Here is a 144,179-nt window from a genome sequence, read left to right on the forward strand (position 1 = left end):
CCAGGATGTATTTATGATTCCTTCAGAAATTCATCCGAAAATTGTTTATAAAAATCACTGAAGATTCCTGGTAGGGTCTACGTGCCCTCAGTAATCTTACGGTCCAAAATTTTCCTATTCGAAAACAAAGACATTACGACACCGACTGATGATGTAATTTTTGTTATCATTCGTGCTCACATCAAAGCAAAATAGGTACAAAAATAAGAAATAAAACAATAAACGCTTTATTCTTTGGTTTTGAGTAGGATGAAAATGGGGGCGTATATGTTAGGAACAAATACCCTATCTAATAAAATCAAATAATTTCTTCAGAAGTTTCTCCAAGAATTCCTCCAAAAAAATGTTTTGCAACTTTCTCCAGGAAATCTTTAAGAATGTCGAAAAGCATCCTTTAAGTGATTAGTACGATGCCAAGATTTCATAGAGGATATCTTTCGAGAATTCTTAGAGACGAACCAGCCAAGGGCTGAAAGTCTCTCAAATAAAGGTAAATCAATCAATCAATCGAGAATTCTTCAGAAATTGTTTCAAGAATATCTACAGGAATCTTCCCAAGGATTCCTTAAGAAATATTTAAAAAAATCTCTTGAAAATTTATTCAACGATTATTTTAGAGCTTCTTCAAGGATTTTGTTAGAAATTCCTGCGAAGGTTCCATCAATTGGATAAAACAATCCTTGTTTAATTTAATTAATAATTTCTCCAAAGATTCTACCTATTCTTCTATTCTTGTTGTCGAGGGACTTTAAACCCGAAGGTCATTCGTCCCTCGCAAAGATTCTACCGAGGATATCTTTTGGGATTTTTTCGAGGGATCGCTTTAAAAGTTCTACCTAGGTTTTATCCAAAATTCTAAAAGAATTCCTTCAAAGATGCCTTAAGTAATTCTTCCCAAATTTTTCCGCCAGGAGTTTTTCCAAAGATATCTTTAGTAGCTCATCCAATAAATTCTCTTGCGATTTTCTCCAAAGATCTGTTCAGAACTTATTCAAGTATTCTCTTAGAATTTCTAAAATTGATTATTCATTCTGAAACTCTAAAATTTTTGGCTGGATTTTGCATTTTGAGGGGGCACATAAAAAAATATTTTTCAAAATATCGGGTCCTGCTAAAAGTTCTTTAACAAATCCGATGAGTTTTTAATTTTTTTCAGATTAAATGTTTCATTATTTTTATCTCAGTCTCGACCAGCCAAAAAGTGGTGGAACAAAAAGTGAAATAAATATTTAAAATTCTATCATGCAAGAATTTCTTCATGTATTTATATAATTACTCCTGGAAGATTTTTTCGAAGATTCTTATTAAAATTTCTCCAAGAAATTTTACAGGAGTTCCTCCAGAGGATCCTTTGAGTGTTTTTGATAGTAATGCTTTAGAAATTCCTCCAATAAACCTTTCTAGGATTCACTAATTCTTCCAATGAATACTTCAGACATATACAGAGGAATTACAGAAGGAATTTTCTAAGCTATTACCGGAGAAATTTTTAAAAATTACCACCTAAATTTACAAACGAATTGACTACGGAAATACCTACCGTATTAGTTTTGAGAGGAACACAGAAATACAAAAGCAATTGTCAAGTATATTAGCAAAGGGACTGCTGATGAACCTTGCAAAGAAATTGATGAAGGAATTCCTGTAGGAATTGTCTGACAAATTTCGAAAGCAATTACGAAAATTGATGTCGTAGGCATTTTTTAAAACAATAACCTAATTATATTTCAAACTAGCTGTCCCGGCAAACTTTGTCTTGCCAAAAGGTGTTTTTTTTTTGACAACTCTTGAGGTCATTGCAGCACCGCACTCTAGATTGGTTTTATTTCGATCGTGTTCAATTTCTTCCCAATTCATAAAAAAATCAGTAATTTCACAATTTTCCTACTTTTTCAGTAGTTTTCCGAAACTTTTTTTACATATAAACACAGCCACCATGAATACGTATCAAACCATGAAAGAGTCATTCTGATCGGTTCAGCCGTTCATGAGTTTTGTTGCCTCAAAGGAGCTCTAAACTCATTTTTATATATATAGGGGAAATTACCTATTCTCGGCCGTTTTGTTCTCTTCGTCTTAGGGGGTTTTTTGAAACCTATTGAACTCAGAGTTTGTCTCAAATCCTTCCCAACTTAGCTGAATTATATGGCCAAGTTGCAGGCCATTTGGCTGACAAAAACCCCCCATGACGAAGAGAACAAACCTGCCGATAATACCCATTGTCACCCTACTAGCTGTCCCGGCAAACTTTGTCTTGCCAATCTTGTGGTGGTTTGACAGATTTTAAGCTCATTTAAGCACCGCACTCTAGATTGGTTTTATTTCGATCATGTTGATTTTCTTCCCAGCTCATAAACACCAGTACTTTATCAATTTTCCAACTTTTTGAGTTGATTTTCGTAACTTTTCATACATATAAACACAGCCACCATAAATACGAATCGAAACGTGCAAGGGTTATGCTGATCGGTTCGGCCGTTCATGAGTTTTGTTGCCTCAAAGAAGCTACAAACTCATTTTTATATATATAGATAAGATAAGATAAGATAAAATAGATGTTATTGTCGAGAAATGTCCAAAAGAGTTACCGAACCAAATTCCGAAGGATTTGCTATAACAATTTCAAAAAAAGGCCAAGAAAACCCCAGAAATAATTTTATAAAAACTTTCCGATCAAATCCAACAAAACTTACTAAAAGGATTCCCGAAGGATTTACGGAAAAAACTCCGCCAAAGGTAATGCGAAAGATTTTCAAAGGTAACTCACAGGAAATTCGCCGAATGAATTTCTAAAGTAAATGTCAAATGAATTACCCAAATAATGTCGATATGAATTGGCGAAGAAGTTTCCAGAAGAGTGTCGAAGTTATTCCCAAAGAAATTACCAGAGGATTTTTCAAACGATTTGCAAAAAAAAAAGCGAGAAGTTGCAGACGAAATTTTCGTAGAAAAAAACTTGAGAAGTTTACAAAGCCATTGCTGAACATTGATTGAAGATGTTTCCAGAGGAGATGCCTAACAGTTTCTCAAGAGAATTACCGCATTAATTCTCAATAAAACTTCTAACGGAGTTCCAAAACAAATTGAAGGAATTGCGAAATCAATTATCAACACATTAGCTGAGACAGAATTGCCAAAGAAATTTTATCAAAATAATTCAGAATGAAATCAGAAAAAAAAAGTCTTGAGGAATTTGCAAAGAAATTTCCGAAGGAAATTTTCACAGTAATTACTAAAAAGGTCCAAAAGAAATTTCCGAGAAATACTTCAAAAATTCAAATAAAAAAAATGTAAGAATACTTTCAAGTACTATCACAGAAATTCCTCCAAGAAATTCTACCGGAATTTCTTCAATGAACCCTTTAGGCATTCTTCAAAGGTTTTCATCAGGATTGATACCCTTAGCAATAACACCAATTTCGTCCGGATTTCCTTCACGAAACTTCTAAGATTTTTTTTCTAACGATTTCATCAAGCATTTATTTCAAGTTAGGAACTCCAAGAACTCTTTCTTGGGTATCTTTTACGATTCATCTAGAAATTATTGCTAGGTCTTTTTTACAATCCCTTCCAAGATTTCCTTCGAAAGTTGCGTTTCTGAAGAAATTTATTCAGTAATATGTATTCCAGAGAATTCCAAAAAGAGTTTCGATTTCCATAAATGCTTCCTTTGGGGCTACCTCACTCTCACATGATCGCTTCAGCAATTTCCTTCTAGGAATTCTTTCAAGATTCTTGTTAGGAATCTCTTCAAGGGTTATTTTTACAATGCCTCTAACGGGTTTTCTCGAAGTCCTTTTAAGGATTCCTTACGAATTTATTCAAGTATTTTTTTTTGTTATATTGCTAATTTAGAGAAAACTTCCCGTTTTACGGTAGAATGAAAAGCTACCGCAGCTGTCAGACTACTGATTTTCACTAAGGTATCATCAATCTACCCTAGCGAGCCCTAGCGATGCCTTGGTTAGCCTTGGATACGACGCCGATGATCATGATTTTCAAGCCTGCGGTAGGACTTTGACAGCTGCGGTAGAACTCGGCGGCTACCGCAGAGTGGAAATTTTTCTAATAATCCGCAATACCTGCAGGGACTTCTTCAGAAATTCCTCCAATGATTGCTATAGGATATCGCCCAAAGATTTCTTTGGCGATTTTTTGAAGTCGTCTTCCACAATTTGTTCAAGATTGCTTTAAGAAATTCCAGTAAAGATTTAATCTTTTTCTCCAAGAATATTTCAAGCTACATGACCTATCACTGCTATCAGCAGACCTGCGAAATATTGAACTCATAGGAAACATTCACTATTTGAAGAACTTTATTCAAACCATTGTTAGATACCTTCCCTGATTTGGAGGCCCCCGGTGCGGACCGCACCCTCCGCACCCCCCTTACTACACAACGGTTCACAAGCTCTATTGCAAAGTATCGTGTGGCTGTGCAAAGAATACCAAACTTCTTTCAGTGCCTGAAAAGACAGTCTGCAAGATTTATCATCAGCGCTAAATGATACAAGCTCTGTAAAGCCGAGATATCTCTGCTAAAAACCAAAGTTCTTGAGAATCTGCAAAACCCAACTAACATTTATTGTGAATGTAAACGTCAACAAAGCGTCCTTAATACGGCTTGATGCTGAGTTACTGTGTTGTACATATGGACGGAAGCTTCTATGCAAGCCCTATACCAATGAATCTGGCGAACTTAATCAGCTTGTACATGCTGTGCGATCAGCTTCTATGCCACCCAGTCATAGCTCTTTTCTCGGCTCCTATGTAACCACTAACTGAATAACATCTTGAGAAGGCGCTTTTTCAGCCTTTTTGCAGTTGTTAAATAATAGTTTTACGGCATCCCCAAATTAAACGATTAAATATAATTAGGTTATGGATACCGTGACGCAATACATGTGGAACTGGAATTATCACTTTTAAAATTGAATAATTAAAGTACTTGCCGCTAGTTGGAATCGAACTCCCGATCTCCGTATCCACTGGTCCCGATGATGTCCTCGCTGCCACACTGCTATATATAAATAACATAGAAAATAGCCCGTTTTGTTTTACTCCAGACAAGGCTTCATAATTGTGCCACAAGAAACCTTACCCAACTTCATCTTGCTGTAAAAGCTTGTGAAACGTCAAACGCAATAATGTTTACATTGAACAAGCTGTGTGGTTGCGCCAACAGATTCTTCTTCACAGCTTCTAGCTGAAAGAGTGTTCTTTAAACGGCTACGAAGCGCTGCTGTTTTGTGTTTTGGCAACATTACAAAACATACTGTATAAAAGCAGCTGTTGTAGTGGCTGGGACTCTTACTCGATTTGCACATCTTCCGGCAAATCTTCCGACATTGAATTAAAATGCAATAAAAGCAACCCAAATAATTTCACAGCACATACATGGATAGCTGTAAAGAATTTGTGTAGTAGCTATATATCCCGCTTAAAGTTTGTTGTAACAATAATGTTTATATCCGACAAGCCGTGTTGGTAAACCAACAGTTTCTTTATTACAGCTTCTAGCCATAATGAAATCGCATAACAGCCTTTAAAGCGTTTGGGGAATTGTCAGTATAATAAATTGTACTGTATAGTAGCAGCTGTTTTGTTAGTGGGGACTCCGATTCGATGTGTTCAAGTTTTCACATCTTGCGGGAAATCTCCCGGAGTTGGAATAGGGTGGAGTAAAGGCAGCCCCAGTGACAAGCAATGGATTTCTGAAAACCGAGTTTGGTAGCTGTATGGTGCTTGTTTTGCAGTCGTGTATTAGCTTATGATTTATATTTGACTAGCTTTCCTTCTATTCAGCGTTGATTGCTTTTACTCGATGGTTACACAACAGAAAGCAAATGACTGAAGCTTATAGCGCTGAAAATGTTAGTTGGGAAGCACATAGCTTAAGATCTGTCGAAATTTTTGACAACCTAACGAAGCTGCTGAACGATCTACCCAAGTTTTTTTTTTGAATATTTTCAATATGAGAAATAAGTATCTTTTGTAGTTCTTTGGAGATCATACCGATGTCCCTGACAAACTTCTAAACTCTCTGAACTCTACTGAAGTCATTAAGAAATTAATCAAGTCCGCTACGACTACTCGAAGCTGCTGAGCTGCCTATGATGGCATATCAGTCCCATATTTGCTGGGTTTTTCTATTCACATGTGACAATTATGCGATTATAGGCAGTGAGTGTCTATCAAATTCCTTAAGGTTCAAACTAATTTTCTGAGGACCTACAGAATAGCAAAGAAAAATATACTTAATCACAAAAGTAAATTTCTTAACGAAGTATCAATATCAATGAGAATCTACCATAGTTTCTATATACCTGTTATCAACCTTTCAAGGGTATATTGAAGATCCTGATAAAATGATAATTAAATACCGTAAAATGGGGTGTTAAGAACTCATGGGGTGTTAAGGGATTCGACTTCACATACAACTTTGAGAAATCGCCCAACCGTATAAACATTGATTTACAATTTCTAAATTCGCTTAAAATGTGTGTTGGAAATAAAGGTATACTATTAGGATAATCACTCATGAGAATACGACTTTAACTGGACACTAGACATCAAAAACTGAACGGCGTTGCTTTTCCTCCATTTCGCTACCATTGAAACATTCATTTGTAAAGTCAGAAATATAGTTAGGAAAAATATGTGAGTGATCGTAGGGTGTTCTACAACTGATTTCAAACGAAACTAAGGTAAAATATTTGATCTTACTAAGGTGGTTTTCGAACTTCAACAATTTTTGTAAAAAAGGTTAGTTTCAAAAACTGGTGGGGTGTTAAGGGATGAAACTTCTCATGTTACTTTTTTATTTGTATCATGAAGTTTTGAGGCGATTGATTCCTTGATTGATTCATTGTATAACAGTATCGTCAAACGGGGTGACTTGCAACGGCGGGGTGACTTGCAACACTCGAAGTCTTCTGTCTATGTTTATCAAAAAAACATAAAAATCGGACGTTTACATATCAAAACTCAGTTGAACTATGAAGTGCACATACTATCTGAGTAGTAGCTACGATTTTTACTTTTATGAAAATAGTTCCAACAAAATATTCATAAATTTAACATTAGTCTGAAAAAGTAACAAAAATGTGAGCCTCGAATCGTTACCTGCAAAAGAATGAAAACAAAATTTCCCAAAAATAATATTCTATATGCGGATTCTATACATAATGAGCTATATGAATTTCCATTTTACTTTATAAAAATATTACAATATCTTTGTTATATTCATATGTTTTGAAATATTGTACCAAGACGGGGTGACTTGCAACACTCATTTTCTTAACAATTCAAAGTCCAGAAAAAGGAAATATTGTTGTTTAACTAATAATTCACCAGCAAAAATGTGAAGGATCATCATATGAACTGAAAAATACATTGAAATTTATGTTAAATTAACAATTAGTAACTTGGTGTTTTTAGCCCAATATTTCCATATAAAAATTCACAATTCAATTTCCTATATAAAAACAAATGTAAAAATAAGTATGTCAGCCCAAACAGCATCACAATAGTAGCAAGAATACTTATCAAATATGCTTGAAACTAAAAATTAATATCTGCGTGTTTGAAAAGGGGTTTACATTGGGTGTTGCAAGTCACCCCGCACGACGTCTTGTATCAAAAACGACCTTTTTTGACCTTTTCAACATGAAAAAATAAATCAATCTATAACTTATTCACTCTATTTTATAGAGGGGCCGGCTATTAAAACTATTACAAATAGTTAGAATTTTGAAATTGAGTTTAATCAACATTTTTTGTTAATTGATGCTGAAAAGTGTTGCAAGTCACCCCGTTTGACGGTAACTATTCTGAATGACGTATTACGGATTTCATGTTGGTTCATAAGCATCCCAACAGTTGCTATGGACGATAAATTCAAATAATACAATATTGATGTTTAGAAACAAGTGTTAGACTAATACATATAATTTAAAAAAAGTCAAATATTTATACTAAATGCCGCGGTAGTCCCCTCTTCACAGAAGTTTGTGTTCCTCAGGCGTTTTGTTTTATTATCAATGATTGGCGTTAAAATGTGACATGCAAAGCTTTTTGAAAAAGTGGAACATGCTCACTTGTTTCATATATTATGTAAACCAGACTGTCACTAACTGGTGCAAAAGCAAGTATTTACAAGCACTTCTGTGACTTCTGTGCAACTCTCACATACGCTGCCGTGACTGTTTTGTAACCATGTGTGTTGCTTGAGATAGTATTTAGTAAACCATCCAAAAACTTATCTTTTTTTTAACGAAAAATACAAACATAATAGATTAATCAAACTTCTTGCATGTTTTTTTTTGCTTAACATTGCTCATCAAACATTGCTGATAAAACATCTCAACATCTTTGAATACGACCTATCAGCGATGCTCCAGAGTAGAAATATCAGCATTAAATCCACAGTTTACACTCTGGGTGTAATGATGCTTGCATATAAAACATTTCACTATTAATGAGTTTTTAAGTGAACAGGAAACTGTCAACACACATTGACAAATTTGTAAACTGAACCTGTTGGTCACTCTAGAATATTCAGTCAGTCTGGTTACTCTAAATTGTAACTGAAAATGATGTATTTGTTAAACATTGAAGCCACTCAGGTACAATTGACGGTATTTTTGTCAGATTTTGAGGCTTTTACAAAAAAATACTCATATACATAGGTAGATGACAATTAAACTGTTCCTATTCCTTCAGAATTATTATTATATTTTTCAGCGATGTTCAAGAAATATTACAGTCATCGTTTACAATTAATTAATTTTTATTTTTCTTTGAAATATAAGAGCTTTTCATTTCTCCCCTTAAGTTCCTTAACACCCCATTTTCATATTTTCAAAAAATCCGCACATTTTTTTAAATATCTTAAACTGCCGTGAATCGCAAGTCAGTCCCATATGTAAAAAGTAGGCATTGAGAAAAGGGCCACTGAAGTTTTCAAATTCGATTTCTATGTGAAACTCTAAAAAATCGCCATGAATTGAAAACTTCTGCGATCATAACAAAACTTTAACATATTGTTGCAAACGTGACAACGTAACTGTGAAAAATATAAAACTGGCTAAAATAGTGTTCACGGAGAGACGAAACTACCCAAAAGTGAGTTCTTTCCACCCAACTTCGGGGTTGCGTGCGTCAAGCCAATTTTGAGTTGATGGAATCAATGTTTTTGTTGGGTTGTTCCCGCTTGCTTCCATGTGAAAAAAAATACCTAATTTTAAGTTTTTTCCACTCAACCGAAATTTTGACTAGGTTGTATTCACTCAAATTTGAGTACTGTGCTAGAAACTCAATTTTGGCTTGACGCACGGAACTGCAAAAGTTGGGCTGTTTCTCTCTTCAATAGAGTTAATAAACTATAGAGGACGAATGTCGCTGCTGTTCCCTTTGTTCTCGTTCGGAAACATGCCGGGTATCTAACTGTCAAACTGCATACTTTTTCGCTTTGACACTTATATCCCTCCCTATCTCCGCCAGCAAAAGATGTTGCGGCGGCGACGCCAGCGACATTCGTCCTCTATAGTTTATTAACTCTATTCTCTCTTCACTCTCTGACAACAACAGAAAGAGCGCATGAAAAGGGAGATGAAAAAGAACTCAAAATTGAGTTTAAAAGTACCTAATTTTGAGTTTTTCAGTTTCTCCGTGTTAGGTTTTGTACTACACGCTAAGGTCAGTTTACCTTTTTTCCAAAAAGTGCACAATCGCAAATATGCGTAAATGATACTCAAATATAGGTAAACAAGACTCAAATATGGGTAATGTGTACCTGATTGTAACCCAAATATGGGTAAATATTACCCATAAATGCGAATGTGCACTTTTGCAAAATATGAGTTTTATTTACCCATATTTGCGTAAAGTTTACGCAAATTTGAGTAAAATTTACCCATATTTTAGAAAAATAGGTAAACTGACCTTAGCGTGTAGAGGGTGGACATGTCCGTAATGGGACTGACTTGCGATTACATTTCATTATGGGACAATCTGACTTGGTGTTGTTTTTCAATTTTACTGAACAAACTATATATTTTTTTGCACGCAGCTGAAAGATCATCCAAAGAAAGCTCGAAAACGGCCATTAACTCATTTTTGCCCAAAATGCAGATGGGACTGACCAGAGAAAATAGGTAGAGAAGCGAAGAGTGTGAAGCCAAAAATACCTTATCGAACCGTCAAACTGGTATCCTATCGAGCAAAATCAACAAACCTTGACGATTACCGCATAAGTGAAGATAAGTATTGCAATCATTTGAAACATATTTTTACCATAGTTTTTAAATATCATGGATAACAGTATAAATAACATTCAGGCCAAACATTTCAATGGGTCCTATCTGCATTTGAGAGGCTCTCTTTGTTCAGTTTCTCTTTCAATTATTTCAATCTAATGGTACACTTTTCAATTACTTTTGCAGTAGAAATCAAAAGACGATTGTTTTGACCATCGTTTAATTTAAGGAGACAATTATAATACAAATAAACAACTGAGATATTAACGAAAGAGAGGGAAACCAAAGAGAGCCTCTCTTCTGCAGATAGGACCTTTAGACATGTTTGGCCTGCATTGATTCCTTGAATTAATGAAAATTGTTCCATTTTGGAACATCAGTTTGATAATGCCTAGTTAATAAAACAACAGTATAAATAGTTTTCAAATGCGGTATGCGAGATAGGCACAACCTTCGATGGGTGGATTAATCTGCTTTGCTGCAGTTGCCAGCATCCGAGCGAGGAAATCAAAACAGAAAAAGTGTTGCCGTTCTGGCGGCTGTTCACTCTTCGCTTCTCTACCTATTTTCTCTGGGACTGACTTGCGATTCACGGCAGTAAATTTCTGTCAAAAATCGTAAAATTTTATTATCTATATGCGTAGCAGGCAGCAAGACAATGATTGGACTGCTTTTCCTGAAAGTTTTAAGAAAAAGAACCCATGAAATGATGATGTTAAAAAATTTTTCCGTCCCTTAACACCCCATTTTACGGTACTTTAGTACATAAAAATAGATTTAGTTCAAGTCAGTGTAATGACCCGGACGTAATGTTCTAGAATCGTCTGGAAGATCACTGATTGCGAGTGGCCTTGAATCGGTTTTTGAGAAACGTCGATTCATAGGTCAAAACAATGATACTAATGAAAACCCATTTACCTACGAATGTTGTAGGTGACGCATGAAAGAACATTCAATTATCGTCTCGACTAGATGGCTTATCAGCAGCACAAGCGCAGCAATGTATACACACTGTTTAACCAAATACTTCTCTAATTGAACTATGATGACTCATCCAACTTCCAAGCTTCCCCTCCCCCGCTCTCCTCATCAACACCTAAAGATACTTACTGCAAATCAGTCCGGCCCACCAGATCCAATCCTTGAGGTAGCCGAACCCACCGGCACTGGCCCGCACCGATGAGCCACCCCGGGACAACCGAATCAGGCCGATCTTCTTAATGATGAAGCTGGCACCGATGAAGAAACTGCTGGACAGGGCCAACGACAGTCCGATGTAGAAGTCTTGCTGTTTGTACAGCGCGTCCACTGGTTCACGCGGAGAAGGCATTTTTTTCTGCGTTGCCTGCCTGCGGGGGGCACACTTTACCAAACACTGGACGACGATTGCGAAACTGGTCCCCGTATAAGTTGTCCGTCGAGATGGCGATGCTTTCCGGTTCTCGCGGTCACAGATTTGCTTGCTTGTCACCACTATTCATAATGTGATTTGGCTCACGTTCACAAACGATTAACTAGAACGCGTTTGAGGCGCGGTGACGTTCATTGGCTAATAGATAAGGATTTAAATATTTGTCGTAGCTTAACTATTTTCGATTTTTCACTAATGATTTTCACTATCAGCGCCTGTAGCGCTCTTATCGGTCTTCCCGTAAGATTTTCTTTTGGGTTTCGTTTGTTTTGATTTGGGTGTTGACAAATTGATACACGCAAAAACGCAACGGCCAACGGGAAGATTATGAAAAAGGCCTGTCCATCAAACTGTCGGGAAGTTAATTGTTAAAATTAGTGATGTCGCGCATTTAAAAAAAATCGATATTTAATATCGCTCTCGCTAAAGACCACTAAAGAATGCTTTGGCTTCTTTAACGGTGTTCACGCTAAGATCAGTTTACCTATTTTTCTAAAATATGGGTAAATTTTATTCAAATATGCGTAGACTTTACGCAAATATGGGTAAATAAAGCTCATGAAAAGCTCATGGAAAAGTGCACAACCGCATTTATAGGTAATATTAACCCATATTTGGGTTACAATTACTCATATTTGTGTCCACATTACCCATATTTGAGTTTTGTTTACCTATATTTGAGTATCATCTACGCATATTTGCGGTTGTGCACTTTTTGGAAAAAAGGTAAACTCTCGCGTTACATTTGAAAAGGGCCTATCCCTAAAATGTAAACAAATCGATTTTGATACCATTCCATAGCATCCCCCAACAGTAACCTATTGTGCAAAGATCACCCAACTAACCGTTAACCTTATCAGAATAAACCTCACCTTCAAAACGGCCAATCACTGCTTTTTTTCCCAATCATTCATAAGCCCGTGCTCCAAATGGACCAGTAACGGTAAAATTTTGTTTACATTGGTAAGCCTTCTCGTTTAAAGGGCCGACAACCGAAAATTTTCCGAGCGGCTCCCGGTCCGAGCGCCGAGAGAGAGAATCCTCTCTCTCAAAAAGGGCCGAGCCTTGATTCGATGCCAATAACGGACTCACTCGGGGGGCCGAACCACGCTAAGAAAATTTTAGAAAGACTCACAATAAGGCCGACACCGGGTGAAATATTTCAAATTAGCTTAACATGTTTATCTATCATTTTTAATACTTTTCTGATAAATTTATATGCAATTTTGATTATTGATGCATAGATACATCTAATCTTGTGTCATCAGAACGGGAAGCATGTTGAAAAATTTTCAAACTGAGAAATACGAATAGAAAATGTGATGGAAAATGTTTGCATCGATTTTTCTCAATGTTTACGTTCTGGGGATAGGCCCTTTTCAAATGTAACGCGAGAACTGATCTAAGCGTGTTGAGATAATTCTATATTTTGAATCTGCATGTCAAACTGAGCCGAAATTCAAATTTTCCTGAATTTTGGTGCCCGGGAACCTATTTAAAAATCAATTTGAAGTTTGTATGAAAGCGATTTGTCGAATCACCCCTCGTCACAGTTTGTACTGGGCGCAGCTGTCAAACAGTTGCCCAGCTGCCAAAAGGTGATTTGAAAAAATCTCTTTGAAATTAATTTTAGGTAACAAAATAAAGTTTAAAAAATCTGAAAAAAAATCTTAGTGGCTCAGAAAAAGGTGATCTTTCGTATAACATCAAAAAATCAATACATTTTTCAAAATATAAAAACCCAATTCCATATTCTAAATCTGCCAGATTGCACGCCTCGCTGCACGTTAAAATGAGCCGAAATCCAAAATTAAATTGAAATTTCCATGAATTTTGCAGCAAAAAATTTGCAGCAATTTGTTGCGACGGATTTTGTACTGGGCGGAGCTGTCATTAAGCAGTTGTCCAGCTGTCAAAAGGTGATATTCAAAACTAAATTGATTTTAGGTATCAAAAACATATCCAAAAATCTGAAAAAAATATAGTGGCTCAGAAAGAGGTGCTCCTTCGTATAAAATTAGAAAAAATAAATATTTGAATTTTCCAAAATTAAAAAACTGCAGAATAAGCAATGGCTTATTGACCAAGAAGTACTTAATCATCAAATTAGAATAATCGATTACTTTGCGACACCCCTAAGTATCTATTCCGGTCATCAACAACATCCATCCTGTCCTGTCATCTCATCGTCGTCGCCGTTCGCAGCAGAAACGGCAAAAGCAGAGCTCGGCGGTTCTTCCGATCAAAAGTTTTGTGCAGATTACCACCGTTTCGGTAGATTTGTTCACAGTAGTTTAGAGAGGTTTAGAGTCGATCTCAAGTTCGCACAATGTCCGACATCCAGACCCTGGTGGATATGGGATTTCCCAAGGAGAAGGCGTAAGTATATTTTGGTTTTTATTCGATTTCGTCTGACCCTAACATAAAAAAAACTCTCCCAGCGAACGGGCCCTTCAGGTCACCAACAACAAGGGTGTGGAAGCAGCCATGGAATGGCTGTTGGCGCATGCCGACGAGGACATTCCATCGGCAAGTGGCGAATCGACTTCCTCTGCGGAGCAACAACCACCGGCCGAAGGATCGGCATCGTCGGATGCGGCACCGGCTGCCACCACTGAAGAAACGGCTGCGGTGGCCAAGTCCCTCAAGTGCGACGAGTGCGGTAAACTGTTCAAATCCCAGGACGAAGTGGAATTCCACGCGGCCAAAACGCAGCACAGTAGCTTTTCCGAATCTACCGAAGAGAAGAAACCGCTGACCGAAGAGGAGAAGAAAGCGCAGCTGGCACTGCTGGAGGAGAAGATGAAACGGAAGCGCCAGGAGCGGGAGGACAACGAAAAGAAGGAAGCGCAGGAACGGGAGCGGCTCCGGATCAAGTCCGGCAAGGATATGCTGGAGGCTAAGCGCAAGCTCGAGGAACAGGAAATGAAGAAAGTGATGGAACAGCGGCGGCGGGAGAAGATGGAGGAGAAGGCGGCCCGCGACAGGGTGAAGGCGCAGATCGAGGCCGATAAGGCCGCCAGGAGGGCGAAGCAAGCTGGGTAAGTGCGAATGAAACCATTACATAACTGACTTTAACAATTCTCTATTATGGATTTGAATTTGCTAGTAACAACAGACGTCGTGCTATCAATTGGCTCGGATGCTTAGTTGGTAAAGCACTCGTTCTCGTCTAGCATACAGGGGTCCAAATCTCACGTGGGCTTTGGATTTTTTGTTTCATAATTTCACACATAATTCATCCTTTCAATCCTGTTCGAAACTTCATCCAATACATGTTTAAAAACAAATATAAGCATTCACTCACAAGCCTTCAGTGCGCCTGATGTAAGTGCCAAATATCTTCACAGGCCATCGAAACATTTTCTATTGCCATTTTTCGAAGGATAACAAAAATTTAATTGCGTCTAGGGATGCCTATTAGCAATCTTGGAATGTCCTGGATCTGTATTTCTCTAAGAATAAGCATTCAGTTGTGTTGTTACAAGTACATCGTTGCCGGAATTCCCTGAAAGTCAGTTTTTTTTTTCTGAGTACCTTATACTGCATATACTCAACTCAGGAATCTCGTGAAAGCCTTGAAACTATCACTGGAGGAAACCTTCGATGAAACGCCGTAGAAATTCTTGCAGAGAATCCCTTGAGGAATACCTGGAGGTATTCCCGGAGAATTCTGAAGTAAAGGAATCCTTGGAAAAATCCTTGAATTCATCTAAAGGAATTCCTGGACGAATCGCTGGAGTGTTTACAAAAAGAAATTTCTGAATGAATTTCTAGAGCAATTCCTGGTGTATTCTTCAGAAAACTTCCGGGAGGAATCCCTGGGAGAATTTCGATAGAATCTTCGCTTGGTGAATTCCTGAAGGATCCCCTGGAGAAATGCCGAAAAAATTCCTAGAGGAATTGTTGTAAGATATCTTGATCGAATCCCAGAGTAAATTCTTGAAGGAACTGCTGGAGAGATTCCCAAAAGAATCACTGGAAAATTTTTAGGTGACCTATTGGAAAAAGTTCTGGAGAAATCCCTACAACAAATTTTGGAAGGAAATCCCTGTTGGACTTCTTAAAAGAATCTTAGGATAAAGGTAAGCCTTGAGGCATTCTCGGGGGGAATTGTAAAGGAATCCCTTGATATTTTTTTAGATAAAAGAATCCCTGTAGGTATGCATGAAGGAACATCTCTCGAGGAGTTCCTGAAGAAATCTACAAAGGATCTCATAGGGAAAAAAAATCACAGCATATTCCTGAAATCGCTGGACGAATTTCTGAAGGAATTCTTTCGCAGGAGATGCAGAAAGTATTCTTTAAAGAATTCATGGATGGATTTCTGAACAAATTCGTAGATAAAGTAAAGAGAAAATTGTGAAAGTATTCCTGGATTCTTGTGAGAATTGCCTTGCTCTTGTATCCTCCTCTAAAATTATCGGAAAGAATTCCAATACAATTCGCTGGAGGAATTCTTCTGGGAATCCTTGAAGCAAGTAAAAAAAATGCAGGTGTTTCTGAAGAAATACAGAGAAGAATTTTTGAAGAAATCACAAGATAAATTTCAGGAGGAATTCACTGAAAAATTTCTGGAGAAATGCCCGAATTCCCGGATAAATTCTTGGCGAAATCGCTGGATTTCCTGGAGGAATTCCCGGATGAACTCTGAGAGAAATCCCTGGAAGTTTTGGAGGAATCCCTGAATGAGTTCCTTGAGGCATGCCTGGCGGAGTTCCTGGAGGAATCCCTGATAAAAAATATATGGGGAAATTATTGGAGAAATTCCTAGAGGAATTCATAAATGAATTCTTAGAGAAATTCCTGGGTTAATTTCTGAAGGAATCCCTGGAAGATATGCTGAAGAAAATCATGACGGAATTTGTGGAGGAATTCGTGGAGAAATTCTTTAAAAAAATGGAAGGATCTCTCTAAAAAAGCCCTGAATAAAATTTTGAAAAAAATACCAAGAAATTTCTGAAGGAATTACAAGAGAAATTGCTGGAGAATTCCCAGAAGAAATCCCTGGTGGAATCCCTAGATTAATCTCTGGAGAAGTTTCTGGATGAATTCCTGGAGAACATCCTGTCACAGACAAACAGACGTAACACCTTAAACGATTTTCATGGAAATCCATCGCCCAGTTCACACTACCATCATCTGGTGGAAAAGTTGCACGAATCACTGTGTTGTGCCATATCGTCAACAGAAGGCGCTAGTGTGAAACGTCAAACGCCTAGAAAAACGATGCGCGCGCCTCTGGTTGTGAAAGCCACAACTATGAAAATTTAAAATGATCGTTAAAAGCGTGGTCGATGGAAATTTCGCAAGTGTTACGTCTGTTTGTCTGTGATCCTGTATTCCTGGAAAAAAAATCTGGAGGAATTCATGGAAAAAAAAAAACCCTAGAGCAACTTTTAGAGAAATTCTTGGATGAATTTCCAATGGAATTCCTGGAGGTATTTGGGAAGGAAATCGTGGAGAAATGCCTGAAGTAATTCCTGCAGAGATTCTTTAAAGATACCATGGAAAAATCCCTGTAGGAATTCTTGGAGGAATCCCAAGAAGAACTCCTGAAGGTATGCTTGGAAAAAGTCCTTAAAAACCCAGGAGAAAGTCCTGAACAATACAGATCCCATTATGATCCACTAGCTTCTGCCCAGCAACTCCTAGCTCTACTTCCTCGTGGTACCGGCTGGAAACTACGAGCAACTTAAGGGAAGATCGAGTAACCCTTGGGGTAACCAACCCTGGTGGGAACTTTGGTCGTAGGCTGACAGGTTTTCGTGAAAATCCATCGTCCACTTCACACTACCATCACACCGCGAAAATATTTCACGAAACACTGCGTTGTGCAATATCGTCAACAGTAGGCGCTAGTGTGAAACGTCAAACACGAAGAAAAACACAAAGAACGAAGAAAGCCACAACTGTGAAGATTTGAAATGATCGTTAAAAGCGTGGTCGATGGAAATTTCGCAAGTGTTACGTCTTTTTGTCTGCGGCGAAAGTGTCTCTTTTAATCCATAAAAAAAAAATGAAAACAACAGGACCTTCTTCTTCTTCTTATATCTGGTCGGTGGTACTGTTCTTTTGTGTATCACCTACTAATGGACCAGCATCTGAGGCTATATGTCCAACCTATTTCTGTTTATACTCCAGTGGAGTTTACAATGGCTTTTCTTTGTGTTCTGTTCGAGGTTCTGTTTTATCGACTCCGGTGGAGTTTACAAATTTCAGTTCTGCTTTACCTTTATTTTTCAATTTGACAGTTTAATGTCCGTGGACTCCTATTCTTTTTACGTCCGTAGACGGCTTCCCTTAATATCTAAAGGGTGGAAGGGGTGGGAATCAAACCCATGACCATCTGATTATCAGTCAGACGTGTAGACAACTACTCTACGGCCCCCCAAAAACAACAGGACCAGTACCTGTTAAATTTGACAGGTGTTGATCTTGTTGTTTTCTAACTTTCCATAGGGGAGAAAGAGATCGACTCTTTCATGGCGTCACCATGCATTGGAGCACAGGCTGAATAATGCACTCCGGCCAAAACTGATGCTTATAGGGCAGAAACAATTTCTGAACGATGTTAGTAATTCGTGAATCACTTCTTGGAACAAGCCTCGAAACAATCGTATCGGTCGGTACCCCGTAAGACATTCATGGAGGAATTTTCGAATTTTAATCCCTTAAGGACAAGGCTGGTAGCAAGTCGCTTTTTAGTGACTTAGTCTTTTTTATTTGGTTGGTCACTAAAAAGTCACTAAAAGGTCAGGTCACTCAAGTCACTATTTGCACCTAAAAAGTCACTTTTTTCAACTTTTTTGGGAAATTGGACAAATACGGTTTCAAAAATATCCAAGTGTTTATTTTCAGTGTGTAGCATACTGCCCCCACTCGCATAACAGTCCCATCTTTGCTGGGTTTCCTATTCATATGGGACTGTTATGCGAGTGGGGGCAGCATATGTCTGTGATGCCTTTTACATTCTTTCTATTTTTAAAACAGAGCGAGAAAGCGTAACAAGCAATCATTACATCTGTCTTCTCCGTTTTTTCTTCAACCGCATCTCCTTAGGTTGGTCTCGAGGGGGCCTCCTACGGACTTCCCTCCCTAGCACTAACTTCAGAAAGGTCTCTTCTGGGCCTTTCCACTTGTGAACGATTAGCCTAAGTTAAAATTCACAAATAAAAAAATCTCTGCATTCGAGCAGGGTTGTTACAACAGCGCAGATTTCGCGAATTTCGAGATTTTCGCGAATTTGGCGCGGATTTGCCCCTAGAATTCAGCCTTCGCGCGGAATTGGTGTTGCTGTTCCGTTATGCAAGTTTTGTTGAGTGTACATGGTTTTACTCCGATTTCCATCGAAGTTTTGTTGTGTGAGATTGCCTTCTTTTTATCTACCAACCGGCGATTGACGAATCCCTTCGATGTACATTATTTTGTGAATCTTGCATGAGATAATTCAAAGAGTTAAGCCATTTTTGTGCTTGATATAATTTATGTTCCCGTTGATATGAATCCTAGAGCCTTTGGATCTTTGGTATAATATGTATTCAATACGAAATTGATCTACAAAGTTTTAAAATAAACCAGCTTAGAAACATTTATGTACCGTAAACTGGGGTGTAGTTGATCAGTGGGGTGAATCTGATCACTCAATTACCCGCGGATATCGACTTTCAAGAAAGCAAAAATTCTATTTTAACCATGCGCAATCCAATGACGTAACATTAAAATGGAGTGGTGGCTGCCTTGAAAGTCGATATTTATTCGTGGGTAATTGAGTTATCAGCTACACCCCAGTTTACGGTAGTTTTTGTTGTCGTAGCAATAAACTTCATTTTGCGTAATTAGTTATTACAATGTATTTAAGAGAAACATGCTAGCACTCTCACCTTTAAAAATGGTCATAACATTAAATATCTTTTCATCTTAATTCTCGAGTAATTTGTTTTGTAATGCCTGAAAATTTTCTATGAATAATTCCTTTAGTAATATCGGAAGAAATAACTAAAGAATATTCTCGAAAGTTTCTGACAAAACTATACGAATTTTTAGTAAATAGTCAGGTGAAGCGCTTCTGAATTACTGGAATCCCTAATAAAATGGATGTAACTCCACCAGTGAAGAGAATTGTCAGACAAAAGAGGCACAAAACAAGCAACAAAGAAGGTGCAACGATTAGTCTTTATCCCTACTGGTAACAGATAATGACATGATCTCGAAATTTTTTGTTGCAGACAAAACGGAAGCTGAATTTGTTGCGTACTTTTCAACTCGTGAATAATCAACTATTGCTAACCCAAAGTCGAAACTGTTTGATGATAGAGCTTCACCAGAGTTGCAGTGTTTGCCGACTCGGAGTTACCGTTCGAAAATCGCAATGCAAGGCTTAAAAATATCTAAACTCGTGGTGTACGATGTTAATCCCATTATTTTCAAGTTGGGACAAACTTATGTCGCATGGGTTTGTTTGTCGCAACAAATACAGGTTGCGACATTGTCATTATTGTTGCGCGATGGTTGAATTTTGATTCACTGAACTCCACAAAATATTTCTTTGGAGAAATTCTGCAATAATTTCCCCAAGATTTCCAATACGGATATGACCATGTGCGTAACTACAACGCATTTAGCCTCCAGCTCCAAAGTCGTGCACACTGACTTTAGAAATAATAATAAAAAAAAAACAATCAAATTAGCTTTAGGAATTCATGGCTGGAGTAATTATATGAAGAGTTACCGTAAGAATAGATTTAACGTTGGAATTTTCAGAGTGGTCCACCACGTAGTTCTGGAGATACTTCTAGTGAAAACCTTTAGAAAGATTATTTTAGGAAAATCTGTCGAGGCACCACGAAGGAAATTTATAAAAATGCATATCAATCCCTGTGAGAATTAATTGTAAAAACTTTGGCGAAAAACCTTGGTGAATCTTTGAAGGTATTCGTGATAAATAACTGGACAAATTCCTGGAGAAATCTTAGAAAAAATCCTAAAAGAATTTTAAACCAGCAAGAAAATTTTTGAAAAATTACAACACTGCAGTGACATGTCTTTCAGAATTTTTTCCAGAGTTTCCTCCAAAGTTTGCTGTAGGCTTTTTAGTAGTACATATAACTTTTTTTACAGGCTTCTCGCCATGTGTTCCACTTGGCATTTCTTCAGTATTTTCTTAAGGCGCTGTCCATATACATTTCCCTGGAGCAGTGTACGCAAAATATGCCATGCAAGAGTCTTATTTCATCCAAATACTTATAAATCCGATGACGAGAGACGTAAATTTCTGCGGAAAATCCGGAATATCGACACACGTACGACAAGCGATGTTTATTTTATAGTCATCGTCGCATGATATGCGTTTGTTGCGGAGTGTCGTTGTTGCCAACATACACCGCTTATGACAAAGCGTTTGTTATTCGACGTGATCCGTTTCTACGTACCCTGCCCTGTAGAATACTTATCTAAAAGCTTCTTTCTGGAATGTCTCACTGGGTTAATTTCTAAGAATTACCCTCACAATATCCTACTCATTCATGCTCATTATTTTCATATTCTTCGAAAAAGTTTGTATCAGGTGCTGTATTTGAAAACTTCCAAAATTCTTCCCGTTTAATTCAGGTTTTTTCAAGTGTTTTTAGGGATACCTCCATGATTTTTTTAAATGTTTTCTTCACTAGAAATTTCTTCACGAATCTTTTGGTATATTTTCCTGGATGATGGGTTCTGAAAGATTTCCCCAAGAACACTCTGTAAATTGGCATAGCGATTTTGCTGAAAAATCTTGAAGCAATCAACTTGAATCAAATAAATGTTTTACAGGTCGGACTCGATTATCCGGAGTCGGGTTCTGATGCTTCTCAAATATCTGGTAAACGGGATGCTCTATAAAACTGGAATTTTGACATTTTGTCAAACCAATTTTGATACGTGATCAGTCAAAATTTCAGCTACTTACAGGTTACAGCATTCCGTTTACGAGATAGGGAATCGGCCCACTTGGGCGGTGGCTTCTATTTTCGTCTGTTTTCCGCTATAACTCAGTTGTGTTGAACCAATTGACACAATTTTTGGAATGCAGTGAGATAGGTATAGTATCTGCCCGTCTACAACATTTCAAGTCAATTGGTTCAAAATTGACTGAGTTATAGTGGAAAACAGACGAATATAGAAGCCACCGCCCAAGTGGCAGCGATACCCTATTATTTTGGAAAGCCCCAAAACCCGACTTCGGATAATCGAGTCCGACCTGTACTATAAAAGGATTCTTGATTACATTTTCACAATTGAGTCACTTTTTTCATAATCAAAAGTCACTTTTTGGTCACTTTTTTCCACCTCGTGGTCACTAAAATAACTTTTTTTAGCATGATTCATCGCTACCAGCCCTGCTTGAGGAAGTCGTGGAGAAATTCCTGAAGAAACACCTGGAGGAATTTCTGGAGGTGTTTCTGGAGGTAGTCAAAAATAATCCCATTTTTTGCTCTTAGAACGTTTGTTTTAAATGAATACTAGGTAGTTATTTTAAGCTACTACACCAAGCCATGTAAACATGTAAAGGTTGGGCATTTTTGAGTCACGGGTCAAATTTTAGAATTAGTATTAGTCGCGATACCAAGCAGGTAATTTATGAATGCCCCGTTACTGTCAGATTGGTGTATGCGCTAAATTCGCATTACGCAAAATATGAATTACGATTATTTTCAGGAAATTGAAGTAGGACATTCCATCAGGAACTCGTCGTGGATTTCTTCTTAAGGCGAAACTGGATCCATTTCCTCACTTTATGGTTTTTGATTTTTCATAAAATAACGAAGCAATATTTTCGTGCACATGTAGAGTATGGATCAAGGTATCGCCTTTTTTTCAGATTGAAAATGTTTTTAGTTTTTGCAGAAACCATTTTTAAACAAAATTTCACAAAAAAATGGTTTCTGTAAAAACGAATTTTTTTTTCCACCTGGGAAAAATTCAGGAGATACCTTGATCCATACTCTACTAGCGAGGTTCAAAAAATCGTTTTTGCTCCACACCGCTTATTCGATTCCTAACCAGATTATATGTCTTCTCACAAAATTTGAGCTCATTTGGTTAAAAATTGAGACTGCACAAGCCCTTCAAAGTTTGTATGGGAATTACTATTGGAAAACGATGTTTTTCATTCAATCGACCGTAGCATTTCAACAAGTGCCCTATTGGGTCAGTCGACTCTTGGTAATACTAGGCTACTCTATCAGCTACAACTTTGCTGAAGACCGCATTCAAATCGGACGCTTCATTAATTAGTTATCGATTTGTATCCAACTGGGCAAACTTTAGCTATGATCCTCCAGCTTCCCAGCAGGCAACATTGCTGCACATGGCGCCAAAGATAGCACCAGGGATGCAAACGCTCACTTGTGCTCGGATACACTCATTTGCTATTCTCTCAGCTAAAAAGCCTGCAATCAAAAAACAGTGTATGGAGGAGTTTTACTTTGTAGTTTTATCTAAAAGTTTGTCGAACAAAGTAAGGGTCGCACACGTATACCAAAGTCGTGGCAGAGCTATGAATGTGACTCTCCACGGAATGAGCATAATTTGCATTCATCGTGTGGAGAGTCGCCTTAATTGCTCTCTTACGGCTTCAATATGCGTTTGCGACCCTTACTTTGTTCGACAAACTTTTAGATGAAACTACAAAGTAAAACTCTTCCATACACTGTTTTTTGATTGAAGGCTTTTTACCTTAGAGAATAGCAAATGAGCGTATCTGAGCACAATTGAGCGTTTGCATCCCTGGATAGCACACTGAAATCATGGCTACTATGTTCCACTGCAGAATGCAGTGATGCCCACCGAATAGTTTGACCATCATGAGTAAAGATTTTGATTCTGGATAAAAATCGGTAACTAATTAATGAGGCGTCCGATTTGAATGCGGTCTTCGGCAAAGTTGTAGCTGATAGAGTAGCCTAGGATTACCAAGGGTCAACTAACCCAATAGGGCACTTGTGGAAATGCTACGGTCGATTGAATGAAAAACATCGTTTTCCCATAGTAATTCCCATACAAACTTTGACGGGCTTGTGCAGTCTCAATTTTCAACCAAATGAGCTCAAATTTTGTGAGAAGGCATATAATCTGGTTAGGGATCGAATAAGCGGTGTGGAGCAAAAACGATTTTTTGAACCACGCTAATACTCTACATGTGCACGAAAACCGATTTTGAAAATTTTACTTCGTTTTTTTATGAAAAATCAAAAACCAAAACAATGAGGAAATGCTTCCAGTTTCGCCCTAAAGCGAAACTGAACGCATTTCCTCATTTTTTCGGTTTTTGATTTTTTTATTAAAAAACGAAAAAATATGACTCACTTGAAGTGCAAATTTTCGGTAATAGGGTAACGGTTGAATTTTGGACCCCTAGAGGACATTAGTTTGATTTTAAGTCAAAATCAAACAGATTCAGAGGGTATTTACACATAATGATGATGTTAGTATGTTCGTAAAAGCCTCCACTATTCGTTAAAAATACCCAAGGTCATTTCTGGTCTGAAAAATTGATGAAAATAACTGATTTTTGAAGCATCAGTTTTCACTGTTTTGGACACCCCAATATATTTTGGACCCTCTTCAGTATATATTTTGGACACCCGGTGTTTAACTCGTTTGAAACTATTTGGGAAGAATTTGCCGCTTGAATATGCTGGATCACATCCTAATTGCTTGATTGACAAAGGCTGATTAGACGAATTTTGCGAATATAATGCGCTAGAATGGTAAATGTTTTTGTTTACATCTGCAAGTTTCCTCAGCACCACATTCTCTTTTTGTAAACATGATGCGACACTCGCACGGATAACGAGATTAGCAAAAATTCATTTCAAGGCAAATAAGGATATTTCCAGTGAGGACATGATTGCTGCCCGTGCAGAGCAATCTTATTTAGCTAATGATTCTAAAAATTTCCGTCATCTCATCATTTAACCTGTGTAAGTTGTGATAATACGACCCGGGGGGTCCAAAATATATGGGGGTCCAAATTATATTGGTTACCCTACCAATCCGTGTGGTCAAATTATGAAATTCAAATAACTCAACGTACAGATGGGTAAATTATTGGTTAAATAGGGAAAAAATCCACAGCTCAGGTGAGATTTGAACTCACGACCCTTATTCGCTAGACAAGTGCTTTACCAACTAAGCTACCGAGCCAATTAATGACCCGGCAACTTAGTTGTCATAAGGTTCAATTCTAATCTCATCGATCTATATCATCTTACCCTAAACCGCAAATATAACCATCTCTGTTGTGCATATGTACGAAGAGCGAAAGCGATTTGTTTATTGTTTGAAACTGTTTGCCTATCGTACAGGCAACGCTTCCTCAACCACTTGTAGAGGAAGAACAATGCTACCTGGAAGGCGATCAAACGCGTCGTTCGCATTCTATTTGATACGACGGGTAACTACGTAGAGGTAGATGCTCACCTGAGCTGTGGATTTTTTCCCAATTTAACCAATAATTTACCCATCTGTACGTTGAGTTATTTGAATTTCATAATTTGACCACACGGATTGGTATTACCGAAAATTTGCACTTCAAGTGAGTCGTTTTCGAGCATCTACCTCTACGTAGTTACCCGTCGTATCAAATAGAATGCGAACGACGCGTTTGATCGCCTTCCAGGTAGCATTGTTCTTCCTCTACAAGTGGTTGAGGAAGCGTTGCCTGTACGATAGGCAAACAGTTTCAAACAATAAACAAATCGCTTTCGCTCTTCGTACATATGTACAACAGAGATGGTTATATTTGCGGTTTAGGGTAAGATGATATAGATCGATGAGATTAGAATTGAACCTTATGACAACTAAGTTGCCGGGTCATTAATTGGCTCGGTAGCTTAGTTGGTAAAGCACTTGTCTAGCGAATAAGGGTCGTGAGTTCAAATCTCACCTGAGCTGTGGATTTTTTCCCAATTTAACCAATAATTTACCCATCTGTACATATGTACGTTGAGTTATTTGAATTTCATAATTTGATAAAAATATGTTTATAATCGGTTTTCATACACAGTTAGAGGAAGGATGAAAATGTTTTGTGTTTGAACATTTGTGAAAGAAATGTTATTTATTCGTTGTTTCTTGAAAATTCAGCTTTCGCAAAATTCCCTAACACAGACATCATATTTTAACATCCAACAAACCTCGCCATGGTAAATCGTAATCTACACGCATTAAGTTCCCGATTATTACCCAACGGCACCAATTCAAAATACCATCCGTAATCCACCTCTCTAGGGAAAGCCCTCTTGCTGCAGCACCAGCTCCTGTGGTCACAACCCCAACGGAACCGAACAAACCGGCCACGCCGAAAACCTACACCAATGCTCGCATCCAGGTCCGCATGCTGGACGGTAGCACCCTGGTGGAAACCTTCGACGCCAAAGAGCAACTGGCCGCCGTCCGGTTGTTCGTCCAGCTCAAGCTGGGCGACGGGTCGGCTCCGTTCGGACTGATGACCAGCTTCCCGCGGAAAGTGTTCGGTGGAGATGACTACGACAACTCGCTGGAAATGCTCGGGCTGGTTCCATCGGCGGTACTAATCGTGACCAAGGCTCCCTGAGAGAGAAGCTGTCAATTTGTGATTTGAAAGGGCGTCGGTGGCATTTGTGGACGAGTCGTACAAGATTACGAGCATGTGTTGGAAGTGGATCATAAAAATAAAACAAGTGGATTGGTTTGGAATTAAGTGTTTATTAGTTTTGTCTAAAAGATGAAAAAGAAAAAAAAATCTCAGCTCCCTGCTGGTCACTTTTATTTAAATAAAATTGAAAGAAAGCTTTCATGTTTGTGGTGTTTAAATGTATTTTTATCACACTATGCATGGGTTCAGGTCATTTCGTTTACGGATAATTTCGATAACTGTAAAAGATGCTATTTACAGACGGTTGCTTGTCCGCTTATTTCGTTAGCCGAATTAGCAGTATGTTGTGTGTTTCGTAGTCTAAAGGTACACGTCAAAGTCGTTGATTGTAATTTGGTAAGCCTAATTTATGTGAAAATTAATAAAAATGAAATTATGTTCGGCGTGATGAGTCCTTGTCCTTGAAAACTTGATAGAAGCAAGCTGAAAGACGAGTTCGATAGTGCAATGTTTACGTCATTTTTCACATCGTTGACCACTTGAGCAGCTGAATAAGCTTATAGATATTAACCAAAATCTTCATATTTTTGTTTTCCTTTGCTTTCTGTCGTTTATACTCTTCTAAAAATTTCGTGTGTAGATCAAATGGAGACATGTGCGTCTTCTCGTAACGCGACAATGGTACCGTTGCCGGATAGAATACGGGCTTGTTCACATTGCAGTTCGTGATGATTTTACCTTGGGGCTGATCGATGAAAACATCCTCAAACAATATTCCATCACAGTTTTCCAGTTCTAGGTTTTTGTTGAAGCACACGCGTATCTCGTTTAAAAATTGCTGTTTCGTTTCCTTGTCGTGGTAGCATTCTATGGCCATGTTCTTCTGAAGTCGATCTATCAAAACTTGACGAATCTCCAGCACAGTATAGTTTTGACCAGGTTTTATTCCTCCCTCTCCAAGCACATCGGCCATCGAGTGTTGTTGCAGCCATGTTAGGCCCTGACCGAAATATTTGTCCTCCGTGTTCAGCTGAACCATTACGGCTGCTGCGCAGGTTCCGTGCTTCAGCCATTCATGCCGCCACAGAGAATCATAAGGCTTGTTCTTCTCTACGTTGATCCAGAACTGCTCTAGCTGCTTCTCGATGGGATCCAGTTCCGTGACGTTGAAAACCGCAGTCTTGTTGCAAAAGCTGGGCCCTATGGTATTCAGCTTGGTGGGCCAGATTCCATGGATAGTCCAAATATTCTGCGCTGAAGGCAATCCGCAGATGTGATCTGCGCTTTTCTCGCGCCATTCGTAGCAAGCCGTTATGGGCCATCGTTGGGTGAATATAAGCAGGTCGAACTCCGGGTCTTCTACTAGCAGGGCCTCGTTCTGATCTTCGTCGGAAGAACTATCTTCTTCTGATGAGCTGAAATAAGAAAGATAGGATAGAGATTAGCTGCACATCCACCTTCAACGGGAGAAAGTTACATGGGTAACAGTTCAATATACGTCTGGACGATAGTCTTATGTTGAAGTCAGAAGTCATTTGTAGCTCAATTTATTGCTTAGAAGAATATCACGTTTGCAGCGAAATCTACAGAATGCAAATAATCACAATAAGTTTACAAAAACTACCCGTAGCTCTTAGGGCCTGTCCATTACGTATACTTCAAGGAGGGAGGATACAGATTTTTAAAGTTTATTAGATAAAAGCCTACGAAGATAGAGGGGTCTGAGATAACCAAAAATGAGTCTAGTTTTGTTCAAATGAATAAGTATTGGAGGGCGGGAATAGAAGGTACAAAAACTTATTTCTCAAACGAATCTTTTGGTGGATTTAAATTTACATGCCATTTTCAAGAGTGGGTCTACAATTATCACTGATCAGATAAATATTGACTCATTGATATTTCGGAATCGGATGCATAGCTCGTGCAAAATTTTCACACGTTCAGCATTTATATGACGTACGCAAGTATGTACGAAATGACCTATCCAAAACACCTGCAAATCCAACCAAAAGCAGCTGTATTTCGCTTGCAATTGAGTTTTGAAACATTTGTCCTCCGCACGACTCTACTTGTTATTCGCATTCGGTTTTATTGAAATGTCTATAAGGAGGCACAATCACAGCCCAGATCACAGCCAAGCATCACAATGTATTCACAATATAGCGGTTGTCAATGTCATCAGAGTGTTAGATAACGTTGTTTGATTCCACTTTGTCAAAACAGCGCAATTTGCATTCATTTTTCGCACCTCTATTTGCGTGGCGTAATTAGATTCTTTCTTTCGATATGACACCGTATTATTATTTTCCCAGAATCAATCTCACCTGTCGGCCCAGACGTAACATTGCAGATACAGAAATGCCAGAAATATCGCCAGGTGATCCAGTTTCATGATGGGGTGGAATTAATTTGCCGTTGTTTTTCGATTTTGCGTCACCGTGCGCTTTCACCTGCCCATTGGATGGAGTGTAATCGGTAGCAAATTGGGCTTTTGCTGAAATTTCCTTTTCCGCACCAGCCAGGGAAGCACTTTTCTTTCTCCAGAGGATCTTCGCCTTTGACCGAACACGACACGCACTGTGTTGAATAACAAACTAAATCTCGCACTGAACTACGATTTATTGTCACCGTATAAGGTGTGACAAACGAGTTTCTGTAAATGCTAGTCGATTTGTCTTTTCTTTCGTTCAATAACACCCGAAGATGTTTTTCTTTTGCGACTGAGTCATGATAAAGCGACTTACAAAATGAAAATGCCAGTATTTACCATCTGTCAGGCAGCTTGCGCAAACAAACAACATGCTGTCAGATGAGTTGACAGCATTTTTATAGGTTCAACTGAGGGGTAGGAATCGTACGATGCTGGAAGCTTTTCGATTGGGAAGCTTATGTTTGAAGACAAGTGCAAGAACAGGTGCATCAAAAGTTGCTTTGGCTGCCACAGCATTAAGCACATCATGTGCAATTACCTGCACTAGTAATCTTCAACGTAGGTAAAATATTGAATTGAAATGTTTTGATGTTATTACTTGAAACAAGCTTTTCACAAGTACGAGACAGTTCCAACACATGTTCAACTCTTCAGTGAGTCTTCACATGTTTTATGGATGGCAAATCTTTGTTTTAAATCTTAAGAAAATTTTCACTGATCATTGATTAATTGTCTAATGACTCAAATTTTGACAAAATAGCTTCTCCTGCAGAGGATTAGATCGATTCTGAAAAAAATGTATAATTTTCTTACAGTAATTAATCACAATCAAATATGGCTTTCGGCTTGAATAGGTCTTTCGTTTGTTCTAATTCCAATGCAGATTCGACCTATTAAAATAGAACGCTAGAAATTATTAGACCTATCTACTTTGAAATCTTGTTGGCTACAAAGTATTGTACATATTGATTTATTTTAGATCGAAGTCGATATGTGCGTCGGCGAACCCTACATTAGAATTGCGAAGTTTTGACTTCCGAAGTTCCAACTTTCTCTCGCATGATCAATAACTTTACTTCAACGCCGAGCGTATAGTAGAGCACCATCTTCATCGGTCTTGGGCGATGTTCCTCCAGTTTCGCCGAACGTGTAGGGATCACAGATTCTTCAACCGCATGCAGCAAGCGCGTTCGCGGACGTCCACGAAGTCGACGACCTCTACCTGGTTTCCTGCTGAATATTGTTTTCGCTATTCTTTTTTCCGACATTCGCATTACGTGTTCAGCCCACTGAAGTCTGCTGTATTTTAAGCGTTTCACAATATTCGCATCTTCGTACACTTGGTACAACTCGTGATGCAGACGTCTGCGCTACGCTGCAATTCTTGTTTTCCACCAAGAATTATCCTCAGCTTCAGTTTCAGTCCTGAGCACCCTCGATGGTGCAGAGGGAAGCCATGAACCTCTTGGTCTGCCTTTGCTGCGATGTCCTGCTGGGTTCCAATCTAGGAGCAAGACACTGATTGTGCAAAAGAGAGAAACTTTGAGAGACTTTGAGTTGCTCTCTTTATCGATAATCGGCGAAATTTGTCGAAAGACATCCCTAAAACTGCAATTTTCATTCAGCACACGCAACACTTTGCAGTTTGACAAAAATGGAAGAAATTCTGAGGAACTGTGAGGAATTCTGAACAACACCTCGAACACAGATTTGCTCTCGTTAGTGTAGAATAAATGAACAGGTTACAGACAATAAAAAAAGAGAATGAATAAATAAAAGCGTTGATGAAAAACTCGTATTGAGAAAGAATACTTTTCTGAATTCCTTTCCCTTATTGGTTGATTTGTACATCCTTTGATTGGCCAAGAATACCTAAACGTGTGGTATATAAGGTGAGCATTATGGTACATCGAGTCCACTCTCGATTCGGACGCGGAACAGCGAGCATCTCCTGCAGCAGCAAGAGTTGGAACGAAGCCCTGCCTCGCACTCCTATTTAAAGGCGTGCATCAGTCCCTCGAGCCCCACTCTCGATTCGGACGCGGAACAGCGAGCATCTCCTGCAGCAGCAAGAGTTGGATCGAAGCCCTGCCTCGCACTCCTATTTAAAGGCGTGCATCAGTCCCTCGAGCCCCACTCTCGATTCGGACGCGGAACAGCGAGCATCTCCTGCAGCAGCAAGAGTTGGAACGAAGCCCTGCCTCGCACTCCTATTTAAAGGCGTGCATCAGTCCATCGAGCCCACTCTCGATTCGGACGCGGAACAGCGAGCATCTCCTGTAGCAGCAAAAGAGTTGGACCGAAGCCCTGCCTCGCATTCCTACTTAAAGGCCTGCGGCGTAGAAGAACTCGCCGGTGCGGATAGCCCTCTTTTTCAAGCAGCGCTTTCCTACCACTGTCGAGGCTTCAAGATGATGCCAGTTCACGACAATGGCGCAGCCGGTGGGGACGCTAACCCTCCAGAGAAAAGGTGAGTTAATTTAATGTGTATATTGTGTTGTGAACAGTGCAAAAAGAAGAGAATAGATATGGAAGATATAGTGTAAAAGATGGATGAAAATGAGTAACTCTTATAGGAAAGAAAGAGTTTGTGATACGAAAGTTCAATTAAATGATTCTCTCATAGAAAAGGGAGAGAACAATAAATGATAGAAAACAGTTTTGAGAGACTCTTATAGAAAAGGAAGAGTTTGATAAGTGGAAATGCCGGAAATACGAAAGATCTCTCATAGAAAAGGGTGAGATCGAAGGCTTGAAAAAAAAAAACAAGTTAATTTGGAACTTAAAACTTAACTCTCTAGATGTGTGGTTGGATCGACTTTGGTTGGTGAAGAAAATGTGCGTTTAAGACTATAAAGAGCGTTTTTGTTTACTTCACAGGGCTGTAAAGGAGAAGCCGACAAAGAAATCGAAGGATGAGCTGTCGAAATCGAAATCAGAACGAGAAAAAGGTCGGAAAGGGAAGGAGGAATCGTCTTCGAAGAAAATGATGAACGAGCTGTTGAAAGTGAAAGCGGAACTGGAACGAACCCGTAAAGAGAAAGAAGAATTGAGTCGAAGTTTGGCCGCCACGGGTCAGGACAGGAATTTCGCCGGAGCGAGGTCGAGTACAATGCGTGACGATCTGGTTAATGGAAACGAATCATTGCTCATGACGATGAACAACATGTCGCGCAGCAGTTTGAGTATTCCGGAATGCGTGCCAGCATCCGGTGATACAGAGCTGAACAAGAGAGTTTACGACCACTGGAAAAATGTCTTCAACGCTTCAATGAATCTCATCCAAGCAACTGAGGAGACCATCGAATTTGATTTGTTCAGAATCAAAGCAGGACATTCTGTCACAGCGCAGCAAACTTGCGAATATGGTGCAGAAAAGTGGTGAAGTTAACATTGAATATGTGAAGAGAGTGTCGGCAGCATCAAAACTTTGCAACTACAGAGCGGACGAAGAATTTGAGGCTATTTCTCGTACTCTTACCAGAGGATCGACGGACGGCCGAGTGAGGACTTTGGCCTATCGCGTACTCACCGACGGAGGAACACTCAATGAACTTATCGATCAGGTTCGCATTCGGGAGGTTGAGCTTGAGAACGAGGATGATTACCAAAGGCTTCATCAGCAACGAACAGCAACAGTGGCTGCAGTATCACGGCAACCATTCGACCATGGAAACTTCCGTCGGGGTCAGTTCGAGCAGACCAGAAAATTCTCAGGTGGTCGGGGAAGAGACGTTTTCAACCGAGGCCTGGCAAGAAATCAACGACTCACCCAGTCATGCTGGAGATGCTGGAGCGCATACCACACACCTGAAGATTGTTTCCATCGTGACAAGGTATGCCGCAACTGCGATCGACGTGGGCACATTGCGCGGGCGTGCCCCACACAAGTGAAACAAGAGCCGGAAGAGGATAAAGAGCCACCGCATGTAATGGAAGGAAATCATGAGTAAAGGATGATAACGATATGTTTTTGCCTCTTTATTACATTTAATGAATTCGTTTTCGTTTATGCCATTTTTTGTTAAACAAACAGAAATTAAATAAATAAAAGCAATGTAAGAAGAAGAAGTTTTGTTGTTGTCATTGCAGGTCGTTCGTCCATTATCAGATGATCAATCGGCTGAAATAGATCGAGTGGAATCTTGTGTATCAAACAGTGGACCTGCCTATATCTCCGCGTTCGTTGCCGGAGTGAAGATTCGATTTTTCATCGACTCTGGTGCGCAGGTTAACACTATTACGCAAGATTCTTTTGAAGCTATTCTGCACGATGAAACAGCCAAGCAAAACTTATTTGAGCTATGCTACGAATCAGACAAGCCGCTACGAGCGTACGCAACAAATGGAAGCATTGAAGTGATAGCTACCTTCTCTGCGGAGCTTTTCGTCTCGGATGACCGACCGGTCACAGTGGAAAAATTCTATGTGATTGATGAAACAAGAGCCCTCTTGGGCTTTAATACTGCCATGAGATACAGTCTACTGGCAATAGGACTCGACGTACCAGTGAGAGAAATCAGCGAACAAGATTGGCGTTGTGAGTTCTGCGTTCACAGCATAGAAGCACACAAGGTACCGGAATTTCCTAAATTCAACGTACCACCAGTTACATTGAGTTATGATACGTCGATGCCCCCTTCAAGGAACGTGTACACACATATCCCTGCCGCATTCAAAGAGTTGACAAAGCAAAAAATAGTCGAACTGCAAGACTCCGGTATAATCGAGAAAGTAACACCGGATATGGACAGAAGATTTTGCTCATCACTCTTAGTAATCCCGAAAGGAAAGTCAGATATTCGTCTCGTTGTGGATCTACGCGGCCCGAATAAATGCATCCATAGAACACCGTTTAAAATGCCGACGTTCGAATCAATATTGATGGAGCTGCACGGGGCTCGGTATTTTTCCACGATTGACCTAACCAATGCATTCTTCCACATCGTCCTTGATGAACAGTCCAGACATCTTACGAACTTCTTTGCGGGGGATGCGCTTTACCGTTGTTGCCGATTACCGTTTGGCCTAACAAACGCACCAGACATTTTCCAGGAGGTAATGCAGACTACAATCTTAGCTGGGTGTGAAGGAACGGTGAATTATCAAGATGATGTCTTGGTGTTTGGCAGGACAAAAGAAGAACACGATCGAAACCTGCAGGAAGTTATGCAAAGATTTGAATATCACAACGTTAAAATCAATCACGGAAAATGCGCCTTTGGAAAAGAAGAAGTCAAGTTCTTGGGATTCATGTTGTCAAGTAGGGGCTGGCAAGTAGAAGATGAGAACATAGGAGCTATAAAGAACTTTCGAAAACCCGAGTCCCAAGCAGAAGTGAAGAGCTTCTTAGGTTTGATAACCTTCATTGACCGCTTCATTCCTCTACGAGCAGATAAAACACGGCATTTGCGTGAATTGGCAAATGCAGACATTTTTTATTGGAACCAGGACTTGGAAGATGAATTCAAATTCTTAAAGAGCAGCGCATGGAATTGTATCAACACCCTGGGATACTTTTGTCGGGACGATGAAACGGAGTTGTTCGTCGACGCCTCACCCTATGGGCTAGGTGCCGTTTTAATCCAGTATGATAAGGATTCCAAACCCCGTATAATTGCATGCGCTTCTAAAGCGCTAACACTAGCTGAAAGGAAGTATCCGCAAACGCAAAAAGAGGCGCTGGCCATGGTATGGGGCGTTGAACGTTTTTCTATGTACCTGTTAAGCATTGAATTCACCATCCGGACGGACGCGGAATCCAACGAATTCATTTTCGGAGGGCTACACAGAATAGGAAAAAGGGCTGTATCACGTGCTGAAGCGTGGGCGTTACGTTTACAGCCATACAACTTTAAGGTATGTTAAAGTTCTTTTCAACAGCAATCATTTTAAATTAACCAGAATATACATAGGTTGCCAGAGTTCCTGGAGAAATGAATCTAGCTGACACGTTATCCCGATTGTTGGAGGAGTCGCAATCGTCAGAACCGTTCGATGAAGATACGGAAAAACATCTCCTGTACCTTTTGGATGCCGGAACATTGGAATTCACTTGGAGTGACATTGAGACAGAAGCTGAAAAAGATGGTGAATTGATACAGGTATGTGAAGCGATCAAAACTGGACATTGGGATAAAAGCCTGCGGAAATACGAGTCGGAAGCCAAGAATCTGAGAGTTCTGGGAGCCCTAGTGTTCCTAAGAGATAGGGTAATTCTACCGTACACTTTACACGAAAGAGCCCTCGAGTCAGCCCATCAAGGACACATGGGCGCGGCTTCTATGAAAAAATTCTAAGGAATTACTTCTGGTGGCCGGGCATGGCTAAACAGGCTGAAGCGTTCGTCAAGAGATGTGAGACTTGTTTGCGACTATCCAGAAAAAATCCACCCGTTCCTCTGACAAGTCGCGAGTTACCCGATGGACCATGGGAAATTCTCCAGATCGATTTTTTCTCATTTAAAAACTGTGGGTCTGGAGAATTTCTGGTTGTTGTTGACACTTATTCAAGGTATTCAAATTTATGATCATTGTGAACTTCAAATAACGCGAGTTCTTCCTTTAGGTACTTGCATGTTGTGGAAGTCAAAAGCACCGATGCCAACAGCACGAATCAAGCGTTAAGCAGAATATTTGAGGTGTGGGGTTACCCGTTGGCAATCTGCAGCGACAATGGCCCACCATTCCAGAGCGAAAACTTCGTCAAAACTTGGGAAGACAGAGGCGTCAAGATCAAAAAGTCCATCCCATTGAGTGCCCAATCGAATGGGGCGGTAGAACGCCAAAACAAAGGACTCAAGGATGCCCTTACTGCGGCAAAGGTCGACAACGTCAATTGGAAGATAGCGTTAGAAAAATACTTGCATATGCATAACAAAGTCAGACCATTGTCGCGATTGGGTGTTACACCTTTTGAATTATTGGTGGGTTGGCGTTTCAGAGGAACGTTCCCGTTCTTATGGGAATCTCTTCCGGCAGACAGCATCGATAGAACCGACATACGTGAGAAGGATGCGGTATCTAAACTTGACAGTAAAATATATGCCGATAAGGTTAGAGGAGCAAGGACATCGGATATCGTAGTCGGGGATAAGGTACTACTGGCACGAAATGTAAACCAAAAAGGAGAACCAACTTTTGCGGAACATCGTTACACAGTTTTGGCTAGAGAAGGTGCGAAGGTTATCGTACAAAGTGACCGGGGAGTTCAGTATTCAAGAAACGTTCAAGACGTAAAGAAGATTCCAGTAGAGCTTGAAGAGAAAGATTACAATGAGACAGAAGTAAACGTGGATTTGCCTGTAATTCAACTTCCTGAAGTGAGACCAGATAATGTTAATACGCAGTCAGAAAATCTTGATCGACCAAAACGGTCCACAAAAAACCCTCTAGATTCAGTGACATGGTTTTGTATTCCATTTTTGATTAAGGACAAGGTATTTGGAGTACATAGCTCAAAATTTCTAGAGCACCGTTTTTTAGAACCGTTGAACGGATTTGGATGAAAATGCATCACGCTAATTGTTCAGTGGTAGTCAACAGCGTGATGCATTTTAATCCAAATCCGTTCAACGGTTCTAAAAAAAGGTGCTCTAGAAATTTTGAGCAATGTACTCCAAATACCTTGTCCTTAAACAGTAGAGAAGAAGGGTATTGTAGAATAAATGAACAGGTTACAGACAATAAAAAAAGAGAATAAATAAATAAAAGCGTTGATGAAAAACTCGTATTGAGAAAGAATACTTTTCTGAATTCCTTTCCCTTATTGGTTGATTTGTACATCCTTTGATTGGCCAAGAATACCTAAACGTGTGGTATATAAGGTGAGCATTATGGTACATCGAGTCCACTCTCGATTCGGACGCGGAACAGCGAGCATCTCCTGCAGCAGCAAGAGTTGGAACGAAGCCCTGCCTCGCACTCCTATTTAAAGGCGTGCATCAGTCCCTCGAGCCCCACTCTCGATTCGGACGCGGAACAGCGAGCATCTCCTGCAGCAGCAAGAGTTGGAACGAAGCCCTGCCTCGCACTCCTATTTAAAGGCGTGCATCAGTCCCTCGAGCCCCACACATCCCAGAACTACCGGGAGGGTGCAGTCTGGCCCTTTATGCGGACGACAGCGGGATTGTCGCAAACGGCAGGACTCCAGCGATCTACCGATCAAGACTCCAGCGGGGGGTGACGGCCTATGTCACATACCTTGCTTCGTGGAAAATCAAGGTGAACGAAGCCAAGAGCCAGGCCATTCTCTTCCGGCACCGTCAGTCACCAAAGCTCCTTCCACCACCGGACTGTTTCATCCGGGTGAACAACAAGCCCATAGACTGGGCCAACGAGGTCGGATACCTCGGGGTCGTCTTCGACGATAAACTGACGTACCGGGCCCACACCGATGGGCTGAAACAGAAGTGCATGTGGCTGCTTAACTCCCTGTACCCACTCATCCGTCGACGATCCCGACTGTCGCGCCGGAACAAGCTGGCTGTACTGAACACCATCATCATTCCGGTAGTCAACTACGCAATGCCGGTGTGGGGAACGTGCGCGGAATCCCACAAACAAAAACTCCAAGTCGTTCAGAACCGGCTCCTACGAATCATCCTGGACGTTCCCTACGACAGCAGAATCAGATACATGCACAGTGCAGCGGGCTGCAAAACGGTCAGGGACCGCATCGAAGACGCGATCGACAGCCTGTACGTGAGTGCCACCGCCTCCGAATACCCGCTCATAAGAGCGCTTGTTAATTAGGTTATCAAATTTGCAGTTAGGTTAAGTAGGTTATAAAATTAAAAAAGCACACATACACATTGTATAAACACGAAAACACAAAACAGAGAAAAGAAACAAGTATCAATGATACAAAATACTTAAACTTAAGGCTGAAAATGGAAACATAAATCACTTAAACACTATCAATGTAGAACACACAAAATGAACTGAATAAAAATTGATTTACAAATGCATGCCCTCGAGCCCCACTCTCGACTCGGACGCGGAACAGCGAGCATCTCCTGCAGCAGCAAGAGTTGGAACGAAGCCCTGCCTCGCACTCCTATTTAAAGGCGTGCATCAGTCCATCGAGCCCACTCTCGATTCGGACGCGGAACAGCGAGCATCTCCTGTAGCAGCAAAAGAGTTGGACCGAAGCCCTGCCTCGCATTCCTACTTAAAGGCCTGCGGCGTAGAAGAACTCGCCGGTGCGGATAGCCCTCTTTTTCAAGCAGCGCTTTCCTACCACTGTCGAGGCTTCAAGATGATGCCAGTTCACGACAGTTAGGTCTGTCTTGCCCATAGGTTCTAGTCTAACGCTTGCTTGCAGATTCCGTTTCCTCCCCTGTGTATAGTGTGGCCAACCCACCTCCACTTTTACTCCCGAATTTCTGTCGCTATCGGCTTTTGATGATATCGACGATGGAGCTCCACGTTGGAGATCTAATCGTCAGGCCAGCATGCACGAATTATATACCGCAGCCAATTCGAAGTCATTCAGGTGCTCCATGTTAATGGGCTGCCACAGCAACCCTCGCTTTAGTTCACGGTCAATCGCATCTACCAGGATCTCGTCGATTACAATGAGGAACAGTAGCGGTGATAGTATAATCCTTGACTCACTCCAATGATCCGAATGGGAACGGACACCGTTGTACACTAAAACGCCCTGTACTGTGCTTCAATGAGGCCGATGATTTTCTCAGAGACACCCTTGCGCCTAATGGCTTCCCACATGTTTTCGTGATTGATACGGTCGAATGCTTTTTCGTAATCAATGAACACTAGGTAGAGAGACTCTTGGAATTCATTGATTTGGTCTAGGACGATACGGAGTGTGACTTTGAGAACGATGCACAGTAATGTAGTGACCCCCTTCTGATCCCTACAATTAACATGATGCCCCGCCAGTTAACACATATAGTCAGGTAACGCCTTGCATCCAGTCCGTCGGAATTGTCACGGTCTCCATATGTTGCAGAGTAATTGATGCAGCTGTTGTGCGGATACTACGGGGTCAGCTTTGAGCATCTCAGCTGATATGCGATCGTGTATGCGATCGACCCCCGGGGCCCTGTTCGATTTCATGCTACGGATGGCTGATTCTATCTCCTGCACTGATGAAGCGTCGGTGTTGACACGGGTAATACGTCGAACCCTTGGCGGATCATACTTACTTTACCGATCAGGCTAAGGCCTGGGTGGCCTCTGCTGTACATAGTAGCAGTCTCCATTCCACTCGGTCCATGGCTGTTTGTCTTCAGTTCCGCACTCACTTGGTCGACTTACCTAGCTCGCTGCGCACCCCGTCTTCTTGTACCGGTTGGATAACTCTCGCGAACCATTTTACTCGGGTTGCTATCCAACATCCTGATGCACGTGACCCGTCCACCGTAGCCTCCCGATTTTCGCGGAATGGGCGATGGCTGGTTCTCTCAGCAGCTGATGCAGCTCGTGGATCATTCGCCTTCTCCATGTCCCGTCTTCAATCTGCACTCCGCCGTAGATGGTACGCAACACCTTCCGTTCGAAAACTCCAAGGGCGCGTTGGTCCTCTGCACGTAGGGTCCATGTTTCGTGCCCATAGAGGACGACCGGTCTAATCAGCGTTTTGTAGATGGTTAACTTCGTGTTACGGCGAACTTTATTCGATCGTAGAGTTCTGCGGAGTCCAGAGTAAGAACGATTTCCTGCCACAATGCGCCTCTAAATTTCTCTGCTGGTGTCGTTTTCGGCGGTCACCAGTGAGCCCAAGTACACAAATTCTTCAACCGCCTCGATTTCATCACCGTCTAGGGGCTGTCCATAAACCACGTGGTCATGAGGGGGGGGGGGGGGGTGTTCGGCCTATGAGCATTTTGTATGGACGAATAAAAAATTTTGTATGGACAAATGACCACGCGGGGGGTCGAGAAGTCCCAAAAAAATGACCACGTGGTTTATGGACAGCCCCCTATTTAAATTCGCGGAGGCGCGTGCGGTGATTCCTCCTTGGAGCCCTTTGCCATCATGTAATTTGTCTTCGACCCATTAATGACTAATCCGATTCGCCTGGCTTCACTCTTTAGTCGGATGTACGTTTCCGCCATTGTCTCAAATTTACGAGCAATAATATCAATATCATTAGCGAAACCAAGCAGCTGAACGGACTTCATAAAAATCATTCCATTGGTGTTCATCCCCACTCTCCTATTACATCCTCTAAAGCAATGTTGAACAGCAAGCACGAAAGACCATCACCTTCCGTAGCCCTCTGCGAAATTCGAAGGGGCTCGAGAGTGTCCCTGATACTCGAACTACGCACATCACTCGATCCATCGTCGCCTTGATCAATCGTATCAGTTTATCCGGGAATCCGTATTAATGCATAACACAGCGCAACATTTTTTTTGTCCCAAAAGCAAACTTATGTGTCTCCGAAGGATTTTGGGCCGCTGAATCCGAATCCGGGCTCAGATTTGCTCTAACACGTCACAATTTTGAGCTATACCTCAATTTATAGGGCAAAATATGTGATTTTGGGCTTTTTTGACTGCAAGCCATTAAGCTTGGAAATATTTTTTTAAGCAATCAAAAGGTTAATTGGTCAATAAACATCTAAATTAACGACTTATTCAAAATATTTCGTTTTACCTAATCAAATTTTATAGATTTAAGCATTTTATGTTAGTATGAAAACTTGCATGCAACTTTTGGAGGGTGACTTGTATGGGAAACATTGTACCGAAACTAAATCGCTTAAAACTATCAAATTCGATTTGGTAAAACGAGTTTTTTTGCATGAGTCATTAATTTAGATGTTAATCGACCAATTAACCTTTTGATTGCTTTAACAAAAATATTTCCATACTTAATGGCTTGCAGTCAAAAAAGCCCAAAATCGCCTATTTTGCCGTATAAATTGAGGTATAGCTAAAAATTGTGACGTGTTAGAGCAAATCTGAGCCCGGATTCGGATTCAGCGGCTCAAAATCCTTCGGAGACACATAAGTTTGCTCTTGAGACAGACCAAAAGTTTATTTTTGTTACGCTGTGTAATCTACCATAGCTGGTCTTGATCGATTGTATCATACGCCGATTTGAAATCCATTAACAAGTGATGTGTGGGCACGTTGCATTCGCGGCATTTCTGCAACACCCGGCGGATGGCGAACATCTGGTCCGTTGTAGCGCTTTTATGGGTGAAGCCTGATATTGCCCCGCGAACTCTTTTGCAATCGGTGATAGACGGCGGCAGAATGTATTTTAAAGGCAGCGCTCAGAAGTGTGATCGCGCGGTAGTTCCCGCAATCCAACTTGTCGCCCTTTTTGTAGATGGGTAGCTGCTCCACAGCTTTTGTAGAAGGTAGCTGCTCAATGTCCGCTTTTTCACACTTTCTGTCCAGTCCAACAAAGTTCCTGCAACGCCACGATGTCGAAGTTGCGGGGAAGTAGTTCGTCGTAGATTACCCTGTCGCATCCTGCGAAACCAAGTGACTTGCAATTCCATGTTCCAAGTTTCCAATCGTAGTCCTTATTTTGTTGCGTGGGTATTTGCCGATTGTATCAAGTCGTATTTTCTCCTATGTTATTCGCAATGGGAATATTTACGGGTGGCTTATTGGGCCTACGCCAACACTCCTGTATCGCCGGAGGGCTATCGTGCCAGTTCTGTTTAACGTCCAAACCAACACTGGTACGACCACGCTGATGGGACTACCACTTTGGAACTAGCTGGGCGTGATACAGCATTTCCTTCTCAGCCGCAGGATGCCAGAACAGACGCTGTTTGAGCCGCACCTCCTTGGTGAACAGACGCTCGAGTCGTACCTCAAGTCAGAAGGACAACAGTGCCCAGGCTGCACTACCAGCTAAGCACACAACTCTTAGCTTGCGGTCTTTGTCATCGATTGACTCGTAGAAGTATGAGGTAAGGACTTGTGGCCAGGACCGGAGTTGTGTTGGGCGCTTCGGGTTGTCAACTCCCCATTTTGCAGCTCGAAATGCATAAGGCACTTGGGTCATTTCATGATATAGCGTTGATAACGTTTTGTAGCTAAATGCCTCAATTATATGCAACGTGAAATCATTTGCATACACACCTACCAATTTTTCTCTTCGTTGAATATATTTCACTCTTTTTGAGTTTTTACATATCCTAAAAAACTATCAGTTTGGGTGATATACGAATTCAACCTTAAAAACATTTTTTCAGCCTGTAGCAACTTATCACATCTTCGCAATCTCATATCGTTGCCCCGAAAAATTCGATTGAAATTAATGATAACGCCTTGTTGTGCCGGGAATTGCGCTAATCAACGCCATGTCGCGTTGCGCTACCGGCCGACGACATTCTGCCAACCGAGAGAAAAACAAATTATCTTTTTTGTGTCTCAATGTGGCATCTTCCAGGCCTTCGGGGCACAAACCTGCGAGGACTCTTCCACGCATGCCAGCACCATGCCATGTCGGTGATGAATTTGTCATATATTTTTGCCGCGCTCATCACGCTCGCGCGCGCGCGCCTTCCTTGGGCCGGCCAGCGACTTGTTCGTAGTCGATCGAGTCTCGAGTCATGCCCTGGAGGACTGATGATTGGATGTTGCTTCCACATCATTACTACTCACACTAAGTTCTCCGAGAGGGGTTTCCAACCATTTGTTGTATTATTTTGAGAAACCGTGCAAAAATGCTAAAAATGATGCTGCCGAACAAGGGATTCCAAAATAAGTGTGCACTGAGTTCTACCAATATCCTTAGCACAGAAGATTACCATTACGAACAGACCCCGAATCTCTCATTCATGTATCATGAGCACCCCTAGGGGTACATAGGGCCAACGTAAAAGATTCCCAGGTCAGGCTCCTATCGACTACCTTGATTTCCTTGTAGAGGCTTCGTCGCCACGAGCCCCTGGGTCTGCCTCTGCTACGATGTCCTGCCGGATTTCAATCCAGTACTTGTTTGCTGATTTCGTCTCCGCTTTTTCGTAGGGTGTGTCCGATTCTCATTCATTTACGGTTTTGAATTTCTGTCGATCGGTTTTGGATGACACAGTCGCATTCGAGATCTAGTTATTAAGCTTCTGTGTGATCTCTGCTTACTTGCATCACGTTTCACTGATTTCACGTTTGAATTTTGGTGCGTTGACTCATCTGACTGGATCTCTATATATTTCCGACCATGATCCGTGCTCCTATGTCGATCTTGGTATCGCCGTTTGACGCTATTTAGTTGATATTGAAAGTTTTCGACCTGCTCCACTGCTTGCGCAGCTTCTGTAAAGTTGATGGAGTTGGCTGTGTTGATTTGGTCTTGCTAACGGTGATGCTTGGACTCGCTGCAGAGGAGAGTTCTGCCAGGTCGCTGAGCTTACTCTGCAGAACGTCGTTAGGCTTCCAGGGCAACATAATCAAAGTCGTTCAAATGCTCCACAGTGATGGGCTGCCAAAGTAGCCCACAATTCGGTACACGGTCAATCGCTCCCCGGGTAGACGTGAATGTCATAATCATACAGGGTGCGGCAGGAAAAAATGCGAAAAGTTCAAGGCACTATTACACGCTAAATATGGGATATATATGACTATTTTTTCATGACAGTGTATCAGTCAATGTCTATATTCTAGCACTGAAAAATAAAAATGAACATATTTGATGTTTAACATGTGAAAATGTAGGCCTAATAAGCGGTATCAATAAACTGCGCGCCCAATGGTCATTAAACAAAATGATTATAACAGTAACAAAATTAGCTCAAATTCGATAAACAACCAGACCACACTGATCCAGAGCCATGTAGTTTCACATACCAGATGAAATAAGTACATATATTTGATGATATTGTAGAGAAAATCAAACATGTTGTTTTATCAGATGCGAAATTTAGCGACCTGTGCGATTTTCTGCGGTTTGTCTTCATCTTCAGGCGCCGCCCTGTGAAGGTTAGTGACCAAAATGGGCAATTTTTTAATTAACTTTTCAGAAAACTAGCCTATTATAGATCATGGAACGTTGAAACATAGATTGGTTAATGTCAAATGGACAAAAATGAGGTTTGAAGTTGAAAAACACTTTCGCATTTTTTCCTGCCGCATACTGTATCTTACAAGGATGAAATTTTGATGCCATATCTTAATATGATATTGATGAAATTTTCAAAAAGTTGTCAAATATCTGCTCAATATCTCATCGTGATATGATTTCAAAATTAGCATTTAATTTGATCTTTGAAAAGCCTTGTGCAACCCGCTATAAAAATGTCGAAATTTCCGAAAATCGCTTATGAAATAGTTATTTATGTTACGAGTTGCAAAAACTTGATTTTTTCAAATCGAGTTTTGCAACGAGTTCCATACAAAATTTTATGCAATGATTTTTTTTCATAATGCAACCCATTTGAGTTGCATAATGTTCATAAAGCAACTCAAATGAGTTGCATTATGAATATTATACAACTATTTTTCATTATGCAACTCATTTCAGTTGCATAAGGAGCCAGTTCGGAAAAATTGGCCATTATGATACCAAAATGAGTTATATAAAATGTAAATTATGGTACTGAATTGCATAAACTATTTTAAGTTTTCAACTTTCATTATGCGTCGTCCCCAAATAACCTATCGCTTCAGGAGATAGGGGTTTAATAAATTTCGTAACGCTTCAGGGGAATAGGGAATATAGTTTAGCGTTACGACCCATACATAAAGTTGGAGTCATCATACAAAAACACATTATGAAGGCCGCCAGATCCAAATGAACCAAACATCGAGTTCAAAAATGTCGAATTTAGCGTTACGTAATAAATAGATGTTCCCTTATGTCTACCACAAATTTTACAAGCGAGTACTGGGACAAAAAGGAAGTAGAAGTAGAAGTAGAAGTGGCCTTCGTTTTCAATAAGCGGGTTTATAGATGCAGCAATTGAACCAAAAAAACAGAGTAATCGGCACAACAAATGCACATAATCGATATTTGCTTTTCTTTACGATACTAAAAAAGGCACAAAAGTATATACTGAATTCTCTGATGAATTCTTAATTGTTTGGGATAGGCAACTGTTTTTTCTCTCACAAAAAAGTTTAACATGCTGTAACTTTAAATAGAAGGTATAAAAAATCTCAAATTTTGTCTATTTGTCAACCTATTACATGTGCATCATTGGTACCAATTCGGGCTCGATTGGTTAACCTTTTGCGAAGCTAGAATACTATTTTTTAAACATCTTTTTTTTGAGCTGACATATCTCGTGGTATTGTAAATTTGACCTATTTTCCTTTATATGAGTAAAAATTTCAACCTGGTTTAACTTAATTCATCGTAAGAAAATATAACATTTTATAACGTTGAATGAAGGACTGATATATTGTTCATGAACGTTCAAAAATTCGTTCAATTAGGTTCACTGGTTCCCGATATATGACAGTTAAAAAATATGTTGTCTAAAAATAGTGTTTTACCAAATCGGTTCTAACTTCACGAAAGATTAACCAATCAAGCCCAAATTTGTACCAATGATGGACATATAATAGGTTGACAAACGATCAAAATTTGAGATTTTTTTATGCATTCTTTGAAAAGTTACAGCTTGTTGAACTTTTAGGCGAAAGAAAAAAAAATGCCTATCCCAAACATTTTGGCCATCCCCTGTACATCCTTGCTGCACACCACAGACATGACCACAGATTTTCATGGTTCGATGATCGATAGCTTTCTCGTAGTCAGTGCTGAAAAATTCATTTCGTCATATCTAAATTCAATCACCTACAGCTCATTTTGGAGGCTGAACCTGAGAATATGGTATATGAAAGACTTGTGCAGCTAGACCAGTTCTGCTAGAAAGTCACGAAAAAACCGCTATTTTTCGAATATTTAACGTAAATGTCACGGGCTTCCTTTGAAAAATGCCAAATGATATTCCCGGTGAATATCATTTAGCATTTTTCAAAGGTGGTCCGTGACATTTACCTTAAATATTCGAAAAATATCGGTTTTTCCGTGACTTTCTAGCAGAACTGGTCTAGCCGCACAAGTTTTTCATATACCATATTCTCAGGTTCAGCTTCTAAAATTTGTTGTAGGCGATTGAATTTAGATATGACGAAATGAAATTTTCAACACTGCTCGTAGTCAATGAATATCAGATAAAGAGACTCTTGGAATTTGTTGACCTGTACCAGGATGATACGGAGCGTGACGCTATACACACAGCGGTCGGAATTTTCGCTCATTCTCACGAAAATAGAACTCTCCCTCACGCCAATTTTCAGCGAAAATCTGGCATGAGAAATCTCCCGCACAAAGAGGAGAGTGAAAATATATTTTTACTCACTCCCAAAGCGGCGAGAATTTTGTTTACCCTTCGTCGGCCGATCATGTTGTCTTTCCTTGACTCCTATGACGCCAACGACAATTAGTTTTATGCAGTAAATTTTCTACTCCCTCTGTGTGGTTGGCGTGGTGGTGTGGATAGAGTATGCGTGTCGCGGTTGTTTTTAGTAATGTTCCAGGTTCGAATCCCGTCGCGGGCACAATTTTTGTTAATCTGCTTTGAAAAGATTTTCGTGAGAATTGGGTGAGTGAAAATTTACCAGAACGAAAAGAAATTATCCGCAGGTTGCTGTGATTTTCAGTTATCTTGAATCGCTGCTCTCGAAAGAAGTGCTGGAGGGGAAAAGTGTTTCTCAAACAAAATAGTGAAAATAAGTTCTCCCGCCGCCGTGCACGGTAAAAAATCTGCACTCTGATATGAACAGATTGGCACTTGAATTCGCACTACTGTCCAAACAGTCTGTTATCATCTGAAAAAGAACATCCAATGCCTCTTCAGTTTTACTGGAAGTGCACTTCAATTCAATGTTGACAATATTTTGATTTCAAAATAAAAAATAAAAAAGTGTACCCCCGCAACACCAAGATTCGAAACCAGGACCTTGAGATTCATGGTCTTCCGCTTTACCACTACACTACTTCACATCTGATGATGAGGTGCGAATCGAAGCGAATCACTTTCTACCACCTGTCATCTATATTTACTTTCATGCCCAAAACAGTCATTACAAAATCAACAGCTTTTCACTTTCGATTGTATTGCTTTGTACATTAGTGCAAATCGAAGTGATTTTCAGTTTATTTCTTCGGTGGGTTTGTTTTGGTTCTCAAATCAAAACTGACAGCATTGCGATTTAAAAGGAAAAGAATTTCTAATCATGTTGATTGAGACGTTGAATAGTTAAGGGATTTTTCCCTTCCATCCAGCGTGCAGAATTTTTACCGTGTGAGAATAGCATATTTCGTATCGCTGAAACGAAAATTACGAACCCTGTATACACATGATCTTCCGGCACAGAATGCTGCCTGCAGTCGCAGAAGAGTTGCATCTATCTCTTCTCCTGAATCCGATTTAGGACTTTGCACAGAAATACGAGAACAATACTCCGTGTTGACTTCAGATTTTGCAGTCCTGTATCGCACCAGGAAATAGATCCTGATGATCCTTAGCATGCTCTTGCTGAATTGGGTTGTTTAGTGAATTAAATATTGCCATTTTCTTTAGCTTAATCGAAAGAGCTCATTTTTCTGAGTATAAGGTGATTTTATTGCGTCCCGATTCATTTGTTTTGATGGTTAAATAAACAAAACAGTTTTAATTTCCGTGGCTAGAATGACAGTTCAATCGATAAAGTGACAGTTCGCCCCGAACAAAAAATTTTCCCCATACAAACTTTAAATGCATTTTAAAAATAGTTTCCGGGCACCGAAAATGATGAAATTTTGGATTTCGACTAATTTTTGGACGGAGATTCCGATTATGCAATAATCAGGATACCCCTAAAGAACCCAATTGCTGCGCATTTACCGGCTGAATTATATATATAGACCTTAGGAACTGATTTTGCGGGTTAATCACTGTTTGGAAACCACTGTTCAATAAGGACCAACCATTGAACCGGTTTTTTGTGTCTTACAACGACGACACTACTGCGAAGGAAGACGTCGGAAGAGGGAAAAAAATTTCACTTAACACTTATGCAAATCACATCAGCCATAACAGCTCAAGTCACCGGCTCACAATAATGCCTCCGTTGGTCAAAAGTCGATTAAAAAGAGCCATGCTCTATTGAACATTATCGTGGGTTTTGTTTTTCATAGGTAAATTGGGTTCTTTAGGGGTATCCAGATTATTTCATAATGGGAATCTCTACTAATTCGTCCTAAAATTAGTCGAAATCCAAAATTTTTTAATTTTTGGTGGTCGGGAATTATTTTCAAAATTCATTTAAAGTTTGTATGGGGGAAATTTTTTGTTCGGGGCGAACTGTCATTTTATCGATTTAATTGTCATTCTATCCACGGAAAATTAAACTGTTTTGTTCATTTAACCATCATAACAAAGAAACTGGAACGCAATCAAATCACGTTATACTCAGAAAAATGAGCTCAGTCGATAAGGCTATAGAAAATATCAATATTTTATTCACTAAACAACCCAATCATGAACAACTGAATTAACTTGTGTAAGTCCACAGAATAATTCGCAGTTTTTGAAATTTAGAAGAATGCATTGATTTTTAATGATTTATACGAAAAAAAAAACACATTTTTCTGAGCCACTATGCTTTTTTCAGATTTTTAGAACTTTATTTCGATACCTAAAATCAATTATGTACAAAGAGTTTTTTTGATATCACCTTTTGACAGCTGGGCAACTGCTGCACCCAGTACAAAATGTGACAAGGGGTGATTGGCTCAATTTGACATGCAGATTCAGAACATGGAATTCCTTAACACCACTAAAGAAGCCAATTGTTGAAAGGTTAGTACTGGAAGATTTGTTTTCATTTGTTTTTTCGTGCAAAATTCCACGGTACTAGAAAAATATCCAGCGGACGTCTAAATCCAGTTATTTCTTATGCTATCCATTGAATTTGGATTCTCTTAAATTTAATTTGCCAAGAGAAAATAAATCATCAAATTATGTACCAAAATATTTAATTCAATTTCAAGAAAATTTCAGAAGGGTTCTGAAGGGGTTTTCTAGGGATTCAGGGGTAATTTCGGGGACTTTCAAGAAAGTTTCAGGGAATTTTTAGAGGGGTTTCATGGCGTTTCAAGACATTTAAGAGAGTTAAAGGAGTTTTAAGAGGCTTCCGAAGAAATTTCAAGGCGATGTCAGAGATCACTGCATTTCAAGGCGTTTTAGGAGATTTCACATGGGCGAAACTGCGGTTTTTTGTCAGATATTCATTAGTTCATCCATTCATCATTCATCGTCCCATATATCACAGCAATGCATTCAAATTCTAGGGGGTGCCTGGCATCCCCGGCACCCCAGTAGTTTTGGTTATGAGTGGTTTCAGGGTTTTTCAGAGGGCGTTTGGAAGTTTTATCGTTTCAGTGGGTTTCAGGAGGTTTTTAAGAGAGTTTTAGAGGGGATTCTAGAGGCGTTTCAAGACCTTTAAGGAGTTCTAGGAACACTCTGGAAAACCCTTGAAACTTCCTGAAACGCCCCTAAATCCTCCTGAAACCCCATAAGAATCCTAGAACACCTCTGAAACACTCTTGAGTTTCTCTAGAACGCCCCTGAAAATCGCTGTAAATTGCCATAAAAAACGCCTTATGACGAAGAAAATAAACAACGTTATTTGATTTATACCTGGTTTACACTGTTTAAGTGAAACGAGCATCTGACTTGGAAATGATTTGCCATAGCTCTGTTGGGTCGACACTGTCAAATGTCGCCTTGAAGTTGATGAATAGGCGGTACGATGAGACCTGGTATTCACGGCATTTCTGGAGGATTTACTGTACGATCTGGTCCGTTTTCGAGCGGCCGTCGATGAAACCAGCTTGGTAACTTCCCACGAACACGTTTACTTCATTCCACCGTAAAATGGGGTAGCTTTGATAGTTTTTCAGCGAATTTTCTCAATATTTTTACATGTTACAGTATTTCCCAGAGTTTTATATTTTTAAAACACGTACTGGGGTACCAGTTATCAATTGCAATTGAAAGATTCGATACCGTAATCCGGGGTATCATTGATCAGCGGGGTAACATTGATCGGCTTGACCCACCTCATGAAATCTTCAAACAAGCATTTTACATTGAATCAGTATCTACTATGGAATGGTATATCGTAATCTGCTATCATTTAGCTATTAAATGACATGCAATTTAAGAAAATTGAATTTCATAAACATTGAATTAAATCGATTTTTCCATAACTGTGTTTCGTAACGCAATGAGATACACTGTCAAACATTCATGCTTGGCGTGAATACTAGATATAATATGAGGTTCGAAATCACTGTATTACTTCAATATGATATCCTAGAGTTTGATTTAATAAACGAAACTTTTATGAAAATGCTATTTTTCAGTAAAATTTACGATTTATTAAAAGTCAACTATCAATTCCTTAAGCCATTGCCTACCCTTAGGCGTTATTCGTGGTTTAGAGGATTTTAATCCTAAAATAACTTAAAAAGTACATTATTTGCAAGAATTTAAACAACATATTCGAAATCAGCGACCCCGAATTTAGTAAGTAAGGATATTTTCAACACAAATGAACATTGATCACTGACATGATCAATGTTACCCCAAATCAACACAATCAAAAATTAGATTTAAAAACCCTTTTAAACATGTTTTAAAGTTTTACAATACTTTTTCGAGTAGCTTAACACAAACTCAGGGGGCCAGTACTTCTTTTAAAAATATAAAACATGTAACATTTGCTTTAACAAGGGAATTATTCAAGAAAGATCGAAAATTCTGATCAATGTTACCCCGGATTACGGTAATCTGAAATATTTTGGATAACTTTTAGTTTTTCATATAATCGAAAATCAGATTTTCATTTTGGGGTAACTTTTATAATGCCCTAAAACACATCAAATCTCAAAAAATAATCACAGATTGAAATCTTAGGAGTATGAACATGATGAGAGAAAGCTTATGGAATATCTATATATATAAAAATGAGTTTGAAGTACCTTTGAGGCAACAAAACTCACGAACGGCTGAACCGATCAGGATGACTCTTGCATGGTTTGATTCGTATTCATGGTGGCTGTGTTTATATGTAAAAAAAGTTACGAAAATTAATTTAAAAAGTAAGAAAATTGGTAAAACTCTGATTTTTCATGACTTGGGAAGAAAATCAACACGATCAAAATAAAACCAATCTAGAGTGCCATGCTGCAATGACCTTAACAATTGTCAAAACACCACAACGTGGCAAGACAAAGTTTGCCGGGACAGCTAGTCTATATATAAAAAAATGAGTTTGAAGTTCCTTTGAGGCAACAAAACTCAAGAACGGGTGGACCGATCAGCATGACTCTTGCATGGTTCGATTCGTATTCGCGGTGGCTGTGTTTATATGTACAAAAAGTTACGAAAATCCACTGGAAAAGTAACAAGATTGATAAAGTACTGATTTTCCATGAGCTGGGAAGGAAATCAAAACGATCAACATGAAATCAATCTAGAGTGCGGTACTATTGTGAGCTCAACAGTTGTCAAACCACCACAAGACGGCAAGACAAAGTTTGCCGGGACAGCTAGTATTAGATAGAATTTTCATATCAAAACATTCATTTTTTAAATTCTACACATAAAAATGAGTTTGTGGAGTATTGAGTGCAAAACAGAACAAATTTAGCTATCAAAAATCATTATCTTTGTAATGATAAATGCTTAACGGTACATCAATATATGATTACATGCTATTCATGGTTAGTTTTCTTTTTTGGGTAGTTTTTTAATGTTTTATCAACAAATTTTGAACAACACATATTTATCTACATGAAACTACAAGGGCATTGCCTACTTTTAGGCGTTTATCAATGTATGGAGATTAATATCCCAATTTACAAAATTGCTTCCATTTCGTTAAAACACACTTCGTTAAGAGATTCAAGGCCAGATTTGGAATCTACTATGATGAATCTATCGAGAATAAAAGTCCATTCATTGAAAAAATAGTTTTAACGAAGTCGTATAGCAGATTGTTTGAAGGGGTTGATAAATGACAAAAATATCAACCATTTTTAATGTTTGTCCAAAAAGTTGAATATAAACTAGATTTTAATGAAAATACGTCTAAGATGAACTTTCATATGTATAGAATTGATTTACGTTTACCTTTTTCTTAACTGGTTGAAGGAATCATAGTTGAGGGGCCCAGAATCAAAGGGGTGTAAGTGACCATTTTGACGATTTTGAGCTGAGCATATCATAAAATTCTTCAGATTTCAAGCTTTAAGAAACTTTTTTAAGATTGTTCCTACGATGATTGCAAAAATTACAATAAATCAGAGAAAATTGGGTTGATTTTGAAACTCCATACATTTTGTATGGGAAGAAAAATTGATCAAAAACTTCAAACCTCATTTACTCGAAAGTGGGTTTTTGTCACTTACACCCTTTGCTTCTAACCCCCTCAGTTATAAGATAAATTACACAATGCCTGCCGCACTATTAAAAATACCCGCATTATCAAAGATACCTCGTTTAACGGTACCCGATAATGCCCTCGACTGCGTTGTTGATGGCTGCTTTGACTGCACTCCAGCAGTCCTCCAGAGGAGCCACCCTCGTCCGTCCGAAGTCCACGTTACTTACCTCGAGATTCTTCTTCAGTCGCTCTAGATCGTATCGATGCGGCCGTCGGTTATGTAGGGTATCGCGCTACTTGGGCGGTGGTTTTCTTCGTCTGTTATTTTCGTCTGTTTTCCACTGTAACTCGGTCAATTTTGAACCGATTGACTTGAAATTTTGTACACGGGTAGATACTATACCTATCTCACCGCATTCCAAGAATTGTGTCAATTGGTTCAAGATTGACTGAGTTATAGTGGAAAACAGACGAATATAGAAGCCACCGCCCAAGTAGCGCGATTCCCTACATTGTTTTTGACGAGAGTTCTGGGCGAAGTTTGGCCATCACCAGGTAGCGGTCAGAGTCGATGTTAGCGTCACGATAGGTCCTGCCGTTGATAATCTCGGAGAACACTCGAATGATGCATATAACATTAACGTAGAACTTCTAGTGGATATTGATGGTGAACTTCTTGTAAAATTCTGTAGAACAACTCTATTTTGCAACGTCTCTGATGTTATGATACTACGTCCTTGATATTCAATTACCGTGAACTACGATTTGTGGCCACCTTTCCGGAGAATGTGTCCATCGTGGGACCAACCGGATGGACACAGCGACAGCACCACATTGCCGGTTGACCATTCAATATAGGTAGAGTGTATGCAGTGTGATATCCATACTCACTCATGCTCTCCTGTGTTCTTATCCACGTAAAACTGCGCGCTACCTTGTGCCGTGCCGGACATTGACCGAGAAGTCCGTGCGCGCGCGGCTCTGACCGCAAATATGGTAACCAGTTTTTGCGCCGTCGTCGCCGCCGTTTCGTGAGTGGCAACCAACTTACCTCTATATAGATTTTTTTCTGGAAACTTATTTCGCTCTTTAAGGGGAAGCTTACCGGGCGGGCCGGTAAAACCCGACTTCGGCCCACGTTTCGATGTTTTAAAAATTAACGAAAAGTGATATCGAAATATAAAACAAATCACGCTGTAGCTGAGATGTTGGGCTTCATTTTCATAAAAAAATATTTGATTTTACTCAAAATTTGAAAAAGTTGGACTCTCGAGAACACCAAAATTTTTGGTAGGAAAACCGCTCCCATGCCGCAAATTTTTGTGTTTGCACAACGATTTCTCCCGTAAAAATGTGTTTTATCATATAACTATGTACGGTCATTTTGCTCAGAAACTAATAACGAGTCGAATGGTATATAAATATCAGGGGGTTTCATACAAAAATCTACATTGAGAGGCATTTGTATGAAAACATTTCCAAAATTATTGCGCGCCACCGCGATCGAACAGCAGCTAACGGTTTCTTGGCTGGCCTGCGGTGGGCACCCGTGCGGATGATGCAGCGAAACAAAGCAGCAGATTTGCCTCACTGACGTTGATCCGGAAAATAGTTGGACACAAATTGATTTCAGAAAAAATATGTAACTGATTGCATGTTGGTTAATGCACGTGCAGTACACGGATGATTTTGTAATAGAAATAATGCATCTAGACAAATAAACAATCATTACTCAAACATGGTGTTTCAGGAATGGTACTCGTATTTATATTGCAGTACAATATAGAAAAAAAAAACATTTTTATTATTGAGTAAGCTGAGAAAGGAATGCGCGATTGATGAAAAAAAAAACGCGATATCTCGCGTAATTCGTGATAAGGGCCTAAAAGCCATTGGTAACCAAGTGTGTAGCACGATGCTACCGAGTAGATAAATGAATAAACAAAAATTTAAACGCCAGCTTGATCAAGAGGAGACTGTCCTCTATCTGCCAATAGGTTAAATTTTGATGTTTACCTGCTGTTTATGTGCAGAAAACAACGAGCTACACACATGGTTACCAATAGTTTTTAGGGCGAGATCATAAGTTACACGAGTTATGATGATAAGTTCAGCTGAGGATCATTTTGAGGAATATAAATAGAATTGAAGAAATCTCGCAGCGGTAAACGCGCGGTTAACCAATATTTAGAAGGACCATGCTGAAAGTACTGGATTCGATTTCCGAACGGTCCAGGATCTTTTTTGTGATTAATTGTGATTTTTTCTGATTATTTAGGAATTCTAATGAATATTTGAGCCTGCTGAGCTTATTCGAGGATTCTTGAAGAGTTTTAGAGTATTCCTCGATATTTTGTTATTATTTAGGAACTCTAATGAATATTTGAGTACACTGAGCTTGCTCGAGAATTCTAGAAGAATTTGAGAATATTCCTCGACTTTTTGTGATTATTTAGGAATTCTAATGAATATTTGAGCCTGCTCGAATAAGGTTTCTTGAAGAATGTTAGAAGTTTTCAGGGCCGGATCTAAGGGGGGGGGGCCGGGCCCCGGGCCGCCACATTTTAAGGGACCCCACAAAAACTTTTTTTGGTTGCTAACATTAGCTTTATTTTTCATATTGTTCAAGTACTGTTGGAAAATAAGGAAAAACATTTTTGGTCACCTCTCAGCAGGGCCTCCACATCCGCTCGGGCCCGGGCCCCCATAATCCTTAATCCGGGCCTGGGAGTTTTCCTCGATTTTACGATAACTGAAAAATTCAGATGAATATTTGAGTTCACTGAGAATGTTTGAGGATTCTTGAAGAGTTTTAGAGTATTCCTAGATATTTTGTGATTATTTAGGAACTCTTATGAATATTTGAGTACACTGAGCTTGCTCGAGGATTCTTGAAGAGTTTTAGAGTATTCCTCGATTTTTTGTGATTATTTAGGAATTCTAATGAATATTTGAGTTCACTGAGCTTGTTCGAGGATTCTTGAAGAGTTTTAGAGTATTCCCCGATATTTTGTGATTATTTCGAAATTCTAATGAATATTTGAGTACACTGAGCTTGCTCGAGAATTCTTGAAGAATTTGAGAATATTCCTCGACTTTTTGTGATTATTTAGGAATACTAATGAATATTTGAGCCTGCTGAGCTTATTCGAGGATTCTTGAAGAATGTTAGGAGTTTTCCTCGATTTTACGATAATTGAAAAATTCAGATGAATATTTGAGTTCACTGTGCTTGCTCGAGGATTCTTGAAGAGTTTTAGAGTATTCCTCGATATTTTGTGATTATTTAGGAATTCTAATGAATATTTGAGCCTGCTGAGCTTGTTCGAGGATTCTTGAAGAATGTTAGGAGTTTTCCTCGATTTTACGACAGCTGAGAAATTCTGATGAATATTTGAGTGCACTGAGCTTGCTCGAGAATTTTTGAAGAGTTTGAGAATATTCCTCGACTTTTTGTGATTATTTAGGAATACTAATGAATATTTGAGCCAAAGGAAATTCCTAAAGGAAATTCCTAAAGGAAATTCCTAAAGGAAACTCCTAAAAAGAAATTCCGAAAGGAAATTCGTAAGGGAAATTCCGAAAGGAAATTCGTGAGGGAAATTCCGAAAGGAAATTCGTAAGGAAAATTCCGAAAGCAAATTCCTTAAAGAAATTCCGAAAGGAAATTCCTAAAGGAAGTTCCGAAAGGAAATTCCTTTAAAAAGTTTCGAAAGGAAATTCCTAAAGGAAATTCCAAAAGAAAATTCCTAAACGAAATTACGAAAGGAAATTCCTAAAGGAAATTCCTAAAGGAAATTCCTAAAGGAAATTCTTAAAGGAAATTCCTAAAGGAAATTCCTAAAGGAAATTCCTTGAGGAAATTTCTAAAGGAAATTCCTAAAGGAAATTCCTAAAGGAAGTTCCGAAAGGAAATTCCTTTAAAAAGTTTCGAAAGGAAATTCCTAAAGGAAATTCCAAAAGAAAATTCCTAAACGAAATTACGAAAGGAAATTCCTAAAGGAAATTCCTAAAGGAAATTCCTAAAGGAAATTCTTAAAGGAAATTCCTAAAGGAAATTCCTAAAGGAAATTCCTTGAGGAAATTTCTAAAGGAAATTCCTAAAGGAAATTCCTAAAGGAAATTCCGAAAGGAAGCTCCTAAGGGAAATTCCGAAAGGAAATTCCTAAAGGAAATCCCGAAAGGAAACTGCTAAAGGAAATTACGAAAGGAAATTCCGAAAGGAAACTCCTAAAGGAAATTCCGAAAGGAAATTCCTAAAGGAAATTCCGAAAGCAAATTCCTAAAGGAAATTCCGAAAGGAAATTCCTTAAGGAAATTCCGAAAGGAAATTCCTAAGGAAATTTCGAAAGGAAATTCCTAAGGAAATTCCTAAAGGAAATTCCTAAAAGAAATCCCTAAAGGAAATTCCGAAAGGAAATTCCTAAAGGATATTCTGAAAGGAAATTCCTAAAGGAAATTCCGAAGGAAATTCCTAAAGGAAATTCCTAAAAGAAATTACTAAAGGAAATTCCTAAAGGACATTCCTAAAGGAAATTCCTAAAGGATATTCCTAAAGGAAATTCCGAAAGAAAATTCCTAAAGGAAATCCCTAAAGAAAATTCCTAAAGTTCGCTCCTAAAGAAAATTCCTAAAGGAAATTCGTAAGGGAAATTCCGAAAGGAAATTCGTAAATAATATTCGCAAAAAAAAATCTTGGAAATAAGTTTCTGAAGGAAATTCCTGAACAAAATCCTTAAAGAAAACTCCCAAAGAAAATTCCTGAAGAAAATTCCTAAAGAAAATTCCTGAAGGAAATTCCTGAAGGAAATTCCTAAAGAAAATACCTAAAGGAAATTTCTAAAGGAAAATCCTAAAGGAAATTTCTAAAGTAAATTCTTAAAGAAAAATCCTAAAGGAAAATCCTAAACGAAAAAACCTAAAGGAAATTCCTAAAGGAAATTCCTAAAGAAAATTCCTGAAGGAAATTCCTAAAGGACATTCCTAAAGAAAATTCCTAAATGACGTTCCTAAAGGAAATTAGTAAGGGAAATTCCGAAAGGAAATCCGTAAAGGAACTTCCGAAAGGAAATTCGTAAGGGAAATTCCGAAAGGAAATTCCTAAAGGGAATTCCGAAAGCAAATTCCTAAAGGATATTCCGAATGGAAATTCCTCTGGAAATTCTGTTGAATATTTGAGTTCAATCAGCTTGCTCGAGGGTTTGTTGAAGTATTTGTTGATTTTTATGATGACCTGGGAATTTTGGTGAATAGTTGAGTTGAATGATTTTACTCGAGGGTTCTTGAAGTATTTTTGAATTTTTGTTGATTTTTATGATGATCTGGAAATTCTGGTGAATATTTGAGTTGAATGAGCTTGCCCGAGGGTTTGTTGAAGTATTTGTGAATTTTCATTGATTTTTATGATGACCTGGGATTTCTGGTGAATATTTAAGTTCAATGAGCTTGATCGAGAGTTTGTTGAAGTTTTTGTAAATATTTGTTGATTTTTATGATGACCTGGGAATTCTGGTGAATATTTGAGTTCAATCATCTTGCTCGAGGGATCTTGAAGTATTTGTGAATATTTGTTGATTTTTATGATGGCCTGAGAATTCTGGTGAATATTTGAGTTCAATGAGCTTGCCCGAGGGTTTGTTGAAGTATTTGTGAATTTTTATTGATTTTTTTGATGACCTGGGATTTCTGGTGAATATTTGAGTTCAATCATCTTGCTCGAGGGTTTGTTGAAGTATTTGTAAATATTTGTTGATTTTTATGATGACCTGGGAATTCTGGTGAATATCTTGCTCGAGGGTTCTTGAAGAATTTGTGAATATTTGTTGATTTTTATGACCTGGGGAATTCTGGTGAATATTTGAGTTCAATGAGCTTGCTCGAGGGTTTGTTCAAGTATTTGGGAATATTTGTTGATTTTTATGATGACCTGGGAATTCTGGGAATACTCTAAAACTCTTCAAGAATCCTAGAGCAAGCTCAGTGTACTCAAATATTCATCTGAATTTTTCAATTATCGTAAAATCGAGGAAAACTCCTAACATTCTTCAGGAATCCTCGAATAAGCTCAGCAGGCTCAAATATTCATTAGTATTCCTAAATAATCACAAAAAGTCGAGGAATATTCTCAAATTCTTCAAGAATTCTCGAGCAAGCTCAGTGTACTCAAATATTCATTAGAATTTCTAAATAATCACAAAATATCGGGGAATACTCTAAAACTCTTCAAGAATCCTCGAACAATCTCAGTGAACTCATATATTCATTAGAGTTCCTAAATAATCACAAAATATCGAGGAATACTCTAAAACTCTTCAAGAATCCTCGAGCAAGCTCAGTGAACTCAAATATTCATCTGAATTTCTCAGCTGTCAGGAATTTCCTTTCGGAATTTCCTTTAGGAATTTCCTTTCGGAATTTCCTGTAGGAATTTCCTTTCGGAATTTCCTTTAGGAATTTCCTTTCGGAATTTCCTTTAGGAATTTCCTTTCTGAACTTCCTTTAGGAATTTCCTTTTGGAATTTCCTTTAGGAATTTTCTTTCGGAATTACCTACAGGAATTTCTTTTCGGAATTTTCTTTAGGAATTTCCTTTAGGAATTTCCTTTCGGAATTTTCCTTACGAATTTCCTTTCGGAAATTCCCTTACGAATTTCCTTTCGGAATTTCCCTTACGAATTTCCTTTAGGAATTTCCTTTAGGAACGTCCTTTAGGAATTTTCTATAGGAATGTCCTTTAGGAATTTCAATGTTACCCCGGATTACGGTAGTACGAATTTTTCGGTCAACTATGCTCATGCTAATCTGATTTTTTTCTGACTATAGATCACTCAGGATTTCCTTAAAAATATTTCAGTAGGCCATCAATTCCAAGAGAAATTGCGCATTTTTGAAAAATCTGAACCTAATTCCGTTGCCGTAACGATATGGTAGGCTGATTTTGAAGAAGCTGTTACATAATTGCCACTTACCTTTAAATTTCCAAAGAACACAATTTTAGGGATCTTCGCATATTGGATGATTGTGATAGGGATTTCTAAGCTTTTTTTTTTCATGCGCACGCATGCCAATTTTATATTTGCTTTCAAGGGCGTAGCCAGCTTTTTGGCCAGGGGGAGGCGAGCACCCTTACACTGAAAACCAAATTACAGTAACAAGGAGTTCAAATACTTCATCATTAAAAAATAAATAAAAGTGAAGTATGAAATATGGGTGATTAACAGGAATGGTTCAATGGAAGAATCATATATGATTATAATCTTGAGGAATTCCTCATATTGCTTCAGGAATTTCTTAACAAATGCCATCATGAATTTGAATTTTTCCAACAGTTTTTCCAGAAATTTCTCTGTTATTTTTCCAGGTTATTTTAATGTAGATATTCCAGCAGAAATTACCTTCGGAAAACTTGTAGTAATTCCGTTGGCAATATCTTCAGAAATTTTTATCAATAATTCCTCCAGAAGTTTTATTACGAATTTCACCATGCATTCTTTTGAAAATATCTCCAGTAATTCTTTACAAATATCATTCTTAATTCCACCAGAAATCCGTTTGAGAAGCTCCAGAAAATACTTTAAGAATTTCTCCGGGAATTCTTTCAAAAAATCCAATTAAACTAAGATTCCTTTCCTTGAGGAATACCCTTAGAATTTTTTGGAGAAATTTCTTCGAAAAATCCTTTAATGAATTCCTTAGAAATTACCGGAAAAAAATCTTTGAAAATTTCTAAAGGAATACCTTCGGAAATTCCTGGAGGAATATCTTTGGAAGTTTTTCGGAAATTCGGAAATTTTTAAAGGAATCAATTAAAGAATAATTTCAGGAATTTATTTTAAAAATCCTTGAATAATTCCACCGGAAATTCCTTGACAAATTCTTCAGAAAGTTCTTGGGGAATTCCTTCATTTCTAAAGCTCCTTGAGAAATTCCATAAAACATTCCATCGAGAGTTCTTCTACGATTTCCTTTAGAACATTCTTCGGGAATTCCTTGAGGAATTTCTTTGAAATAGATATAAAATATTCCTTGAGGAACTTCTTCGGAGTTTTCGTGAGAAATTCTTCCGAAAATTCCTTGAGGAATACCTTCAAAAATTCTTGGAGGAATTCATCCGGAAATTTCAGTGAGAATTCCTTCCCAAATTCCTGAAGCAATTCTTTCCACTAAAAGTCTCATGAGATATCCCTTCTGAAATTCCATAACTTGTTCCATAAGGAATTTCTTTAACATTATTTCAAAACTTCCTTGAAAAAATATTTCGGAAATTTCTGAAGAAATGCTTTTTGTGATTTTTTATTTCCTAGGGGAACTCATTCGGAAATTCTTTGAAGAAGTCCTTTGAAAATGCCTTGATAAGGAAAATTCGGAAATTGTTAAAGGAGTTTGCTTGGAAATTTTTTTGACATATGTCTGAAATGTCTTATGGAATACCTTCGGAAATTTCGTGAGAAATTGTTTGATAAGTTCGTTGAGGATTTTTTTTGTTTTTTTTATAAATCTTTACGAAATTCCTCAAGTAATTCCAGCGAAAGATCCTTGAGAAGTTTCTTCGGAAATTCCTCAAGAAATTCCTTCAAAAATGTATTGCGGAACTCCTACGAAAACTTGAGAAACTTCTTCAAACATTCCTTCAGAAACACGTTTGGGGATTATGTGAGAAAATCCTAAGGAAATTTTTTGAGGACAACCGTCAAAAATTTTTGAAGGAATTCATTCGGAAATTTTTGGAGGTATTTCAAGGCAAATCGATAAGAAATTTCTTTGGAAATTCCGGGAGGGATTTCTTTGGAAATTCGTAGAGGGATTCCTTCGGAAATTCAGGAGGAAATCCTTTGAAAATTCCAGGAGAAATTCCTTTGAAAATTCCTGGAGGAATTCCTACGGAAATTCCTGGACAAACTCCTCCGGAAACTCATGGAGGAATTCTTCTGGAAAATTCTGGAGGAATTTCCTCGGAAATTCTTGGAGGAATTCCTTCGAGAATTCGTGGAGGATTTCCTGCGAGAATTCCTGGAGGAATTTCTTCGGAAATTACTGGATGATTCCTTCGGAAATACCTGGATAAATTTCATCCTGAAATTTCTGGAGGAATTCCTTCGGAAATTAATGGAGGAATTCCTTTAGAAAATCCTTGAACGATTCCTTCGCAAAAGTCATGGAGGAATTCCTTCTGAAATTTATGAAGGAACTCCTTCGGAAATTCGTGATGGAATTCCTGGAGAAAGTCTTTCGAAAATTCCTGGTGGAATTCCTTCGGATATTCATGAAAGAATTCCTTCGGAAATTCCGGCAGGAAATCCTTTGAAAATTCCAGGTGAAATTCCTTTGAAAATCCCTGGAGCAATTCCATCAGAAATTACTGCAGGAATCCTCTCGGAAATTCCAGGAGGAATTCCTTCGGAAAATGCTGGAAGATTTCCTTCGGAAATTCCTGAAGGAATTCCTTCGGAAATTCCTGAAGGAATTCCTTCGGAAATTTATGAAGGAATTCCTTCGGAAATTCCAGGAGGAGCTCCTTCGGAAATTGCAGAAGGAATTTCTTTGAAAATTCCTGGAGGATCTCCTTCGGAAATTCCTGGAGAATTTCCTCCAGAAATTTCTGAAGAAACTCATCAGGAAATTCATGGAGGAATTTTTCAGGAAATTCCTGGAGGAATTCCTTTGAAAATTCGTGGAGGAATTTCTTCAGAAATTCGTAAATGAATTCTTTCGGAAAATTTCTGGAGCAATTCCTTCGGAAATTCATGGAGGAACTCCTTTGGAAAATGCTATAGGATGTCCTTCGCAAAATTCCTGGAGGAATTCCTTCAGAAATTCGTGGAGGGATTCCGTCGGAAAATTTCTGGAGGAATTCCTTTGGAAATTCATGTAGGAATTCCTTCGGACATTCATGGAGGAATTCCTTCGGAAGTTCCAGAGGATAAAATCTTTAAAAATTCCAAGAGGAATTTCTTGGAAAAATCCCTGAAAGAATTTCTTCGGAAATTCTTGGAGGAATTCTTCCGGAAATTCCTCGAGGAATTTCTTCGGAAATTCGTAGAGGAATTCCGTCGGAAAATTTCTGGAGGAATTCCTTCGGAAATTAATGGAGGCATTCCTTCGGAAAATCCTTTTGAAATTCCTTGGCAAAATTCCTGGAGGAATTTGTTCGGCAATTCATGGAGGAATTCCTTCGAAAATTCATGAAGGGATTTCTTCGGACATTCATGAAGGAATTCTTTCGGAAATTCCACGAGGAAATCCTTTGAAAATCCCAAGAGGAATTCCCTTGAAAATTCTTGGAAGAATTCCTTCGGAAATTCCTGGAGGAATTCCTCCGGAAATTCCTAGAGCAATTCCTTCAGAAACTTGTGGAGGATTTTTTTCCGAAATTTCCTGGAGGAATTTCTCCGGAAGTTCCTGGAGGATTTCCCTCGGAAATTCCTTGAGGAATTTCCACGGAAATTCATGGAGGAATTCTCTCGGAAATACATGGAGGAATTCATTCAGAAAATCCTTCGCAGAATTCCTGGTGGAATTACATCGGAAATTCATGGAGAAATTCCTTTGGAAAATTCCAAAGGAATTTCTCCAGGAATTTCCGACAGAATTTCTCCTGTAATGTCTGAAGGAATTCTTCCTGGAATTTCAAAAAAAAAATCCTTCCGGAATTTCCAAAAGAGTTTCTCCAGGAATTTCCGAAAGAATTTCCAAAGGAATTCCTCCAGGAATTTCCAATGGAATTCCTCCGGGATTTAAAAAAAATCCTCCAAGAATTTCCGAAGGAATTCCTCCAGGAGTTTCCGAAATAATTGATCCACGAATTTCAGAAGGAATCCATCCAAGAGATTCCGGAGGGATTTCTCCTGGAAATTCCGAAGAAATTCCCCTAAGAATTTCAGAAAGAATTCCTGCAGGAATTTCCAAAGGAATTCCTCCATGAATCTTCAAACGAATTCGTCCAGCAGTTTCCGAAGGAATGCCTCCCGGAATTTCCGAAAGAATTCCTCCAGGAATTTTTGAAGGAATTCCTAAAGGAATTCGTAACGGAATTCCTCCATGAATTTTCGAGGGAATTCCTCTTGGAATTTCCAAAAATAAAATCCAAAAAGACTTTACGAAAGAACACCTCCTGGAATTTCCAAAGGAAATCGTCCAGTAATTTCCGAAAGAATTCCTCCAGGAATCATAAAAAGCATTCCTCTAAGAAGTTTAGAATGATTTTTTTCCAGGAATGTCCTAAGGAATTCATCCAAGGATTTTCTCAGGAATTTCTCTACAGATTTCTGAAAGAATTCCTCCAGAAATTTCCGGAGGAATTCATCCAAGATTTTTCGAGGGAACTCCCCAAGGAACTTCCGAAGGTATTCCTGCAGAAATTTCCGAAGGAATTCCTTCAGGAATTTCCAAACGAATTCCTTCAGGAATTTCCGAAGGAATTCTTCCAGGAATTTGCGAAGGGATTCCTACAAGAATTTTGGAAGGAATTCCTTCTGGAATTTTTTAAGGAATTCCTCCAGGATTTTTTGAAGGAATTGCTTCAGGAATTTCCGAAGCAATTCCTCCCGGAATTTCCGAAAGAATTCATCCAGGAATCTCCACAGGAATTCGTCCACCAATTTCCGAAGGAATTCCTCCCGGAATTTCTGAAAGAATTCCTCCAGAACTTTCTGAAAGTATTCATCCATGGGCTTCGTGGCCGTGCGGTTAGCGGCGTCAGTTGTCTAGGCGTTTCGTAAGCCTCGGAGTGCGGGTTCGATTCCCGCTCCAGTCGGGGAAAACTTTTCGTCAAACGGAAAATTCTCCATTGGGCCACTGGGTGTTAAGTGTGTTGTTCGTTGTCTCGTGTATGTAATATTCAGTCTGTGCAGCCTCTGGCTGAAGACGGTGTAGTTTTTTTTTATTCTTAATCACTTAACCTAATTTATAGCTCTTTTGTCCACTGGGGCACTACGTGAGCAATTTCAATTGACAGCTGTACATTTTGTACAGCGCCTAGATTCTATTCTACTTTATCGAACTGGTTGCCTTTCTGCTGCTTTCACTTTTTCTACTTTATACCTAGTAGAATGATGAGCACAAGGATAATGATGGATGGCCGTTGTTCCTTTCCAGTCCGATTGGGGGTCCATTATGAGTAGCAGTTCGCCGATGTCCAGGTATCCGGGTCCGTTTGAGCCATGGGGCTCAGAAGAGGGTCAGTGTCAGTTGCTCTCGGGGGAAAAGCAACTGACGAAAAATTGCAAGTGCCGGGGCTGGGAATCAAACCCATGACCATCCGCATATGAAGCGAACGTGTGACCAACTACGCCACGGGCCCCGGCTCGGAGACGGTGTAGTGTCTTTATAAGATTTTTCGAAGGACCTCGCCAAGGAATTTTCGATGGAATTCCTCCAGTAATTTCCGAACGAAGTCCTTCAGGAATTTCCGATGGAATTTCTCCAGAAGTTTCCAAAGGAATTCTTCCAGGATTTGCGAAGGGATTCCTCTAAAAATTATGGATGGCATTCCTCAAGAAATTTCCAATGGAATTCGTCCAGCATTTCCGATGGAATTCCTTCAGGAATTTCCGGAAGAATTCATCTAGGAATTCCTAAAGGAATTTCTCCTGGAATTTCTGAATGAATTCCTCCGGGAATCTCCAAAGGAATTCGTCCAGCAATTTATGAAGGAATTCCTCCCGAAATTTCTGAAAGAATTCCTTCGGAGTTTCCTGGAATCTCCGAAGGAATTCCTCCAGGAATTCCGCTAGGAATTTCCGAAGGAATTCCTGCAAGAATTTCCAAAAATAATCCAAAAAATATTTCCGAAAAAAATCCTCCACGACTTTCCGAAGGAATTCCTCCGGGAATTTTCAATGACATTCGTCCAGCAATTTCCGAAGGAATTCTTCCAGGAATTTCCAAAAGCATTCCTCCAGGAAGTTTGGAATTATTTTGTTCATGAATTTCGTAAGGAATTCACCTAAGGATTTCCTCACGAATTTCTCTATGGATTTCTGAAAGAATTCCTCCAGGAATCTCCGAAGGTATTCATCCAAGATTTTCCCAAGGAACTGCCCAAGGAATTTCCGAAGGAACCCTTCAGGAATTTCCGAAGGAATTTCTTCAGGAATTTGCGAAGGGATTCCTCCAGGAATTTTGGATGGAATTCCTTCATGAATTTCCAAAGGAATTCCTCCAGGTATTTCCGAAGGAATACCCTCAGGAATTTTCGAAGATATTCCTCCAAGAATTTCCGAAGGAATTCCTGCATACATTAAAAAAATACAAGGATGCAGGCGAATTTAATTTTTACTAGTCAAAAACAGCTCTGATCATCTAAGTTTTTCGGTTAAGTTAGAATATAGTTGCTCGGTCCCCCCCGGGTGCGCCCTTGTTTGCTTTCGTGGATTGATATTTTTTTGAACAATATTGCTTACAAAATAGTTGTCAATGAATGAAACAAGGCCAGGTCTTATTTTTTTTTTGGAAAAAAAAATCTTTTTCAAGCTCGTGCATACCTGTGCTTTCGTTTTTGCTATCATTAAATCTCTCTAAAATGAGTTATAGTTTTATAGGGTATAAATTATTCAAATGAACTCGGATCAATTTGCGGTTTTCGGCAATGTTGTTGAAGATAGATTTTCCGATAAAGATGGAAAATTTGGTGATGATTGAACATATACATCGCTACCTAGACTAAAAAACTGAAAACATGTGGTTTCTCCGTATAACTGGATGGATTTTCCCATACAAACTTCCAGCCCGTTGAGCGCCCCTCTAGACTTGTAGACTTGTCCGATTTCGCTCAAAATTTAACAGTAGTTTCTGAGAGTCAACAATAAAATATTTTTGGGGTAAGACTTAAGATTTTAATAGTTTTATGTTTTCCGTATATACATATACATCGCGTTGGTTTTGGAAATGTACGGCGGAAATAGGAGTCATATGACAAAATGGCATGATACCCTATATGTTGAACAATCCCGACAGATGTTTCACAATCTTTTTTATTTCTATATAATACTGAAAGTCAAATCGGACAGAATATATTCAATAAATAATCTTCCTCGGTATTTATTCTGTATAAAAATTAAAAAAAAAATTGTTCAATGAACATTATTAAGATTCTTTCAAGTTTTCCTGCTAGAGTAAGTAATTCAGGCTCCTCTTGAGTTTCTCAAAATATTAAGTCAGTAATTCTGACATGTTTTTTTAAGGAATTTTGTCAACAACTCTGCTCTTAGTGTTGTATAAAAAAATCATTTGGGAGTAACGTATGAGGAGTATTTTAATTTATCCTTCCCAAATTATGCCACACGACGGCTGGTCGCGACGATTATGGTCTAACAAATCAGCAAAACTTACAATATACCTTTATAGCACATCACCATCACATGTTCCGGTTTGAAAACTTACTTCGCTATTTCTTCAACATTTTGTGTAGAAAATGTGACACAACGGAAAAAACGTTAAAATATGCGATATTGACCAATACAAATTATCCCCTAGTTCTAGCATCTTTATTACATCCGCGAACTATGCATTTGTTCCATGTGAGCATAGCGACAAATCTTTTATATTATTTTACCGTTTCATGTTCTTTCCCATCATCCGCACGGGTGCCCACCGCAGGCCAGCCAAGAAACCGTTAGCTGCTGTTCGATCGCGGTGGCGCGCAATAATTTTGGAAATGTTTTCATACAAATGCCTCTCAATGTAGATTTTTGTATGAAACCCCCTGATATTTATATACCATTCGACTCGTTATTAGTTTCTGAGCAAAATGACCGTACATAGTTATATGATAAAACACATTTTTACGGGAGAAATCGTTGTGCAAACACAAAAATTTGCGGCATGGGAGCGGTTTTCCTACCAAAAATTTTGGTGTTCTCGAGAGTCCAACTTTTTCAAATTTTGAGTAAAATCAAATATTTTTTTATGAAAATGAAGCCCAACATCTCAGCTACAGCGTGATTTGTTTTATATTTCGATATCACTTTTCGTTAATTTTTAAAACATCGAAACGTGCGCCGAAGTCGGGTTTTACCGGCCCGCCCGGTAAGCTTCCCCTTAAGTACCAAGCAGCACTCATAAACCAGCGACGGTTTTGATTTGGACTGGAGCTGCGCCACGGCGACAACTATATAGGTACAGACGAACGGACGGACGACGGGATAATCAACTCGCGCCTACGTTGGCGAATTAGTTTATCTTCTCGTTCTCTCCAGTTTTTTTTCGCGTAGTTTTCAGTTGAATGCGTGGTCAAGCTTGTAGATCCAGTTCAGTGACACGCGGTGACAAGAATACGGGAACAGTTTTATCACCTCGGTATTGCGCCTGAGCTGCGAAAGCGGTTGAAATTACTTGGATTTTCTGAAATTACATAGATGTGATATTGAGCTAGTTTACTGTCATTCGACCAGGAACAGAAATCCCCCAGGTGAAACGATTTTTATCCAATATGTTTGAATTGATTGGTTTTTTCTAACACTTTTTATACTTTCAATAACACACTTCAGTGTCGAAGACGATAAACTTCGGGGCAGCAGGGACGGTTGTCCAGAGTCTTGAAGGGTGATGACGACTACCGGTCTAATCAACGTTTTGTAGATAGTTAACTTCGTGTGACGGCGAACTTTGTTCGATCGTAGAGTTCGGCGGAGTCAAAAGTAAGCTCGATTTCCTGCCACAATGCGTCTCTGAGCCCAAGTGCACGAGTTCTTCAACCGCCTCGATTTCATCACCGTCGATAGAATTTCGGGGTGGCGGGCGCCCTTTGCCCTGGAGCCCTTTGCCATCATGTACTTTGTCTTCGAAACATTCATGACTAATCCGATTCGCTTGACTTCATTATTCAGTCGGATGTACGTTTCGGCCATCGTCTCAAATTTGCGAGCTATCATATCAATATCATCAGCGAAAATAAGCAGCTGAACGGATTTCATGAAAATCGTTCCACTCGTGTTTATGCTATCCTTACAGCCTCTACTAAAGCAATGTTAAACTACAGCAAGCACGAAAGACCATCACCTTGCCGTAACCCTCTGCGAGATTCGAAGGGACTCGAGAGTGTCCCTGATACTCGAACTACGTACATCACTCGATCCATCGTTGCCTTGAAATCGTATCATTTTATCCGGGAATCCTTTTTTGGTGCATAATCTGCCATAGCTGGTCTCGATCGATCGATCGATACGGCGATTTAAAATCGATGTGTGGGCACGTTGTATTCGCGGCATTCCTGCAACACCTGGCGGATGGCGAGCATCTGGTTCGTTGTAGCGCGACGCACCAGCAAGAAGCGCAAGAAGCGGGTTGATAAGGTCTCCGACAAGGAGAAGTGAGGAGATAGGCGTTGGGAGTTGCGTATGCAGCTCAAGCGTGGGTGCTCCAGTCCACTTCCCGGCAAGCCAGCCGGTGGAGGTTTTGGACGGAACGTGGTTGTTGAGGGCCGTCAACCAAGAATCCAAAGGACGGTCCGCAATAGAGGTAGCTGAGCAGCAGCTTGGCAAAATCATCGACTTTGCGTCCACTAAGTCAAACATAAGCCTAAAACATAAGGACCTAAAAACGGCCTTGCTTCGACTTAGGGTGTCGATCGATGATGCCAAGCAGGAGCACGCGGCACTCGCGTTGCTGACTGCTGCAACAGCGGAGCCTGCAATTGAGAAAGTGCCGAAGTTTACCCAAACGGAGGCCTTCTCCTTCGCAGGAAGTCCAAATAAGGCAGAAACGACTGCTCGCGACAAACGGGGCAAGCAATCGCAGAAGCGGGCGAAGCAACCGTTAGGCGAGGAGCTGTCTGGCGGTGCCCGCAAGGCCAGGCGAATCATTACCCCGAAAGTCGGTAATAATGCCGGAAGGTCGGACCCCAGCCAGGGTTCCCGGAAAGCTGGGAAGGGTGGGGCTGAAAAGGCTGGCCCGTCCCGGAACGATGGGAACAAGGGGTTGTAACCGCTGGTGGGCCCTCAACAGCCACAGAGCGGGGCGATCCAAGGGGGGACCAAGACGTACTCGTACGGGCGAGATGATCCTGGAGCTGAAGCGCCAGAAGGAGCACAAGGGCGCCGCCTATAAGAGGCTGGCAGAAGAGGTCTTTGGTGAGGGTGTGCAGGTGAGGGCTCTGACACATGAGGCGACTCTGAAGGTCAAGGACATTGATGAGATCACCGAAGTGGAAGAGCTCGTCACGGCACTGCGGCAACAGTGCGATGTACAGGTGGCTGCCGCAGCCGTTAAGCTACGGAAAGGGCCAGCAGGGACACAGATAGCTTTGGTTCAGCTACCTGTGGCGGACGTTAAAAAGTCCATTAAAGTAGGGAGCATAAAGGTGGGCTGGTGTGTATGTCACTTGACATTCCACGAGCCACCAGAGGTTTGCTTCAGGTGTCTGGAACCAGGACACAAGCAGAGTTGATGTACACGTCCTGTAGTCCCATGTACGGGAGCCACATTACAAGCGAGCTCCCAGGAGCACAGTACATTTTGAGACTGAAAATTGTGCGCCTCATTTTTCTCAAGATGTGTCTCATGAGCTTCGTCTCATGAGCTGATTAAATTAGAAAATTTCACGACAAAAACTTCCTAAACGAACGAGAATTGAAACCTTAACCTTTGCATTGAGAGTCCCTAGTCGTATCGCATAGACCAACCAGACACTTGTGCTGTGTGTTGAAAAAAGTTGTTGAGGTTCTTCGTTACTGTAACCTGTCATCTAGGTTCCAATATTGTAAATAATTAAACTGTAAATATTTTGTAAATAGTTGTTTCTTTTTGTTAATAGAAAATGAATTCGCGGTTATTTAAAATAGAATATTAAATTAAATAAAAATAGATTGAATAATTTAGTTATAAAATTCCTATTTCTTTTTCCCACTCCTTTTCCCTTGGTGTCAGATGTCCTTTACAACCCTATTATATTTTGAATTCAAAATCATTCCACTCCATGCAATACCCCCTGACACCAAACGACCATCTTTCAACGGCTGATCTAGTTGTTAAACTGCCCGTTGATGTGGAGGCTGATTTCAACCACGAACATCAGCTGCAATAAAACCCGCCTGAGATTTGGTTCAGGTCTCTTTTTGGTAACAGATTTTGCCAAAGTATATAGTAGTCCGCGTTTTATAATCTCCTTCCCACTCCAGTAACAGAATTGCCAAGTGTCCGCGCAAGTGATCGACCGACCCAGAAGTTTCCGTGTGCGAGCGTGATTCCCGTCAGTGAAGTGAGTTTTTCGATTCTGACGACTGTGCCACGTGGGTGATAGTCGACCGGACCGAGGGAGTGCAGACTACTATTCGGCGAAGAAGGCATCGATCGAGCGTCCCGACGACAACCTGGCGGACGTCTCGGCGGAAGCTGGTGAGCCAACCGTGATTGGACGAAACAAGTGCGCGCCAACCCGAGCCCACCACGAGCGTCGAAGCCCGGCGTCTAACCATCCCCGAGCTGGTACGGTACCCGAGCAAAAAGGTGTGTCATTTTCAATTTTCCTTTCTCCATAAATCTCCGTGAATAAACCTAAATTATTGAATTGCTTTGAATTAAATTAAATGTTTGAATTAGTGTAAATTAAAGTTCTTTTTTTTAACCACGTAATCCCTTTTCGCCATCTGCAAATTGTTTTCCGCCTGGTGCCATAAAGGTGGGAAGTAGTCTACCACCACACTAACGACCCTGAGATCCAGGTCACCACAAGAGGTCTTGAGTGCCCACCCCGGAAGCAGCCGTCGGCTAAAGACCAGCCGCTTGGGGCTTTGGCAGGTTCCCGTCTGGGGCCGAGCAGGAAAAAGACCTGGATCAAAGAGAATCGTATCATTACCAAGAAGTTGTTTTTCACCTTAGATACCAACAGCTCACGCAGCGCATGAGACGAGCTCCCCGGGAGCCATGTGCCTAGCTCGCACCCACCAGATTTTCGTGAGCCTTCTAGCAGCGCAGCACACTGCGATTTTTAAGAGCTGGGAGACAATTTGGTGGGAGGCTCGCTGTCATATTTATGTACACATGAGCAATGGTAAACACTTAACACAAGTCGTGGGACTGCAAAAGCCCCGACAGGCGCAAACTGTGCAGGCGATGTGGCGCTGAAGGTCATACGGCCCAAAGCTGCACGAGTCCGCCCATCTGCATGATCTGTACCGGGAAATCCTCGAACAACAGACATCCGGGCTAGGCGGAGAATGCAGCGAGCACGATCAGAGAAAGAGCGAAACGAACGGCGGGTGATGTTCGACGCTGCAAAAGCCGTGCTTAAGACCGAGATAAGAGCAAGCAAAAAGGCCTGCTTTTAGGGTCTCTGTCAGAGTGCCAATACGAACCCGTGGGATGACGCCTACAGGATCGTTATGGCCAAGACCAGAGGTGTGATGGCTGCTACAGAGCAATCTCCAGAGATGTTGGAGGGGATCATTGGAGGACTTTTTCCGCGTCATGATCCTAGTCCTTGGCCTCCTTTCGTAGGACAGCCGGGGACTGGGGTTGGCGATGAGGAGAGGGTCACCGATGTGGAACTTGCGGGGATAGCTAAGTCCCTTAGCGTAGGTAAGGCCCCAGGTCCGGACGGAGCTCCGAACCTGGCCTTAAAAGTAGCTATTGCAGAGGCTCCCGAGATGTTCAGGTCTGCTATGCAGAAATGCCTGGACGAGGAAGTTTTCCCAGAAGCTTGGAAGAGGCAGAGCCTGGTACTATTGCCAAAGGCGGGGAAACCACCCGGAGACCCGTCGGCATATAGACCAATATGCTTGATAGACACGGCGGTGAAGGTGCTCGAAAAGATCATCCTCAATAGAATGTTGAGGTTCACTGAGGGCGAAAATGGTCTTTCGAGCAACCAGTACGGCTTCCGGAAGGGGAGGTCCACCGTAGACACTATCTTGTCGGTTACAAAAACCGCCGAGAAAGCACTCGAGCCTAAGAGGAGGGGAATTCGCTACTGCGCGGTAGTGACTTTGGATGTAAGGAATGCGTTTAATAGCGCCAGCTGGTCTGCTATTGTTGATGGCTCTTGCGTCTGGGGATACCGGAGTACTTGTACATAATTCTCGAAAGCTACTTTCAGAATCGCGTGCTAGTTTACGACACGGAGGTGGGTCGGAAGTGCTGGGTCCGGTGTTATGGAAGAATGTCATGTACGACGAGGTGTTGAGGTTAGAGTACCCAGTGGGAGTGGAGATTGTCGGATTTGCCGACGACATTACGCTCGAAGTCTACGGTGAAACGATCGAGGAGGTGAAGTTGACTTCCGACCACTCGATCAAGGTTGTGGAGGCGTGAATGCGGTCCAGGAAACTGGAGCGTCACCACAAGACAGAGGTGACGGTTGTTAACAACCGGAAGTCGGAGCAGCAGACGGAGATCAGTGTAGGAGAGTGCACTGTCCTGTCAAAGCGCTCCGTCAAACACTTGGGTGTGATGATCGACGATAAGCTTACCTTTGGTAGCCACGTCGATTTATGCCTGTAAAAGAGCCTCCACAGCTATTGCGGCACTGTCCCGGTTGATGTCCAATAGCTCTGCGGTGTACGACAGCATCTCTACATCGTTTAGAGTAAACTACGGAACACGTTTTGTTCTTGTGGCCGCGTTTTCGCACAATGCGTGACCGCATGCTTGCCACATGCGGGGAGGACACAACTGCGGACAATCTTGTCCACCAGAGGATGTGTAGGGATGAGTTTGGCTGGAATTCCGTTTCAACGGCTGTCACTCACATCGTGTGGGAGCTTCAGAGGAGGTGGCGCGTGGACTCGGAAATGGCTAGTTCGGATGCGGTACAAGAGGTGGTCCAGGGGTTCGGAGTCGGCTTCGTAGGTCATACCGGTGCCCTGCGGTCGAAATCCCTTACAGCGATTAAGTGGCCGTGGAGAGGAAGTCCTGGTAGTGTTGATGTAGTGGCGTCGGTCTACTGGGTTGGTGCCGAGCCGGCGATTGGAAAGGGGTTCCCTGTAGGGGCCGGAGCAAATGGAGGCTGTCAACAACTTCTTCTGGTGTACCTGATTGGGCCTGGAGGGTAGTGATACCCTTGCCCTCAGCAGGTCAGATCTGGTTGCACGTAGACATCAGTTCTTGATGTCTGCAAAACACTTGGACGCGTGCGTGGGGTTGACCCTGCCCGCCTTCCGAAGACAAAGGGACTGGTGAGGACCACTCGGGACACTGGCTAAGCGCCGGCATGCTACCGTGATCGACTCTCCGAAGCGAGTCATCGATGTTCGTTGCTGCAGGCTACGCAGCTAACCTTGAGGGTGTGATGTGCACTAGCCCCTCTCTGAAGCAATGCCTTCTCGGTGGTTCCGGAGAGACGAAGGGTTTGGCGACCATAGGAATGCTGTTTAGTGGATCAAGGAGAGAGTAGTCCTGGCCTTTACTTAAACCCCACACGACCCGGACTTCCTGGTCGGGTGTCTGTTGAGCAGATTTTCCCCCTATGGCTAAGAAGGCAAATAAAAAAGAAGACAAAAAGCTAAGCAAGGCAAATATTTTGATCTTTTTTTATATCTCAAAAATCTAGGACGAACCGCGACAGTCAAAATGCACAACGCGCAAAAATTCGCTTAAATTCCTCGAATACCATCATCTCAGTCATTCCATTTAATGCGCAATGCGCTTTCACTTTGCCGTCTTTAGCAGCAGCCAGTTACGCTTAACAAAAAAATAACGAAATAAGTGCGCATCAGCAGCAGCCGAAGCAGCGTAGGTACCTACCTTCCTCGCAACATCGACTTTTGGACGATAATATACCAGCCTGGATGAAGTCATCCGTGTCAGTCACCGCGACCGACCGACCACACATCACCGTAAATGGAGGTTGCAAATTCATCACGAAAAAAAAGACACCAACTGCGTAAATACCGAAGAAAGGCAACAACGTTCGTACGTACGGGTATTCACTGACCTGGTGCATTTGGTGTCGAAATGATGCAAGTGTGCTTGGTGTTGTGAAATTACCGAGCAAAAACAGTGTCCATCTCCTTACATTTGAATATATTCATTGATGGGTTATTATCGATTTTTTTTAGTGAAACAGAAAAAAAAACGATGAGAAAAATTGTACTGTGTGAGAAAATTAATTGGCGAGGCAAATAAAAAACAAAACATGTTGCTACAAATTCACATAAGAACCCGTACTGCTTATAATAACTTTCACTTACATGAAAAGCGTTGTGGAAGGGGATTCTGAATCCTTCAGCGATCACGCTCATATTCCAACTGAATTACTTCGTTCATCTAAAGCATCTGTATTTTTTGTAGTTTTGGGGATGCTCAAAAGATTGAGCCTTGGTTAGCGTAGTTGGAGTTACATTCTTAACCTTGATGTTGCACATCGCGCTTATTTTAAGTGTATAATCGTGAAGGCTCGAAGGGTCTCCACGGCCGTTAAGGGGGCGTTTTCGAGTATTTCGGAGGGTTGCGTTACATGGGGTCAAGGGGGTTTTCGGTGGTATTGCATGAAGTTTCAGATAATTTTCAGCAAGTTATTACAGAGGCATTACAATTACGTTTTCTGGGGCCTAAGAGCGTCTCTGTTGCGTTACAGGGGGTCTGAAGGAGTTTCAGGGGATTCGAAGGAGTTTCAGGGGGTTTTCGGAAGTATTTCAGGAAAATTCAGCGGATTTCGGAAGCTTGCTCGGAGCATTCGGAGTGCAGAGTTTTTTTTTATATGCGTTACAAGTGCCCGAGGCGGTTTCCGGAGCACTCAGTGAAAAAAAAAACTAACGAAATTCATTAAAATACCACAGACAAACAGATGTAACGCTTCAATCATACTCATCGTACACTGATTTACCGAAAAATTTAAAAATATTATAGTTGGCCGACAGCCCACCCGTGGCGCGTGCATCGGTTTTGTTCGAGTTTGACGTTTGCTCACTACCGCCACCAAGTTGACGGTTGGCCAAACTTGGTCTTTATAGCATTGCACAGTGGTCCACGAACCAGATTTACGAGGAAAGGTGCATTTAACGCCTTCAAATGAGTTTTTAGGCAAATATGGTCTTCTACAAAGTTGTCCCTAAATAATAAGGCCCTCTTTAAAATGTACATGAAAATCAGGGTGGTCCATATTTTCAAAGAAATTGGTAAACAAACTTTTTTATTTGCAAGAACAACTGTATGCATTCTTTGAGAAACTTGTAGATCTATCAATTTTGAGCAAGTTTGCTGAAGATACTTTTAATGTAGCTTTAAAATTGACCGATATAGAGGTATTTTTCTGAATAAGCTTAGGGTGGTTCAAGAAAAAACGGTTTTCTGGCGTTAACTTTTTCAGTTTCGATTTTTCATCAAAGTCGTCCAAAAAACACTTATAGAGCATTTGAAGACGCGTCGCTTAGTGTGCTGAGATGGTCGTTATCTCTTATGGTTCAAAAGTTACAGGCATTTTTCTTAAAAAAATCATAGTTTTTTAAAAAGATGTTATGTCGGGTTGGGGCAAACATAAAAAATATCTTTTGCCCGCATTCAAAAGAAGAAATGTTGTTTCAAAACATATCAAAAAATTAGAGGGGTGATATTTTTGTAACTCAAGTGAAAAATACTTGAAAAGTGCCTATTTTTTCTAGAAAACCATCAATATCTTTTGAACGGAATGTCGTAGCAACATTCTCAGTGCCCGAAAATGCGCGTTTTTGAAGCTCTAAAAGTGGTTCTTAGGCGACTTTGACGAGACATTTGAAACAAAAATGATAAAGCAATAAAACGATTTGTTCTAGCCTCACCCTACGAAAACTATGGGAAAATGCTCCAAATTTGGTCAAAACAGTTTAAACGCTTTATTTTTTTTGTTTCAAATTTTTCATCAAAGTTGTCTAAGAACCATTTTTAGAGCCTTAAAAAACGCACATTTTCGTGCGCTGAGAATGTTGCTACGTCATTCCGTTCAAAAGATATTGACGATTTTCTAGAAAAAATAGATACTTTTCAAGTATTTTTCACTTGAGTTACAAAAATAACATCCCTCTAATTTGTTGATATGTTTTATAACAACATTTCTTCTTTTGAATGCAGGGCAAAAGATATTTTTTATGTTTGCCCCAACCCGTCAAAACATCTTTTTAAAAAACTATGATTTAAAAAAAAATGTCTGTAACTTTTGCATCAAAGGAGATTACGACCATCTCAACACACGAAACGACGCATCTTCAAGTGCTCTACAAGTGTTTCTTGGGCGTTTTTGATGAAAAATTGAAACTGAAAAAGTTAACGCCAGAAAACCGATTTTTCTTGAACCACCCTAAGCTTATTCAGAAAAATACCTCTAGATCGGTCGATTTTAAAGCTACATTAAAAGTATCTTCAGCAAACTTGCTCAAAATTTATAGACCTACAACTTTTCCGAAGAATGTTTATAGTTATTCTTGCAAATAAAAAAGTTTGGTTCCCAATTTCTTTGAAAATGTGGACCACCCAAGTTTTTTATGTATATTGAAAAGATGGCCTTATTTTTAGGAACAACTTTGTAGAAGACCATATTAATCTAGAAAATCATTTGAAGGTGCTGAATGCATCTTAGCTTTATTATAGAAACTTTCAGCCCTTGGCTGGTTTGTCTCTTAATTATGGATCCCATAAGAACACCGTATGAAAATTAATCGTACTTGTTATGCCAGATTTCATTAGAAATCTTAAAATGATGCAGACTGGATTCGATCCATGAACGTCGAAATCACTGAGCTCGTGTTTAATTCACACGGCTACCAACGCCTGAGAATACCTAGTTACTAAACATATATAAAAGCCAAGCTGTGAGACGATTCTACACTGAAAGGCGGCTTGCAGTAATGACAAGCATACAAATGTTTTTAAATTTACCATAGCAAAACATGATGATCGACCCACCAACGCTTCTTGTGTGCGTTTTGTTTCCTCTCACATCAACCGGTTCGATAGCCGAGTGGTAGCGTGCGAGCTTGGTGATATCGAGGTTCTTGGTTCGAATCCGGTTGCCAACAGAAACTTTTTTTAATTGAAAATCGAGTTCATGGTAAAATTGAAAACATAATTCTGTTGAATTGAAACGAAACTCAGTCTGCACAAATTTAGTGGCGTTGTGTATTTAAATTGACCCTCAGAATAGTAATTTTCACCGCAAGCCGCCGTTCAGTGTACGTGAAAGAGCGACCTTATGAAATTCATTCTAATCATTATGAATTGTTTAAAAGTCGTTTCATAAGTTAGGCCTTATGAAAATGTTAAGCTTATTTGGCTGAGTGAGATTATTAGGAGATTCTGAAAGTTCTCAGGGGCGTTGCAGAATGTTGGATCACTGCTCTCAAGTGAGTTTCAGGGGGATTTCAGATGAATTCAAAGCGTTTCATAAACGTTTAAGGTAGTTTTAGTACACAGTTCGAAAAAAGAGTGTAAAATTCTGTGACATACGATGCGCATAATTGGAGCGTGAGATACCACAGAAGTTTACATAACATATCATGTAAAAGTCATAAAATGTAATGTAAACTTCCATTATATGTCATGTAATCCAGCATTACTCTGAGTGTTTACTTGACATATAACACAAATTTACATGATATATCATGTAAACCATCATAACACTAAATTTACATGACTAAAATGAGGTTTACATGACGTGTAAATCTTATTATTTTTATCTGTGTTGGGAATCAAGAGGTTCTAGTCATATAAGCGTGATGAACGGGTTGTTATTATATTACTGATACGATGCAACAGTGCACCACCCTTCAGGTCCATGGGAGATATTTTTGTAGAGTATCGATACCCAAAGGGCTCAACTCGCGTGAATATAGGCCTTAAGCAAGGTCAAGATCCGCAAGCGTGATCAAAGGGCCGATATTACATTACTGGTGCGATACAACATCCTACACACAGATAAAAATAATGAGGTTTACACGTCATGTAAACTTCTTTTTGGTCATGTAAACTTCATGCTATGATGGTTTACATGAAATATCATATAAATTTGCATTATATGTCATGCAAAAACTTTGAGTCATGCTGAATTACACGACATATAATAGAAATCTACATGACATTTCATGAAGTTTACATGATATGTCATGTAAACTTCTGTGGTATCCCACGCTCCAATTATGTGCATTATATGTCACAGAGTTTTACACTATTTTTTCGATCTGTGCAGGTTTATGGAAGACAGTTTTGTAGAGTTAGATTTCCAAAGATGTTCTAAGTCACCCAAGATTAATATAACATATAGAGGCCTTAAGGTCTACAATCGTTATCAATGGGTTGTTATATAATTACTGACACGATGCAACGTCCTACAGGCAGGCTTGACAGAAACTCCCTCGCGAGAAAATGAGGAAGCGATTTTGGCGATTTTCTGAGGAGTGAAAATAAAACTCAGAAATCACAACGCAAATCCTCAACAGCACCGAGCGGGAGCTTGCCGCGCAGCGAGGAGTTCGTCCAACACTCATAATTGCTTGTTGTGTATCTTACGTCCACTCACACTCAAAAAGTTCTCGCGAGTTCCACTCCCATACAAAGAAAGACTCTCGAGGCGAAAATCGCACTCAAAAACCCGAGATACCTAATCATCGGCTCTTTTTTCGTTCCCCTCTTCCTCGCTCAGTTTTTATTGTCTCTCTGCTTGGGGTTCGTTCGCTCCCTCGCGACGAGGCAAAAACAAAACACCGCTCTAGAGCATGTTGCAAAACTCATTGATTTCGAGGAGGATTATCAAGCCTGCCTATACAGGTCCATGAAAAAGTTTTGTGTAGAGTACTGATTTCCGAAGATGTTCTACGCCATCCAAGTACGCTCGCGAATATAGGCCTTTAGATCCACAAGGGTAATCATTGCTGGGTTGTTATTATATTCCTAATGCTATGTAACATCTCGCAAGTCCATGTTCAATGATTTCCAAAGATATTCTAGGCCCTTCAAGGATTCATGCGAATAGAGGCCTTGAGATCCACAAGCATGATCAATGGGGTGTAATTACATTACTGATGTGATGCAACATCCTACAGGTCCATGGAAGATACTTTTGTATAGTGATGATTCCCAAGGATGTTCTTGATCATCCAAGAACTGTCGCGCATACATGCAGTAGATCTATAAGCATATTCAATTAGTTATTAGGCCGTTATAAATATTTATTTCACTTTTTGTCCCACCACTCTTTGGCTGGTCGCGGGGGGGATAATAATAATAAAGCATTTATTCTGAAAAATGTTAAAAACTCATCGGATTTGTTAAAGAATTTTCAGCAAGACCCGATATTTTGATAAATATTTTTTATCTGTCCCCTCAAAATGCGAAATCCAGCCAAAAATTTTTGAAGGGGTGGGGAAGGTTGACAAAAAGTCAAAAAAAAAAATGTGTCAGCCTTAGATTACATATGCGATGCAACATCCTACATGGAAGAAGTCTCGTAGAGTACTGACTTTCACAGATGTTCTAGGTCATCCAAATACTCTCGCGAGTATATGCCAAGGTATATGCCTTAAGATCTACAAGCGTGATTAAGCGTTTGTTACTACATTACTTCTACAAAAGTTATTGTTTACCTTTGTTGATCATACGACCTTCACTCATAATGAAATAGAACATAATTGGAAATTCATTCCTTGCAAAACAATACTCCATGTACCTATAGGATGTTGCACCGTATCAGTAATGTAACAACTGTCTCTTGATTGCGCTTGTTGATTTTAGGGCCTTTACTCGCGGAAGTTCATGAAGGATCTAGACCATCTTTGGAAATTAGTTTCTTACAGGACAAAACTTTATGGATAATGCTTGTACAGCTTAAGGCCTATCTATATTCACGAGAGTTTATGGAGGATCTTTAACAGTTTTGGACATTATTACTATGCTGAACCATATTTCATAGAGCCTACAGGTTATTGCGCACCAGCAGAAGGACAATAAAAAACGTATGTAGATTTGTTGGAACTTTCCTGGAACACCTTTGAGCATTATGCCCAACTAAAACAAAGCCTCACATCCTCTTGATCACTTAAAAAAAAACATTACGATCAGATTCTAGGCCGTAATTGCCGTAAATCGAATCCAAAATCCCACAGAATGATCTTGTCGAAAAGCTGCAGCTTCTCCTTATCTGTTATGTACACTCCCGTTCAAAAGTTTGGGGTCACCCCCTCAAAAACATGTCATTTTTTCAGGCCCATATCTCCGCCAATTTGCGTCCGATTTCAAAACCCTAGGTTTCATTCAAAAGATAATAAGTCAAAGAAACTTTGAACATGATTTAAAAGAAACTTTAAAAAAAAAATTGTATGTAAACTTAACCCAAAGTTGTCAAATTTTCTAAAAAATGAATATAAACTTACGGCAGTGTCGCTGGAAATTGGGTCGACCAAATTTTAAGATGAGAGCGGTAATATGACCCATTTTCAATTAGCTTTCAACTGCTTTTTACAGAACTTAGCTAAAAAATCTAGAAAAAAAGTTATTAAGTAAATTAGTCCTTGATGTCATCGACCAAAAGTTTGGGGTCACCCCTCAATATGATGATCGGCCAAAAGTTTGGGGTCACTTTCGTAAAACATGGATTAGTGATTTGGTGATATCTTCGTCATCTATAGTTCAATTTTATTTATTTTTGGCTCAATTCAAACATAATAAACTGTATTTACGTTTGATGTCTTTAACTTAACGTATTTAACGATTTTTGTATATAAAAATGTTATGTAAAGTTAGCACATTTCACCACGCTCCAAAAAATGAGGCAAGTTTACGTTAAGTTTTACTATGTAAATTTCAACAAATATGTGTGGTTCAATGTCTACGCAGTAAGTATCATTCATTTTGTTTCAAATAAGCCAAGAAGAATTAAAATTGAATGAAAGATGACAAAGATATCAACAAATCACTTTTCCATGTTTTACGATAGTGACCCCAAACTTTTGGCCGATACATCATTTTGAGGGGTGACCCCAAACTTTTGGTCGATGACATCAAGGATTAATTTACTTAATAACTTTTTTTCTAGATTTTTTAGCTAAGTTCTGTAAAAAGCACTTGAATGCTAATAGATAATGGGTTATATTACCGCTCTCATCTTAAAATTTGGTCGACCCAATTTCCAGCGACACTGCCGTAAGTTTATATTCATTTTTAAGAAAATTTGGCAACTTTGGGTTAAGTTTACATACAATTTTTTTGAAAAAGTTTCTTTTAAATCATGTTCAAAGTTTCTTTGACTTATTATTTTTTGAATGAAACCTAGGGTTTTGAAATCGGACGCAAATTGGTGGAGATATGGGCCTGAAAAAATGACATGTTTTTGAGGGGGGGACCCCAAACTTTTGAACGGGAGTGTAAGTCCAACCGTATGTTCATAGCCAGCCCATAAACTGTTAGTTTCTACCAAAGTCTCATCGAAAGCCTAGTTCACAGATCTGTTAAATTAGATACGAATCGTAAAACAATATAGTTCACAGCAATCAAATTTTTGGCACATTTCGGTGCTGGTGTGGTATGGTAGTTTTATGCTACCACCACCGTAGCAAAGGCAACCGACCAAATAGGAAGGCGTTTCGGATTTTACAAATAAATTAGACAACCAGTTATGATTTGCGATGATCGTTAATTCTCTCGAGATCTCGTTATGCATAGTTGAATGTTTATTTTTTCTCAGGCCTACCGCCCCGTCCGGACGGTGCGAGTGTGAGATAAGTCGCGAAAGTTTTACACCGTTTTTATGATGGTTTAAAAAACCGTTCCATTACAGCCATTTGGTTTCGGCTCTTTACTCTTTACGGCTAGGCGTTATTAGCTGCTGTTTTTCTGTTTCCATAAAATCGGGTTTGATTCTTATGCCTATACGGTCACGAGCAGTGATGTATGCTGACTTGAGAGAAAAGGGGTGAACTAGATTCGTTTAAAGCTTTTGATTGAATTAGATAGAAAGTAGTTAAGGTGAATATATAACGAAGAGCCACACTTCGAATTTTCAGAAGCACAAATCTGAAGAACCGAGAGTTGATTTGCGCTGAAAAATTGATCGATTGGTGACCACCAGCGGGTCACCAATCGATCAACTTTTCAGCGCAATCCGTCTCTTGGTTCGTCAGATTTGTGCTTTTGAAATTTCGAGGTGTGTCTTCGTTATATATTCACCTTAATGTCATCATCATCTTTGCCCTCTTCATTTTATGACGTGTAGTGTGGGCCACCTTAGTGCACTTATATGAAAAACAAAAATTTCGAAAAATGCCAAGTCTTGCCTCCTAAATCAGTTGTTTTGGGTTCCCAGAAGCTACGTTCAAAATTTGAGCAAAATCGGTTGAGCCTAAGGGGGCGCTCAAAACGCTTGAAGCTTGTATGGGAAAACTTGGCCAAATGTATGCAGAAATTTTAAGTTTTTGGATTTTGCCGCTAGGTGGCGCTCTAAGCGTTCAATAATTAAACTCTTTGGTATTATTGTAGGTGACTATATGCCAAACAACTTTGTCGAAGACTGCAAAGTGATCCAACGTCTGTGAAAAAAGTTATACCCTAGGTAATTCCTTGTTTCTGCGTTTATTATTGCTTTCCCAGTTTATCCATTTTTTTTCACACAAATACACTACCCGTCATAAGTACGGACTCACAAAAAGTATTGCAACAATATTGCATCACCCTGACTCACCTCGATATCTCCAAAACCTGAGGACTTACAAGGATGCTGTCTTCAGGAAAGTTATTCAGAAGACCAAAAGCAACAACTTTTCTGAAGCCGGCTTTTTTGTAGGTGTTCTGGTTTTAGAGATATCGAGGTGAGTCAGGGTGATGCAATATTGTTGCAATACTTTTTGTGAGTCCGTACTTATGACGGGTAGTGTATGTCGTACGAGCAGTGCTGAAAATGTCATTCCAACATATATAAATTAGGGTACCTAATTTAAAGCGGTTTTCCGTGACTTTCTTGTAGAACTGGTCTTGCCGCACAAATTTTTCATATACTTTATTCCCAGATTTAGCTTCTAAAATGAGCTGTAGGTGGTTCAATTTAGATACATATGTCCAAATGACATTTTTAGCCCTGCGTACGCCTGCAACAATAAAAATTGGAAACTTTCGGTTTTTCATGCTTGCAATTAGGTTTCCGATAAAAACCGATAAAAATGCATTAAAATTTTTAATGAATCCATTGAACTATCAAGGAAATATTGTTAGGTACTTAGAATACCTTACAAATGAGACTGTTTATCATTGAAAACGAAGAAAGTTTGAAAAAAAAAAAATGGAATCTTACCACTAAGTAAAGCCTGTCTCACTGTCTCCCTCTTTAGAGAAGCGTAGCTTCCTTCACTGCCCTACAACCGATGCCGAAGAGTACAACCGATGCCGAACAATATCGTTCGCGAAGCCGAGGAGCATGTCCGACCGTGTCAGACCTCTTTATCGCTTGTTTGTGGAATTTTGAACAGTAAATTTAAAAGAGCATCATCCTGATTCTATCCATCTAAAGTCACAAACGAGGTAGACACTTCTTCTTCTGATTGTTCACTTAATTTTTCTTTCTTTCGTTTATACCGTTATAAAAATTATTGAATCTATATCTACTGATATTTTACCCATTTTCAACCCTTAAACACCCGGGACAATCTTCCTTTGGTAGAAGTGCAAATCTTCTTTGTTCTAAAACATTTTACCCTTAAGCCTTTTTTTATAGTCAAGGGGAAACGTTGTGCTAAGAAATGCATTGTACCTCCCCCAATTTGCACCCTTTCCCCTTTTGCAGGTAGCCGAAAACACGTGGCTTTTTTTATTTTTTTTTTATAAACTACAGTTTTTGCTCAAATTTCATCATTTTTATAATGGTAAATAGTTTTCACTGATCTTTTGCATAAAATGTATTACTACTCATCATGGTCTGTTGAAGTTTTGATCTCAGAGCTATTCTAAGGCCTCCAAAATAATCCGTAGTTTGTGTCACAGATCCAACATTGTAAACCAAATTTTATAAACAGGCTGTACTCTTGTTTCTCTCCACTCTATCGACAAAATTATTTCACGATTGTGTTTATTGCACCTCATAATATTATGAGTAACTCTATGTATTGCTGTTTGGAGCTCTTCTGGCATACAAATGGACCCAATGTATTTTGGAGTATGGGTCGCAATATCTGTAAATCTTAGGATGTTTTCATTGTAGCTGATGCTCGCGGAATATAATCTACGCTACTCTAAGAGTCTCACAGCGCAATTCTGATAACTTAGCAACACTCACATGGCAATCTAGGCCAATAAAACTATTCTGTAATTAAAACCTTCAAGTTGTACATGCTCTAATTTTGTATCTCTTTACTTTATCGGTGTAGTTCCTCCAAAACCACCTTTCTCAAACTATGAGTCGTGACCTACCAGCCCCATAAAAATACACACGTCGCTAAAGAAGATTGAGAAAGGCTCCTCCAAAAAATCCTTAAGGAATTCCTCCAAGACTTTAGCCAATAATTCCTCAAAGAATCCTTCCAGGTATTCCTCCAAGAATTTCTGCCAATAATTTCACAAACAATTTTTCAAGAAATTCCTCGAAAATTCTTCCAGGAGTTTCTTCAAGAACTCTTCCCGAAATTCCTACAAAAATCCCTCCAGGAATTTCTCCAGGAATTCCTTCAAGAATTCCACCAAGAATTTCTCCAGGAATTCCTCCAAGAATTCCTTTAGGAATTTCTCCAAAAAATCACTCTTGGAATTTCTCCCGAAATTGCTCAAAGAATTTCTCCAGAAAACTGCAGGAAATCGTCCAGAAATTCTTCCAAAAACTACGAATTCATCCGTGATTACTTTCAGTCATTTCTCCAGAAGTTCCTTCAGGAAGATTTTTTTTCAGGGAATTTCTTATTTAGGAAATCATCCTGGAATTCTACCAGAAATCCCTTCAAGATTTTTTTTCTAGAAATTCCAGAAATTCCTCTATGAATTCCTCCAGAATACTTCAGGAACCTTTAGAAATTCCTCAAGTAAAAACTTCTGGGATTATTGTAAGAATTCGTTCGAGAATTTCTTCAGAAATTCCTCAAAAAAATCTTAAGGAATTACGCCAAAATTTTTTCTCGAAATTACTTCACGAAGGCCTTCAGGAATTCCTTGATAAATTTCTCTTGGAATTCCAACTTTAAATCCTTCAAAAATCCCAACAGAAATTACTCCGGGAGATCCTGCAGGATGTCCTCTAGGAATTGATCCAAAAATCCTCTTAATATTTTCAGGAATTCCCCTAAGAATTCCTCCACGAATTCTACCAAGAATTCCTTTAGTGATTTCTCCAAGAATTCATTCAGAAATTCCCTCAAGACGTCTGCCCAGAATTCTTCCAAGCATCTGTTACAAAAATTAAAGAAAATTAATTATTACGAAGAATTTACACATCACAACTCATAGAACCTTACGAATGCATAAACAAGAGACATCACAAATTAACACAGGACAACACTTAACACAAATATGGCCAGTTATCCAGATGGATAACAGGAGCGGATCTGGTGTGATGGTTAGAACACTTGACTATCACGCTGAGGACCTGGGATCGAATCCCACTCCCGACAAACTCACAAAATGTGGGTTATTCCTTCGGAAGGGAAGTAAAGCGTGGGTCCCGAGAGTAGCCTAGGGCTAAAAATCTCGTTAATAAACAACAACAGATGGATAACACCTTCCGAACACAGGATGACGATGTTTCATATTTGTTCTAGGTCCATCAGTCATCCTGGAATTTGTGTTTTGTATGGCATTTCGCCTTTTAGTTCACAGTCTTTGCCGCTGTGTTCATAGCTTGGTTTTGTCTAGGAAAACTAATCCTAATCGGGCATCCCGTTTGGGGTTCTATTACTAGAGCTCTATAACTTGAAGTCCGTGTCAGGGAAAGGTTTGTATCTCTAGTATTCATCCACTGAACGAAATGGCCTGAAAGCTGGCAATCAAAATAGGATTGCACTCCATGGGCCACTATTCTGACAGAACCCTATAAATGTGCATTAAAATTAGGCGAATATTTACAAGTCCAATTGAAACATATAACACAAATAACTCACGAATGTTACATTTAGAACACATTAAACAATTATTTTGTCTTATTAATGTAACAAATATTTATACCTGTAACACTTCCTTCCAGGAATTTCTCCAAAAATTTGTACAGGACCTTGCCCAAGATTTTCAACAGGGATCTCTCTTAGACTTTTGCCAAGAATCCCTTCATGGATTTCGCCAGAAATACCTCCAGAGATTTTTTCATAAAATTCCTTCAAGAATTAATACAAACAATCTTCCAGAAATTCTTTTCTGAATACCTCCAAGATTCTTCAGGAAACCTCAAGAAAATGTTCCTGGAAGAACTCCAGGGATACCTCCGAAATTTCCTTCAGGGAATTCTCCTGGAACTGCTTCCTGGGGGAATTCCTAGAGGAATTCCTGAAGGTTTTTTTTTTCTTAAGGAATCCCTGGAGGAATTTTTGAAGTTATTTTTTTTTCAATTTTTATTTTCTGGAGGATTTCCTAGAGTATATCCTGTAAGAATTCCTGTAGGAATTCCTAAAATAATTCCTGGAGGAACTAACGCGAGGAACTCCTAAAGCATATCCCGGGACAATTCCTGGAGCATTTCTTGGAATAATTCTTGGAGGAATTCCTGGAGAAACTGCTGGAAGAGTTTGTGGGGTATTTTCTGGAGGAATTCTTTGAGATATTCCTAAAAAAGTTTCTGGAGGAATTTTTGGAGAAATTCCTGTTGTAATCTTTACAGCAAATCCTGTAGGAAATCCTGCAGTTATTCCTGGAATAGTTCTTAGAGGAATTCCTGGAGTACTATCTGGAAGAATTTATGTAGTAAATTGTGAAGGAATTGTTAAAGAATTTCCAGGGGGAATTCTTAGAGAATTTCCTGTAGTATTTCCTGTAAGAATTCCTAGATTATTTCCTGTAAAAATTCCTGGAGTAATACCTGGAGGATTTTTTGAAGTTATTTGTTTTTAATTTTTATTATCTGGAGGAATTTCTGGAGGATTTCCTGGAGTATTTCTTGCAAGAATTCCTGGAGGAATTCCTAAAATAATTCCTGAAGGAATCCATGGAGGAATTCCTTGAGAAATGACTGATGGAATTCCTGAAAGAACCCTTGTTGGAATGGGGCACGTTCGGTGTAGTACTAGACTTGTAGTTATGAGCTAAATTATTGTATGGTGAAAAGGTCAATTCATCGTTTCTGCAATAAAATGGTACAAAAAGCGTGGGTATTATGATTCCTCGCATAATTTGATGCTGTTTGAGCAAAACTTTGGATAACTATGTTGTTTATGTTGCAAGAAATGGAGAATACAAAAACACTATTGCCCAAAGTTTTGCTCAAACAGCATCAAATTAGGCAAGGAATCATAATAACACTTTTTTGCACCATTTCATTGCCGAAACGGAGAATTGACCTCCTCACCATACTAAAATTAAGCTCATTACTACAAATCTAGTACTTCACCGATCTGTCCTATTGCTGGAGGAATCCCGCGATGAATTTGTGGAGGTACTCCTGGAAGAATTTCTGGAAGATACCGTGGAGGGATTTCTGAAGGAATACCTTGATGTATTTCTAGATTAAGTTGCAGTTATCCCTGGGGAAAGTCCTGGAGGAGTTCCCCTGGAGAAATTAATCGGGAAAATTACCCGAAGAAATTTCCTGGAATAATCCCTGGAAGATTTTCTGGAGGAATCTCTGGAAGCATCCCTGGAGAAATTTCTGGAAGAATCCCTTAAGGATTCCTGAATAAATCCCTGGAAGAATTCCTGGAGGAAACTCTGGACTTTCTGGAAATTTTTTTGGAGGAACCCTTGCGAAAATTACCTGGAGGAGTTTTCAGCGAACTCCTGGAGAAATCTGGGGGGGACTCCCGGGGAATCCTCGGGGAACTCCCGGAGGAATTCCCGAAGAACTCTTGCAGTGTTGTCGAAAGGTTCTTAAAGTAATTCTTGGGAAACTCCTGGAGGAGTTCCAGCATAGCCACTGAAGAAAATTCCGAGAAACTGCCGGGAAACTCGTGAAGCATTTTACGGGAATTCCTGGAGGCATTTCCTAGAAACTCATAGAAGTATTCTCGGAGAACATCACGATGTATTTTTGAGGGACTCCTGATGGAATTTCCGAGGAACGCCTGTGGAGGAATTCTTGGGTAATTTCTGACACTTCAAAAAAAACCCGATTTAATCCACCTATGGTGAACAGAACCCTTCTTACACTTATTAAAACTATTGTTGTATTATTTGTATTTAACCTTCGTCGTGCATTAGGGTCATTATGACCCAAAACGCGATTTCAAGCATTAATATCTCTTTTGTTAGTTAACTCATCGTAATGAAACTTCTTGACTTTTAATATTTTGCAGAAACGAGTCTTTTGAAAAAAAAAATTTTTTCTTAAGGTGAAACCAAAATGGCGCCACAAAAAAAGTTACGAATAATGCATTGGGGTCATTATGACCCAGAAAATCAAACTCTTATAGAATGATGATTTTTTCACCAATTCAAATGACCAAAGTCTTATTTGATAGATAATTACGTCAAGAATGTGTTGATATGTTGAAATAGTGGTTCCGGGATCAATGGCCACCGGGAATCTGCTACACAGGGCACCATGTCGGACATGTGGGATAGCACTACATTTTGCCAGTAGTTGTGGAATATCTCGCATTCTGGACCACTTAGAAGGATACTGTCTTCGGCAAAGTTGCTCAGAATACTAAGAGCTTTCACATAGGAAACAATTTAGTTCGAGAATCACTCACTGCGTGGCGCTAGTGTTCCTATAAGCTTCCAGTTCAGTCTGAATGTCGTATATCTCGCGTTCTGGACTACCTAGAAGGATACTGTCTTCGGCAAAGTTGCTCAGAAGACTAAGAGCTTTCACATAGGAAATAATTTAGTTCGAGAATCGCTCACTGCGTGGCGCTAGTGTTCCTATAAATTTCCAGTTCAGTCTGAACGTCGTATATCTCGCGTTCTGGACCACCTAGAAGGATACTGTCTTCGGCAAAGTTGCTCAGAAGCTAAGAGCTTTCATATAGGAAACAATTTAGTTCGAGAATCACTCACTGCGTGGCGCTAGTGTTCCTGTAAATTTCCAGTTCAGTCTGAAATTCGTATATCTCGCGTTCTGGACCATCTAGAAGAATACTGTCTTTGGCAAAGTTGCCCAGAAGACTAAGAGCATTCACATAGATAACAATTTAGTTCGAGAATCACTCACTGCGTGGCGCTAGTGTTCCTATGAGCTTCCAGTTCAGTATGAACGTCGTATATCTCGCGTTCTAGACCATCTAGAAGGATACTGTCTTCGGCAAAGTTGCTCAGAATACTAAGAGCATTCACATAGATAACAATTTAGTTCGAAAATCACTCACTGCGTGGCGCTAGTGTTTCTATAAGCTTCCAGTTCAGTCTGAACGTCGTATATCTCGCGTTCTGGACCACCTAAAAGGAAACTGTCTTCGGCAAAGTTCCTCAGAAGACTAAGAGCTTTCACATAGGAAACAATTTAGTTAGAGAATCACTCACTGCGTGGTGCTATTGTTCCTATGAGCTTCCATTTTAGTCTGAACGCCGTATATCTCGCGTTCTGGACCACCTAAAAGGATACTGTCTTCGGCAAAGTTGCTCAGAAGTCTAAGAGCTTTCATATAGTAAACAATTTAGTTCGAGAATCACTCACTGCGTGGCGCTAGTATTCTTAGGTGTTTCCAGTTCAGTCTGAACGTCGTATATCTCGTGTTCTGGACCACCTAGAAGGATACTGTCTTCGGCAAAGTTGCTCAGAAGACTAAAATCTTTCGCATGGAAAACAATTTAGTTCGAAAATCACTCACTGCGTGGCGCTAGTGTTCTTAGGAGCTTTCAGTTTAATCTGAACGTCGTATATCTCGTGTTCTGAACCACTTAGAAGGATTATGCCATTCGGCAAAGTTGCTCAGAAGACTAAAATCTTTCGCATGGAAAACAATTTAGTTCGAAAATCACTCACTGCGTGGCGCTAGTGTTCTTAGGAGCTTTTAGTTTAATCTGAACGTCGTATATCTCGTGTTCTGAACCACTTAGAAGGATACTTTCTTCGGCAAAGTTGCTCAGTTGAACAATACAATCTTTCGTATAGAACACAATTTAGTTCGAGAATCACTCACTGCATGGTACTATTGTTCCTATGAGCTTCCTGTTCAGTCTGAACGTCGTATATCTCGCGTTCTGGACCATCTAGAAAGATACTGTCTTCGGCAATGTTACTCAGAAGACTAAGAGCTTTCACATAGGAAACAATTCAGTTCGAGAATCACTCACTGCGTGGCGCTAGTGTTCCTATAAGCTGCCAGTTCAGTCTGAACGTCGTTTATCTCGTGATCTGGACCACTTAGAAGGATACTGTCTTCGGCAAAGTAACTCAGAGGACTAAAAGCTTTTACATAGAAAACAATTTAGTTCGAGAATCACTCACTGCGGGGCGCTAGTGTTCTCAGGTGCTTCCAGTTCAGTCTGAACGTCGTTTATCTCGTGTTCTGGACCACCTAGAAGGATACTGTCTTCGGCAAAGTTGATCAGAAGACTAAGAGCTTTCACATAGTAAACAATTTAGTTCGAAAATCACTCACTGCGTGGCGCTATTGTTCTTAGGAGTTTCCAATTCAGTCTACATGCCGTATATCTCGTGATCTGGACCACTTAGAGAGATACTGTCTTCGGCAAAGTTGCTCAGAAGACTAAGAGCTTTTACATAGGAAAAAAAAATAGTTCAAAAATTACTCACTGCGTGGTGCTAGTGTTCTTAGGGGCTTCCAGTTCAGTCTGAACGTCGTATATCTCGCGCTCTCTACCACTTAGAAGGATACTGTCTTCGACCAAGTTACTCAGAAGACTAAGAGTTTTCATGATGTGATGCTACACACCAAGACGCCTTAAGCCAAATTTTGATGAGCTGAAAGATTAAGCTTTTTCGCTGAACTTTCGGCAAAATTTGCTTAGTTACAGCAAAACGTTGATGGTGATCAGTAGATTAGACTGAACAAATCAGCAAACCTTGCTGAATTTTCACAAATATTTTGCTAAAACTTATAACTCGGCAAATTTTAGTTAAAAATTTTTGGGGTGTATTGTTCTTAGTAGCTGAAAGCTTGATATAATCGTTGTGTATCCGTGTTACTATGTTTGTAAAACCTTCCAAGAAGAAAAGAAGCTTTTACATTGAAAGTTTATTTCAAAATTTTCTCACAACGTGGTACTTGTGTTCTTTGGAGCTGTCAGTTTAATCTCGGGTCATGCAGTTTATTCGGATTGTTTTTTTCAGTTACGACTTTGGATATCTGTGCAGCAATTCCTGAGGTCAGATTTGAGCTGCATGAAATTCTCCGGGTCCGAGGAAAACAACAGAAACCCGTTAGAGAAGTGTTGGCAGGACTTGATTTGGAATACATGAACCTGATTTACCAGCTTTTGTAACGTGTTGTTGTCAGAGTTTGATGTATTCTGTACCTTGTTTTCGTTGTCCGCCTTTTGGTTTTGTTGTTCGCTCCTGTCTGTCGTCGCCCGCCTTCCGTGTGTCCTCTTCTTGTCGTTGTCTTCCGATAAAGTCCTTTCGTTTTGGTTCCGTTACAGATATGGACAATTTGTCCCATCAATGTTTTTTAGAATGGGTAAGCAAAAAATTTTGTTTTAAACCCATAAATCCTTCCTTCCCAATTTTATTTTATTTTATTTTCAATCCTTAACCTCGAAACAGCCGCGAGTACTTCGGCTTCCCAAACTAACATAGTTTTAAGGCAGTAATAAATTGAAAAATGTAAAATCAATGTAATAACAAAAGATTTCGGCTCAGTTATACCCATGTGGCGATTGAGCCTTCCACATATACGAATAGATAAAAAAAAATTCTTTGGTGAAAGTGTTCAAGACTTTTTAGGAACTTATGTAACATATGCTTTGGCAATGGCTTTGTGGACTTTTTCAAAAAATTTCTTCTACGGAAATTTCTTTGGGAATCCCGCCTGAAAGTTCTTTTTGTTTTTTTTTTTACAATTCAATTGAAAAACCCTATGCTTATTACTTTGGGAATATTTGTAACATTCTTTTGGAAACATATGTGCCAATTCTTACTGATTCGGAATTTCTTTTGCAAATCGTTTTGGCGAATTCCGTAAAAGTAACCCTGCGAAAATATTTCGAATTTCCTTTTGGCGGAATTTCTTCAGCAAATTCTTTGAAAATCCTTTAGCAATATTTAGTGGATTTGATCCAAAACTTCATATAAGTTTTTTTGGGTTTTCTATTTCGGCAATTCTTTGAAATTTTGTTCGATAAATCTTTTGGAAATTTCTCAGCAGTAATATTGGAAATTGATTGAAGTTATTATATTTGAAAATACCTACAGCATAACTGTGGGGTTCGTGATTGTACTGTTAATAACGCCAGCTTTTTAGGCGTATTGTAAGCCACGAATTGTGGGTTCGATTCCCATCCCGGTCGGGAGAAAATTTTCGCCAAACGGAAAATTCTTCATTGAGCCACTGGATATCTTACAGTCTTACATGTAATCCGTTGTCCAGTGTAAGTTATATACAGTCTGTGGTCTTTGGCTGAAGAAGGTGTGCAGATTTATCAGGCAACTCTTACGGGATTTCCTTTATCAATTCCTTTGGAAGTTTTCTTTTATCTCTTTATTCGGGAATTTTCTGCCGTAGGCAGGTTCATACCGGCTTTTTTTGGAAGTTTTATCTGCAATCCCTTTGGAAATTTAGCTGACAATTACTTTTGTTATTCTTTCGACAGCTCTTTGCAAAATTGAATTTTTAAAAATTTCTTCAGTATTCTTTCAGCATTGGAAACTCCTTTAGAAAATCCTTACAGAATTTCGTTTGTTATTACTTTGAAAATTCAATTAGATACTCCTCACAAAATGAAAAAACACAATGGCATGGCCGGAGAAAAGCTCATCGGTATTACCTTAAGAATTTCCAAAAATCAAGGTATTTTCAAGAAGACCATCAAAAATTAAAATTCAGAATATTTTAAGAAGCAATTTCCGAATACGTATGAATGTTGAAATAGCTGAAGGCACCCTCAAGAAATTACCGAATGACTTTCCAAAGGAATTGCTACTGAAATTTCACAAGGGAATCCTGAAGTAGATTCCGTCTTGAACTAAATTGTTTTCTATGCGGAAGCTCTTAGTCTTTCGATCATTTTTTTCCCAAGACAGTATCCTTCTAAGTGGTTCAGATCGCGAGATATACGACGTTCAGACTAAACTGGAATCTCCCAAGAGCACTAGCGCCACATAGCGAGTGATTCTCGAACTAAATTGTATTCTATGTGAAAGCTCTCAATCTTCTGAGTAACTTTTCCCAAGTTACTTTTCTAAGTGGTCCAGATCGCAAGATAAACGACGTTCAGACTAAACTGGAAGCAACCAAGAGCACTAGCGCTACGCAGTGAGTGATTCTCGAACTAAATTGTATTCTATTTGAAAGCTCTCAGTCTGCCGAGTAACTTTTCACAAGGCAGTATGCTTCTAAGATGTTCAAAATGTGAGATATAAGACGTTCAGACTGAACTGGAAGCTGCTAAGTACACTAGCGCCACGCAGTGAGTGATTCTTGGACTAAATTATTTGTCCTGAGCAACTTTGCCGAAGGCAGTATCCTTCAGAATACGAGATATACGACGTTCAGATTGAACTGAAAGCTCCTAAGAACACTAGCGCCACGCAGTGAGTGATTCTCGAACTAAATTATTTCATATGTGAATGCTCTTAGTCTTCTGAGCGACTTTGCCGAAGACAGTATCCTTCTAGGTGGTCTAGAACGCGAGATATACGACATTCAGACTGAACTGGAAGCTTATAGGAACACTAGCGCCACGCAGTGAGTGATACGTTTACTATGTGAAAGCTCTTAGACTTCTGAGCAACTTTGCCGAAGACAGTATCCTTCTAGGTAGTCCAGAACGCGAGATATACGACGTTCAGACTGAAATGGAAGCTCATAGGAACACTAGCGCCATGCAGGGAGTGATTTTCGAACTAAATTGTTTACTATGTGAAAGCTCTTAGTCTTCTGAGGAAGTTTGCCGAAGACAGTATCCTTCTAAGTGGTTCAGAACACGAGATATACGACGTTCAGATTGAACTGAAAGCTCCTAAGAACACTAGCACCACGCAGTGAGTGATTCTCGAACTAAATTGTTTCCTATGTGAAAGCTCTTAGACATCTGAGCAGCTTTGCCGAAGACAGTATCCTTCTAGGTAGTCCAGAACGCGAGATATACGGCGTTCAGACTGAAATGGAAGCTCATAGGATCACTAGCGCCATGCAGTGAGTGATTTTCGAACTAAATTGTTTCCTATGTGAAAGCTCTTAGTCTTCTGAGCAACTTTGCCAAAGACAGTATCCTTCTAGGTGGTCCAGAACGCGAGATATACGACGTTCAGACTGAACTGGAAGCTTATAGGAACACTAGCGCCACGCAGTGAGTGATTCTCGAACTAAATTATTTCCTATGTGAATGCTCTTAGTCTTCTGAGCAACTTTGCCGAAGACAGTATCCTTCTAGGTGGTCTAGAACGCGAGATATACGACATTCAGACTGAACTGGAAGCTTATAGGAACACTAGCGCCACGCAGTGAGTGATTCTCGAACTAAATTGTTTCCTATGTGAAAGCTCTCAGTCTTCTGAGCAACTTTGCCAAAGACAGTATCCTTCTAGGTGGTTTAGAACGCGAGATATACGACGTTCAGACTGAACTGGAAGCTTATAGGAACACTAGCGCCACGCAGTGAGTGATTCTCGAACTAAATTATTTCCTATGTGAAAGCTCTCAGTCTTCTGAGGAACTTTGCCGAAGACAGTATCTTTCTAGGTGGTCTAGAACGCGAGATATACGACGTTCAGACTGAACTGGAAGCTTATAGGAACACTAGCGTCACGCAGTGAGTGATTCTCGAATTAAATTATTTCCTATGTAAATGCTCTTAGTCTTTTGAGCAACTTTGCCAAAGACAGTATCCTTCTAGGTGGTCTAGAACGCGAGATATACGACATTCAGACTGAACTGGAAGCTTATAGGAACACTAGCGCCACGCAGTGAGTGATTCTCGAACTAAATTATTTCCTATGTGAAAGCTCTCAGTCTTCTGAGGAACTTTGCCGAAGACAGTATCTTTCTAGGTGGTCTAGAACGCGAGATATACGACGTTCAGACTGAACTGGAAGCTTATAGGAACACTAGCGTCACGCAGTGAGTGATTCTCGAACTAAATTGTTTCCTATGTGAAAGCTCTTAGTCTTCTGAGCAACTTTGCCAAAGACAGTATCCTTCTAGGTGGTCCAGAAAGCGAGATATACGACGTTCAGACTGAACTGGAAACTTATAGGAACACTAGCGCCACGCAGTGAGTGATTCTCGAATTAAATTATTTCCTATGTAAATGCTCTTAGTCTTTTGAGCAACTTTGCCAAAGACAGTATCCTTCTAGGTGGCCTAGAACGCGAGATATTCTACAACTACTGGCAAAATGTAGTGCTATCCCACATGTCCGACATGGTGCCCTGTGTAGCAGATTCCAGGTGGCCAATGATCCCGGAACCACTATTTCAACATATCAACACATTCTTGACGTAATTATCTATCAAATAAGACTTTGGTCATTTGAATTGGTGAAAAAAATCATCATTCTATAAGAGTTTGATTTTCTGGGTCATAATGACCCCAATGCATTATTCGTAACTTTTTTTTAATGCCCGAAGAAGGTTAACATATTTATTTTGTGTGATGGACCAAAAGTTCTAGAAAATATTGTGAATTTGGCATCTAGTGGATTGGTTCCTAAAATAGCATCATGGACCATGGACTAAACCACCAGAAATGCCAGACACCTTCTAGAATCTTGTGTGAAATTAAAAAAAAATAGCTTACATATTCTGGAATATTGTATTATGCTTTTGGTCGAAATCCGAAGTGACCGAACGTGCGAAAATTGATTTTTTACCTACTTAGAAATGTCGCAACTCAATATGGATTAGTGCATATTGTAGCTCTTAATTAGCTTAATGATGCGCAACAGAAAAACTAGATTCAAATTTACTTCGCAGCTGCATCTTCGCATGTGCTTCATGCGACGACTTCGATTTGGTGGTGCGACGATAATATCTTTTGTTAACTGCCAAAAGATCTTGTATCGATTAACAATAGGGTAAGAAAATCAGCGAGATACACTTTATCTAATATCTCTTAATCAGTCGATTAAATTAGCTCCGAAGTACTTGGTATTCGTGGTTATGGTGTAAAAAGGACAAAAATGATATATCTACTAAGTTAATCAGTTTTGGCATTAGCTAGTTATTTTGGCTGTTCGGTTCTTGCATTTTTCCCACAATATATAAATTTAAAGCTTTCATTTAACATATTGTTAGTTTTCATAAAATTCCTGTGTATTTGTAATTTGTTATTTATAACTTTGTTGAAAACAATTACCTGCTAGTATACACTTTGTATGAGGACGCATTATTTATTGAAAAATAATTTCCCATGGACTGGTCAAAAACTTATCTTGCATTACAAGTGAATATAATAATCAAAAAGAATTTATTGAAATACTCTTCGTAAGATATCTCAGTAATCAAATGTCGAATCGAAATAAAATTTCAGGGCCTTATACAAGGACATTGTAGCTTTCATTTGGTGCTTAGAGAACCCAAATCAGATGACAGACGGCTGAGATATTTATTATGGTACCCTTGGTCAAAAATCTCTCAAAAAGTTAACCTGTATTACTCTCAAGTACTCTTTGAAAGATATCTCGGTAACCAAATGTCCAATCCTAATGAAATTGTATAGGGTTCTACTAAAATGTTGTAGCTTTCATTTGGTGTCAGGATAACCAAAATCGGTTGACAGACGGCTAAGATATTTATTATGATACACTTGGTCAAAAATCTCAAAAAGTTTAGTTGTATAAATCCTAAGTACTCTTCGAAAGATATCTCTGTAACCAAATGTCCAATCGAAATAAAACTTCTGGGCGACCTACTAGGATGCTGTAGCTTTCATTCTGTGCCAAAAGAACTCAAATCAATTGACAAACGGCCGAAATATTTATTATGATACACTTGGTCAAAAATCTTAAAAAGTTTAGATGTATGACTAAAAAGTACTCTTCGAGGGATATCTCGGTAACCAAAAGTCCAATCGAAAAAAAATTCAATAGCGTTCTACTAGGATGTAGTAGCTTTCATTTGCTTGCAAGAGAACTCAAATCGGTTGACAGACGGCTGAGAAACGTGCGTGACTTTTTTTTGTAACGCACATACACACACACACACACATACACACATACACACATACACACATACACACACACACACACACACATACAGACATTTGCTCAGTTCGTCGAGCTGAGTTCATTGGTATATGAGACTCGGCCCTCCGGGCCTCGGATCGAAAGTCGGTTTTTCGAGCGATATTTATACCCTTCTTATGGGTGTAAGAAGGGTAAAAAGGCTTTTCCTACATACATTCCGTGATATTTTTGCTACTGTTTATTAAGCTCAAATATTACAAAGAGATAGTAGCTTTTATGTATTTGATGCAATTGCATTTTCATGTATAACTAACTTGTGTAACCAATTATGATCATAAAAAATCTGTTGACAAACGGCTGAGAAATGTATTATGATACATTTTACCAAAAATCTCTCAAAAGCGTAAATTTCATTACTCCTTAGTACTCGTGGAAAGATATCTCAGAAACAAAATGTCCAAACGGCATGAAATTTAATAGCATACTACTTGGATGCTGTAGCTTTCATTTGATGCTGAGAGAACTCAAATCGATTGACACACGGCTGATTCATTTATTATGAAGCATTTTGTCAAAGACCTCTTAAAAAGTTAAGTTGTATTACTCCAAAGTACTCCCCGAAAGATATCTCGGTTACAAAATGTCCAATCGGAATGAAATTCAAAAGCGTTCTTCTAGGGTGCAGTAGCTTTCGTTTCGAGCCTTAAGAACCCGATTCGGTTGATAGACGGCTGAGAAATTTATGGTGATACACTGTGTCAAAAATATCTAAAATAATTAAGTTGTACTACTCCCTAGCAGTCTTTGAAAGATATCTCGGTAACCGAACGTCCAATCAAAAAAAAAATCAATAGCGTTCTACTAGGATGTAGTAGCTTTCGTTTGGGGCCTTAAGAACCTAAATCGGTTGATAGACGGCTGAGAAATTTATGGTGATACACTTTGTCAAAAATATCTAAAATAATTAAGTTGTACTACTCCCTAGCACTCTTTGAAAGATATCGCGGTAACCGAACGTCCAATAAAAAAAAATTCAATAGCGTTCTACTAGGATGTAGTAGCTTTCGTTTGGGGCCTTAAGAACCCAAATCGGTTGATAGACGGCTGAGAAATTTATGGTGATACACTTTGTCAAAAATATCTAAAATAATTAAGTTGTACTACTCCCTAGCACTCTTTGAAAGATATCTCGGTAACCGAACGTCCAATCAAAATAAAATTCAATAGCGTTCTACTAGGATGTAGTAGCTTTCATTTGCTTCCAAGAGAACTCAAATCGGTCAACAGACGGCTGAGAACCGTGAGTGACATTTTTTTGTAACATACATACACACACACACACACATACACACACACGCACATACAGACATTTGCTCAATTCGTCGAGCTGAGTTGATTGGTATATGTGACTCGGCCCTGCGGGCCTCGGATCGAAAGTCGGTTTTCCAAGCGGTATTTATACCCTTCTTATGGGTGTAAGAAGGGTAAAAACACATAGATCATTTGGGTGCATTTGAGTGGATGCACAAACATCTCGAAGATACTCAAAATATTATGAGATAGAACAGAAGTAATCGTGAAAGAATTACATTTATAAAGTAGAGAGATACAAGAGTTGAGCTTGTAGCACTTGGTGTACTTAATAGTTTGGATAGCCTAGATCAGCAATATTGTGGAGATTCCACCTGTTTAGACTGCTGCGCAAAAAAGTTGCGTAGATTTTTCTTGTGTGAGGTCACAGATGTAAAAACAGAACGTGTGCAGCTTAACCCTAAAAGGGATATCTTCATGGCCTCAGTATCGTCACCTCGCTGAGTGTGTTCCATCAAAGACGAGCTCTGAAAGGCGCCTGGGGTTCAATGGACCCCAGGTAAAGCCTGTATCCGCAATATTCGGGACACAGAAACACAGCTGCAACTCTGCAATAGATACATTAAAATTGCTCAAATTTTGTCTAATAACATCTTAAGATGTGTTCATTTCACCTACAAAATTTCATGTGAATCGGTGCAGTACTTTTTGTTATAGCAACGAAAGAGTAAAATGTGCGCCATTGAATTTTGTACAGCCCTAAGTTTTGCTTGTCAGCGCTGTAACTTTTGAATTTGGCAAAGGAAATGGCTGAAATTTTGAACACAAATCTGTCAATCTCCATTGGTTGCATGGGCAAAATTTCAAAAAAATCGATGCACTATCAACAATTTTATAGTCGAAAGATGTTTTGGGACTGAACGTGATTTTAGCCTCTCAGGCAGCAATTAGTCAGCACCCTTAATTGTTTCGTTTGTACTTTTGCAAGTACTGTACCAATAATCATCAAATTTTGCAGGCATAATATACACATAATAAACTAGTTTCTGAGAAAATTTCATGAAAATTGGCTGAGAAATTCAAAAGTTATGAATGGGCAAAAATCGCACATGAAAAACACGAAAAAAATTCACTAACACTCACCGTTATCAACACCAGTAGCTTTCAAACCAATTGGTCAAAGTTGATGAAATTTTGCAAGAAAGTGTCTCTATAAGTATCATAACTGCTAACGAAATTTCATAATTATCATCACAGAACTTTGAACTGTAGCGTAAAAGAACCATCTACTATGCGAATGAACAATGGTCATGATTGTACAAAATGCTTAAAACCACGTCTGTTTGTTTTCATCCACAGTTAAAAGTAATGCATCGATTTTTACGAAATTTGGCACAAATAGTAAACATACACCAGTGAGTTCTCAGTCAATTATTTGACCAATTTTACCGATTCATTACAGAGCTACTGACGTACTTCTGTGTCCCGATTATTGCGGATACAGGCTTTATCCCTTTTAGGGTTAATATTCTACGCTGCGTTGTTGAGTACACCTTTGGGGATTGTTTTGAATTGTAAACAAACATTGATGATGCACCACCGCTAAAAATGAGCCTAATTGTTTTTTGCGCCAGAATCTATAAGTCTCCACAATGGGCATTTTTTACGCATCGATTTACGGGGGCGTCCATAAATGACGTAGCTTTTTAGGGGGAGGGGGGTGTTTGTGATTTTGTGACGAAGTGTGACGATAGGGGGGTAGGGGTTTATGATATGCTACGTAGCTTTCTACTAAGCCAATTGAAAAAAATATTTCGTAATTATTAAAGTTTTTACTTGCATTAAGTATCATTGTCCAGTAAATAGAAAAAATATATTGCATGATTTTTTTTTTTTTCATTCGCTTCAATGTAAATAACCAATAATGGTGATTAAAGGCAGCCTCATTTCATAAGACATGCAGCAATCGGACGCATCAACTGTATCTGAGAAATGGTTCCTATTTCCTGCGTAAAGAATAATGTATGTATTGTGTTTTGCAGACAAAAATCAATTTCGCTCAAATGCTTCTCACGACCAATAGTTTGTTGCTTGCTATAGAGCACTGCACGCCGCTAAGGTTGCAAAGAATTTTTTTTCTAAGTTTTTGGTATTATGGTATTATTATTCCGGGAGCTCTTTTCTACATGACTTCCTCAAATAATTTCTTCAACAACTTCTTAAGGAGATCCTCCAGCAGCTTTGTAAGGAATTTCTCATGGTGTTATTTATAGGTTTCTCCAACAGGAGAAGGATAAAATTTCCACAGAAATTCCTACTGGGAATCCCAGAAAAAAAAATTTTTGAAAGAAAATCATAGATAAATTTCAAAATAAACTCCGTGAGGAGTTCCTTTAGCAAATCTAGATGGAACATTTGGAGAAATCTTGAATAAACTTCTGGAAGAGTCTCAGAAGAAGATATTTGTAAATTCTCAGAAGGAACTCCTGGTTCAACTTCTGAAGAAAACACCGAAGAAATTTTTGAAAGAATCCAGGAAGGAATCTCTAAAGGAATCCCGAATGTAACTGGAGGAATTCCAGAAGGAACAATGGGAGGAATCCGTATTGGGATTCCTCGTGGAATTCTATGGGAATGGAGGGATGCCAGAAAAAGTTCCTTGAGGAGTCCCCTGCCTGGATAAATCCTAGAAGGAAGTCCTCGAGGAATTTCAGAAGAATCCAAGAAGAAATTCCTGAAGGAATCCGAAAAAGGAGGAATCTCAGAAGCAATTCCTGGGAAGGCTTTTAAAAAATGCCGTTGGGGCTTCCTGCCGAGATCTCGAAATAAATATCTGAGTGAATTCCTGTAGGAAATCAAGAAGGAACTCCTGGAGGAATCCCGGAAGGAACTTCTTTGGGAAACACAGAAAGAAGTTCTGATGGAATCTCCAAAGGAATTCCGGTTAAAATCTCTGAAGAAACTGCTGGTGGAAGAGAGGAGAACACAACCTTGAAAAAACTCTTTTTTTTTTATTCTTAATCACTTAACCTAATTTACAGCTCTATTGTCCACTGGGGCACTACGTGAGCAATTTCAATTGACAGCTGCACTTACATTTTGTACAGCGCCTAGATTCCATTCTACTTTATCGAACTGGTTGCCTTCCTGCTGCTTTCACTTTTTCTACTTTATACCTAGTAGAATGACGAGCACAAGGATGATGATGGATGGCCGTTGTTCCTTTCCAGTCCGATTGGGGGTCCATTATGAGTAGCAGTTCACCGATGTCCAAGTATCCGGGTCCGTTTGAGCCATGGGGCTCAGAAGAGGGTCAGTGTCAGTTGCTCTCGGGGGAAAAGCAACTGACGAAAAATTGCAAGTGCCGGCTTTTCGGGCCCGTATGAAGTTGATCACCAATATCAACTTCTTTTCCCGATCAGCCTAGATAGCTGTGTAGTGTCGGTAGCGGTTAGTTCAACTGGCTAAGAATAGCACTACGGACCGCCTGTTCCAGTGGTAGGAATCCACTAATCAGGTGACCCCTAATTCATGGTGTTATGCGGCTTTATGCTTACCGTGCCTAGGAATGAATGGCTAGGGGGGTCTAATAAAAACCTAACCGCAAACGGAGCCTGTGGAGTACCAGGGCACCCTCCACAGTATTTGCCCTTACTGTGCTAACCGGAGCAATAGCGCGGTGGACCTTGTGTTTCTCCGAGACAATCAGCTGCCCTTCTTCAATCTCATACTTGAGGCTGAATAAGGGCGGGATTATGAAGATGTTATTAATTAGTTTAGATTTTCACCTATATGGTTTCGCATTATGCGTTTTACACAGTGTATTCTGTGCATCCTCGCCTTTGGCGCACTCAATTCGATACCGATCTGGCTTTATTGTTGCTGTTCTTTTTTGTGCTGTGATTGTTAAGAGTTTAATCTTGCCTAGTTTGGGTAGTGGCTACGGTTAGGATAGCTCAGATCAATCTTCAGCACAAAAGAACAGCAACGATCAATCTTTGTAGACTTATGCAAAATGGTACAGCCCAAGTGGCGTTAGTCCAAGAACCTTACTTTCGTAAGGGGAATTTCTATTTAGGAAACCTTGTGAATCCGGTGTTTGCTACTTTCAGTAAAAATGAAATGGCAAACTCACGTGTCATGCCTCGAGCATGTGTGCTTGTCAACAACGCAATCCTTGCTACACTCATCTCTGAACTAACTACCAGAGATGTATGTGCTATCACAATAGATGTATCTGTTGGAAACCTCAACAGGAAATACGTTTATTGTTCGGTTTATTTACCGCATGATGAACCATCCCCTACGGATGCTTTCAAGCAAGTCATTGCATACTGCACTGCAAAAGGCCTTCCGCTAATTGTTGGTAGTGATGCTAATGCTCACCATATAATCTGGGGCAGCTCAGACATCAATTTGAGAGGCTCCAGTTTGATGGAATACTTGAGTAGTACAGATCTTGGATTACTTAACATAGGCAACCGCCCAACCTTCATGGTATCTGGTAGAGAGGAAGTGTTAGACATAACGCTTTGCTCTAGCAAAATTAGTCATGAGCTGACCAATTGGCATGTGTCAGATGAAGAATCTTTATCTGACCATCGTTACATCTTGTTTGAACATGTGAATTTTACTTCGCAAACTTTGCGTTTCAGGAATCCCCGGTCAACCAACTGGGATCTCTTTACCGATTTGGTTGCAGCCAAATTTCATGGATACTCACCATCAATTGACACTCCAAGTGATTTAGATGATGCCGTTGATACTACAACGGCCTTCATCATGGAAGCTTTTGAAGAAGCCTGCCCTCTGCGGTCTGTGAAGACCACAAGAGGAACCCCTTGGTGGAACTCCGATCTGGCGAAGCTCAGGAAACAATGTAGAAAGAGTTGGAACAGACGACGTTCGGCTGGATCGGAGGCTTTCAGGTCGGCTCGCAAGGCCTACCAGAAAGCTCTTCGGTCTGCTGAACGATCCGGCTGGAAAAACCTTTGTACAAATGTTTCCAGTCTGAGTGAAGCCAGTCGATTGAACAAAATCCTTGCTAAATCTAAGGATTTTCAAGTGAACGAACTTCGTTTGCCAAATGGTGATTTCACTTCCTCTGATGAGGAAGTTTTAGAATGTTTATTCAGTACACACTTCCCCGGATGTGTGGATATTACATCTTCGAATGAACCTGATGTCTTTTCTTGTAGTTATGATTCTTTAGCTTCGGCTCGGAGTATCATAACTTTAGAATCGATTGAATGGGCACTTAATAGCTTTGCTCCTTTCAAATCTCCTGGGGCAGATGGGATTTATCCTATTTTGCTTCAGAAGGGATTTGATCATTTCAAACATGTTTTGAAACAACTACTTGTTTGCAGTTTTGCTACAGGGTATATTCCCAAATCCTGGCGGGATATTACTGTGAAGTTTATTCCGAAAGTGGGTCGCGCGTCGTATGAAGAAGCAAAGAGCTTCAGACCTATCAGTTTGACCTCTTTTCTTCTGAAATGCTTAGAACGCATTGTGGATCATCACATCCGTGATGTTTATCTGGCCAATGTGCCTCTTCATGTGAACCAACATGCTTACCAATCTGGAAAGTCCACTGTGACTCTTTTACACAAAGTTGTTTACGATATTGAGAAGGCATTCGCTCAAAAGCAATCCTGCTTGGGTGTTTTCTTAGATATCGAGGGTGCCTTTGACAACGTGCCTTTCGATGCCATATTGGAAGCCGCACGGGGTCATGGTATATCTCCAATGATTTCCAATTGGATTCACCAAATGCTCAAAAACCGACATCTCTTCTCGACATTGCGTCTAGCGGCGATTAGGAAATTGAGTGTTTGTGGATGCCCCCAAGGGGGAGTCTTATCACCACTTTTATGGAATCTCGTAGCAGATACGCTATTGAGGCAACTCAATAATAGCGGTTTTCCTACTTATGGTTTTGCCGACGACTACCTAACATTGTTAGTCGGTATGTGCATCAGCACCCTTTTCGACCTGATGCAAAACGCTCTTCAGGTAGTTGAGGGTTGGTGTCGCCAATATGGCCTTTCGGTAAATCCGAGTAAAACATCTATTGTTCTTTTCACGGAAAAGCGAAACCGTAATGGTGTTCGAACTTTACGTCTCTTTGATTCTGAAATCAATGCGACTGAACAGGTAAAGTACGTTGGAGTCATTCTTGATTCCAAGCTTTCCTGGACACCTCATGTTGAGTTCAGAATCAAGAAAGCTTGTATGGCCTTCGGGCAATGCCGGCGAACCTTTGGTACAACTTGGGGTCTAAAACCCAAGTATATCAAATGGATCTACACAACTGTTGTTCGGCCAATATTGGCATATGGATGTCTTGTGTGGTGGCAAAAGGGCGAAGTGAGAACGGTTCAATCAAAGTTAGGCCATCTCCAAAGGATGTGCTTAATGGCGATGTCTGGAGCGTTCTCTTCAACTCCCACGGCAGCGCTCGAAGTTCTCTTTGACGTTGTCCCACTACACATTCATCTCAAACAAGAAGCACTTTCTTGCACTTACCGTCTATGGGTACTCGGTTTACTAGAGGAAACTCCTGTGAACCGCAGTTCAACACACACCTCGTTGTTTCCACTTTTGGTGAATTGGGACAAAGTTGTCCTTGCTCCAAGTGATCTTACAATTGCTTGTAATTTTCCATATAGGACATTTTCCACGAATTTCCCTTCCCGGGAAGAGTGGACATCTGGTTATCTGGAGAGAAGTATTTCAGACGGCATCGTATGTTACACTGATGGCTCCCTTCTAGAAGGTCGAGCAGGTGCTGGTGTTTATTCTCGTGAGCTAAGGCTGTATCAGTCTTATTCACTTGGCAGACACTGCACCGTTTTTCAGGCCGAAATCTTTGCTCTTATGTGCGGAGTGCAATCAGCACTTCAGCAGCACGTAATGGGCAAAGTAATATACTTCTGTTCAGATAGCCAGGCTGCTATTAAAGCACTTGCTTCGGCCAACTCCAGGTCGAAGATAGTTATCGCTTGTCGAACTCAAATTGAGGAGCTGAATTCAGCAAACGCTGTTCACCTTGTATGGGTACCTGGCCATTCTTCCATCGCTGGAAATGAATTGGCTGATGAGTTAGTTCGCACTGGAGCATCACATGACTTCATTGGCCCTGAGCCAGCTATTCCGGTATCCAAGTGTTGGGTGAAGCTTCAGATTGACACCTGGGCTGCCACTCAGCACAAACAATACTGGAATAGTTTGGAGTCATGTCGTCAAACAAAATTGTATTGTACTGAGCCATCTCTAGGGGTGGCAAAGTATCTAACAAATCTGTCAAAGCAGAATTGCAGCATGCTGGTCAAAGCATTGACTGGCCACTGCCGACTCAGTTATCACATGGCGAATATTCAGCAAGCTGATTCATTTGCATGTGATAGCTGTGAATCCGATTATGGAACTTCGTATCATTTAATATGTAACTGTCCAGCTTTTGCGCAATTGCGTTTCCGAGTACTCGGGAAACACTTATTAAGTGAAACTGACTTCAGAAACCTGAATCTTCAGGACGTTCTGTTGTTCTTGACCCGCTGTGGTAAAAAGCTATAGGCTCTCTTTACGCTTTATGCATTATCACAGTGCCCTTCTCAGGGCGCTGTTCGAACCCATTGTGGCACGCTTATGCGTTATTACAGTGTCCTTTTCAGGACGCTATGTGAACCCACTGTGGTACGCTTTTGCGAGTATGACGATCCTATTCCCTTACCTGTCCTTTCCCATCTCCTATCCTTTTTCCTTCCCTTCTCCGTCAGGTAAATGATGAATAGGCTCGTGTTCATGGCGATGGCACAAATTTCCCAAATGGAGGAGAACGTGCCTCTAGAGCCGACCTACTGATACCTGATACCTGCTCTCGGGGGAAAAGCAACTGACGAAAAATTGCAAGTGCCGGGGCTGGGAATCAAACCCATGACCATCCGCATATGAAGCGAACGTGTGACCAACTACGCCACGGGCCCCGGCATAAAGAAAAAACTCTTGGAGGAAACCATTTATCCAGAAAAACATTGCAAATCAAACTCCTGGAGAAATCTCAGAAATCAGAAAGAACTTTTGGTGAAATCTAAGAAGGAACTTCGGAAGGAGATATTGGAGGGATCTCTGAAGGAACCCTAGAAATATGTTAGTGAACTAGATAGAATTATCTTAAAATTAATTCAAATACTCGAAGATAGATATCGAACAACCCTTTAAAAGAATATTCGTTCAGTAGGAGAAGTTCAAACCATTGTATTTTCCGTTATAAATAAATAAAATGAAATGAAATGAAAACCCCTGAAGGAAGACAATAAGGAGGAATTTTCAAATGGAATCCCAAAGAAAATTCTTGGAGTAATCCCAGAAGGAAGTTCTGGAGGAATTAAAAAGAAAGAAATTCTCAAAAACGGGAATCCCAAAAGAAACTCTTTGATGAATTCCAAGACGAATTGCTGTAATAATTTCAGAAAAAAACTCCTGCAGGGTCCTTCAAATGCCGTGGTGAATTTTATTCAAATGATACCAATATGATATTCTGAAGAGATTTATTAGTGAGCAAACTAATATCTTCCGAAGAGCAAAGGCTAATATGGTATTTAATCATGTGATTGAAATCAGAGCTAAATTTGAGTTTTTTTTTTGTTTTTTGACATGATTTTTTTTAGGGAGGGGGGGGGGGGTGGTTTAAGAAGCTACGTCATTTATAAAGGGGGGTATCTGAATTTGTGACGAAATGCTACGAGGGGGGAGGGGGTATTACAAATCGCTTAAAAAAGCTACGTCATTTATGGACGACCCCTTACGATGTTTAATGAACCACCTTATTATATGTTGCTTTTAAAATAACATAATTTAAATTGATTGAACGCACGGATATTCAGCATGACCATGCTGAGGGTGACGGGTTCGATTCCCGGTCGGTCCAGGATCTTTTCGTAATGGAAATTTCCTTGACTTCCTTGGGCATAGAGTATCTTCGTGCCTGCCACACGATATACACATGCAAAATGGTCATTGGCAGAGGAAGCTCTCAGTTAAAAACTGTGGAAGTGCTCATTGAACACTAAGCTGAGAAGCAGGCTTTGTCCCAGTGAGGACGTTACGCCAAGAAGAGAGAGAGAGAGTTTAAATTGATTCTCTACAACGTAAGACATTAGAATTGGAGTAAATTTATATTGAACTTTCAGCTAAAAACTGTTTTACTTTTAGTTTTTATGCAATTCATTATCATATTTTTGTGCAGCTCAGTGCAGTATCATATACGGCCTACTTAATAAGAAGCCACAGCGACTCATAATGAAACTGAAATGAGTTCCATACCGAAAATCAGTTATGTTAATTTTGCAACCCACTTGATTAGCATCATGAACATTATGCAGCTCCATTGAGTTGTATACTAAAAGAAAATAACGCATAAAATTGTGTATACAACTCGTTGAAAAACTCGTTTTATAGGCACTTTTCGTATTAATCCAAGTCGACAAGCCTCGTTGGAAATGTTCTAAAATATCTGCCACTGCCCAAGTGGCTCGCTACCCTAACCATTTTGGAGCACGTGATTATTTACACAATTTTGGTCGTTGTTACATAATGTATAATTATTTTGTAAACTTCAGTTACAAATTTATAATTCAAATAATGTCACTATACATGGTTGGAAGTTTATAACAATCATTAATTTAACGTGACAGGTGATCCTAATTTTTGTGTGTATGTAAGAAGTGTAGACGTGTACATATGATAATACTTACCTATTTCGGCTATAGTTTTGTAACGTTTGTACTGAATACCCGCTGATATTTAACTTATAGAATGTAATTTCTTCAATAATGAAAAACCTTGCTATCCACTAACTACGTCAGTGTTCCCAGCCTTGGCTCATCTTCGCACTGCTTTATGATGGTAATACTGTCAGCACATTAAGTGTACTCCAACATGTGCCGGGTATCGAAAACAACCAGAGCACCTGATGAAGTACAATAGACATGTGACATTTGAACTGTTGAAGAACTTGATGATGATCTCAGCTTGTCCGCAAGGTGTTGAACGAAGGTTGAGGTTTATGTCCAGTACCTCTCAAACTTCCATGGCAAACTGCTTCCGTTTCGAGACACTTCTAAGACACACAAACACAATAATCACTTGTCAACGCCTACTTTTCCGGTTTCGCGTGTTCGCAGTCAAAGATCCTAAACGACTGGAGCGCGGTGGGATGCCGCGACGACGACTGGGTTCAAACGAGTTTCGCTTCCGGTCGCAATTGGTAAATCGCGTCGAACGCCTACGCTCGCGACTACGACTGCCTTGCGCGCGCGCGCGGGGTTATGGGCCGAATCATGTGCGAAATAAACTAAACTAAACTAAATAATGTGATCACTCTGCTGCAGAGGCGGCCGCCGGCCGGTGGGTACGCTGAACCGTACAGCCACAGTCAGTCGGGCATTCCATTGGAGGTCGAGGGGAGGCTCACTTGCCTGGAAATTTAAATTACTCAGCGATTAGTCAGCTTGGCTGCCGGCTCGGCCGGCAGATGACGCAGAAGGCGGTGACGATGGAGAAAAGTGTTTCAAAATATTACAACGGACGGGAATGGTGTTGCCAGCTCTATAGCTGTGGTGTAGCAATTGCCCATCCCTGAGCCCTGCCTGCCCTGCCTGCCGGCTGTCAAACAATGATGGAGGAGAGGTATCGAACCGCAAACCCGTGACGAATGATGTAAACCGGAAGCGTATGCATTAATAATTAATAAGTAAATTTCTTATAAAAGCAATCATTAGAATTGTGGCTCCTCTTTCTGCGCCTTTTTCGCCTCAGACGGCTCCGGGCGATGATGACGCGGGTTAGGGGGCGGTCGGTATGTGGTGCAAGGTCTGTAGAAGGAATCGGTTTAATACGGGGCCGTTGGGGTAAATCGATCCATCTGAGTATCTAATTGTAGTATATGAAAGAAAATATATGGAACATAAATGTGCTGGCCACTAGTACGGATATTTTCATACGTTTCTTGACTAAAATCGAGAAATTCTTAAGAGTGGCGCGCATTACCCCGATCTCCCCTAAAGACAATTGAAGTTTTTATATGTACCCCCTTCTAGAAGGGAGGGAGGGCGTTATAAACTGCAGTCACCGCGTGCGCGCGACTATGCACTCTTCGGCGTGAATGGTGCATGAATCACTTTCATGGCTAGTGGTTGTGGTTTTCTGTGAGCGGATTATGGCCTGGCCTGGCCGGATTCGTTAACATAGCATTTCTTTGAATGTGCTCTGTCAAGAATTGGGCGTTCCCTGGTGGCAGCTTGGCTTAAACTATTGAGCAATGATTTATGCACCTCGTAAAATGGCTGCACTTGCATTGTTGCGTCATTTCGAGCAGGGCTGCCGTTTTTTATGGCAAACTTTGTTTGACAGTTTTCGAAAGTGTTGCCAATTCATTAGTATCAATCATGGAAGAATATAAAAAATAGAGAAGATATTTATGACAACGCATCATGCGGTGATAGATACTCTGTATTGCGTAAAACAAATGTCGGTCTATAAATAAACATGGTCGAGAGGTTTTTATAAATATCAATCCCATTTCTCTCGTAAAAATAGACTGTTGCAGATACATGATACGCAGTAGGCGCATAGTAGATCTGATGCTGGCAAAGGATGCCGTTATAAATAAACTTGTTTATCGTCTCCGTTTGATGTGCCAGTGATAATAATAGTTTAAGCTGAGCCTGATTGCGACCTCTCTCTGGGTGAGGCGTTCTTCCAGCGATGATGCAAAATCGAGCATCAACATTCCTTCTCAATTCGCTTGAAAAAAAAAAAATCAGGTCCCTCTTCATGTGAGCATTATTTATGGAATCTCCATTTAGGGGTACACGTTTTTTTCTCTGCCATACACAATGTTTCAATCCAAGCAAGCTTATCCATAAAAGGAGGCGTTTTGTTTTTTTTTTGCATCGGACTGAGTCCAGCATGGCAACGGACTACCAAATAGAGGCATTTATGCAAGTAGGCCTTGGTTCCGCGAGATCGTCTCGCCACACACACGGCTCGGCGAGACAACTTGATGATGGGCGCTCGCGATTAAAAGGTTGTTACCTGTCAAATCGCTTTGGGAGTTTGTCGCGCCATCAGCTATCAGCTAGTCGAGGGGGTCAGTTGGTGTTATAAAATGTGTGTATGTTTAACTACCGCAGCTGGTGGCTTTTTCGCGACACGACTGCTAGACCGCCGGATAGAGGCATTCCAATGCATCCACATTCATATGGTCCATACGACTATGTGATTCATGCTCTTGGATTGGAGAGGGAAGTGGCCCATTATAGATCATTGCATGCTGCGGTCGCGAGGGGCGTTTCCTTTTCGGGGTTTAATTTGATGGGCGTTGTAAAAATTTTATCTGTCGTTTTTCGGTTAGTTTCAATTAGCGTGAAATATTACGCACCCGATTCGGATCGATTCGTTCAGGATTGTTAGGGGCGCGAGGCTTGAAGCTTGTGAAGTTATTTATGCGTTTTAAAATACCGATATGTACTGCCTATAAACATAATTATTGTCGGGCACTAAAGATGATTAGAGAGCTATACGGAATGGCGTCGTAAAATAAATTTAATTGTTTTAGGATTTGTTTAGCGTCGGATTTGTCCCGATCTGCTACATTGAAAAACATTGTAGACTTTCGGTACTTCTAACATAATTATTTCCATTGTCTAGTGGATGCGGAAGGCGATGTGATAACTGATGTTGTGCTTATCAAAACATCGAATAAGTAGATTTAAACATGGAAATAACGCAAGTATGTTTTTTTTGGGATTATAAGTCATATATTAACTTGGAATGGAATCACCCAAGAAATTTTACATTTAATATCAAAATTTTGTCATTTCTGGATTAAAACGAAGACTAATGGATCAAGTTAGCAAATTTACTTATTTATCAACGTTTTCTTTGGTTATCGTTTAAAATGTGTTATTTTTAGTTCATTATCCTTGTGTCTTGCCCCTAGCTCAAAACCCCCTATTTTAGATTGTTCTTTTTCACCGTGCATGTAAAACGGAAACATTTGCGAAACCCATGTAGTTTAACTGTCAAAATAACGAATAACCTTACTTATATGTAACCCAACCCAATGTTCTCTATTTCGACATGATAATCGACAACGAACCCAACCCCCTGAAGTAAACAATAGTTCTTGAAGTCATAACCTTCGGTGTTGCGCCACCGTATTTGTTTACGAATGGGGCTTTTAAATTAAAAAAAATGTATTGATTTTTTGATTTTATTTGAAAGAGCACCTTTTTTTGAACCACTATGATTTTTTTTAGATTTTAAGAAGTTTATTTTGGTACCTAAAATCAATTTCAAAGAGATTTTTCTAAATCACCTTTTGACAGCTGGGCAACTGCATGACAGCTCCGCCCAGTTCAAAATGCAGCGAGGGGTGATTCGACAAATCGCTCCCATACAAACTTCAAACTGATTTTTAAATAGGTTCCCTGGTACCAAAATTCATGAAAATTTGGATTTCGGCTCAGTTTGACATGCAGATTTATAATATGGAATTATCTCAACACCGCTAAAGAAGTCAATTTTATTTCAGGCATTGCTCACTTTGCTACGTGCGGAAGAGGACTTTGTCGTACGAAGATAAATCCATGCAATTGAGAAACGATAATTTCCACACATTATTCAATGTGTTAAGTGTTCTTTGTACGGTTTACAAGACGAACACGCATGTAAATACATTTAACTCATTTGAAACAACGCAGAAGACTATAAAATGTAAATGTCGTATCTGATACAACAGAAAAATTACTTTATTTCTCCAGCTTAATGCAACCGACTATTCAAATCAGCACCATATTTTACTCCAGTTGTATGTGTATGATAGTCGTTTCAGAGGGTTGATCTAACCTTGTTTGTTTACATTCGTGTTGCGAGATTCGGCTGTGATAATAAGAAATTCGGGATAGGTCTAAATGGGTAAAAATGTCGCAATAATGGTATGAGAATACAATGTATCTCTGGTAAACATTGGCATCTAATCCTGTTGCGGATAGGCATCTAAGCCGTGAAAGAGATGCAGTTGCAGGCTCGGAGTCAGTTTAGTTTTCTATTACACAGAATCGTTGCTTATTCTGTGGCTTAGTTGGTTGAAGCGCCGGTTTAGCGAATACAGAGTCAAAATTGGAACAGCGATTATCTCTTTACAAAACTCCGTTCGAAACGAGCAAAAGTCCAAATGAGCAATTGGAACATGACGTCACTCTTCCTTCTAGTCACTCTAACAAGAACCTGTCAGGCAAAATAATCCACATGTCATTGCCACGTAAAATCACGGAGACTCCAAAAAGTTGAGTTTACGGGTTCAAGACAGATATAGCGAGAGTATTTTTTTTAACATTGTGTTGTTCACCACTCCTCTAGATTGTTTTGGATCTCACCGGTTTTCCCAAAGTGTTGGCTGATAATCGAGCAATCTTGCATGATTTCCCGCTTCTTAGCCCTTAAAAGCGCAATGTTGTTTTAAAACAACATACCTAAAAACGCTCCAAAATAATTGAAATTCATTTTTATTATTAATTATTAATTTATTTTTTAAATCAGTTTTTTTTGTCGTGCGCCTTTAAGGGTTAGAAACGTTTCTGAATGGATTTCGATCAGAATAGTTACTCAGAATTGCACAGTATCTTACCCCTAGACCTAGGGGTAAGACACAAATACCGAGAGTAAATCTGTTTTCAGAGTGTTTCTCTGTTTTTTTCATGGATCGTACTGCTTTTCACAAAATGTTGTCAAATGCCAAGGAAAAATCGAACAATCTTGCCCTACACACTAAGATCAGCTCGGCATTTTCCTCATCGTTTTACTGAGTTCTCAACAGCAGATTTAACTCGGTACGCTCGGTTATCCCTTTTACTGAATACTCTGTAAATGAGTTAACGAGTACTGCAAATGAATTGTCAAAACTTACAGATGAACGGTAAATATCGTTACTGATGTACGGTAATTATTGATTACTGAGTGTACCGAGTTAAATCTGCTGTTGAGATCTCAGTAAAAAGATGAAAAAATACAGAACTCAGCGAAAAATTTACTGAGCTAGAAAATCAGAATCTTAGTGTGTGTGTATTTCCCGCTATTGGAGACGCTTTTGAAGGGAGTAGATCGATTTTTGATCAGCTGAGTTAGGGTTTTAAAATTGAAGACGAAATCTCGCATTTATTGAAAGGTATTCTAATCGGAATTGTACTTTAATCGAACTCGAAAAACTATTCCATCGTTGAGAAAAATCGAAATAAGTAAAACGATAAATAGTTCTAGTTTCACATTTGAGGTCGACCTTCACTGCCCATAACCGCATAACAGTAACATTCGACAAAAGTAGGCATTGGAGAAAATGGAACCCAAAGTTGCAACTTTGAATAGTATAGGAATGAATCGAAATTTTCATAATTTCTCATGAATTTGTTATCAGTCGTATAGCAATCAAATTTTCTACAGCAGTTCCTGTATGCTGGGGGAATTGTCAAAAAATAAATCGGACCTCATTATGATTGACGTCACGCTTTAAAGCCAATCTATTTTCCTAGTGTGACTGTTATGCGGTCACATTGCTCAATGAGACAAAATGACTTGGTATTTTTTTCATAAATCCTAGAACAAACTTGATTTTTTTATTCAGGTGGCCGAAAGCACTTGTGATTTGATGACGATCCCCGATATTAACTCAATACCAGCAAAATATGCAAATGTTACAAATATGCAGTTATGGGCAGTTCACGTGATGAAACTCGGCATTTTTCGCACTGGGGATTCAAAAATGTTCCCAGCTGACATACACGGTAAAGCTAAGTTTCCAGATCCCAAGTAGAGCGCTCAAGTAAAATTCCTCCTTTTTCCGCAAGTAATTTTGACAACTGAATATTGCGCGCAAACCCCAAAATATTATTCCCACCTTTGGGTTTCCGCGCCGAAGACCCAGCGCCAGATTCGGCGACAAAGAGAGCTGACAGCAGTCGCCGGCTTGGTCGCCGGGCAGTTGGCAATCCTGATATTTGACGGCGGTCGCCCGTTAGTCATGGGAATGGATTGTTGTCACGCAAATAGAGCTTTTCGCTGAAAACGCATGTGTATTGAGTTATTGTTGACAGATTTCTGCTATGTTAGTGTGAAATTCAGCGATTTCCTGTATCGCGCAAGCCTTCGCTGGAAGAAAACGTCATGTTGCTCAGAGAAGCAAGGAAAATTTTCACTGAAAAAAGCAATAATATGGGGAGAAATCGACACTGATTTTTCATTTGGGCCTAACTGAAATTTTCGAGTTCTCTTCATCGATCCTCTCTTTGTGTTATCACAGAATGTGTATTGATTTTTCCAAAGATTATTTGGTTAAAATGCGAAGAAAACGACTACATGTTGCTATACAAACAAAAAGAATAATGATTTTGTTAGTTTTGATCAAGTAATTTGCGAAAGAGAGAGTCGACGAAGAGAAATCGATCAAGTCAGTTTGGCCCTTATGAAAAATCATTGTCGAAATGTCACTTTTCCTTACTGAATAATAACACGGACTATTTTTCCGCGCGGAAAAGTGACAGCTTCATTCGATTTGCACGGGAAGCGTTACTGGCGTTACACTTTTTTCCTTACTTGCCATCTGCGAACCACTCAAGTAATTTTGAAGCGGAATCATTACTTGATCATTACTTGTCATATCTTTTTGCACAGTTCGTACGAAGTGGAAACTAGCCATAAAAAAAATCATTCAAAGCTAGGGGCAGGACAAAATATTTAAAAATTGAAAATGATATATTTTCAACCACGGCCAATAAAAACGTCAAAAAATGAGTAAATATGCATATAAGGTTTTAGTAGCGTATTGCTCCGGAGTTACTCTGCCCTACACAGTGTCCTGCCCTTATGCTAAAACATATTACTGCGTGGGTGAATGGGGATTTTCATTTGACGTCTTAAATCAGCTGTTTTTTCAGTGTCTTTGACAGTGCTTCTACACGCAAAATAATCCGTTCCTGAAATCATCAACATTAAGTCACAATTTCTAGAACAGATCGGAACTCCGTTTACGATTATACACCATGAATTTATGTCACGGATTCGAGAACTAAGTTCCGCAAACTTAAATGTAACGCATGCGTAACGCTGCCGCTCAAAACATGGCGGAGAAAATATCACGTAAACGAGAACTGTGATCCTGTTTTTATTATTCGTGTTCTTGATTATGGAAACTTGGTTCGGGAAAACGAGATAAATGTTCACGGTTATCAGATCTAATGAGATCACATCAAAAATTTGGTTCACGGATACCGGCGCTAATTTTACGATCAATTATGGGGCGGCTAGTCTTCACTTTTATTGCAAGTTTACAACTATGCAATTAAAAGAATTCAACGAGCAGCACGTAAACTATTTCTTAGAGAATTGGTGCGTGAACAAAACTCACATCTTCCCCTTCATAATGAATTAAAAAAACAACTGCAGCACTTTACGCCTGCGAAAACTTGAAACTGCGAAACGAAATTGTAAATGGTCACAACAGGTCACAACCAGCACTTACTTACCACCATAAACAGCTCAGTAGTTGATAATTTTCCATATTAAACTAGATCTCTATATTTCGAAAAATATAATCTTCAATTAGATTCTCACTTGACTGCACTTGCTGATGTTTTTGTTTTTTTTTTACTTCTCGTGTGGAAGCTGTGGAAGTGACAGCTACCATGAATTAAGTTCACATTTCTGGGCACACAATCACCTATTTGGGTTTCATGATTTGTATTCACGGCTTTGAATGCGTTACGGACCGAAAGTAGACCGTGAACTCAGTTCCTGGATTAGGGAATATGTTTACAAAAAGATGTTTCTACAGTTCTCGATGACGAGAACTGCGTCACGAATTTGGTCAAACAAACTGTTCTGCTATTCGTGACTTTTTGTTCGTGAAAATTGGAACGGATTTTTAAGCGTGTATAAGGCAATCTAACGATTATCACCCTTCTCTCTCAAGCAGCAGCAGAAGATAGCAATTTTTTGTTCAAAATTTTCATACGGAAACGTTATTGACGATCTTGCGCCAAATACGACGCACAGGCAAACAAAATTGTCCCACCACAAAATATGCACACCGATTTCAGCATACATTGGTTGATGTCGCCGCTACAGTTTTCCAGTAACGGAGCGTTATTTTGGGGTGGTGTTTCGACTAATCGGTTTGTTTATGCACTATTTCCTTTGTTGTTGGTTGTGTGAGCATTGTGTTGTCAAAGATTGAACATTTGCACGATCGTCGCGAAATCCTTGCAAAGCTCAATACCGTATGAAAACAAACCAATCATTCTCGGGAGCCAAAAAGAGAAGGGTGATCAAACGTCAGATAGCCTTATGGGAATGAGAGGTCCGTGTTATCAGCTGTCCGTGTGAATATGAATTCATCTCGCCTGACAGATGACTTGAATTCAACTCACATGAATCGCGAGCTTAGGCAGGTGAGATGATTTAGTTTGACTTGATTGAAAAAGTTCTACATGTTCAACTTTTGTTCAAGTCAAGTCAGTTGCCTAAGTGAGATGAATTGTGGTGTTTACACGTTCAATTCGCATTCAACTGGATATTTTTAACTAACTGGAATCAAGTCACTTGCATTGTCTAACCTACACAGATCGAAAAAAGAGTGTAAAATTCTGTGACATATGATGCACATGATTGGAGCGTGGGATATCACTGAAGTTTACATGACATATCATGTAAAAATCATAAAATATCATGTAAACTTCCATTATATGTCATGTAATTCAGCATGACTCTGTGTGTTTACATGACATATAACACAAATTTACATGATATATAATGTAAACCATCATAACACTAAGTTTACATGACGAAACTGAAGTTTACATGACGTGTAAACCCCATTATTTTTATCTGTGTAGGCATTACTGGAACATCTTAGAAAAGTTCGAATCTAATTCAGCTTAAGTCTCTTAAGCAGCCAGAAAGTTTCGTACGGAACTCTATCGAAACTAGAAAGTCTATTTTGTCATGAGAAGTGGAACTTTTGGTTTCATGGGCATGGTCTTGCTGAACAGCTGCGCGTTTATCAGTTGAGCTATATGGCCTCTCAGTATATACGTTAATGATGATGTAGGGAAGGTAAAGGCAAATATTGATTGATTGAATGGATAATCACCCTTCCTCGCCGGCGAGGAACGGAGCCGGAAGAGGACGGAGATAATGCCGAAAAGTTGAAACAAGCTCTGCGAAGTGCGTGAGAGATGACGGACCCGACCGACGGACGAGTTGCTTTGACACTTGAGGACAGCGCGACACAACCTGCCATCAAGTAGGCGGTGGCGGCGGTGACACCGCCGGCTCCGGAGAAAATCTAGGCCTACTTTGCAGCTTGCCGGCAGGTAGCAGCGTCGTAAGTAGGCCGTTGTCGCGGCCTTACCTCAGTCTATGAAGCAATAATCGCGGCGACACCAGTAGTCGTCGGAAGCGCGAAATCGTTCACAAAAGGGGCGATCGCACGAAGCGCAAGCAGTTGTAGTAATGCGCCCGTCAACCGTGGAGTGTCGCTGCCATCGCCGGCATCTCTGCTGCGGTTGATGTGGCAATCCCCTCGGTATCGCTCTGCGAACGTACAAGTTTCCAAGCGAAAAACTACCGGAAAGAACAGAATATTAAAAGTTTTTTCGCCAATCGTTGTGTGAGGTTTGATGTGTTTTTTTGTGGGCATGGAATTTTAAGATTGTGCTTTTTTTTCTGTAGCGGGCAATTAAGTTGTTAAGTGTGGGTAACAAATCGAAAGAAAAATGTAGAAAAAAAGACGTACTGAATATTCAAAAGGCGCACAATGATGTGCCCCTGGGAGTCGATGGAAGCGCTCAATGAAAGGGAAAAGACGACGCGATAAAAAGCGAACAAGATAACAAGCCTGCTACGATGGGAACGAAGCAGGCGGATGAAGAATGAGCCGATAACCACCGAAGAAGAATGTCACGAAAAAAAAAACAAAAAGATGACACCGATCAACGGAGTGCTGATGATAAAATATTAATAGTTTTATCGTCGACACAGAATCGATGCCTTATCTGGTTCGAATCGTGTGAAGGTTACCACAGGGTTACAGCCTAGCGCCGAACGGGGACATCAAAGTTCCGCGAAGGCCTGTGGCAGCAATGAATGACTCGTCGCTTAATTTATCCGGAAAGTGCTAGCGTTGACCTACTTTTGTCCGGCGGACGCCGCTCCGCCGAGGCCATTGGCGTGTAGAGACATTACGCGACCATTTATGGCGCCGAGCATGCAAGCTTCCATTACAGTTGATTACTCAACGTTTACAGTGGAAATAACATAAACTACCATTGCGCCGCCCGCCACTTCAAACTATATCGGATGACTCAGCGCGATTGTGAGAACACTATTGTATCCAATCCAATAAGTGATGACGTGGTACCATGTGTTCCAAAAACAGAACAAAAATCCTGATTGATAATCCCTACCAATCGCCAAGGCAACAAAGAGTTGCTATACGAACCGGCTTAGATCGCCTATCGCAGCAACCGGTCGATCGCCCGTAGCCGTCGGTCGCCAGTAGCAACCGGTTTGTCATTGGTGACAGCAGCAAGCAACAATCAGCTGACCGAGCACTGGATGGACGGTGGTGGCGGTGTCGATGACAACAATGAACTGTGACTGTGTGAATGAAACCCGCGAACATATACGCAAGTCATGTGTGAACAATTAGTCAAACAAAACGCGGCTGTGAAAATCCGCAAGTAGTGCCTTATCAGGCAATAGGAATGGAATGGAGTGACCGACGACGCCTGCTTCGAGCCGGTCGTGTACCGTATACGTCAAACTGCGGTTTGAGGGGAATTTGCGCGAATTTTTGCTTTCTAGGTCGCGCGTGTACGCGCACACATGCGTTTGATAAAATAAATAAAACGGGCGACTGATTTGGTGTGAAGCACGTGGTATAGAATGGGGAATTTGAGGAATTTTCCTCGAAATTTGGGTAACTCTAGGAGCAAGTCATTATGTGGTGTGGAGAAACCCTGAGCAACTCCGAGTGACGTGTTTTGTCTGTGATCGACGACATTTTTTGAAAGACATCCCTAAAATCTGGTTATGGACAGGGATGGAAATTTGCGAATATTGTAAATGAGCTGACTTACAATAGGCCAACTTGTGAACAACAGGGGCTCGAGAATACTCGCACTTTTTAATTCGCGAACAAGCGTCGCACTCTTTTGTGATTTGCGAAGCAGCGCTGAGCTTTTTGCAATTTATTACAACACACAGTTTCTCGACTGACAACTCTGTTTTTTTTTTATGGGCAATAGAACACAAAACATATAGTAAGGATAGATATTCACTAAATTTGCCAATAAAACCATCAGAAAAAAAGAAACTGAGTTACATATAGGTATTCTAAATCTGCCCTTGAAACGTAACGATCTCGTTTCTCAGATTTATTTGGTGAAATGACAATCGGTATAGAAAAGTTAAACGTAGTCCTACGTCAAAATGCATTTCCGTTATTTTTGAAGTTCGTAAGTATTTGTGTTTTTGTTTTCATTCGTGCTCATAAATCAGATGAGAGCGAATGAATTTATAGACAGTTCATTCTCGGAACCAAGATGTTTGATTTGATGTTCACTCCCGATGAAAATTTTCTATCTATGGTTATCTGGCTGTATTGTTTTTGTTTTGCGGTGATGTCAGGAAACATTCCACACATTGTAACTGTGGGATGTGAACAATGATTAGTGACATTCCCCTTGAGTGTCCTTCCCCTAGCGTCGGTGACAGCAATCATCATGACGAGGCTGGCAGTATGATTTGACCTCATTGAGGAGTGGAACCTCGACAGCGAAGAATTTTGACATTTAGTGGTACGAAAACAGCAAACTGAATTTTCTATTATAAGGAATTCCAGTTTAGAAAGGTTGCTCAAATTTTCACTGGGCATTGGCTAAGAACACCAGGGAACCTTAAAAAAAATCGCTAGATGGCAAGAAAACTGTATTTTTTTTTGCTTCCGCAAGATGCACTTTGGATTGCCAGATGCGTCTTCAGTTCAGTGTCTACAGGTCGGACTCGATTATCCGGGTGAATCCAAAATTATTTCACCCCGGATAATCGAATCACCCGGATAATCGAGCCATGCATCTTTTCTTTTATTTTTGATATTCTTCAATCAAAAACTGCTCGTTAAACATAGAGGCTAACATACATAACGTTGAAGTTTCTAAACTTAGCGTCTGGTATTATTAAAACTAAGGTTTTTGAAAATGAAATTTTAGCTGAAAAATGTGAAAAAATAAGAACAATTTTCAAATAGGCTAAATCCTATTTACATGTGTTGTATGTGTTGTTTATCACATTTCTTTTACATAAAAATTTGTATACAAAGTAAAAACAGACTTTTCCCGGATAATCGAGCAATTTTTGCCGGATAATCGAGCCCCGGATAATCGGGCCCCCGGGTAATTGAACCCCCAGATAATCGAGTCCGACCTGTACTCGGTTAGGGGTGTCTTTTGGTGGAATTTGTCGATCATTAATGAATAAAGTTTTACAGATTTTCTCATAATTCTTCACACTACGCTGTGTCTTGTTTCTTACCGCTAGTATTTTGCAATGAAAAACAAAACCAACGTAGTCCTACGTCAAAAGACAGAGAATGAAGCAATACTCCTAAATTATGTATTCTGTCGGTTTTATCAATTGCTATCGATCCAACTGATTATACATATTTGAGAACGATTGGTTACAATTCTGAAACCAAACACATCGATAATTGGTTTATTCTGTAAAAATCGTAAAAAAGCAAGAATAATAATTGTAATACCGGAAATAGCGATATTCATGCTTTTCATAGCGATATTCATGCAGCCATCCAATACCGACAATACTTTTTAGGGACTTTTGTGCTGCAAATGATAACAATGACACTGCAATTATTTTTATCTGGGAAAGTCAGTTCTTCGAGATCTAACTATTTATTTTTACTTGGATAAGGTTCACGCCCACATTTGTCAGTGATACCAAAAAAAGAGAACATTTTCTGGTAATTTTATCATGAAGTCATACCTCTGTGAAACCACAACACCCACGATATCGGCGAGATGCACGGAAAATCCCCACATACTCAAGGAAAAAAGGTCAATGACAGCTGGGAATTGCCGCCTCTCATGCTATTCTGTTCTCTTTATCTCCTTCTGGAGTAAAAGCGTCGCTGCTCGGTCGGTCACCGCGCCGGCCGGTCGTGATCCCGATTAAGCGCAACCACTTTTTCACGCCTAGGCCATCGACTTTACCGATGCGCATTGCGCAAAATCCTCCCTTGAACCCGCAACCATCTCATCCCACTTTGCCACCCTACCACGACACCGCGCAGCGTTGCTTGTGCGGTCGGTGACAATTTCAAAGCTCTGTCAAGCAACAAGCAACGCTACGTCGCTGGCTGACAGTGCAAAATTTGCGCCGACGTGAGAGCGGCGATAAAAATTAGCCGATTATTCGCGCGCACCACATTTACCATCGTTAGACTAGGCTAGACCACCGCACCGACCGCGAAAAGCCGAATTTGTGTGCGGAAGCACGAAGCCACATACACATTCATGTGTAGAGAACGGAGGGAACGTGATCTGCTCAATTTTCAGCTCAGCTGGTTCATAAATTAGGACATTTAACGACACATGACAACCGAAACGAATGCGAAGAGCGGTAGCGATTCTCACACAAAAATATCATAACGATCCACCTAGCGGTGATTGTGTGAATGACAAATCTGAAGATTGAACACTTTTTTAATATCTCCGGAGTGGCTTAGAATATCTAAGCCAAATTCAATAAGTTTGACTTGCAAAATGGAAAATGTTGCAGCCCAAACAGTTGACATTTTCTAGGAAAAATTGTGACAAGTTTTTTTTCACATTTTCGTATGCACATACACACATAAAGACGAGCATTTGCTCAGTTCGTCGAGCAGCTATCTCAAAAATTGATTTTTGACGTGAAAAGATAGCCTTTCAGCAGTGCTGTACGATGTACAAAAAAGCCAAAAAGATTAGTGTAAATATGAAGTGTTTTATCACCAACGAACGATTTGGGGCGGCTGGGCCGATTCACACACAGAAACCACCAGAATGGGGCTATGCGTGGTTCGAACGCGGATCTAGTTGGCTATGGCCACGTCGCCCGCCACTCTATAGCGAAGTGGTGATGTGTGCGAAATTTGTGAAAAGAATGCGATAATTTGGAATCCAAGCAAGCGGCTAGCCCGCTATGCCCGGGTTACTTGGATTTGTATAGCACGGCGAACACTATGGCTGCTAACTTGAGCGACGGCGGCGGCGACATTGTCGAAGCGTGTTTGTCATTCCAATTTGTGCGATTTTCACGCCTCTCGATGACGCTCCTCTTTCATCACGCGCGCTACTTCAGGTACCTGACTGCTAGCGAATGACAAAGTCTCGGTTCCTGCTTAGCGCGCGAAATCGAGAGGACTAACTGGAGGGCTGCTGGAAAACATCGAACAATTCCGCACTTTGTGAAGTACTTACCTGACTTTCCAGACGATGGACGATGGACCACCGGTTCCGTTCGTAGAGATGTGCGAGGACCGGTTAGCTCCCGCACTCCGCATTCGTGAGATCTAAATATAAAATAGCGAACAAATGTGCGGTTTCCCGGGGTTTCTGAGCGTTTCGATGCGAACGAGTGACAAAAGATTTTCGTTGTTAGCAACACTCTAAGAAGGCTAGAGGCATCCCAGATGCGCGCGTACCGACCGTTGCTAGCTCCCAGGTCTCGGCAGGAAATACTCACAAACTGGTACAAAGTACAAGTGTTGCCGGGGCTGGCTGGTTCTACCTCGGAGCTGTATAGTAGTAGCACCAGTTGGCCATGAAGCATCTTGATTAATTACACCAGACGCAGCAATCGTGCCACTCGTTGTCGCGTCTGGCTTGCGCCTGACGACGGCGACGATGACATCGGGGCCTGCTACGATGATGCAGGAAAAATAATTGAGTCATTTGGCACACTGCGATTGCCGAGCCCAAGGCCTTCTACGATGGCAAGCAAGGGGCGCCTTGTGATCGCAGTCGTAGCTGCACACTGGATGGAAACTTCATCTTGAAATCGGCTGAGAAGCGATATGGATGGTTTACCAACCGAATGCTGTCATCCTAGAATCGAATGACAGTCTTATGAAAATATGAAGTCACACATATGGTCGATCAACCATAGTTCCTGGCGATTGTTAGTTGAAATTTCAATCGTTATTCTTTAAAAGCAAGATGCTTTGACCAAAGGAAAGCGTATCCTCGACGGTACCCTTCATCGAAAAAGCTTGCATGTCCAGGAAAAGACATGTAACAGAACTTCGTTAGCAGTTCGAGTATTTTAATCCGGGAGTATGAAATGCTATCGACCCATAAATATAAAGTAACAGCACTGATTTTGCTTTTTAATCAAAATCATTCACACAGCGTGCGTTGGCTCATACCTGAATGAGATGATCGTCATTCGAGTTTGGGATGATCGCCATTCCAGGACAGGATGGCCGGCCAAATCAGTCGATCCAGAGATGACGATTTTACTAAGTGCACCGGTCGCTGGTTGAGGTCTGCTGCATCGTTGCACTTTGTGGTCGTGTTTATAACGTGACAACGCAGGGCCCAGCCTAGACTGTGCTGCTCCCGAGTCTGACGTTCGTTGTTGATTTAAATACTTTGAACTCTCTTGACTCTGCTCAGACGACGACGACAACAGAGGCTATGATTAATTTCCTTTTTTGTAGCTTCTCTTTGTTCCAAAGAGGCGAAACCAGAACAAAACCCCGGCACAAGGATGGTCGATCCCGCGACTGAATCAAGCACGTCCGAGTGTGTGCGGTGACTGGCGAATGACTCAAACGACGTGCACAATACACTCGACTCGGAACAACAGTCGACATCTCGAGAGCGGCGACTCTGGGTGGCGAACGGACGATGACTGTTCATAAACTGCCACACCAATCCACAATCCGGAGAGAATGAAGCGGAAAAAATTGCATGGCGCAAAAAAAAAAATCGCTTCGAAGGTGAACAAACTCCTGATGACGTCACTGGCGGAGTATTTCTTCTCGGACTTTCTGTCGACGGCGACGCGACGATGGCTGTATGTGAAGGTTGCGGCGGCGACGTCGACGGCAACGGCAATGACACTCGCTCTCTCTCGCCCCGCGTATCTGTCTCTCTTTTTTTATGACGATGAGGTCACGCGGCACATTCCTGGAAAATTCGCCACCCGCCCCACTTCTCTCTCGCTAGCACTACGAGTTCACAGGCCTCTCATTGTCATGTGTTTTAATGTGTCTATCGAGTTCGATTTTTTCTTCGCTTTTTCCAACTGTCAGAAGGTGACCCCGGCGGCACGCAACGGTGCCCCACAGGATCGAGTGCACGCATATTTTGAAATCATGATAATTTGTTCTTCATATCACGCACATTGTCTTGATATCTTTTTTTTTTTGCGCTGAAGTCACTTTTATTTTCGATTCGTACAGTTCACTTCACTTTGTCACTCTTGGCTAACTTTTATTTTTTTTTCTGTTGTGTAACTTTTTTATGTTTTCTTGCTTGGTAACAGCACATCGATTTCGCACACTGAAGTTTCTCTTCGTAATTTATACATTTATACTTTTGCGGTTATCGTTCACTTAACACGCTTCTCTGGTGAACGTTGATGACTTGTCAATTTTTGCACTCGATTGTCAAATTGTATATTTTCTGAAGACACTACCAATTTGTTTGTCCAGTTTTGTAACATAATTTGCTAACTCGTACACTTGTGACCTACGCCAACAATCGAAGGTCTTCTCACGACATTGAAAAACCGGTGTGTTCACCGGCACCGGAACTTCCAAACTGATTGCTGTAGAGAAACAGTCTTCCGGATATCTCCAGGCACTGATAGCAGTGGTAGCACTTGACCAGCACCAGAGGTGTTGCCTTGGGCAGATCTAACCGAACACTCGAAAGACCAATGACCGCACAGGCGACTTTGTATTACATTGTCGAACGATTTTTTTTCGCTCTGTCTTCTACCGTTTGCGAAAATACGAACACACGAATTCAGAAATAAAAAAATCGAACACCAACGGGAGCAAAAAGCTCTAAAACGGATGTTCAGTAGTAACCGCACACTATTCACACGATTCGGGCGAGTGCGAGCGCCGAGCAATGTTCGCTCCGACTAATCCGACTGACTGATGTGAACTGACTGAACTCGGTTGCCGACTGGCAGTCGATTGCCATTGCTGCCGTTGTTGCCTTCGCCGCTGCCGTAACCGTTCTGTTGCTGCCCATTGCCAATCGCGAGCTTAGTGTATGTGGTTGCTTGCCTCTCCTCGCTCCACGCTCATTTGGCTAGCTCTTGCGCGTCTCTTCTGTGCGGTGTGTGCGAAAACGAGGAAACGCCGACCACCGCTTAAACACATATGTGTCTATCCCCTCGCGCGCGCTCCCCCACAGAGTTCGCTCTCACACGCTACTTCTTGTTCGTTCGTTTCCATCCGAACCGGCGTCGTTGTCCTCCGCGGCTGCTCCCCACACCACTCCTCCCACCCTGGCTGGCTGTGCATCCGAGCGTTCCCTTTTGTGTGTGAGTGCCCCGAAAAAGTGGGGTTTTTGACTCTCTTTCTCCACCATCAACCCAATACATACAAGCACTCAATATCTTATTGCGCTTTTATGCGCTTATGTACTTCGCGTACTCCTCGCCGCCCCTTGTTCCTGGTTGACTTCCGCCACTCGCCGACCGTTATCCTAGTACTATGCCGCGCCGGGTTGCACATTATGTACTAGCGGTCGTCGTCTTCTTGGCCGTGGTCCGTTCACTGCACACACTCGCGCACAAAAATTTTGCACAACGCCGGCACTCACCCATACAACCATCACGCAGCGAATTTGCTTCATTCGCTTGCTCGACCATCAACCCTGTGTGCTGTGCTCCCCGCTTGCTACTTCGACGGCGCGTCGCACCTCCACCGTCAGCAGGACAAGGATGTCTCGCACCCGGTCTGTGAAGGAACTGACGACGTCGAACTGTGGTCAAAAGTCACTGCTACTGGTTCTTGGGTTATTGTACACATATTCCTCCGGCTGCCACCACCGCAGCACCGTTACACCTCTGCCACCCGTCTGGCCTCTGGCGACTTTTACAAGAACCAGCTAATTTGGCGCACCGTCCGTCGTCGAGTGTGCGAGTGTCTCTCCTCGTTCTCGTGTTCTCGTTCCCATTCTTCGATTCGATTTTGGGGCCTTTTTTGCACCTATTGGATCGGGCCCGGCCTAGCGGCGGCGGCAGGTGCTTCTTCGAGCCAGGAGACACAAGCTGCGGGAAAACCGATATCCTCCGATGATTGGGGTGCATGTGGGCAACAGCAACAGGGGGTGAATGGTGGTGCGCCGTGCCGCCGCCGTCGCGTTACATTGGGATTGGTTTACCTACCTACCTACCCCTTTGGATCAATGCCTTTCTACAAGAAACTTAGAGGGGTGAAGCGGTGGCGGCGACCGACGGTGATGATGTCTTGAAACGATCGATGATTGACAGGAAGATTTGTCAAACTTAAGCTGGATGTAGTCGTTTTTAGGATCGACTTATAATTTATGCCGTAGGATATTGCTAATTGGAAGAGGAGGTTTTGTAGATAGGAAAAAATAGTGTTTCTTACACAAAGAATGACACCACTTTACAAGATCCATATCAAACAAAGTACATACATTGGCTGCATTTTCAGAAAAAAAAACATTGAGAGTTGATGATTAACCTTTAATTGAGGGTTGTAAAAAAAAAAGATTCAGACTAATCAGACGACACATCCAATATTAATCTTCCTTAGTCCCTGAAAAAAAGTTACAAATAAGACCCTGGGGTCATTTTTGACCCCAAACTTTGAACAGCTCGCAAAAATAAGCGGCTTGTCCGATTCTGGATCTCTTCGGCTCAAATGAAAGGGCCACAAGTCTAGTTTCCAAAACCACCGGAGAAATCCGGATTTGGCCACTGTGGCCACCGGGTACCTGTTTCAACTAAAAAAATGCCGCTTTAGAGACCCTAACTTTGACAAGCTATAACTTTGCAACCAAACAAGTAATCAGGACCGTCCAAAAATCGTTGGAAAGCTATTAAACAAAATGACTATAACAGTAACAAAATTAGCTCTAATTCGATGAACAACCAGACCACACTGATCCAGAGCCATGTAGTTTCACATAGCAGATAAAATAAGTATACATATATTTGATGATATTGTAGAGAAAAACAAAAATTTTGTTTTATCAGATGCGAAATTTAGCGACCTGTGCGATTTTCTGCGGTTTGGAAATTCTGGTTGTCTTCATCTTCAGGCGCCGCCCTGTAACGGTTAGTGACCAAAATGGAAAATTTTTTAATTAACTTTTCAGAAAACTAGCCTATTATAGATCATGGAACGTTGAAACATAGATTGGTTAATGTCAAATGGACGAAAATGAGGTTTGAAGTTGAAAAACACTTTCGCATTTTTTCCTGCCGCATGGACTTTGATTATAGAATATTGACTAATTATTGAGAACCGGTTCCGGAAATCCGGAACATCCGAAATATTAGTTTTCATCGTTGCTATGTGCTTGAACATCCACAAATGTATTTCATTTATGCATTTTATTGCATAACTTCTCTGCACAGTTCACTGATATGAGGAACATATTGTTTAGGATTATTTTTGAAGGATTCTGGGCAGGTCTGGTCAATGCTGAACGGATTACAGGGATTCCGGAAGGTGGTCAATTGGGTAACGACCATGAACTTCGTATAGTTTTCGCTCCAAAAACCGGCGCCACATGGTTCAACCTTCGTGGATTTTCATGTCTGGTGTTCTTGTGATACACAAAGAGATTGATATTCACAAAGAATGCAATCACTTCACAAGACAATATTCATATGAAACAAAGTACATACATTGACTGCATTTTCAGAAAAAAAAACATTGAGAGTTGATGATTAACCTTAAATTGAGGGTTGTAAAAAAGATTTAGACTAATCAGACACATCAAATAGACTCACTCACAATCGATTGTAAAATACATTCTGTGTCTTATCTTTGGGGCTGTTCATAAGCCACGAAGACCAAATTTGGCCATCTCAGACCCCTCCCCTCCCCCTCGTAGACTTTCGACCCTACATGTTTTTTTTTTAATTTGTATGAAGCGCAGACTTTGGTTAGAACAAGCCCCCTACTTCCCCCCAAGTCTACGTGGTTTATGAACAGTTCCTTTCCTCTGTCTCGCAGTTTTGTTGAGTTGTATTAATACGAAGAATTCTGAAGTGGCACACGGTGCTTCATTTACCGTTATTATCAAAAAAATATACCATCAAAACCTGAAACCCCATACTATTTCTTTATCATTCCTACACCTCTGGACAAATTAAAAAAAAAAAATCGGTAAACAAAATTTTGGCTTACGCCCTTTTAAAAGGCCTAACCTCTAAAAAATCAGGGTTTCTATAGAAAACCATCACATTGCATAACAGAAGCATACATTGAAGTTCCAAATTATAAAAAAGTATCATAATTAATGCTTCAATATGATACTATTCGCTAATATTGACTGCATTTTAGGGTGACAATTGGTATTATCGGCAGGTTTGTTCTCTTCGTCATGGGGGGTTTTTGTCAGCCAAATTGCCTGAAACTTGGCCTTATAATTCAGCTTAGTTGGGAAGGATTTGAGATCAACTCTGAGTTTAATAGGTTTCAAAAAACCCCCAAAGACGAATAGAACACAACGACCGAGAATAGGTAATTTCCCCTATATAAACATTAGCCATTACGTCAATATAAGGGAAGTACGAGCGGAGCGACACTGGTTTTGCCAAGCCAAAAAACCTCAAAAAAGCCAAAAAAGACCAAAAAAGTCGCTAAAACTCGCAAAAGTTTTGCGGGTTATACTGGTTTTTTTTTCAGGGGAAGCGACACTAGTTTTGCCAAGCACAGAAACCTCAAAAAATCTGAAAAAAGCGGAAAAAAAGTTGCTAAAACCCGCAAAAGTTCTGTGGATTTTACTGGATTTTTTCGACTTTTTTCGTCTTTTTTGGGGTTTTTCGACTTTCCCCGAGTTTTTCCGTCTCTTTTCGGCTTTTTTGGAGTTTTTTAGCTTGGCAAAACTAGTGTCGCCCCCCCCCCCCGGGGAAGTATTTTTATACATGTAGAAAGCAATAATTTTTGTATCAATTTCCATTCATAGCGTGGGACGTAAGTTTTTTGTATTGCTATTTTATGGACATACTCCGGAAATACTTGAAAAAATACATGTAAAAACTCTGTTGAACGTCTTTAGAAAATAAAATTATTGGTAAAATTCACTATTCTTGGCTACGCAGCCTTGGTTAATCACCAAGAGGAAATCTAAGCAACCTGGAAGATTCTGCAGAGCATGTCCATTGTTAAGGTATACTGGAAAAAGTGATAATGAAGTTCTTGAAGACGATCATGTCAGCAGGAGCAGGAGCAGTAGCATACTTATTACAGTTCAGAGAACACCGGAAAGATATCAACCTGCCAAAATCAAATGTTGTTATGTTGTACGTAAGCATGTTTTGTAACCTTACTAGTCGAGGACTTCCATATTGTGCGAATCTCAAAATTGTATAGTATCAGTATGAAATATAAAAAAATAAGCGAATATGTTAATGAGTGATGACATACGCCTTTGTCATTCGTTAGTTTTATATGTGAATGCCGTTTTCAAAACTGAATTAATGAACATCCAAAAATAAGGATTGAGATGATCAATTGTAGTGATAGTTCTAAATTTCCCAAAACAAAGCGCGCATATTTTAGGAGGAAACGCTCACGCTGCAAGCGCAAAAGTAGCTTGTCGGCGGTAGAAGCACTTTTCCGCGCTTATATGATGGTGCGCCTGCGCGCACAAAAATTCGAGTAGTATTTTTGACCACACATTGACAAGCTGCAATGTATGGGTGTCATCGGTTGCTACGTTGCTGTTAATGTAATGGTGTTCACATACTTTCGCGTCACCAATACATGCAAAACGTGCATCTGTATTGGTTGGGGAAAATGTTGAGAATGTGTGGGTGTCCTACCGTGATCGGTGGTTTGTTTTCGTTCCGATCGAACGATGGACACGGGTGCGATTATCGGTCCTCGTAGGCGAACGGCATTGCGGATTCTTTGCCGTTTATGAGACATTTGGGAAAGTTCGTCTCCCCATTTCGCTCCCATTATCCCATTCAGTTCAAACCTGTGACAGCAAGATGAGCGAACCAAACAATGATACGACAGAAGGGGTGGCGGGTGGGCGCCTGTAGCAGTCGGATGCGATGCAGAAAGCTACCGGCGTAACGGGCTCAGACGCACCGCGATGACAGCAGCAGGAAACAGCGGTGTTGGCTTACCCGGGTTTTGTACTTTTCGTCGTCTGCAACTACTTATGAGTACATACTACATATAATAAATATAAATATGGTAGACGTTTAGAAGCAAAATTCCTTCGGCAACTCGGACAATATTTTATTTAAAATTCATCGGCAAACTTATTTCTGGATTCTTTAAGAAGTTTATTAAAAAATTCTCGAAATCTTTTTTTGGTTTTTACTTTATGTTAGGTATTTTAACTAAATGCTCATTCTACGCTCAAATCTATTTTTGGGAAATTTCTTTGGCATTACTTCGAGCATTTCTTTGTCAATTTTTAAGGAAATGTCTGCGGTAGTGTTTTGAGGAATTATTTGTAGTTCCTTATATAAGTTTCTTTGGCAAATAATTAAATTATTGCTACAGCAATATACTGGCAGTTTAGTCAGCGTTTCTCAAGGGTTCCTTCAGAAATTTCTCCAAGGATTTCTCCAGGAATTTCTCCAGGACTACTTCCAGGGTTTCCTCCAGGAATTTCTCCAGGAATTCCTCCAGGAATTTCTTCAGGGATTCCGCCAAGAATTTCTCCAGGGGTTCTTCCAGAAATTTCTACAGGGATTCCTCCAAGAATTTCTCCAGGGATTCGTCTAGTATTTCTCCAGGAATTTCCTCAGGGATTGCGCCAGAAATTTCTACAGGGATTCCTCCAGAAATTTCTCCAGAGATGCCTCCAGTATTTCTCCAGAAATTCCTCCAGGAATTTCCTCAGGGATTCCACCAGAAATTTCTACAGGGATTCCTCCAGAAATTTCTACAGGGATTCCTCCAGAAATTTCTCCAGGGATGCCTACAGCATTTCTCCAGGAATTCCTCCAGGAATTTCTTCAGGGATTCCGCCAGGAATTTCTCCAGTGGTTCCTCCAGTAATTTCTCCAGGGAATTCTCCAGTATTTCTCCAGGGATTACTCCAGGAATTTCTCCAGGAACTCCTCCAGAAATTTCTCCAGGGATTCCTCCGGTATTTCTCCAGGAATTCCTCCAGGATTGTCCCTCAGGGATTCCGCCAGGAATTTCTCCAGGGATTCCTACAGAAATTTCTCCAGGGATTCCTCCAGAAATTTTAACAGGGATTCCTCCAAGAATTTCTAAAGGGATTCGTCCAGTATTTCTCCAGGAATTTCCTCAGGCATTCCGCCAGAAATTTCCACAGGGATTCCTCCAGAAATTTCTACAGGGATTCCTCCAGAAATTTCTCCAGGGATGCCTCCAGTATTTCTCCAGGAATTCCTCCAGGAATTTCTTCAGGGATTCTGCCAGGAATTTCTCCAGGGATGCCTCCAGTATTTCTCCAGGAATTCCTCCAGGAATTTCCTCAGGGATTCCGCCAGAAATTTCTACAGGGAGTCCTCCAGAAATTTCTACAGGGATTCCTCCAGAAATTTCTCCAAGGATGCCTCCAGTATTTCTCCAGGAATTCCTCCAGGAATTTCTTCAGCGATTCCGCCAGGAATTTCTCCAGTGGTTCCTCCAGTAATTTCTCCAGGGGTTCCTCCATTATTTCTCCAGGGATTACTCCAGGAATTTCTCCAGGGATTCCTCCAGTATTTCTCCAGGAGTTCCTCCAGAAATTTCTTCAGGGATTCCGCCAGGAATTTGTCCAGGGATTCCTCCAAGAATTTCTAAAGGGATTCGTCCAGTATTTCTCCAGGACTTTCCTCAGGGATTCCGCCAGAAATTTCTACAGGGATTTCTCCAGAAATTTCTACAGGGATTCCTCCACGAATTTCTCCAGGGATTCGTCCAGTATTTCTCCAGGAATTTCCTCAGGGATTCCGCCAGAAATTTCTACAGGGATTCCTCCAGAAATTTCTACAGGGATTCCTCCAGAAATTTCTCCAGGGATGCCTCCAGTATTTCTCCAGGAATTCCTCCAGGAATTTCTTCAGGGATTCCGCCAGGAATTTCTCCAGTGGTTCCTCCAGTAATTTCTCCAGGGGTTCCTCCAGTATTTCTCCAGGGATTTCTCCAGGAGTTCCTCCAGGAATTTCTCCAGGGAATCCTCCAGTATTTCTCCAGGAGTTCCTCCAGAAATTTCTTCAGGGATTCCTCCAGTATTTCTCCAAGAATTCCTCAAGGAATTTCTCCAGGGATTCCGCCAGGAATTTCTCCAGGGGTTCCTCCAGAAATTTCTCCAGGGATTACTCCAGGAATTTCTCCAGGAATTCCTCCAGGAATTTCTCCAGGGGTTCCTCCAGTATTTCTCCAGGAATTCCTCAAGGAATTTCTTCAGGGATTCCGCCAGGAATTTCTCCAGAGGTTCCTCCAGTAATTTCTCCAGGGATTCATCCAGTAATTTCTCCAGGGATTCCTCCAGGAATTTCTCCAGGGATTCCTTCAGTATTTCTCCAGGAATTCCTCCAGGAAATTCCTCAGGGATTCCGCCAGGAATATCTCCAGGGGTTCCTCCAGAAATTTCTCCAAGGATTCCACCAGAAATTTCTTCAGGGATTCCTCCAGTATTTCTCCAGGAATTCCTCCAGGAATTTCTTCAGGGACTCTGCCAGGAATTTCTCCAGTGGTTCCTCCAGTAATTTCTTCAGCGATTCCTCCAGTATTTCTCCAGGAGTTCCTACAGAAATTTCTTCAAGGATTCCGCCAGGAATTTCTCCAGTGGTTCCTCCAGTAATTTCTCCAGGAATTTCTCCAGGGATTCCTCCAGGAATTTCTCCAGGGATTACTCCAGCAATTTCTCCAGGGATTCCTCCAGTATTTCTCAAGGAATTCATCCAGGAATTTCCCTCAGGGATTCCGCCAGGAATTTCTCCAGTGGTTCCTCCAGTAATTTCCCTCAGGGATTCCGCCAGGAATTTCTCCAGAAGCTCCTCCAGTAATTCTCCAGGGATTCATCTAGTAATTTCTCCAGGGATTCCTCCAGGAATTTCTCCAGGGATTCCTCCAGGAATTTATCCAGGGATTACTCCAGCAATTTCTCCAGGGATTCCTCCAGTATTTCTCAAGGAATTCATCCAGGAATTTCCCTCAGGGATTCCGCCAGGAATTTCTCCAGAAGTTCCTCCAGTAATTTCTACAGGGATTTCTCCAGGAATTTCTCCAGGGATTCCTCCAGGAATTTCTACAGGGATTTCTCCAGAAATTTCTACAGGAATACCTCCAGTAATTTCTCCAGGGATTCCTCCAGTATTTCTCCAGGAAATCATCAAGGAATTTCTTCAGGGATTCCGCCAGGAATTTCTCCAGAAGTTCCTCCAGTAATTTCTACAGGGATTTCTCCAGGAATTTCCTCAGGGATTCCTCCAGGAATTTCTACAGGGATTCCTCCAGAAATTTCTACAGGAATACCTCCAGTAATTTCTCCAGGGATTCCTCCAGTATTTCTCCAGGAAATCCTCAAGGAATTTCTTCAGGGATTCCGCCAGGAATTTATCCAGGGGTTCCTCCAGTAATTTCTCCAGAAAATTCTACAGGGATTTCTCCAAGAATTTCTCCAGGGATTCCTCCAGTATTTCTCCAGGAATTTCCTCAGGGATTCCGCCAGAAATTTCTCCAGGGATTCCTCCAGAAATTTCTACAGGGATTCCTCCAGAAATTTCTCCAGGGATGCCTCCAGTATTTCTCCAGGAATTCCTCCAGGAATTTCTTCAGGGATTCCGCCAGGAATTTCTCCAGTGGTTCCTCCAGTAATTTCTCCAGGGATTCCTCTAGTATTTCTCCGGGAATTCCTCCAGGAATTACTTCAGGTATTCCGCCAGGAATTTCTCCAGGGATTCCTCCAGTATTTCTCCAGGGGTTCCTCCAGGGATTCCTCCAGGAATTTCTCCAGGGATTCCTCCAGTATTTCTCCAGAAATTCCTCCAAGAATTTCCTCAGGGATTCCGCCATGAATTTCTCCAGGGGTTCCTCCAGTAATTTCTCCAAGGATTCCTCCAGAAATTTCTGCAGGGATTCTCCCAGTATTTCTCCGGGAATTCCTCCAGGAATTTCTCCAGGGGCTCCTCCAGTAATTTCTCCAGGGGCTCCTCCAGTAATTTCTCCAGTGGTTCCTCCAGTAATTTCTCCCAGAATTCCTCCAGTGTTTCTCCAGGGATTCCTCCAGGAATTTCTCCAGGGATTAATTCAGGAACTTCTCCAGGGATTCCTCCAGTATTTCTCCAGGAATTCCTCCAGCAACTTCTTCAGGGATTCCGCCAGTCTTTCTCCAGGAATTCCTCCAGGATTTTTCTCAGGGATTCCGCCAGGAATTTCTCCAGGGGTTCCTCCAGTAATTTCTCCAGGGATTCCTCCAGAAATTTCTCCAGGGATTCCTCCAGGAATTTATCCAGGGATTCCTCCAGTATTTCTCCAGGAATTTCTCCAGTGGTTCCTCCAGTAATTTCTCCAGGGATTCCTCCAGTATTTCTCCGGGAATTCCTCCACGATTTTTTTCAGGGATGTAGCCAGGAATTTCTCCAGTTTTTCTCCAGGGATTCCTCCAGGAATTTCTCCAGGGATTCCTCCAGTCTTTCTCCAGGAATTTCCCCAGCGATTTCCTCAGGGATTCCGCCAGGAATTTCTCCAGGGCTTCCTCCAGTAATTTCTCCAGGGATTCCTCCAGAAAATTCTCCAGGGATTCCTCCAGGAATTTCTCCAGGAATTCCTCCAGGGATTCCGCCAGGAATTTCTCCAGTGGTTCCTCCAGTATTTCTCCAGGGGTTCCTCCAGGAATTTCTCCAGGGATTCCTCCAGTATTTCTCCAGGAATTCCTCCTAGAATTTCTTCAGGAATTCCTCCAGTATTTCTCCGGGCATTCCTCCACGAATTTTTTCAGGGATGTAGCCAGGAATTTCTCCAGTATTTCTCCAGGGATTCGTCATGGAATTTCTCTAGGGATTCCTCCAGTCTTTCTCCAGGAATTTCTCCAGGAATTTCTCCAGGAATTTCCTCAGGGATTCCGCCAGGAATTTCTCCAGGGGTTTCTCCAGTAATTTCTCCAGGAATTCATCCAGAAATTTCTCCAGGGATTCCTCCAGGAATTGCTCCAGGGATTCCGCCAGGAATTTCTCCAGTGGTTCCTTAAGTAATTTCTCCAAGGGTTCCTCCAGTATTTCTCCAGGGATTCCTCCAGGAATTTCTCCAGGGATTCCTCCAGGAATTTCTCCAGGGATTTCTCCAGTATTTCTCCAGGAATTCCTCCAGGAATTTCCTTAGGGATTCCGCCAGGAATTTCTCCAAGGGTTCCTTTAGTAATTTCTCCAGGGGTTCCTCCAGTAATTTCTCCAAGGATTCCTCCAAGAATTTCTCTACGGATTCCTCCATGAATTTCTCCAGGGATTCCTCCAGTTTTTCTCCAGGAATTCCTCCAGGAATTACGTCAGGGATTCCAAAAGGAATTTCTCCAGTGGTTCCTCCAGTAATTTCTCCAGGGATTCCTCCAGTATTTCTCCAGGGGTTGCTCTAGTAATTTCTCCAGGGATTCCACCAGTATTTCTCCAGGAATTCCTCCAGAAATTTCTACAGGAATTCCTCCAGAAATTTCTCCAGGGATACCTACAGTATTTCTCCAGGAATTCCTCCAGAAATTTCTTCAGGGACTCCGCCAGGAATTTCTCCAGTGGTTCCTCCAGTAATTCCTCCAGGGGTTCCTTCATTATTTCTCCAGGGATTACTCTAGGAATTTCTCCAGGAATTCCTCCAGGAATTTCTCCAGGGATTCCTTCAGTATTTCTCCAGGAATTCCTCAAGGAATTTCTTCAGCGATTCCGCCAGGAGTTTCTCCAGAGGTTTCTCCAGTAATTTCTCCAGGGATTCATCCAGTAATTTCTCCAGGGATTCCTCCAGGAATTTCTCCAGGGATTCCGCCAAGTATTTCTCCAGGAATTCCTCCAGGAAATTCCTCAGGGATTCCGCCAGAAATTTCTACAGGGGTTCCTCCAGAAATTTCTCCAGGGATTCCACCAGAAATTTCTTCAGGGATTCCTCCAGTTTTTCTCCAGGAATATCTTCAGGGACTCCGCCAGGAATTTCTCCAGTGGTTCCTCCAGTAACTTCTCAAGGGATTCCTCCAGTATTTCTCCAGGAGTTCCTACAGAAATTTCTTCAGGGATTCCGCCAGGAATTTCTCCAGTGGTTCCTCCAGTAATTTCTCCAGGAATTTCTCCAGGCATTCCTCCAGGAATTTCTCCAGCGATTCCTCCAGTATTTCTCCAGGAGTTCCTCCAGAAATTTCTTCAGGGATGCTGCCAGGAATTTCTCCAGTGGTTCCTCCAGTAATTTCTCCATTATTTCTCCAGGGATTCCTCCAGGAATTTCTCCAGGGATTCCTCCAGTATTTCTCCAGGAATTCCTTCAGGAATTTCCCTCAGGGACTCCGCCAGGAATTTCTCCAGAAGTTCCTCCAGTAATTCTCCAGGGATTCATCTAGTAATTTCTCCAGGAATTTTTCCAGGGATTCCTCCAGTAGAGTAATGCGGGGCAAAAGTTCGCACGGGGCAAAAGTTCGCAGTGGGTCTTTTTCTGAGCACGAGTTAAGAACCCAAACAAATCCGTATGGGTTCGACACATAATCAGGCCAGCTACTCCTCAATAAAATTTGGAACGATTTCGTTATGGTTTGGCAGAGTTTTGCGAAAAAATGTGTTTCTAGAGGTTTTGATAGAATTTTTGGATCTTTTGGAATAAGAATTTGTAGTTACAGGAAGAAGAAGAATCTCATAACCTCTTTATGTCGGAGAATCGTTATTCCATAGTTGTTGGCGAGGTGCACTCGAATAAACAATAAACTACTAGTGCTTCTTACAGAAAGGGACATTGTTAAAACCTCGACAGTGGGGCAAAAGTTCGCAGTAGCTGTGGGGCAAAAGTTCGCACTAGATTTCTGAGTCTAGCACATCAATATAATTACAGAATCTTTGAAACAATGATAGTTTCCTATAGAAACTGCTATATATGCATAATATGAGTAGTATGCACCCTGAAATCGTTGCGACAGAGGATCTAAACATAGTTTTGTAAGAAGATTGATTGTGAAGCAAACATTATGTTCACGTATTTAAATCAATAAATGAAAAAATGGCTAAAAATAACATTTTAAAACATTTTCTTCGACATCCTCGTCGTGTCTTTTCGTATATTTCCGAAGGTCTTATTCATCTGCTTTACTGGGGTCTTCCATAGATTAGTTTGTAAATTCACAGTTATAATCTATCACCATACTGACGGGGATAAGATTGGATAACAGTCCCGTTCAGCAGTTTTGCTGCACATTAGATTTTTTTTTCATGCATTTTGAGCAATACTAGGTGCGTATCTCTATGATTACCCCACAATGTATTTTGACAACTTCAGTAACGCTGTAAAGGACAGCTCTTAGTTGATAGTTGTGGAAGTCTTCATAAAACACACTCTATACAAAAGCTGAACACCAGGTCGTATTCCAGTTGGGTCGTAATTCTAAGAACAGAAAGAAACAGATTTCATGGCTAGAGTGAAAAGATGAACATGAATTAACATGAAATAAATGAACATCACACCAATAAACTACCCTGTACAAGGTGCGAACTTTTGCCCCGCATTATGCGAACTTTTGCCCCCACTTTGGGGCAAAAGTTCGCATTGGAGTACTTGTTTTAAAAATTGTATTACTAAAACTACAAAAGGAACGCGAAAAAATCTAGTACTACGTTTTGAAGGCAACATGATAGGGACCCGTTTAACGAAGAAAAACGATATTATTTTCTTTTCGTTCAATAGTTATTTTGTGAAGTCTGTTAGGTGCGAACTTTTGCCCCGCATTACTCTATTTCTCCGGGGATTCCTCCAGGAATTTCTCCAGGGATTCATCTGGTAATTTCTACAGGGATTTCTCCAGGAATTTCTCCAGGGATTCCTCCAGGAATTTCTACAGGGATTCCTCCAGAAATTTCTACAGGGATTCCTCCAGTAATTTCTCCAGGGATTCCTCCAGTATTTCTCCAGGAAATCCTCAAGGAATTTCTTCAGGGATTCCACCAGGAATTTATCCAGGGGTTCCTCCAGTAATTTCTCCAGTAATTTCTCCAGAAAATTCTACAGGGATTTCTCCAAGAATTTCTCCAGGGATTCCTCCAGTATTTCTCCAGGAATTTCCTCAGGGATTCCGCCAGAAATTTCTCCAGGGATTCCTCCAGAAATTTCTACACGTATTCCTCCAGAAATTTCTTCAGGGATGCCTCCAGTATTTCTCCAGGAATTCCTCCAGTATTTCTCCAGGAATTCCTTCAGGAATTTCCCTCAGGGACTCCGTCAGGAATTTCTTCAGAAGTTCCTCCAGTAATTTCTCCAGGGATTCATCTGGTAATTTCTACAGGGATTTCTCCAAGAATTTCTCCAGGGATTCCTCCAGTATTTCTCCAGGAATTTCCTCAGGGATTCCGCCAGAAATTTCTCCAGGGATTCCTCCAGAAATTTCTACACGTATTCCTCCAGAAATTTCTTCAGGGATGCCTCCAGTATTTCTCCAGGAATTCCTCCAGTATTATCCCAGGAATTCCTTTAGGAATTTCTTCAGGGATTCCGCCAGGAATTTCTCCAGGGATTCCTCCAGAAATTTCTCCAGGGGTTCCTCCAGGGATTCCTCCAGGAATTCATCCAGTATTTCTCCAGTGGTTCCTCCAAGAATTTATTCAGGGATTCTGCCATGAATTTCTCCAGGGGTTCCTCCAGTAATTTCTCCAGGGATTCCTCCAGAAATTTCTGCAGGGATTCCTCCAGTATTTCTTTGGGAATTCCTCCAGGAATTTCTCCAGGGGCTCCTCCAGTAATTTCTCCAGGGGCTCCTCCAGTAATTTCTCCAGTGGTTCCTCCAGTAATTTCTCCCAGAATTTCTCCAGTGTTTCTCCAGGGATTCCTCCAGGAATTTCTCCAGGGATTCCTTCAGGAATTTCTCCAGGAATTTCTCCAGGGATTCCTCCAGTATTTCTCCAGGAATTCCTAAAGCAATTTCTTCAGGGATTCCGCCAGTCTTTCTCCAGGAATTTTCTCAGGGATTCCGCCAGGAATTTCTCCAGGGTTTCCTCCAGTAATTTCTCCAGGGATTCCTCCAGAAATTTCTCCAGGGATTCCTCCAGGAATTTATCCAGGGATTCCTCCAGTATTTCTCCAGGAATTTCTCCAGTGGTTCCTCCAGTAATTTCTCCAGGGATTCCTCCAGTATTTCTCCGGGAATTCCTCCACGATTTTTTTCAGGGATGTAGCCTGGAATTTCTCCAGTATTTCTGCAGGGATTCCTCCAGGAATTTCTCCAGGGATTCCTCCAGTCTTTCTACAGGAATTGCTTCAGGAATTTCCTCAGGGATTCCGCCAGGAATTTTTCCTGGGGTTTCTCCAGTAATTTCTCCAGGGATTCCTCCTGAAATTTCGCCAGGGATTCCTCCAGGAATTTCTCCAGGAATTCCTCCAGGAATTCCTCCAGGGATTCCGCCAGGAATTTCTCCAGTGGTTCCTTCAGTAATTTCTCCAAGGGTTCCTCCAGTATTTCTCCAGGGATTCCTCCAGGAATTTCTCTAGGGATTCCTCCAGGAATTTCTCCAGGGATTCCTCCAGTATTTCTCCAGGAATTCCTCCAGGAATTTCCCTCAGGGATTCCGCCAGGAATTTCTCCAAGGGTTCCTCTAGTAATTTCTCCAGGGGTTCCTCCAGTAATTTTTCCAGGGATTCTTCCAGGAATTTCTCCAGGGATTCCTCCAGTATTTCTGCAGGGATTCCTCCAGTATTTCTCCGGGAATTCCTCCAGGAATTTCTCCAGGGGCTCCTCCAGTAATTTCTCCAGGGGCTCCTCCAGTAATTTCTCCAGTGGTTCCTCCAGTAATATCTCCCAGAATTCCTCCTGTGTTTCTCCAGGGATTCCTCCAGGAATTTCTCCAGGGATTCCTTCAGGAATTTCTCCAGGAATTTCTCCAGGGATTCCTCCAGGAATTTCTCCAGGAATTCCTCCAGCAATTTCTTCAGGGATTCCGCCAGTCTTTCTCCAGGAATTCCTCCAGGAATTTTCTCAGGGATTCCGCCAGGAATTTCTCCAGGGGTTCCTCCAGTAATTTCTCCAGGGATTCCTCCAGAAATTTCTCCAGGGATTCCTCCAGGAATTTCTCCAGGGATTCCTTCAGGAATTTCTCCAGGAATTTCTCCAGGGATTCCTCCAGGATTTCTCCAGGAATTCCTCCAGCAATTTCTTCAGGGATTCCGCCAGTCTTTCTCCAGGAATTCCTCCAGGAATTTTCTCAGGGATTCCGCCAGGAATTTCTCCAGGGGTTCCTCCAGTAATTTCTCCAGGGATTCCTCCAGGAATTTCTCCAGGGATCCTCCAGGATTTTTTAGATAAATAATAATAATCCTCCAGGAATTTCTCCTGGGATTCCTCCAGTATTTCTCCAGGAATTCCTCCAGGAATTTCCTCAGGGATTTCGTCAGGGATTCCGCTAGGAATTTTATCAGTGGTTTCTCCAGTATTTCTCCAGGGGTTCCTCCAGTAATTTACCCAGAGTTTTCTCCTGAAATTCCTCCAGGGATTCCTTCAGGAATTCCTCTAGAGATTCCTACAAGAATTCCTCAATTTATCCCCCCAGAGAGTCCCCCAATAATTCCTCCAGGGATTTCTCCAGAAATTCCTCTAAGTATCCCTCCAGGGATTCCGCCAGGAGTTCTTCTAGATTCATCCAAGTAGAATTTCTCCAGCGATTCCTCCAAGAATTTCTCCATGGATTCATCCAGGAATTTCTCAAGGAATTCCTCCAGGAATTTCCCCCAGAATTCCTCCAGGGACTGCTTCAGAGGAATCCTGGATTTTTTTTCAGGATTTCCACTAGGAATTTCTCCAGGGATTCTACCAGGGCTTCCCCCATGAATTCCTCCTGAAATTTTCTAAGGGATTCCCTCAGGAATATCTCCAGGGATTCCTCCAGGAATTTCTCATGGGATTCCTCCAGAGCTACTTCCAGGGATATCTTCGGGAATTCCTTAAGGAAATTTTCACCAGGGCTTCCCCCATGAATTCATTCAGGGATTCCTCCAAGAATTTTTCCAGGGATTCCTCCGGGAATTCCTTCAGGGATTCCCCCAGGAATTTCTTAAGGAATTCCTCCAGGAATTCCTCTCAAGAGTTTTTCCTGGGATTTCTACAAGGATTTCTCCTGGAATTTCTCTAGGAATTCCTACAGGTATTCCCCAAGAGACTCTTCCAGGAATTCCTCCAGGGATTTCTCCAAGAATTCCTCCACGCATCCGTTAGGATTTTCTCCAGGGTTCCTCCAGGATTTTTTCCAAGGATTTCTACAGGAATTCTTCCAGGCATTCCTCCAGGATTACCTCAAAGAAATTCTGCAATTTCTCCAGGGATTTCTCAAGAAATTCCTCCGAGGATTCCTCCAGGAATTCCTCCAGAAATTTCTGAAGGGTATGAATTCAGGAACATTTTCAGGAATTCCTCCAGGAATTTCTCCAGAGATTCCTCCAGGAATCTCTCCAGGGATTTCTCAAGGGATATCTTCAGAGGGACTCCTTCAGGAATTTCGCCAGGGGTTTCTCCAAGCATCCCTCCAGAGATTCCTCCAGCAATTCTTCGAGGGATTCCTCTAGGCATTCCTTCAGGGCGTCCCCCAAGAATTTCTCCAGCGATTACTCCAAGAATTTCTCCAGGAAATCCTCCAGGAATATCTCCTGGGATTTCTTCAGGAATTCTTCCAGGGATTCATCCAAGGTTTCTCCCAAGAATTCTCCCAGGGATAACTCCACGAATTCTTCCACGGATTCCCCCAAGAATTCCTCCAGGGATTCCTCCAGGAATTTCTCAAGGATTATACATTTACATACATATCCTATATGTTGGCACCAGAAATCCTTTAAAAATATTCCGACGATCAGCCATTGCTACAAGGATTCTAAAAATAATCTGTGATTTCTCAGTGGCACTAGAAATCCTATAAATATATTTCCAGAATCAGCTGTTGCCGCAAGGATTATAAAAATAATCTGTAAATTTCCAGTTGGCACCAGAAATCCTTAAGAAAACCAGCTAGTACCAAAAAGATTTTTGAACAATCAGAAAATTCCCACTTTGAATCAGAAATCCTTTAAATATATTCCGACTATCCACCATTGCCGCAAGGATTCTAAAAACAATCTGTGATTTCTCAGTTGCCACTTGAAATCATTAAAATATATTCTCAGAATCAGCCATTGCCGCAAGCATTCTGAAATTGCAAGGATTCTGTGAATTACCAGTAGGCACCACAAATCCTTAAAATATTTCCCGAACATGAGCTATAACCAAAAAGATTTTTAAAAAATCAGTGAATTCTTAGTTTTAACCAGAAATCCTTAAAATTTATTCCGAGGATCAGCTATCACCACAAAGATTAACAAAAAGAGTTGGCACCAGAAATCCTTAAAATATATTCCGAGGATCATCCAGAGAGTTCCATAAGAACTGTGATCCCACTATAACAATTCTTCCCACAAGCAAAATTTCAAAAATAATTTCAATAAATTAATCAGAGTTCTTCCAAAGAATTCCACAAGAACTGTGATCTCACTACAACAATTCTTCCCACAAACAAAATTCCAAAAATAATTTCAAAAAACTAATCAGAGTTCTTCTAAAGAATTCAATAAGAGCTGCAAACTCCAAAAACAATTTCCATAAAATAATCAGAGTTCATCCAACGAGTTCCATAAGAAATGTGATCCACTATAACAGTTCTTCCCACAAACAAAATTCCAAAAAGAATTTCAATAAAATGATCAGAGTTCCTCCAAAAAGTTCCATAAGAACTGTTATCTGACTACAACAATTCTTTCTACAAACAAAATTCCAAAAACAATTTCAATAAAATAATCAGAGTTCCTCCAAAGAGTTTCATAAGAACTGTGATCTCACTACAACAATTCTTAACACAATTACAATTTCAAAAATAATTTCAATAAACTAATCAGAGTTCTTCTATAGAGTTCAATAAGAACTGTGATCTCACTACAACAATTCTTTCCCCAAACAAAACTCCAAAAACAATTTCCATAAATATTCAGAGTTCATCCAAAAAGTCCATAAGAACTGTAAT

The 144,179-nt window shown here is 40.4% G+C and overlaps 3 protein-coding genes across 4 annotated transcripts; 2 read left to right on the top strand and 1 right to left on the bottom strand.

Moving 5' to 3' along the window:
* Window positions 1-13,833: 13,833 nt before the first annotated feature.
* Window positions 13,834-26,436, top strand: LOC109419582 (UBX domain-containing protein 1). The gene is made up of 3 exons (XM_019693803.3): window positions 13,834-14,049; window positions 14,112-14,711; window positions 25,942-26,436. The coding sequence occupies exons 1-3, from the start codon at window positions 14,000-14,002 to the stop codon at window positions 26,264-26,266; spliced, it is 975 nt and encodes a 324-aa protein (XP_019549348.3). The 5' UTR covers window positions 13,834-13,999; the 3' UTR covers window positions 26,267-26,436.
* Window positions 26,378-73,926, bottom strand: LOC134287812 (ribonuclease Oy-like). 2 transcript variants are annotated; one of them, XM_062850804.1, is made up of 2 exons: window positions 73,770-73,926; window positions 26,378-27,702 (listed from the first exon to the last, which is right to left on the bottom strand). In XM_062850804.1, exons 1-2 carry the CDS (start codon window positions 73,781-73,783, stop codon window positions 26,811-26,813), a joined length of 906 nt encoding a protein of 301 aa, XP_062706788.1. In that variant the 5' UTR covers window positions 73,784-73,926; the 3' UTR covers window positions 26,378-26,810. The 2 variants fall into 2 exon arrangements, with proteins under 2 accessions (XP_062706788.1, XP_062706787.1); XM_062850803.1 differs by lacking the exon at window positions 73,770-73,926 and adding an exon at window positions 28,612-29,070.
* LOC134288782 (uncharacterized protein K02A2.6-like) lies at window positions 34,425-37,471 on the top strand. Its single transcript, XM_062854654.1, has 3 exons — window positions 34,425-35,231; window positions 35,286-36,065; window positions 36,763-37,471. Exons 1-3 carry the CDS (start codon window positions 35,041-35,043, stop codon window positions 37,469-37,471), a joined length of 1,680 nt encoding a protein of 559 aa, XP_062710638.1. The 5' UTR covers window positions 34,425-35,040.
* Window positions 73,927-144,179: the final 70,253 nt, after the last annotated feature.

Source organism: Aedes albopictus, chromosome 2 (genome assembly GCF_035046485.1).
Source record: "Aedes albopictus strain Foshan chromosome 2, AalbF5, whole genome shotgun sequence".
In the NCBI taxonomy this organism is placed as follows: domain Eukaryota; kingdom Metazoa; phylum Arthropoda; class Insecta; order Diptera; family Culicidae; genus Aedes; species Aedes albopictus.

What these genes read in the sequence shown, in the direction of transcription:
- LOC134288782 (XM_062854654.1), top strand. Translation starts at nt 35,041, where the DNA reads ATGGCTAAACAGGCTGAAGCGTTCGTCAAGAGATGTGAGACTTGTTTG. An exon ending in GTTGTTGACACTTATTCAAG is followed by an intron (nt 35,232 to 35,285) that starts GTATTCAAATTT and finishes TTCTTCCTTTAG; the next exon opens with GTACTTGCATGTTGTGGAAG. An exon ending in CCAGATAATGTTAATACGCA is followed by an intron (nt 36,066 to 36,762) that starts GTCAGAAAATCT and finishes TCCTATTTAAAG; the next exon opens with GCGTGCATCAGTCCCTCGAG.
- LOC134287812 (XM_062850803.1), bottom strand. Translation starts at nt 28,679, where the DNA reads ATGAAACTGGATCACCTGGCGATATTTCTGGCATTTCTGTATCTGCAA. An exon ending in TGTTACGTCTGGGCCGACAG is followed by an intron (nt 27,703 to 28,611) that starts GTGAGATTGATT and finishes TTCTTATTTCAG; the next exon opens with CTCATCAGAAGAAGATAGTT.
- LOC109419582 (XM_019693803.3), top strand. Translation starts at nt 14,000, where the DNA reads ATGTCCGACATCCAGACCCTGGTGGATATGGGATTTCCCAAGGAGAAG. An exon ending in GGATTTCCCAAGGAGAAGGC is followed by an intron (nt 14,050 to 14,111) that starts GTAAGTATATTT and finishes AAACTCTCCCAG; the next exon opens with CGAACGGGCCCTTCAGGTCA. An exon ending in AGGAGGGCGAAGCAAGCTGG is followed by an intron (nt 14,712 to 25,941) that starts GTAAGTGCGAAT and finishes CCACCTCTCTAG; the next exon opens with GGAAAGCCCTCTTGCTGCAG.